The sequence below is a fragment of the Myotis daubentonii genome, chromosome 9, assembly GCF_963259705.1.
Source record: "Myotis daubentonii chromosome 9, mMyoDau2.1, whole genome shotgun sequence".
NCBI lineage: Eukaryota > Metazoa > Chordata > Mammalia > Chiroptera > Vespertilionidae > Myotis > Myotis daubentonii.
Window position 1 is genome coordinate 55,367,185 of NC_081848.1, and position 140,347 is coordinate 55,507,531.

A 140,347-nucleotide genomic window follows, 5' to 3' on the forward strand; every position below is an offset into this window, starting at 1 on the left:
TCTGCCTACAAGGTCAGACAGCTAAGCTCATCTTCCTCATTATTCAATCAGGCTAAAGCAGGCTAGAAAGCAAAGTTATTTTTTTTGAATAAGAGGCCAAGTCTAAAGAATAGCAGAGAATTCCAAACAGTAGTTTTACAAAATAGGGGTTAACCTTCTGGGGGGGGGGGGGGAGGGGATTGCTTGGCTGGGACGGAGCTTCGGAGGCTGAGAACAGAGGCTGCGGGGTCAGTGTCACGCCCAGTCGTCTTAGTGTAAATCGGGCTGAAGAAGGGGCAGAAGGGTTAGAAGGCGCAGAGAGGCCATCTAGTACCAAGCAAGTGACGGCCCCAAGAGGCGGTTTTGCGGACTGCGCTTTCCGACCCAGGACTCCTCTTTCTAGGCGGAAACTCGGCGACGGCTCCAGGCGGACTGGGCGGACGCGCTGGTCCCCCGCAGGCATGGCTGTCCCGGTGTCGGCGGCGGCGGCAGGCTTCCCGCGTGGCTTTCTGTGGCCGCTCCTGGTTCTGTGGTGCTGGGTGTCCACCGCAGGTAAGGTGGGGGGGGGGTGAAGTGGGGTGAGGTGGGGGGGTGGAGGGTGTCGCTAGGCAGACTCCCCATGGCCTTTGGAGGGCCCCGCCCTAGGGCCCTCGGCCACCTGTACCTTAACAGTCCCCAACTCTAAGCTTTCCTTTGTGGAATTGTAGGAATCAATTAAACGGATTTGAAAATTTCTAAGAAATTGCAAGAGACCAGACTAATCAAAACAATATTGAAAAGGAAGAACAAAGTTGGAGGATCTTATGCGATTAAGGAGGGGCCATGAACTAAGGGCCTCTGTACCTGAGATACCTCCGCCCGCTCCGCCCCCCCCCCCCCCCCCCCCCGCCCTCACAAAGGAATTTGTTTTTGTGTTTTGTTTTTTGTAAAGGGTCAGGCAGAGTGCCTGCTACATAGTAAGCTCTTTTTATAAAGATATATTTTTTTAATGATTTCAGACCGGAAGGGAGAGGAAGAGAGAAATATTAATAACGAGAGGATCATTGATTGGCTGCCTGCTGCACGCCCCCTACTGGGGCCGGCTAGGGCAAGGAATTTGTTTTTAATTACATGGTAAAGTGTCTGAGAGTACAAGGCCTAAGTTTTTTTTCAAGGTTCTCCCATAATTGAATTTTCTTCTTTCCACAGATTTGACAGTGGAGATGGAAGGCAAGAATCAGACTGTGTTGCTGCATGACAATGCCACCATCTCCTGCAAGGTCCCTGGTTCCACACCCCTGAACCTCACTATTACGGGTATTACCTGGGATCAGAAGGATCAGGCAGATGAAACAGAGCACAAGGTGTTTGAAATGTATGGAAACTATCAAAAGGCATTCAGACCCGGAGCCAGCGTGTCTCCAGGGGGGCTAGAGAAGGGGGACGCCTCACTCTACCTTACTGGAGTCCAGCTGACAGACGCAGGAGAGTACCGATGTAAGGTGGTGAACACCCCCTATGAGGCCCAGGGAACAGTCGTTCTAGTGGTTTTGGGTGAGTGCCTGAGGCAGTGTCCTGTGGTTCCCATGGTGATGGGGCTTGGGGTAGAGATTTGGCCCTGCCAAGTAGAGAAGTTTGGGAATGGGCCTTGGAGTTGGATAGACACGGGTTTATGTCTGGACAACTTAAAGCAAGTTATTAACCAGGTTGAACCTCAATGTCCTTTTCTCTAAATAGATGCAATAGTACCTCTATAAAGACCCTGTCTCCAGCCCTAGCCGGATAGAGCGTGGGCCTGCGGACAAACGGGTCCTGAGTTTTAAAAAAAACCCTATCTCCAAATACAGTCACAGTCTAAGAGAATGGGCTTAGGGCTTCAACATGAATTTGGGGGTGGGGCCACAATGCAGCCTATAACCGGGGCAATGTCTATGAGCCCTTCAAAATTGTACTTAAGACTTTGAATGTTTTGTACATATTGACGCAGCCGTGGGCAAACTAGGGCCCGCGGGCCGGATCCGGCCCGTTTGAAATAAATAAAACTATTGGAAAAAAAGACCGTACCCTTTTATGTAATGATGTTTACTTTGAATTTATATTAGTTCACACAAACACTCCATCCATACTTTTGTTCCGGCCCTCCGGTCCAGTTTAAGAACCCATTGTGGCCCTCGAGTCAAAAAGTTTGCCCACCCCTGGACTAGGGGGATGGGAAAGTGTATTAGGATTCATTTCCTCTGCAACTGACAGAAAGCCTAAAAATTTTTTTTTAAAAAGTAATAGACTATTTTTTAGAACAGTTTTAAATTTGCAGAAAAAATTGCAAAGATAGTAATTTCTTCATGACTCCTGTCTTTGTACATACTGCTTTCTCTATTATTAACCTCTTGCATTAGTATGGTATATTTATTAAAATTAATGAACCAATATTGATACATTTTTATTAATTAATGTCTATAGTTTATTCAGATAGCCTTAGTTTTGACCTAATATCCCTGGTCTTCCAGCTGTTCTCCAGGAAGGATGAAGGGGAGAGGGAGAGAAGGCTATAGTACTTTTCTTTAAGATACCCTTGTTCCTTAAGGGTACTTCCTTGAGGTTGCTCTCGCTACTTCTGATTCTATCTGAACTAGTGTACCCTGAATTCACCAGCTGAAGTGGAGGTTGGGAGACGTAGCTTTAACTTGGATGTGTCATTGAAGAATGGACAGCAGTTTCTACCACAACAGTGTTCCAAAGCTTTCCTCCGATTCTCAAAGGTGTCGTCTATGACACCAAGTGGCATAAGAAACTCTGCTTTACATAATGGATGTGAGAGTCGGGATCATGGTCTATCAGCGTCACCCTGGCACTGGGATCAGCATCCCCAGATTACTTAGGCTAAGCACAATCTCATTCGCCTCACTCACCCTTCCTGAAGGCTTGCTATGGGTCAGGCTTTGAACTGATAATAAGCTAGTCCCAACCTACCCTCAAATCATGACTTCTCTTCCTTGCCAGCTTCCCCAAAGTGCACCTTGTTTCAAGAACAAGCCACGGCGAAAGATGATGGCAACGAAGATGTTTTGTGTGAGGCAAGTGGGTTCTACCCAAAGGACATTAACATAACCTGGCGTATATATACCCACGAGAATCCCCAGGGCCAGGAGATTTCTGAAGGCATCACCAAAGGTCCAGCCGTCAAGAATGAGGACGGCACATTTAACATCACCAGCCGTTTGAGGCTGAACCACTCTCTGGAGCACAATGTGACCACCTACCAATGTGTGATAAGTCACATATCCTTGCCCACCTCCAGGAGGTCGAACTTCACCCTGTCTGGGACAGGTAAGCATCCTCTAAACGTGTACCTTACTCTTCACCTTGAGGGGGTATAACGTAACACTCAGGTTCCCAGTTAGTCTAGGCCAAGATGGGGGCCAATAGGGGAGGAGAGAAAGCTTGGTTTGGCCTACTTCAGCCCCAGAGTCAGCAGTCCAGGCTAGGTCCCTAAGCCAGGGTGGATCGCCTAATAGCTAGAGAGTGGTGACAAGCGTCCTTAGCGTTGCTGGTAACTTATGGCAGCTTAAGGAGCTGGATGGTCTGTATGACCTGGAATGGGATGCTTGTCAGCTACTAGGAGAAAGGGGATAGGATCCTGTCCATGCCCCCTGAGGATAAGGGTCTATCAGGGGCCAGAGACCCAACCCTACCGGCAACTCTTCTCGCCAGGCTCTAGGGCAGGGGTGGGCAAACTTTTTGACTCGAGGGCCACAATGGGTTCTTAAACTGGACCGGAGGGCCGGAACAAAAGCATGGATGGAGTGTTTGTGTGAACTAATATAAATTCAAAGTAAACATCATTACATAAAAGGGTACGGTCTTTTTTTTTTTTTTTAGTTTTATTCATTTCAAATGGGCCGGATCCGACCCGCGGGCCGTAGTTTGCCCACGGCTGCTCTAGGGCCACTGCAAACTGTTGGCTGGTAGAAGTCGAATCAATAGTTTTGTGCGCAAGCTGGGGAGTCCATTGTAGGGAGTCCTGCACATGCCAAGGCCTTTCCCCAGGCACACTAGATCCTGAGCTTAACATAATACAGCTCACTACAGAACGCCCCCTGCTGGTGGGTTGGGTTAATTGAGCTCATATCTTAGTTTCCATGGTCATGGATCTGGTCCTGGGTGGGGATGATCTTGCAGGTCAAAAGCATAATAAAAGGTTTTAATTTCCCTTCATTTATGTCTTCTCTGATTCTAGTTTCTGACCCATATACTTTTCCTTCTCTCTGACGACTTTATAATATTTTGCAAGGCAGGTCTGTTGGTGACATATTCCCTGGGTTTTGTTTGAGAAAGTATTTATACTTCACTTTTGAATGATAATTTTTCTGAATATAGGATTCCAAGTAAGTGAGTTATTTTCTTTCAGCACTTAAAATATTTCATGTCCCTCTCTTCTCTCTTGCATTTAAGAAGTCCAATGTCATTCTTATTCTTGTTCCTCTATGAGTAAGTTATACACACACATCCTCTATAATAAAAGGCCAGTGACCATAATGATCGGAACGACCGCTCGACCAGTTGCTATGAGGTGCATTGACCACCTCTCATTCCCCCTCCCCCTAACCTGCCCGCAGGCTCTGTTCACAGCATGGTGAACGGGCAACCACGGGGAACGGGGTGGGTGGCAGTGGAGCAGGACTGGGGACTGGCGAGCTGGGCAGAAGATGGCCCTGATCGCAGCCTAGGCCTAGGGACCCTACCTGTGCATGATTTCGTGCGCTGGGCCTCTAGTCATTACATAAAAGGGTACGGTCTTTTTTTTTTTAGTTTTATTCATTTCAAACGGGCCGGATCCGGCCCGCGGGCCGTAGTTTGCCCACAGCTGCTCTAGGGCCACTGCAAACTGTTGGCTGGTTGAAGTCGAATCAATAGTTTTGTGCTCAATCTGGGGAGTCCATTGTAGAGAGTCCTGCACATGCCAAGGCCTTTCCCCAGGCACACTAGATCCTGAGCTTAACATAATACAGCTCACTACAGAACGCCCCCTGCTGGTGGGGTGGGTTAATTGAGCTCATATCTTAGTTTCCATGATCATGGCTCTGGTCCTGGGTGGGGATGATCTTGTAGGTCAAATGCATCTGCCTAGAGCTGAGAGGGGTTAGGGAGGCAGGGGCTGATTGGTTTTGCCAGATGGGGCCTCGAGTGGTCCTGGAGGGAGAGAGGAATTGTTTTTGGGAGCAAGGGCCAGGGATGTGTATGAGTGAGGTGTGTGTAGAATATTTGTGGGACATGGGAAATTTGGAATTGAAATATGCTTTGTATGTATAATATTATAATAGAATAGAATAGAATAGAAAAGAATAGAATAGAATAGAAACATGCAAAGTGACCGTACCTTTGCTACGCTCCACGCCACATCCACCTGCCAGTCAGAGTGACTAAATCCAAATTAACCCAACCAAAATGGCGGCCGGCAGCCACGGAGGCTTGGTTGCCCCTGCAATGGAGAAAGCCGAGCTTCCCGCCTGCCCTGGCCGGCTCTGGCCTCTGCTGAAGCCAACAAAGTTTTAATTATAGAAGATAAATAAACCCCAGATACCTGCTTCCAGTCAGCCTCCACTGGGAGCTTGGGTGGCTGGGGCCTTGGCCAGCATGCAAACAGCCATCAGCCCCTCACCCAAGCTGGCCAGGTACTCCAGGGGGGACCACCACCCTGAAGGAGCTGTGGCCAGCCTGCAAACAGCCATCAGCCCTCAGCCAGATGGCCAGGCATGCCTGCAGGCCCTCCCCCCCCACTGTGAAGGGGCTGTGGCCAGCCTGCAAATAGCCATCAGTCCATCACCCATGCTGGCCAGGCACCCCAGGGGGGGATCCATAACCTGAACGGGCTGTGGCCAGCCTGCAAACAGCCATCATCCTCTCACCCAGGCTAGCTATACCCTCATGGGGTGATGGTCCCCACTGGGGACCTTGGTCAGCCTGCAAACAGTCATCTTACCCTCACCCAGACTGGCCAGGCACCCCGGCTGCGACCCCCACCCTGAAGGGGCTGTGGCCAGCCTGAAAACGGCCCTCAGCCCCTCACCCAAGCTGGCCAGGCACCCCAATAGGACCCCCCACCCTGAAGGGGGTGTGGCCAGTCCGAAAACGGCCCTCAGCCCCTCACCCAGGCTGGCCAGGCACCCCTGTGGGACCCCCACCCTGATCTGCAACACCCTTCAGGGCAAACCACCCTACCCCCACCCATGCACCGGGCCTCTATCCTATATAATAAAAGGGTAATATGCAACAACAGAACGACTGGGAATGACTGGTCACTATGACACACACTGACCACCAGAGGGCAGACGCTCAATGCAGAAGCTGCCCCCTGGTGGTCAGTGCGCTCCCACAAGGGGAGCTCTGCTCAGTTACAAGCCAGGCTGACTGCTGCCAGTACAGCGGTGGTGGTGGGAGCCTCTCCTGCCACCTCAGCAGCGCTAAGGATGTCCGACTGCAGCTTAGGCCTGCTCCCTGCTGGCAGGTGGGCATTCCCTGAGGGCTCCCAGGCTGCCAGAGGGATATCTGACTGCCAGCTTATGCCCAATCCCCAGGGGAGCGGGCCTTAGCCATCAGGTGATTATCCCCCAAGGGGTCCAAGACTGCAAGAGGGCACAGTCTGGGCTGAGGTACCCCCCTCCCCCTGCCCGAGTGCACAAATTTTTGTGCACTGGGCCTCTAGTATAATATAATAAATATAATATAATATAATATAATATAATATAATATAATATAATATAATAATATAATATAATATAATATAATATAATATAATATAATATAATATAATATAATTAATATAATATAATATATTTGTGTTGGTGACCTGTGGCTGCTATAATAAATAAATATAAAAACTGCTGGGTGCGGGCTTTCTTCTGGGTCACAGATTTCTTGTATCCTCACATGGTGGAGGGATAAGGGAATCTCTCTAGGGCCTCTTATCTAAGGGCACTAATTATTCACGACGGCTCCTCCCTCATGTCCTAATGATATCCCAAAAGCCCCACCTCCTAATACCATCATTTTGGGTATTAGGATTTCAACATATGAATTTTGGGGGGACACAGATATTTGTTATATAGTAGTGTATAGTGATGTAAGATGATGTAGTGTAGAAGCTTTGAACATGTGCACGGCATACATATGTGGTAGGTGGTGTTCATATTGCCATGTATTTCTGTCAGTTGCTAAACACACTATTTGATGTGTGGAGGTATATGTGAAAGGAATGACAAGAAGTGTGGCAGAGGATTAGTGGTTATATCTATGACAGGGAAATGACACACGACCACAGATATCTTAGCAGTGGTTGTGTGGTCACTTTGGCCCCTGCAAGTAGGTTTCCTTTTAACGTTTGCCTCCTCTTTCTGCAGGATCTGAGATGGGAAATGCCTGGGGGACTACCGATACTTGTATTGCTGTTGGCTTTATTGGAGCAGGCATTTTAATGGGACTGATTGTATGTTGGATAAGGTAAGGGGGATGCCAAAGCCAAGTTTAGCCCTGTGTTTTGGAATTGACTCTGGGAATTCGGGATCTTTGCCAGTGGATGATATTTGAGAGTTCTCAGGATTGATGCTGGGGGGAATCTGAGTGTGGTGTGTGTGTGGTATATGGCTTTTTCTGATGTTGTGTCAGGGAAGAACTGTCTCTTTAGATCCTTATGCGGTAGCTTGGGACTCTGGGGAGATGCACTGTAAGGCCCCTGTGCCTCTTCCTGACATACAGGTCTCACTGTGAACCAGGCCTTTGAACTGTGTATGGGCTGCATTGTTGTCCTCACACATAGAACCACAGCTCAGAGAGGGGAATTCCTTCCCCGAGGTGCTCACATTTTGTTAACAGCTTAAAGGGATAGCTTTTAACCAGATTTCACCATTAAATCAGGAATCTGTAGCCCTCATTGGTGTTTCCCATCTAAGACAGCTTTCCAAGCATATTTATCACTCACTGTGATCCAAACAGCAGATAAAATAACTCAAGGTAAAGAAGTCTAAGGGACCAGTGTAGATATGTGGCTTACAATGGTTCTAGATATTAAATTGCCCTCATTTTTGGGGGTGGGGGGACTCCAAGGCAGAATCTGTGCAATAGCTAATACATCTCATTAAAAATGTTTTAGGAAGAAACAATTGGTTTCGTTATTCGTTGGGGCGATCCGTGCACTTAGCTCCCGGACTGCGGGTCTCCTTGGGCAGCAGGAGCAGGACGACGGATTAAGAAGCGGCCTAAAACTTCTGCGTGGAGTGAAAGAAAATGGCCCGAACCAAGCAGACTGCTTGCAAAGCATGGTTGGGAAAGCGCATGCAAACAGCTGGCCACTAAAAGCTGCCAGGAAAAGCGCTCCCTCTACCGGTGGGGTGAAGAAGCCCCATCACTACAGGCCCTGTACCATTGCACTTGGAGAAATCCCTCAGATACCAGAAATCTACAGGGCTTCTGATCCGGAAGCTGCCTTTCCAGAGGTTGGTGAGGGGGATGGCCCAGATTTCAAAACTGCCAAGATTTCTTATTTTACATTTACTTCTCTAACTCTCTTTTTTCCTCTATTTTAAATCTGTGTGTATGTGTATCTCTATATAACATATAATTATTTTTGAGAGTAAGTTGCACATGATACTGCTTTAACCTTAATACTCAAATGTGTACTTCTTGCAAAAAAGGATTTATCTTATATAATCAAATAACATTATCAACCTCCCCCCGCCCCAATACTCTAATCCAGGGTGGGGGACGTCTGGCCTGGGGGCTATATACGGCCCAGAGACCGTTTGGTCTGGCCCTGCCAAGGCACTAGTGGTGAGTTAATTAAATGTTTGATAGCAGGCTAGTTTTTTTAAAAAAATCTTTATTGTTCAGATTATTACAGTTCCTCTTTTCCGCCCCCCCCCATGGCTCCCCTCCTTTCCTCCCCCCCCCCGCCCCGCACTGTCCTCATCCATAGGTGTACAATTTTTGTCCAGTCTCTTCCCACACCCCCACACCCCTTTCCCCCTGAGAATTGTCAGTCCACTCCCTTTCTATGCCCCCGATTCTATTATATTCACCAGTTTATTCTGTTCATCAGATTTTTTATTCACTTGATTTTTATTATTTTGTTTTATTTTATTTATTTATTTTTTAAATATATTTTATTGATTTTTTACAGAGAGGAAGGGAGAAGGATGGAGAGTTGGAAACATCGATGAGAGAGAAACATCGATCAACCTTGAATCTCAATGAACTATACTATGAATATTGAAGAGAGTGAAAAGACATACACAGAGTCTGTTGTATTACTAATTAAGATGTAGATGTGGCTTTATTAAAACAGCATTAATTTCCAAAACATTCCTATAAAAGATAAAATAGAGGCTAAGAATTTTGCTTTCAGGACAACCTTTAGAAGCCAGTCAATGCCCAGAGGGACTGTTTCATTCTTTTGTGATGGCTCTGGTGACTTCTGGATAGTTCTATCTGTCCCTCTCTACCCAGTTTCAGGGCCTCAGAATGGAAGCTGAAATACTGGAGGCTGAAATATTGTAGCCAAGGTGGACAAAGGAGCCCCTTTTCCCTGAAGGTGTTTCTTTCTCTGAAGCTGTTAGTCCAGCATCCGTCAGCATACATGAAGGTCATAATAAGGCCTTGTGACTTTCAAAGTATCTGTCTATGTACCAATTAACAGGGACTCTAATTGAAATATCACATATTTTGAATGAACACATGTATGTTTATATATAAGCTTGTGCCTAAAATAGGTGTGGAGGGAAAACCATTATTTATTTCATGTCTTCTGAAAAACATGTCTTCTGGGATTTAGACATGAAAAATACCTTTTTTAAATTATTGGTTTTCCTTTTCATGAAGGAAACCAGTGCTACTTATCTATATTTATCAATATTTATTATGGCTATAAAAACCATTTAGTAATGATGATTTATACATCCTATTTTAAAGTTAGGATTTTATTTGGGGGGCATTTTAAAAAAATTTCTATTTAAATGTTGAATTAAAGATTTAACCTTTTATAAATATGTGGCCCAAAATGTTCTGTTAATTTTAAATTTTGGAAAGAAATTTTATTAGTCTTATGTGTACCTCATTTTTCTTGGCTTATTTAGATAGTTGGACTGTTAAACTATCAACACTAATAAAAGAGAAAAATGGTAATTGGCGTACGACGATACCCTTTTCATTGGCTAATCAGGGCTATATGCAAATTAACTGCCAACTAAGATTGGCAGTTAACTGTCAACAAGATGGCGGTTAATTTGCATATGTAGGCACAATGCAGGGAGGCGAAAGGGAAAGCAGGAAGAAGCCCCCTGCCACTGACAGTGATTGGAAACCCAAGGGGGAGCTAAGAGCTGGGGGGCAGGGCAAAGGCGGCCCTGGGGCCGCCTTTGCCCTGCCCCCCAGCCATGATCAGAGAATCAGGTGCCTTTTCCGCCCTGGCCAGTGATAGCAGGAAGTAGGGGTGGAGCCAGCGATGGGAGCTGGGCACGGTCGAAGCTGGCAGTTCCAGGAGCTAGGGGCCCCTTGCCTGGGCCTAAAGCGAAGCCCACGATCGCGGGGCCGCTGCAGCTCTGGGTCCCCGCTGCCCGGGCCGGACACCTCAGCCAGAGGCATCCTGCAGGGGCAGGGGCGGAGCCCGCGCGATCGCGGCGCCCCCCGCTGCCACTGCAGGTCCCTGCTGCCCGGGCCGGACACCTAGGCCAGAGGCGTCAGGCCTGGGCAAGGGACCGATCCTGCGATTGGAGGGTGATGGGGGTCAACGCCTGAGGGCTCCCAGTATGTGAGAGGGGGCAGGCTGGGCTGAGGGACACTCCCCCCCCCACACACACCCAGTGCACGAATTTCGTGCACCGGGCCCCTAGTAAAGAAATAATTGTATTTTAATTGATAATCAGAAAGACACAGAGACTTTATATAAGTTCATTATTTTTTAATTTGTTTAACAACTATGTGTTGTGAAAATTCTTTCAGTGCAATATTTGTTGAAATATTGTTGCTAAGGTCATTTGTATAGGTGCCTTTTTAATTATATTAAATGTAAAATTGGAACAATATGTAATATTTGTTATAAATTTTGGAGGCAAAAAGACAAATTTGACAATATTGAAAGAATGGATTGTTTACAAAGCAATAACTTTTCAGAGTCATAGTCTCGGGGCCTTTCTTTCTCCTAAACTCTGTGGGTCCCCACAGAGACTTGCAACCAGGGGAGCAGCAGGCAGCAGCAGCTCCTTCCAGGCTGACCCCCTGATCCTGTATCCAAGGCCCCTTTTCTCTGACTCTCCAATGAGCTAAGCAGTCCCAGGTTGGCTCTCTTCTTTCCTATCATCTTTCCAGAGAGTCAAAGCAGAGCATCGCCTAGGCTCTCTCCTGTTGTTTCTACTACCCTGAGTCCTTCCTTTGTTCCAATGTCCCCAACGTTAATAAAAATACTGTCAAAATCACCTGGACTCAAGAAGGCGATGCACAAGCCCGAAGCAGCTTCCAGCTCAGCTCCTATGACTTGTCAAAGGGCCCTGGCAGGCTCGTGCCCCCCTCCCCCCAACCCACTCCCCCCCCTCCCCCCCGCCCGACTTATGCACTACACCAGGTCCAAGACCCTCTGTCTCTACACAACTCACTGTAGGCTGTGACGACATGAGCAACAAAGAAGGATTGGGAGGGTTCAGGAAAAGGAAACATGACAATTTTCCCCACAGCCAGAGGAGCGAAGGGTAGGATGTTAATGCATTGTTACCCGTGTTGGTGGCCTTAAAATCATTTCAGCAGGAACTTGATGTAAGACATGACAACTATGGGAGACTTGTGAAACTTAGAAGGGATGTAACCGTAGAAAGTAAATGATAATTTTTCTGCTCCATAGGATTACAAGTGCTTCTGATATGGAAGAAATATTGACTGAGTCAGAAATTAAATTAGATGGTGTCAGACAAAAGATACTGCAGGTGGCCCAGGAGCTCTCCAGAGAAGAGATGCATTAATTCCATAGAGCCATTACCACAGGACTTACCACAGGACTTCAGGAATATGTGGAGACCGTCTCTTTTCAACACTTTATTAAAACACGATCACTTATCAGTATGGATGAAATTAATAACAACTGGTATTCACAACAGAAGACAATGGGAAAGAAAATAAGACCATGAGGAAACTAAGGTTTAGAGAGATGAAATAACTTGCCCAAGGGCATGCCCCTTATGAGACAAGGTCCTGGAAGAGGTGGGAGGAGAGGTCAAGGTCATTTGGAAGAGTTAATCTCAAAACAAGAGGAGGGACAACTCATCATCTGAGACTGGAGGATAGAAGCCCTCTTCCGATGCTCAGTGCTCATGATAAAGAGTTTGGTACTTGGAGACTGAACACCACCCCTGTTGATTACCTCCTGGGAGTGGCTGATCTAACTGGTGAGTTGATGCCGATGTGTGTGAACAGTGTGGGCAATGGGGACATTGACACCCCCTTTGATGTGAGCCAGTTCTTACGCCAGGTTTATGCTGGGTTTTCATTCATTGGCAATACTGGACCTTACCAGGTTTCTAAGAAGCTGTATACCTTGAGACAGAGCCTGGCCAAAGTGGAGAATGCGTGTTATGCCTTGAAAGTCAGAGGCTCAGAAAGTCCAAGACCAGTTTGTAAGACTATTATTTGATACTAGAGGCCCGGTGCACAAAAATTTGTGCACCCGGGGGGGAGGGGAGTCCCTCAGCCCGGCCTGTGCCCTCTTGAAGTCTGGGACCCCTCGGGAGATAACGACCTGCTGGCTTAGGCCTGCTCCCGAGTGGCAGAGGGCAGGCCCAATCCCTAGGTGCAGCCCCTGGTCAGGCTCAGAGCAGGGCCGATTGGGGAGTTGGGGCGCCTCCCCCTGTCATGCACAGAGCAGGGCAGATTGGGAGGTTGCGAAGCCACCCTCAGTCACGCTCAGGGCAGGGCCGATTGGGGGATCGGGGCACCGCCCCCTGTCACACTCAAGGCAGGGTCGATGGGGAGGTTGCGGCGCCACCCCCTGTCAGGCACAGAGCAGGGCCCATCAGGGGGGTTGGGGCTCTGTACCCTGTAACGCACAGAGCAGGGTCAATCAAGGGGTTGGGGAGCTCCCCCCTGTCATGCACAGAGCAGGGCCGATCAGGGGGTTGAGGAGCTCCACCCTGTCACTCACAGAGTAGGGCCGATAGGGGAGTTGGGGCACCGCCCCCTGTCACACTCAGGGCAGGGCGGATCAGGGGGTTGGGGTGCCGCCCTCTATCACCCACAAAGCAGGGCCAATCAGGGGGTTGGGGCGCCGCCACTATCACACTCAGGGCAGGGCTGATGGGGAGGTTATGGCTCTACCCTGTCACACACAGAGCAGGGCCCGTGGGGGGGGTGGGGGGTTGGGGCTCCGCACCCTGTCACACACAGAGCAGGGCTGATCAGGGGGTTGTGGCGCCGCCCCCTGTCACACACAGAGCCGCAGGGCGATCAGGGGGTTTGGGCGCTGCCCCCTGTTATGCTGATCCCGGTGCCGGGAGGCCTCTCGGCTCCGCTGATCCCGGTGCTGGGAGACATATTACCCTTTTACTATATAGGATAGAGGCCTGGTGCATGGGTGGGGCTGGCTGGTTTGCCCTGAAGGGTGTCCTGGATCAGGGTGGTGGTCCCCACTGGGGTGCCTGGCCAGCCTGGGTGAGGGGATGATGGCTGTTTGCCGCTGGTCACACACCCTTCAGGGTGGGGGTCCCCACTGGGGTGCCTGGCCAGTCTGGGTGAGGGGCTGAGGGCTGTTCTCAGGCCGACTGAAGCTCCCAACGGCTCCTTTTTTTCTTTTTTATTCTGGGCCAGCTTTAGCTATGGCTCCAGCTCTGAGGCTTCTGCTGCTGAAAGAATGTATCTGGTTTGTTTCGGTTCTATAATTGAAACACTGTATAACTCCAGCTCTAAGATCCAGGCCTCACTGAAAGCAGGTTTCTGGGGTTTTGTTTAGCTTCTATATTCGTTACAATCTTTCTTAAACTGCAGGCTCAGAGGCCGGCAAAGCAGGCGGGGAGCGTTGGTTTCCTCCGTCACTGAAGCAAGCAAGCCTCATGTTAGTTTCAAGCTGCCTGGCTGCCAGCTGCCATCTTGGCTGGCAGTTAATTTGCATATCTCGCTGATTAGCCAATGGGAAGGGTAGCGGTCGTACGCCAATTACCCTGTTTCTCTTTTATTAGATAGGATTTTATTTGACTTTATTGAGGCTTTTACATAGGAAATTTTCTTTTTTTTTAAATTAAATCTTTATTTTTCAGATTATTACATTTGTTCCTCTTTTTTTCCCATAACTCCCCTCCTCCCAGTTCCCACCCCACCCTCCACCCTCACTCCCCATCCACTGTCCTCATCCATAGGTGCACGAGTTTTGTCCAGTCTCATCCCGCATTCCCTTTCTATGTCCCTGATTCTATTATAATCACCAGTTCATTCTGTTCATCAGATTATTTATTCACTTGATTCTTAGATTCACTTGTTGATAGATGCATATTTGTTGTTCATAATTTGTAGCTTTACCTTTCTCTTCTTCCTCTTTTTAAAGGATACCTTTCAGCATTTCATATAATACTGGTTTGGTGGTGATGAACTCGTTTAGCTTTTCCTTATCTGTGAAGCTCTTTATCTGACCTTCAGTTCTGAATGATAGCTTTGCTGGATAAAGTAATCTTGGTTGTAGGTTCTTGGTATTCATCACTTTGAATATTTCTTGCCACTCCCTTCTGGCCTGCAAAGTTTCTGTTGAGGAATCAGCTGACAGTCGTATGGGTACTCCCCTGTAGGTAACTGAGTTTCTTTCTCTTGCTGCTTTTAAGATTCTCTCTTTGTCTTTTGCTCTTGGCATTTTAATTATGATGTGTCTTGGTGTGGTCCTCTTTGGATTCCTTTTGTTTGGGGTTCTCTGCGCTTCCTGGACCTGTAAGTCTATTTCTTTCACCAGGTAGGGGAAGTTTTCTGTTATTATTTCTTCAAATAGGTTTTCAATATCTTGCTCTCTCTCATCTTCTGGCACCCCTATAATTCTGATGTTGGTACGCTTGAAGGTGTCCCAGAGGCTCCTTACACTATCTTCGTATTTTTGGATTCTTTTTTCATTTTGGTTTTCCAGTTGGGTGTTTTTTGCTTCTTCGCATTTCAAATCTTTGACTTGATTCTTGCGCTCCTCTGGTCTGCTGTTGGGAGTCTGTATAATATTCTTTATTTCAGTCAGTGTATGCTTAATTTCTAGTTGGTTCTTTATCACAACATCGAGGGTCTCATTAGATTTCTTGAGGATCTCACTACATTTATCGGCAGTTTTTAGAAAATTATTGAAAGACCTTAAAAGTGTGGTTTTGAGCTCTATATCTTCCATTTCTGACCTTTGCTTCCTGTTTACTTGTCTCCGCATTTTTTTATGTTTTCTTGGTGCACCCCCTAGTGGTCTTTGTGTGCAGTCTTGTTGTAGTTAAGCCTTGATTGTTGTAGGTAATACTAGAGGGGATTTGAGCTCCAGGCCAAGTGGTTGTGAGAATCAGTTGTGTCTGCAATGAGAGAACTTCTGTCCTCTGGGGAGGTGCTAATCTAGCCTTTGCCTGAGGCTATCCGGCAAACGGCTCTGTGCAGGGCTTGGGCGGAGCGGGGCAGGTCCCAGGGGATCAACAGGGTGGGCTGAGTGAGCAGTTATGGCTGCTCTCAGTCCCATCCCAGGGGCTCTGCCTCTCAGAGTCCCAGCAACCGCTGCAAACCTCGGAGAGAAAGCTGCCTTCGAGTTCCGACTGTAGCCAGACAGTCCCGCTTCTCCCGTTTGAGTCTGGGTCCCTAGAGACTTGCCCAGATCTGGAGCTCAGCATCTGAGACTCCCTCCCGATTGAAAACGACAACCGCGCCCTCCGCCGCCAGCCACCTCCGCACCTTAGTATTTGACTTCAGCACTGCGCCTCCTCTGAGTCTCAGTATGTTATTCTCTTTCCTCCTAGTTGTAGAACTTGCACTCAGCCAGCCTTCCTGTGGTTCTGGATGATGTCCGTTCCGTCTTTTAGTTGTATTTTTGAAGCCAGGAAATTTTCAGTTTTACTTGTTTTGAATTATATACAAGCTGTACGTAAAAGTATCAAATGAATCATTTTCTGTGTCTTACTCATGAAAGTTTGCATTCAAATGTTTACCTATATGCCTATTTGAATTTTTGCTGGCTAAATTCTATCATTGTCTCTGCAGTGTGAATGTGCCAGCACTTTCTGCTACCCGTTTCACTTTACTTTATGTGAATTTTGAGTGGTAGTAATTAGTAGAAGCCATTTATAATTCAAGTCGATAGTTTTGCAATATATAGAAAAGACTTTTTAGTTATATACCTGGACTTGAGCTTTTTGTTAAATTTATTGGTAATATTGTGCCAAGTCTCCAAAATAGGCTTACTCCATAGAACAGAATTAAAACTACTAAGTTATCAATATACATTAATGTTATGTGGCATTGTGATAAGAATTCACATTATATCTGGCTAATTTAGGCCACTTTGAAATAGCCTTCCAGAAAAATTGACAGATACCCAGATGTAAGTTTCTACATTTAACTTTTGTGCTTTATCACAGGAAGTCTGATAGAGAATTGGAATTAACATTGTAATATTTTTACTGGTGTTTGAGTTGAATTATATACTTGTACATACAACTATAAAGCTTTTAGTAGTGATTAGTTAGGAAATTTTTGTTGTCTATTATATTGACACTAGAGGTCTGGTGCACAAAAATTTGTGCATTCGGGGGGGGGGGCAGTCGCTCAACCTGGCCTTTGCCCTTTCGCAGTCTGGGACCCCTCAGTGGATGTCCACCTGCTGGCTTAGGCCCGATCCCCGGGGGATTGGCCCTAAGCTGGCAGTTAGAAATCCCTCTGGCAGCCTGGGAGCCCTCGGGGGATGTCCACTTGCCAGCGGGGAGCAGGCCTAAGCTGCAGTAGGACATCCTTAGCGCTGCTGAGGAGGCGGGAGAGGCTCCCACCACCACCGCTGTACTGGCAGCTATCAGCCTGGCTTGTGGCTGAGCAGAGCTCCCCCTGTGGGAGCGCAGTGACCCCTAGGGGGCAGCTCCTGCATTGAGTGTCTGCCCCCTGGTGGTCAGTGTGTGTCATCGTGACCAGTCATTCCCAGTCTTTCTGCTGTTCGGGTCAGTTTGCATATTACCCTTTTACTATATAGGATAGAGGCCTGGTGCACAGGTGGGGGCCAGCTGTTTGCCCTGAAGGGTGTCACAGATCAGGGTGGAGGTCCCGCAGGGGTGCCTGGCCAGCCTTGGTGAGGGGCTGATGGCTGTTTGCAGCTGGTCACTTCCCCTTCCAGGTGGGGGTCCCCACTGGGGTGCCTGGCCAGCCTTGATGAGGGGCTGATGGCTGTTTGCAGGCTGGCCACACCCCCTTTAGAGTGGGGGTCCATACTGGGGTGCCTGCTCAGTCTGGGTGAGGGGCTGACGGCCGTTTTCAGGCTGGCCGGTGACTGAAGCTCCCAGCCTCTCCTTTTTTTCTTTTTTTAAATTCTGGGATTTATTTACCTTCTATAATTGAAACTTTATTGCCATCACTGGAGCTGAAAGCCGCTTCTGCTTGCTCTAGCACTGTGGCCACATCTGGCTGAAAGCAGGTATCTGGGGTTTGTTTAGCTTCTATAATTGAAACTTTGTTGCTTTCGGAGTTCAGAGCCAGGCCACGGCAGGCGGGGAACCTTGGCTTCCTCCATCACTGGAGCAAGCAAGCCTCTTGCTCGCTTCAGCTGTGTGGCTGCCAGCTGCCATCTTTGTTGGGTTAATTTGCATATTGTGCTGATTAGCCAATGGGAGGTGTAGTGAAGGTATGGTCAATTACCATGTTTGTCTATTATTAGATAGGATATTAGGTGTACCAGTTAACAATGGCGGATTTTGTAATCAAAGAAAACACGATAATTTCAAGGGAAACATCAAAACTACTTTATTCAAAGTAATGTCCATCACTAGCTACACATTTCTCCCATCTTTCAGATAATTTGTGAATACCGTCCCAATAGAACTTTTCTTGTTTTGAGGCAAACCATTCAGAGACCCAATTTTCCACTTCTTTGTACATTTTGAAGTGCTGCTCAGAAAGTGAGTGTGCCATTGATTGAAACACGTGGTAATCTGAAGGAGCAAGGTCTGGTGAATATGGCGGGTGGGTTAATACTTCCCAGGCAAGATCTCTTAATGTGTCTTTAGCTGGTTTTGAAGTGTGTGATGGTGCGTTATAAGAAGCAAAATTACTTTACCGTGTCTTCTGGCACATTCTGGGCATTTCACGATCAAAGCATGGTTGAAATTGATTATTTCTTATCGGTAGCCATCATTATTAAGGGTTTCACCTGGTTTTAGAAGCTCATAATACACCACACCTTCCTGATCCCACCAAACACAGAGCATTGTCTTCTTCCTAAAGGGATTTGGCCTTGCATTTGATGTTGATGGTTGACCTGGATCAACCCATGATTTTGTACATTTTAGATTCTTAAAACAAATCCACTTTTCATCGCCAGTCATAATTTTATGCAAAAAAGACTTTCTTTCGTGCCTTTGAAGCAACATTTTACTGATGACTTTTCGGTTTTCCATTTGTCTTTTGTTCAGTTGATGTGGCACCCATTTTCCTTCCTTTGAAATCTTCCCCATTGCTTGTAAATGGTCAGAAACTGTTTGCTGAGCAATATTTAATCTTTCTGCAAGTTATTTTTGAGTTTGACACACATCTTCCTCCAGTAATGCTTGTAATTGTTGGTTTTCAAACTTTTTTGGTTGACCTGGACCTTCTTTGTCTTTCACATCGAAATTATCACTTTTAAAACGTTCAAACCAGCATTCAAAAGTATCTTGAGCCGAAACCGGTTTGGCTCAGTGGATAGAGCGTCGGCCTGCGGACTGAAAGGTCCCAGGTTCGATTCCGGTCAAGGGCATGTACCTGGGTTGCGGGCATATCCCCAGTGGGAGATGTGCAGGAGGCAGCTGATCGATGTTTCTCTCTCATCGATGTTTCTAACTCTCTATCTCTCTCCCTTCCTCTCTGTAAAAAATCAATAAAATATATTTAAAACAAAAAAAACAACAAAAAACAAAACAAAAAAAAACACACAAAAGTATCTTGAGATGGAGCATGTTTACCATAAACTTCTGAAATATATGGTGACTTTTTCTTCAAAATAAAGTAATGATTTATAGCTTCCCACAAATGCTCTTTTTTTTTGGAATGAAGTTTGACATTTTTAAGTGTAAAAATATCGATAATATTAACACCTTCAGCAAATTTGACATATGAAGTTTTGAAGCGTGCTGTCAATACAACAAAATAGCATACATATCAAATCACATTTATATCAACATATGTGTAACTCCATGTATTGAAAAAAATCCGCATTATTAACTGGTACACCTAGTATATTTTACATATGTGAGTATTTATTTAGAATAACAGAAATCACAAATTTTATAACTTGACAATTAGCATAAATATTTCAAAATCCAGAAAAACAACATTCTAGTATTATTAACTGCTTGACATATCTCTATATTGCTTTTATTGCATAGTTGGGGGTAGGGGAATGTAAATGTCTTTGTAATGATTTTGTAGTATCTTTTAAAAAAATATATTTTTATGGATTTCAGAGAGGAAGGGAGAGAGAGAGAGAGATAGAAACATCAATGATGAGAATCACTGATCAGCTGCCTCCTGCATGACCCCACTGGGAATTGAGCCTGCAACCCCGGCATGTGCCCTGACCTCCTGGTTCATATGTCGACGCTCAACTACTGAGCCCTGCCAGCCGGGCTGTAGTATCTTTTTTTATATACGTAGAGAACTGAAAGATAATTTAGCTTTTCCTCTTTCACAGTTGATCAAAATTATTTTTAAATGAAAGGATGCCAAATAAACAAATGTGTCCTCAAACACAGGTACTCTAGCTGTAGCACAGCTGTAAATTTGTGTCCTACATAAAGCAGAATTCAGATGAATTCTATTCTGTATAATTCCCATAACCAAACAAGCACGGTGCCTCTTAGACTGTATAGCCCCATTATCAAGTGTGTCAAGTTGTGGACAGAATCTTTATTTTGATAGATATTGATGAAAATGAATCATCTGCTAACAGCTTCACATATCTAATTATTGGACATTTTCCATAAGCTACTCTCTGGCTCCATATTGCAGGAAGACCTCCGGCCCTGTACCTGGTGCCAGGAAAGTGCAAGACCATGTAAGCACAGTGCTAAGGACCCTCGGACCCTTGGGCCCTCGGACCCTTGCTGGTCTTGGCAGGGCCCTGACCATTATGCACTTATGCTTCATCAGCTTCCTGGAAATTCAGCCTCTGCTGATGAGGAAATGGAGAGAAAAAAGTTCGGGAAGGACAGATCAGCCCGGGGGCTCAGGGCTCCTGATCACACACAGCCCCACAGTTTTTTCTACCAGAACATATTGTACAAGTCTCTTTTCAGGGTTTCTTCATTAAAACTCTCTCCTGCTATCAGGTGGCTACTAGGTTTATCGGGGTGATCACTTCATAAGTTAGATAAATGTCAAATCACTATTTTGTCCACCTGAAACTAAAATAATATTGCATGTCAACTATAGTTGAAAAAATTTTAAAAACTACCTCTTGATTGTCTGAAATTGTTTACTATTCAGTAAATTTAACTTTTATCTTGGAAAGCATTATAGTTCTCCAAAGTGAGGTTTCTAAAGTAAGTGGTCCCATTATAAACACCATTCACATGGATAAACGCAGACCTGGAGCTAGGAGAGAAGGGAGAGAAGGGATGCACTGTCCAGACCTCAGTCTGTGCTGTCAGTCTCGCCTCCAGAAAGCATATTCTCTATTTTAATTAGGCTACAAATTAAAAAATAGTTTTGAAATAATTTTAATATGCCTACATTTTATTTTACTCTTCTTAAGAGGTCATGCTCATCCCATAATTATGTATATTACTTTTCCTTGAAAAAATAAACTAAAATACCTTTATTTCTTTAATAAATAAAAAATAAAAGAAAAACCACCGAGTCATCTGCTAGCACATTTCAGAAAGTCATCATTTCAAATATAAGGAAGTAACTTTCTTAATACATAAATACTATGAGCCCATGACAATATTGGGCAGCGGGTGGGGTGGGAGAAGAAATGATGTATAATTATGTTGAACCTCTCTGTAGTCAAAGATAAAGATACTTAATTTAAGTATAATCCTATTATAATTTTGTTTTGAGTTACTATTACTGGGGGGTGGAGAAGGGGACCCTTTAAGGCAGTGGTTCTCAACCTGTGGGTCTCGAACAATGAAAATACATCCTGCATATCAGATATTTACATTACAATTCATAACAGTAGCAAAATTACAGTTATGAAGTAGCAACAAAAATAATTTTATGGTTCTGGGTCACCACAACATGAGGAATTGTATTAAAGGGTTGTGGCATTAGAAAGGTTGGGAACCACTGCAGGAATTGCATTCAGTAACAACACTACAGTATAGCAATATGGATAAAATCTTCAACTCAGTAAAGAATGGTATTTAAGATTATTTTAAGGTATTTTGCCTGAATAACAACATAATACCTCAAATTCCAATTACAAATATAAACCTAGCCCTCTCGTCTCTCACTCACTTCTAACTAGACCTTCTTTTAAAGGCAACTATCGGTTACATGGTTCGATGGGATGTGCATTATCCCATAAACCCAAATGAGCCAAAATCCCAGTGACGTGTAAAACCTAACAGGCAACCTGAAAGGCTGACCTGGGGAACCTTTCTTATTTTTATGAAACAATGTGATCTCCTCTGGAGATGAAAACTTTTGGTTGGAAACGTAGAACCAGGACACCTAGCGGAACAAGAGTAAAAGAACACTACCCCGTGCTCCACAACAAATACTGAAATTCTGAAAACAGATACTACTTGTTGAAAGAAGAGGACATTACCAAAAATAGAAACATAAAACTCAGGAAGAAAGACTAAGAAGCACATGGATAAGTCTTTGCCTTTTTCATGCCATCTGCAAGTCTTCTGCTTTGTGTAGGACTTCGGTATAGGTAGTTTAGATGCAATTATTAGGCATGATATTCACCAGAGCAGACTCAGTCTCTTTCCCTACCAGATATCTGAATACAGGATAAGCATCCTAACATTGCCACAACCGGCTTGAACTTCGGGCTCTCAAGTGTTGGATGCGGACCTTTGCAAATAAAATGTGATTTCCCAACTATTGTGTGGTTACAGAGGACATGAAGTTGTGAAAGACATCCATCCCCCAGCTCTTCCATGTTTCTGTGGTTTCACAGTGCTGGGCTCTGCATCCCCATTTGGCCACCTTAAACCAAAAGGCTGAGTTTTGGAAATCAAGAAGGTTAGCCTGGTTTCAGACCCTGGTATATCATCTCTCTAGGTTACAGAGATTACAATAATCCAAATGGCAATTTTTGATGTTTTGAAGCATGTGGATCTGTTTTACTAATCTTGATCGAGATATTCAAGAGATGACAAAAATAAATCTAAATATTGAAATATGTTTACATTGTATGTAACTGACAAAGTTATATACATACTAGAGCAGTGGTTCTCAACCTTTCTAATGCCGCAACCCTTTAATACAGTTCTTCATGTTGTGGTGACCCCCAATTTCATTGTTACAAATTGAACATAATTAAAGCATAGTGATTAATCACAAAAACAATATCCTATCTAATAAAAGAGAAACATGGTAATTGGCGTACAACTGCTACCCTTCCCATTGGCTAAATAGCGAGATATGCAAATTAACTGCCAGCCAAGATGGCGGCCAGCAGCCAGGCAGCTTGAAACTAACATGAGGCTTGCTTGCTTCAGTGACGGAGGACTCCAACGTTCCCCGCCTGCCTTGCCACCTCTGAGCTTGCAGTTTAAGAAACACTGTAACAAATATAGAAGCTAAACAAAACCCCAGAAACCTGCTTTCAGTGAGCCCGGGATCTCAGAGCTGGAGTTATACATTGTTTCAATTATAGAACCGAAACAAAACAGATACCTTCTTTCAGCAGCAGAGGCCTCAGAGCTGGAGCCAGAGCTAAAGCTGGCCCAGAATAAAAAAAGAAAAGAAAAAAAGGAGCAGTTGGGAGCTTCAGTCGGCCTGAAAACAGCCCTCAGCCCCTCACCCAGACTGGCCAGGCACCCCAGTGGGGACCCCCACCCTGATCCAGGACACCCTTCAGGGCAAACCAGCCAGCCCCACCCATGCGCCAGGCCTTTATCCTATATAGTAAAAGGGTAATATGCCTCCCAGCACTGGGATCAGTGGAGCCGTGAGGCCTCCCGGCACCGGGATCAGCGTGACAGGGGGCAGCGCCCAAACCCCCTGATCGCCCTGCGGCTCTGTGTGTGACAGGGGGCGGGGCCACAACCTCCCTATCCGCCCTGCTCTGTTCGTGACAGGGCAAGGTGCCCCAACCCCCTGATCAGCCCTGCTCTGTGCCTGATAGGGGGGAGCTCCCCAACCCCCTGATCGCCCTGCGGCTCTGTGTGTGACAGGGTGCGGCGCCCCAACCCCCCTTCCCCCCACGGGCCTTGCTCTGTGTGTGACGGGGTAGAGCCATAACCTCCCCATCGGCCCTGCCCTGAGTGTGAGAGTGGTGGCACCCCAACCCCCTGATTGGCCCTGCTCTGTGGGTGATAGAGGGCAGCGCCCCAACCCCCTGATCCGCCCTGCCCTGAGTGTGACAGGGGGCGGTGCCCCAACTCCCCTATCGGCCCTACTCTGTGAGTGACAGGGTGGAGCTCCTCAACCCCCTGATCGGCCCTGCTCTGTGCATGACAGGGGGGAGCTCCCCAACCCCCTGATTGACCCTGCTCTGTGCGTTACAGGGTACAGAGCCCCAACTCCCCAATCAGCCCTGCTCTGAGCCCGACCAGGGGCTGCACCTAGGGATTGGGCCTGCCCTCTGCCACCCGGGAGCAGGCCTAAGCCAGCAGGTCGTTATCTCCCGAGGGGTCCCAGACTGCGAGAGGGCACAGGCCGGGCTGAGGGACCCCCCTCCCCCCCGAGTGCACAAATTTTTGTGCACCGGGCCTCTAGTGTAACTATATATGTGTTTTCTGATGATCTTAGGTGACCCCTGTGAAAGGGTCGTTCAACCCCCAAAGGGGTGTGACCCACAGATTGATAACCGCTGTACTAGAGGCTCAGTGCAAAGCTGGTGGTGGGGGGGGGGCAGGGAAGGGGCTACAGGAGGTTGGCAGGCCAGCCCCACCCACCATAGGCTGATTTGCTGGCTGCAGTGTGTGTCATAGCTACAGGTCATTCCCATCGCTGGCTTTATATTTATCTAGGTAGGTAGGTAGATAGATAGATAGATAGATAGATAGATAGATAGATAGATAGATAGATTTTTTCTTTAACATATTGGACACTGTAACTGCTGTGGTCTTGACAAACCAGTAAAAATGTAAACCCAAACTAAAAGTGTCATAAAATAAACTCCTTAATCAGGAAGTTCATGAGACCTTGGAAAGGTGATATCATGTGGTTGTTTCCTCCTTTTTTCCTTCTCTTTCTTTTTCTTGATGTTTCATCTTGTGTCCTTTCTTTTCTCCCTTTATTCCTTTTCTGTTCTCTCTCTCTCTCTCTCTCTCGCTCTCTCTCTCTCTTTTATTCTACCCCTCCCAACCTCATGGCTGATTTAAAAAAAAAAAAAGTGCCATGTAAGTGGCATCATCTATTACTACTGCTGTTCCTACTAGAGATGGTCTCCATCTCAAGGAACTTAAAATCCAGTTGAAGATCCAAGGACACTACATTAAACACAACAAAAGTCTATTTCTGATTGTCCCCCAAACAAGCCCCACAGACAATAAGTGGTAGAGTGTGCATTCTCCATGGTGAAAATTGGTGCTCTAAGGATGAAAAAAAAAAAATGGTTTGTGATCTTCCAAAAGACATTATAATTTAGGGGGGGCGGGGACAGAGCCGGAGGGGATAGGAAAACCTGTCTACAAAGACAATGAAAACAAAATGTCCCTCTCTTTCTCTTAACTTTTCTGCTGGTAGAATCGTCAGTATTTGAATCTGTTTGGCTTTCAAAAGAAGAGGGAAACACACAGTCATCTGAAGAAAAAGATGTTGATCTATGTTGGATGGATGGGTGGTGTTTCCGGTTTTGCTCTTTTCCCGCATTTGTTTGTGATTGCCTTCATGCTGGTCCTGCATCTTCAGGTCATGTGTGTGGGCACTTCTTTTTTTTTCTTTTAAATACATTTTTATTAATTTCTGAGAGGAAGGCAGAGCTAGAATCATCAATGATGAGAGGGAATAATTGATTGGCTGCCTCCTACACGCCCCCTACTGGGGAGCAATCTTGCAACTCCCTATTGAAAGGGGACCCTTAGTTCAGCAGGCTGACACTCTACACCAGGGGTGGGCAACCTTTTTTGTGAGTGCATGCCAAAACCAGCAAAATCTCTTACTCAAAATTCTTCTGCATGCCAACCCTAATTTTTTGAGAACATGTTACGCCTACTTGATATCTCTTAAGGTGTACGTATGTGAAGAACCTTGAAGAAATAATAAAATTCATTCGAGCGACAAAAACACAGTATATGATGATGAAAAATACATTTATTTTTAATGTATACATGTACACTGATAGTCCGACAGAAAACTGTATGGGTCCGTTTGATATTATCAGTGGGACTTTTGCTGCTGCATCACTGATGACAGAGATTTTACATCAGGTTCATACTTCGTGACCTTCAGCGATATGCACGAGTTACTACTTTCATCCGTCAGGCTACTCCTATTATGAGACTTAACAAAATTCATAACTGAACAAAGATTCACAATTGTAAATGGAAGATTATAAGAGAGGGTTTCACGTGCCAGCAAAAGTTACTGGCGTGCCATGTTTGGCCCGCGTGCCAGGGGTTGCCCACCCCTGCTCTATACACTGAGCTAAACTGGCTAGGGCACTTCTCATGTCTGCAAAACCTGCCTGCCTTGGTGAAAACTGTAGGGGAAATGGCCTTTCTAGGTGGGCTCCAGCCAGCGAAGGTGCTGAGGAACCAGGGCGGGGAGCGCCTGCCACTGCCTCTGTGGAGCCCGGCCGCCGGACCACGGGGAACTCTCGCAATTTGCCTGCAGAACTTAGTTGTAAGTTATCTGCGATGTGAAACCTGACCTCAGACATTTCCTCTGCGTTTTGTATTTTAGACAAAATCTATTTACCGTCCCTAACTTCACGGCAGCCAGGGCTACCCGGTCACAAGTCCCTGCCCATTGGAGAGATTTGCTGGACATCACCCAGATCCTCTTCCGCACCCTCATTCAAATGATTGGAGACGGGAGGGGCGGGGCGGGCAGCGGCAGCGGCTGCCTTAGCGTCAGGCGGCTCGCCCCGCCCTGACGCTCGCTGGGAGCCTCCTGACTGGAAGGAGGCTGCTGCTGCCGCCACGCCCCCCGCCCCCCCCCGCCTCCATCACTCCGTAAAGGTTCTGGAATAGCGGGGCGCGGGGAATTCCAGGCTGACTCCTTGAGGCTGCCGGTGGAGCAGGATCACTCGCCGGGGCGCCTGCGCTTCCGAGGCTGAGACCCCGAGGCTGCAGGTGTGTGTGTGTGTGTGGGATCGCTCCGTGGGGACGCGGGCGCTTCCGGGGCTGAGAACCGAGGCTGCCCGGGGTAGTGGCACATCCAATCGTCTTAGGGTAAATCGGGCTGAAGAAGGGGCAAAAGGGTTAGAGGGCGCAGAGAGGCCATCTAGTACCAAGCAAGTGACGGCCCCAAGAGGCGGTTTTGCGGACTGCGCTTTCCGACCCAGGACTCCTCTTTCTAGCGGAAACTCGGCGACGGCTGCAGGCGGACCCGGCCGGGCGCGCGGGTCCCCCGCAGGCATGGCTGTCGCGGATTCGGCGGCGGCGGCGGGCTTCCCGCGTGATTTCCTGTGGCTGCTCCTGGTTCTTTGGTGCTGGGTGCCCGCCGCAGGTAAGGTGGCGGGGGGTGGGGTGGGGTGGGGGGGTGGGGGGGGTGTCCCTAGGCAGACTCCTCCTGGTCCTTCGGGGGCCCCGCCTGACGTCCTCGGCCACCTGTACCTTAACAGTCCCCAACTCTATGCTTTCCTTTGTGGAATTGTAGGAATCAATTAAACGGATTTGAAAATTTGTAAGAAATTGCAAGACACCAGAATAATCAAAACAATATCGAAAGGAAGAACAAAGTTGGAGGATCTTATGCGGATTAAGGAGGGGCCATGAACTAAGGGCCTCTGTACCTGAGATACCCCCCCGCACCCCCCCCCCCCGCCCTCGCCCCCCCCCAAAAGAATTTGTTTTTGTGTTTTGTTTTTTATAAAGGGTCAGGCAGAGTGCCTGCTACATAGTAAGCTCTTTTAAAAAAGATATATCTTTTTTATTGATTTCCGAGAGGAAGGGAGCCTGAGAGAGAAATATTAATGACGAGAGGCTCATTGATCGGCTGCCTGCTGCACGCCCCCTACTGGGGCCGGCTAGGGCAAGGAATTTGTTTTTAATTACATGGTAAAGTGTCTGAGAGTACAAGGCCTAAGTTTTTTTTCAAGGTTCTCCCATAACTGAATTTTCTTCTTTCCACAGATTTCTTGATAGTGGAGATGGAAGGGAAGAATCAGACTGTGTTTCTGTATGACAATGTCACCATCTCCTGCAAGGTCCCTGGTTCCACACCCCTGAACATCAAGGGTATGGGTGTTATCTGGTATCGGAAGCATCAGGCAGATGAAACAGAGCACAAGGTGTTTGAAATGTATGGAGACCATCAAAAGGCATTCAGACCCGGAGCCAGCGTGTCTCCAGCGGGGCTAGAGAAGGGGGACGCCTCACTGCACCTTCCTGGAGTCCAGCTGAGGGACGCAGGAGAGTACCGATGTGAGGTGGTGGTCACCCCCGAGAAGGCCCAGGGAACAGTCGTTCTAAAGGTTTTGGGTGAGTGTCCTGTGGTTCCCATGGTGTTGGAGCCGGGGGTAGAGATGTGGCCCGGCCAAGTAGAGCAGAAGTTTGGGCATGGGCCTTGGATTTGGATAGACACGGGTTTAAGTTCTGGGCTTCCCTGGACATCTGGACAACTTAGAGTTATTAATCATGCTGAACCTCAGGATCCTTTTCTCTAAATAGATGTAATAGTACCTCTATAAAGGCCCTGTCTCCAGCCCTAGCTGGTTTGGCTCAGTGGATAGAGCTTGGGCCTGTGGACCAAAGCGTCCCCAGTTTAAAAAAAGACCCTATCTCCAAATACAGTCACAGGAGAATGGGGTTAGGGCTTCAACATATGAATTTTGGGGGGAGGCCACAATGCAGCCTATAAGGGGGGGCAGCAATGTCTATGAGCTCTTCAAAATTGTACTTAAGACTTGGAATGTTTTGTACATATTGATTAGGGCAGTGGTCGGCAAACTGTGGCTCGCGAGCCACATGCAGCTCTTTGGCCCCTTCAGTGTGGCTCTTCCACAAAATACCCCATGCAGGCGTGCACGTACAGTATGAAGTTGACTTAAAACTTTAAGTAAAGTTTATTAAGTTAATTTTAGGGAACGTTGTGGAGTGAAAGAAGATGTAGTGTCGAGGATTGAGAAAGGTATGTTGAGATGGTTTGGACATATAGAGAGGATGAACAAAAGGAGATAGACCAAACAAGTATACAAGCCGAGTGTGGATGGGGGAGTTGGAAGGGGTCGACCTCAGCGAAAGTACCTCAATCAGATTGAGGACGTTTTTTAGCAAAGGCCAGCTTAGGAATACCCTAATTAAGTTAATAACAATGTACCTATCTATATAGTTTAAGTTTAAACATTTTGGCTCTCAAAAGAAATTTCAATTGTTGTACTGTTGATATTTGGCTCTGTTGACTAATAAGTTTGCTGACCACTGGGCTAGGGGGATGGGAAAGTGTATTAGCATTCATTTCCTCCACAACTGACAGAAAGCCTAAAAAGATTTTTAAAAAATTAATAGACTTTATTTTTTAGAACAGTTTTACATTACAGAAAAAATTGCAAATATAGTACTTTCTTTATGACTCCTGCCTATGCATATACTGCTTTCTCTATGATTAACCTCTTGCATCAGTATGGTATATTTGTTATAATTAATGAACCAATATTGATACATTTTTATTAATAAATGTCCATAGTTTATTCAGATAGCCTTAGTTTTGACCTAATATCCTTGATAACTTTTCTTTTTTTAAATATATTTTATTAATTGTTTACAGAGGGGAAGAGAGAGGGACAGAGAGTTAGAAACATTGATGAGAGAGAAACATCAATCAGCTGCCTCCTGCACACTCCCCACTGAGGATGTGCCCACAACCAAGGAACATGTCCTTGACTGGAATCGAACCTGGGACCCTTGAGTCTACAGGCCGACGCTCTATCCACTGAGCCAAACCAGTTAGGCCTCCCTGATAACTTTTCTTGTTCTAAAGGCTACTTTGAAATTCATAGAGCTATTCCAGTTTCCTTTAGATTAGCATTAGTATGATATATAAATCCCTTCACTTTTTGTTATTGTTGTTAATCCTCACCTGAGGATATTTTTTCCATAGATTTTTTTGTTTTTTTTAGAAAGTGGAAGGGATGGAGAGGGGAAGGTGTGAGAGAGAGGCAGAGGGAGACACGCATGTGAGGAAGACATTGATTGGTTGCCTCTCCCATGTACTCAGACTGGGGCCAGGGGCTGAACCTATAACCCAGGTACCTGCCATTCATTGGCTGGAAATAGGACCTGTGACCCTTTGGTGCATGGACCAATGCTCTAGCCATTTAGCACACCAGCCCGGCTCAGTTATGCTTCTTTAAAAATTTGTTAGTGATTCCAACGTATTTTTACAACTAATCTAAGTCAGTTTTGAAAGAACACTGTACTGCATCATTGTCATCAGTAGTACAGATATTTTATAACAGAATATTTCCAGTTCTCCCCTCCCATCTCATAACATGCTGTCATTCACATATCAATATGCTATAATCACCCAATGTATTGTTGCTATTATTTTAAACCAACAATTATGTATTAGATCAATTAAGTATAAGACAAGGTTTTAATTTACCTTCATTTATGTCTTCTCTGATTCTAGTTTCTGACCCATATCCTTTTCCTTCTCTCTGAAAACTTTTTAATATTTTGCAAGGCAGGTCTGTTGGTGACATATTCCCTCAGTTTTGTTTGAGAAAGTATTTATACTTCACTTTTGAATGATAATTTTTCTGAATATAGGATCCAAGTAGGTGAGTTATTTTCTTTCGACTCTTAAAATATTGCATGTCCCTCTCTTCTCTCTTGCATTTAAGATGTCCAGTGTCATTCTTATCCTCATTTGCCTATGAGTAAGTTATTTTTTCCTTTCAGGTTTCTTTTCTAGAAGATTTTCTCTTTGTCTTTTGATCATATATATGTATATATAATATATTTATGTATTATATATAAAATATATATATATTTCTGCATTTTCAATATGATATAGTGTTTTCCTACTTGGTGTTCTCTAAGCTTCCTAGGTCTGTGCTTTGATGTCTGTCATTAATTTTGGAAAATTCTCAGCTATTATATTTTAAACAATTTCTTCTGCTTCCTTCTCTTTACTTGTTTTTGTATTCCTATTACATGTATGTTACAACTTTTGCAACTGTCCAGTTTTTGGATATTTCTTTCCCTTCTGGTTCCTTCCCCCCCCCCCCCCGGCCCCCCCCTCCCCTCCACCCCCAAATTCTTTTTGCTCTTTGCATTTTAGTTTGGGAAGTTTATATGGACATATTTAAGCTAGCTGATTCCCTCCTTGGCAGTGTTAAGTCTATTGATGATCCTATCAAACACATTCCTCATTTCTTTTCTTTTTTTCAAAAATTTTAAAATATATATATTTTATTGATTTTTTACAGGGAGGAAGGGAGAGGGATAGAGAGTTAAAAGCATCGATGAGAGAGAAACATCGATCAGCTGCCTCCTGCACACCCCCAACTAGGGATGTGCCCGCAACCAAGGTACATGCCCTTGACAGGAATAGAACCTGGGACCCTTCAGTCCGCAGGCCGATGCTCTGTCCACTGAGCCAAACCGGGTAAGGCATTCCTTATTTCTTTTATAGTGTTTTTGGTTTCTAGCATTCCCTTTTGATTCTTTCTTAGAGAATGTCCATTTCTCTGCTCACATTATCCATCTGTGCTTGCATGTTGTCTGCTTTTTTCATTAGTGTCCTTAACATTTAATCATAGTTATTTTGAATTTTCTATCTGCTCTCTCATGTGGGACCCAGAGTCCTTTTATCTATCCACTTTGGCATCCTGAACATGTAGCTTTCACCTTGTGTTTGGAAATGGCTTCTCCATCTTGAACCATGACATGGTCTTCCAGGTGTTCTCCAGGAAGGATGAAGGGGAGAGGGAGAGAAGGCCATAGTACTTTTCTTTAAGATACCCTTGTTCCTTAAGGGTACTATCTTGAGTTTGCTCTCCCTACCTCTGATTCTATCTGAACTAGTAGACCCTGAGTTCACCAGCTGAAGTGGAGGTTGGGAGACGTAGCTTTAACTTGGATGTGTCATTAAAGAATGGACAGCAGTTTCTACCACAACAGTGTTCCAGAGCTCTCCTCCAATTCTCAAAGAAAGGTGTCTATGACACCAAGTGGCTTAAGAAACTCTGCTTTACACAATGGCTGTGAGAGTCGGGATCATGGTCTATCAGCGTCACCCTGGCACTGGGATCAGCATCCCCAGATTACTTAGGCTAAGCACAATCTCATTCGCCTCACTCACCCTTCCTGAAGGCTTGCTATGGGTCAGGCTTTGAACTGATAATAAGCTAGTCCCAACCTACCCTCAAATCATGACTTCTCTTCCCTGGCAGCTTCCCCAAAGTGCACCTTGTTTCAAGAACAAGCCACGGCGAAAGATGATGGCAACAAATATATTTTGTGTGAGGCAAGTGGGTTCTACCCAAAGGACATTAACATAACCTGGTATATATGGAACCACGAGAATCCCCAGGGCCAGGAGATTTCTGAAGGCATCACCAATGGTCCAGCTATCAAGAATGAGGACGGCACATTTAATAAAACCAGCCATTTGAGGCTGGAACACAATGTGGTCTCCTGCCAATGTGTGATAAGACACATATCCTTGCCCACCTCCTGCAGGTCCAACTTCCCCACGTCTCGGATAGGTAAGCATCCTCTAAAGATTTCCCTTACTCTTCACCTTGAGGGTATATAACGTAACACTCAGGTTCCCAGTTAGTCTAGGCCAGTGATGGCGAACCTATGACATGCGTGTCAGAGTTGACACGCGAACTCATTTTTTTGGTTGATTTTTCTTTGTTAAATGGCATTTAAATATATAAAATAAATATCAAAAATATAAATCTTTGTTTTACTATGGTTGCAAATATCAAAAAATTTCTATATGTGACACAGCACCAGAGTTAAGTGAGGGTTTTTCAAAATGCTGGCACGCCGAGCTCAAAAGGTTCGCCATCACTGGTCTAGGCCAAGGTGGGGGCCAATGGGGAAGGAGAGGAAGCTCAGTTTGTCCTACTTCAGCCCCAGAGTCAGCAGTCCAGGCTAGGTCCGTAAGCCAGGATGGATCGCCTAATAGGTGGAGAGTGGTGACAAGCGTCCTCAGCGTTGCTGGTAACTTATGGCTGCACATTCCAAGGCCTTTCCCCAGGCACACTAGATCCTGAGCTTAAGACAATACAGCTCACTACAGAATCTCCCCCCCCCACCCCTGCTGGTGGGGTAGGGTTAATTGAGCTCATATCTTGGTTTCCATGGTCATGGCTCTGGTCCTGACTGGAGATGACCTTGCAGGTCAAATGCATCTGCCTAGAGATGAGAGGGGTTAGGGAGGCAGTGTTTGACTGGTTTTTGCCAGATGGGGCCTCGGGTGTCCTGGATGGAGAGAGTAATTGTTTTTGGAAGCAAGGGCGAGGGATGTGTATGAGTGTGGTGTGTGTAGAGTATGTGTGGGACATGGGAAATATGGAATTGAAATATGCTTTGTGTGTATAATCTCTCATATAAAAGGCCCATGGCCGTCACACTGTAACCCTTTCACGACCAAATGAGCTGTGGCTCTCTCTCCAAGGTCAGGGGTTTAGGGAGAGGCTGGGGTGAGCGACTAGCGGTGATGAGCGGTACAGACAGCTGAGGCAAGCGGAAGTGAGCTACCTGCACAATTTTGTGCCTGCTGGGCCTCTAGTATAATATAAGGTGTCCCAACATTCATGCAAGATTTGCAGTTGAATTGAATTGCAAATCTTGTATGAACTTTGGGACACCCTATAAAAGAGATTTGTGTTGGTGACTTGTGGCCGTAATAATAAATTGCAACAGAATGGGTGGCTTATACTCAACAGCTTTATTTCTCACAGTTATGGAGGCTGGAAGTCTGAGATCCGTGTGACAGCGTGGATGGGTGAGGGCTTTCTTCTGGGACACAGATTTCTTGTATCCTCACATGGTGGAGGGATAAGGGAATCTCTCTAGGGCCTCTTATCTAAGGGCTCTAATTATTCACGCGGGCTCCTCCCTCATGACCTAATGATATCCCCAAAGCCCCACCTCCTAATACCATCACATTGGGTATTAGGATTTCAACATGTGAATTTTGGAGGGACACAGATATTCGATATATAGCAGTGTATAGTGATGTAAGATGATGTAGTGTGGAAGCTTGAACATGTGTACGGCATACATATGTGGTAGGTGGTGTCCATATTGCCGTGTATTTCTGGCAGGTGCTAAACACACTATTTGATGTATGTGATAGGAATGACAAGAAGTGTGGCAGATGATTGGTGGTTATATCTGTGGTAGGGAAATGACACACGACCATAGATATCTTAGCAGTGGTTGTGTGGTCACTTTGGCCACTGCACATAGGTTTCCTTTTAACGTTTTTCTCCTCTTTCTGCAGGATCTGAGATGGGAAATACCTGGGGGACTACCGATACTTGTATTGCTGTTGGCTTTATTGGAGCAGGCATTTTAATGGGACTAATTTTATGTTGTATAAGGTAAGGGGGATGCCAAAGCCAAGTTTAGCCCTGTGTTTTGGAATTGACTCTGGGAGTTCCGGGATCTTTGCCAGTGGATGATATTTGAGAGTTCTCAGGATCAGTGCTGGGGGGAATCTGAGTGTGGTGTGTGTGTGGTGTATGGCTTTTTCTGATGTTGTGTCAGGGAAGAACTGTCTCTTTAGATCCTTATGCGGTAGCTTGGGACTCTGGGGAGATGCACTGTAAGGCCCCTGTGCCTCTTCCTGACATACAGGTCTCACTGTGAACCAGGCCTTTGAGCTGTGTATGGGCTGCATTGTTGTCCTCACACATAGAACCACAGCTCAGAGAGGGGAATTCCTTCCCCGAGGTGCTCACATTTTGTTAACAGCTTAAAGGGATAGCTTTCAACCAGATTTCACCATTAAATCAGGAATCTGTAGCCCTCATTGGTGTTTCCCATCTAAGACAGCTTTCCAAGCATATTTATCACTCACTGTGATCCAAACAGCAGATAAAATAACTCAAGGTAAAGAAGTCTAAGGGACCAGTGTAGATATGTGGCTTACAATGGTTCTAGATATTAAATTGCCCTCATTTTTGGGGGTGGGGGGACTCCAAGGCAGAATCTGTGCAATAGCTAATACATCTCATTAAAAATGTTTTAGGAAGAAACAATTGGTTTCGTTATTCGTTGGGGCGATCCGTGCACTTAGCTCCTGGACTGCGGGTCTCCTTGGGCAGCAGGAGCAGCGCTATGGACTGAAAAGCGGTATAAAATTTCTGCGTGGAGTGAAAGAAAATGGCCGGAACCTAACAGACAGCTTGCAAATCACGGTTGGGAAAGCACACGCACACAGCTGGCCACTAAGCTGCCAGGAAAAGCGCTCCCTCTACCCATGGGGTGAAGAAGCCCCATCGCTACAAGCTCTGGACCATTGCACTTGGAGAAATCCGTCAGATACCAGAAATCTACAGGGCTTCTGATCCGGAAGCTGCCTTTCCAGAGGTTGGTGAGGGGGATGGCCCAGGATTTCCAAACTGCCAAGATTTCTTATTTTACATTTACTTCTCTAACTCTCTTTTTTCCTCTATTTTAAATCTGTGTGTATGTGTATCTCTATATAACATATAGTTATTTTTGAGAGTAGAGTTGCACATGATATTGCTTTAACCTTAATTCTCAAATGTGTATTTCTTGCAAAATAGGATTTATCTTAAATAATCAAATAACATTATCAATTTTCCCCCTCCACTCCACAGTACTCTAATCCAGGGGTGGGGAACGTCTGGCCTGTGGGCTATATATGGCCCAGAGACCATTTGGTCTGGCCCTGCCAAGGCACTAATGATGAGTTAATTACATGTTTGATAAAGGCAAATTTTTTTAAAAATATATATATTTTATTGATTTTTTACAGAGAGGAGGGGAGAGGGATAGAGAGTTAGAATCATTGATCAGCTGCCTCCTGCACACCCCCCACTGGGGATGTGCCCGCAACCAAGGTTCATGCCCTTGACCAGAATCAAATCTGGGACCCTTCAGTCCACAGGCTGAAGCTCTATCCACTGAGCCAAACCAGTCAGGGCAGCAGGCAAATTTTTAAGTTGATAATTTGTATGGCCTGAGAATCTAATCTAATAAAAGAGAAACTTGCAAATTGACTGCACCTCTGCCACACCCCAAGTCACGGCCACCAGCCAATCAGAGTGACTATATGCAAATTAACCCAACCAAGATGGCGGCCGGCAGCCACGGAGCTGGAGCAGCAGGAGGCTTGGTTTCCCCAGTGATGGAGGAAGCCAAGCTTCCTGCCTGTGCTGGCCGGCTGTGGCCTCGGCTCAAGGCAACAAAGTTTCAATTATAGAAGATAAATAAATCCCAGATACCTGCTTCCAGCAAGCCTCCACTGGGAGCTTGGGTGGTTGGGGGCTGTAGCCAGCCTGCAAACAGCCATCAGCCCCTCACCCAGGATGGCCACAGGCTCATGGGGTGAGGGTCCCCACTGGGGGGCTTGGCCAGCCTGCAAACAGCCATCAGCTCCTCACCCAGGATGGCTAGGCACCCCAGCAGGACCCACCACCCTGAAGGGGGTGTGGCCAGCCTAAAAATGGCCCTCAGCCCCTCACCCAGGCTGGCCAGGCACACCAGTGGGGACTCCCACAGTGAAGGGCTGTGGCCAGCCTGCAAACAGCCATCAACCCCTCACCCAGGCTGGCCAGGCACCCCAGGGGACCCCTACCCTGAAGGAGCTTTGGCCAACCTGCAAACAGCCATCAGCCCCTCACCCAGGCTGGCCAAGCACCCCAGCGGGACTCCCACCCTGATCCGGGACACCCTTCAGGGCAAACTAGCCGGCCCCCACCCATGCACCAGGCCTCTATCCTATATAATAAAAGGGTAATATGAAAATTGACCCTAACAGCAGAATGACTGGAAATGACTGGTCACTATGACACACACTGACCACCAGGAGGCAGACGCTCAATGCAGGAGCTACCCCTGGTGGTCAGAACACTCCCACAGGGGGAGCTCTGCTCAGCCACAAGCCAGGCTTCTGGCTGTCAGTACAGTGGTGGAAGCCTCTCCTGCCTCCTCAACAGTGCTAAGGATGTCTGACTGCAGCTTAGGCCTGCTCCCCGCTGGCAAGTGGACATCCCCTAAGAGCTCCCGTGCTGCCAGAGGGATGTCTGACTGCCAGTTTAGGCCCAATCCCCTGGGGAGCGGGCCTAAGCCAGCATGTGGTCATCCCCTGAGGGGTCCCAGACTTCGAGAGGGCACAGGCCGGGCTGAGGGACTCCCCGAGTGCATGTGCACCAGGCCTCTAGTGATGTTATAAATATCCAAATGGCTCTTGGCAGCAAAAAGGTTCCCTACCCCTTTAATCAGGTAGACTTGATTGAGATTTTTGTCAATTTTCCCAATATTGTCTTTTATAGCAAAAGAAAACCCAAGAAAATGCAGTGAATGTAGTTGTAATGTCTTTCTAGTCTCTGTTAATCTGAAATAGTTTGTGAGTCATTGTGTCTCATGGCATTGATATTTCAAAAGAGTATAGACCAGCTATTTTGTAGACCATCCATCAGTTTGAGGGTCTGTTTCCTTATGATTCCTACTTTTGATAGGAATATAGCTGAAGTGATACTAACTAAGGACATTTTATCAGGAGGCATATGGTCCTCATTATTCCCTTAACTGGCAATATTAACTTAGATTATTTGGTGAAGGTGAAGTCTACCAGGTGTTTTAACTATAAAGTTACAACTTTACCTTTTAATTTATAATTTAAAAAATATCTTGTAAAACCCATGATATTGCCAGAATCTTAAGTCAGCTTTAAAAAAACACATCATTCTACATCATAAGTCTTTCCAAATACAATTTGTAAGCATTAATTTCATATCTATGGGTGCTTAATTATTTTCTCAGGATTAGACATTCAGGTTATCTTCAGTCTTTTATTGTTATTTTATTTTATTTTTAAAAAAATATATTTTATTGATTTTTTACAGAGAGGAAGGGAGAGAGATAGTTAGAAACATCGATGAGAGAGAAACATCAATCAGCCGCCTCCTGCACACCCCCCACTGGGGATGTGCCTGCAACCAAGGCACATGCCCTTGACCAGAATTGAACCTGGGACCTTTCAGTCCACAGGCCAACGCTCTATCCACTGAGCCAAACTGGTTTCGGCTTTTATTGTTATTTTAAAAAGTGCTGCTTTCAACACATTTTCATATACAGCTTTTAATGTGTTTAGGGCTATTTTATAAAGTAGATTGTCAGTGTAGCATTATCAGGGTCAAGAGAATATTTTTAAAACTACTGATATACTTTGTAAAGAATATTGAAAGAATTACACTAATTTACATTTCCACTAATAAAAAATGAGTGATCTGTTTTTTGTTTTTAAAAATGTATTTTTAAGGATATACTTTGAGACTTATCTACAAGTTCTATCCTCTGATGATTCTGGTCAGCATCAGTTGTTACTTGACTGTTGACAAATGGTGATTTTCTAATCATCATTCCTTCTACATTTATTTTTTGCTTCGTATTGTAAGGAAAAGCTACCCTTTTCCTCTTCTCTACCTGTTCACTGTAGACTCATGGATTCCTGTTTTATTCAGTAAGCCTGCACCCTTCCTATGATAGTAGGTCCTCAGGTTACATCTGAGATCCATCCTTATGGCGTGATGTAATGTGACTTTCACCATAAGTCAGAACCCACCTACATAAGCACCTACGTCACTACATGGAGCACATACACAGCAGTAATGAAGTGAAACAGTAAAAAAAAATAATTAAAAGAAAGATAACAATTCCTGACCTTTACTTGTGGTAAATAAATAATAAAAAACATAAAGCACATATGTACATACGTCGAAATGACAGAACTTTTTTTTTCTTTATAAATGAGTGGGAGATGGTGACATAACCATGAAATGACGTATGTTGAGTCCGACGTAACCCGAGAACTGCCTGTATTTATTTCCATTCTTGGCTAGTGGGAGTTTCCTCAAACAGGTTTTTGTGGCCTTCTGGTATGTTCCCATCATTCTTTGAGGACTTTCTTATTTTTTAGCAGAAGATGTTCAAGGTTTATCTTGTTCCTTCTCTGTCCCACCTCTTTAATCAGCCATTTTTTCTGAGGAGTACTGTTGTTTGTTAGTTTTTCAGTGGAGATTGATAGTATAGACCAGGAGCTGGACACTAAATTGACTACTTGCTATGGAATTGTCCTTGCTGTAAAGCAAGTCCTAGTCGGATTAATAGAACTGGGAATTTTTAAAAAATTTTAAATACATTTTTATTTATTTATATTATGAATATATACATACTAGGGGCCCGGTGCACGAAATTCGTGCACTGGGTGTGTGTGGGGGGGAGTGTCCCTCAGCCCAGCCTGCCCCCTCTCACTTACTGGGAGCCCTCAGGCGTTGACCCCCATCACCCTCCAATCCCAGGATTGGCCCCTTGCCCAGGCCTGACGCCTCTGACAGAGGTGTCAGGCCTGGGCAGGGGACCCTCATTTCCCCCCATCAGTGGTTCTGCCCCCAGCCCAGGCCTGATCCCTCTGGCCCAGGCATCAGGCCTGGGCAGGGGACCCCCAGACCCCTCTGATTGCTGGCTCTGCCCCTTGCCCAGGCCTGACGCCTCCGCCAGAGGTGTCAGGCTTGGACAGGGGACCCCCATCTCCCCCCGATCACTGGCTCTGGCCCCCGCCCAGGCCTGAGGCCTCTGGCCCAGGAATCATGCCTGGGCAGGGGGCCCCCATCTCCCTCTGATTGCTTGCTCCACCCACCTCTGACCCAGGCTTCAGGCCTGGGCAAGGGGACCATCATATACCCCCAATCCCCGGCTCTGCCCCCCCACCCAGGCCTGATGCCTCTGCCAGAGGAGTTGACCCTCATCACCCTCCGATCACCAATCACCGGATCGGCCCCTTGACCAGGCCTGAGGCCTCCGGCAGAGGTGTCAGGCCTGGGCAGGGGACCCCCAGCTCCCCGCGGTTTCAGGCTCCGCCCATGCCCAGGCCTAACGCCTCTGGCCTAGGTGTCCGGCCCGGGCAGCGGGGACCTGCAGCTGCAGCGGCCCCGCGATCGTGGGCTCCGCTTTAGGCCCAGGCAAGGGACCCCTAGCTCCTGGGACTGCCAGCTTCGACCGTGCCCAGCTCCCATCGCTGGCTCCACCTCTACTTCCTGCTATCACTGGCCAGGGGGGAAAAGGCATCTGATTCTCCAATCATGGCTGGGGGGCAGGGCAAAGGCGGCCCCAGGGCCACCTTTGCCCTGCCCCCCAGCTCTTAGCTCCCCCCTGGGTTTCTGATCACTGTCAGTGGCAGGGGGCTTCTTCCTGCTTTCCCTTTCGCCTCCCTGCATTGTGCCTACATATGCAAATTAACCGCCATCTTCTTGGCAGTTAACTGCCAATCTTAGTTGGCAGTTAATTTGCATATAGCCATGATTAGCCAATGAAAAGGGTAGCGTCGTACGCCAATTACCATTTTTCTCTTTTATTAGTGTAGATATACACACATACTTGCACACACACATATAGACACACTATACACATTTATATTCATTTTGTATATTTCACTGTCAATCTATATTACAACTCATGAGTTCACACTATCCTCTTAAATTTTAATACAACACCTTCAATTCCAATACATTTTAAGTTTTTATTTTTCTGTATTTCATACAAAACCTGGCTCCCATTTTCCACAAGTTTCTGCAGGAGACTGCCCGTTATCTTCACTAACAGAGAAGTGCAAACAACGATCTCAGAATGCTGGTGACCCTTGAACCCATGGCAAGGGCCTGAGTTATGCACTGATTGTCTAGTCCTGATAATGGGGGCTTAAGCTATTTCTTGATCAAATAGTCTCAGAGTAAATCCTCCTAATATTTACTGACCTTTTAAGATAGTCTGTTATTGCAATTTCCTGCCTGACTAAGGGTTTTATGCTTAACCAAAGTGAATAAAAGGCTGGCGAGGCCTGGGCACTGGTGGAAGTCCTTCCCCTTGAGTTGGAATTGCCTGCCTGGCCCCCCAGTATTTCCAAATTATCTCTTGTCTCTTCTCTTTCATTTGTGTGTGGCTCCTCTTCCAGATCCTGAACCCTGAACCACGCGGGACGTGGTGGGGAACAAACATACACAAGTTTCCACTTATTTGCTCAGTCCTAGCATATTGAAAGCATTTTAGAATTGCCAGTCCATGCCTCTGCAAAACAAGACTAAGACTTGTTTAGATTTGGGGGTTGTTTTTAATTTGAGTGCATGTAGTTCAGAGACTGTGTTAAGAAGTTTCTTGGGTTAGTTCTTTTTTTCCCTTCTCCCTTCTGTCAGTTATTTTATTCAGTTAAAATAAAAGTATTCTTTATTTGTTTCTGTTTCTATTCAATTTGGGGGGATTTTTTCTGTCCTTGTGGATTTTAGTTATTTGTGGTGTTTTTTTGAGTGTGTAACACATTGAATGTTTCAGAAAAGCAATTCTGTACAAAATGTGTCTTCAGAGGAGTATGATTTCCTTGCCTTCATTCCCTTTGTCCTTTCCACTCCGTTTCTCCCTCGTTCTGTAGGTAAACAATCTCATTAGTCTTTAGGTGTTCCTTTTATTCAGAGTACATAAATATATTTTTTCTTAATTCCTTTTCTTTTTTTACCCCAAAGGTATAATACTATATTCTATTGTACTTTGCTAATCATACACTTTGACAGCTGAATCAGACCTTATGGTTGCATTTCTAAGATTATTCTTTCTTCGTTTTCTTTAGACATTAGATCAGCAACAGTTTTTCACAGAGGAAGAACTGAAAGAATATGAAAATCTTATCTCCTTACAAGAAAATGAACTTAAGAAAAAGCAGGTGAACTTCAGAAACAAAAAGAAGAACTACAACCCTGACCGGTTTGGCTCAGTGGATAGAGCATTGGCCCTCGGACTCAGGGGTCCCAGGTTCGACTCCGGTCAAGGGCATGTACCTTGGTTGCAGGCACATCACCAGTGGGGGGTGTGCAGGAAGCAGCTAATCAATATTTCTCTCTCATCAGTGTTTCTAACTCTATCCCTCTCTCTTCCTCCCTGTAAAAAATCAATAAAAAATATATATTTTAAAAAGATGTCCTGATTTATTATTTTTTTGCTTTGATCCGTTTTATTTATTTATTTATTTATTTATTTATTTATTTATTTATTTTTTTTTTAAATATATTTTATTGATTTTTTACAGAGAGGAAGGGAGAGAGATAGAGAGTTAGAAACATCGATGAGAGAGGAACATCGATCAGCTGCCTCCTGCACATCTCCCACTGGGGATGTGCCCGCAACCCAGGTACATGCCCTTGACCGGAATCAAACCTGGGACCCTTCAGTCCGCAGGCCGACGCTCTATCCACTGAGCCAAACCGGTTTTGGCGTATTTATTTATTTTTTAAATTAAACCTTTATTGTTCAGATTATTACAGTTGTTCCTCTTTTTTTCCCCCCATAACTCCCCTCTACCCTGTTCCCACCCCACCCTCTGTCCTTACCCCGCCCAATGTCCTCGTCCATAGGTGTATGATTTTTGTCCAGTCTCTTCCTGCACCCCCACACCCCTTTCCCCCCAAGAATAGTCAGTCCACTCCCTTTCTATGCCCCGATTCTATTATATTCACCAGTTTATTCTGTTCATCAGATTATTTATGCACTTGATTTTTAGATTCATTTGTTGATAGGTATATATTTGTTGTTCATAATTTGTATCTTTACCTTTTTCTTCTTCTTCCTTTTCTTAAAGGATACCTTTCAGCATTTCATATAATACTGGTTTGGTGGTGATGAACTCCTTTAGCTTTTTCTTATCTGTGAAGCTTTTTATCTGATGTTCAATTCTGAATGATAGCTTTGCTAGGTAAAGTAATCTTGGTTGTAGGTTCTTGCTATTCATCACTTTGAATATTTCTTGCCACTCCCTTCTGGCCTGCATAGTTTCTGTTGAGAAATCAGCTGACAGTCGTATGGGTACTCCCTTGTAGGTAACTGACTTTTTTTCTCTTGCTGCTTTTAAGATTTTCTCTTTGTCTTTTGCTCTTGGCATTTTAATTATGATGTGTCTTGGTGTGGTCTTCTTTGGATTCCTTTTGTTTGAGGTTCTCTGCGCTTCCTGGACTTGTAAGTCTATTTCTTTCACCAGGTAGGGGAAGTTTTCTATCATAATTTCTTTAAATAGGTTTTCAATATCTTGCTCTCTCTCTTTTTCTGGCACCCCCATAATTCGGATGTTGGTATGCTTGAAGTTGTCCCAGAGGCTCCTTACACTATCGTCATATTTTTGGATTCTTTTCTCTTTTCATTTTTCCCATTGGGTGTTTTTTGCTTTCTCATATTTCAAATCTTTGACTTGATTCTTGCGATCCTCTAGTTTGCTGTTGGAACTCTATATACTATTCTTTATTTCAGTCAGTGTATGCTTAATTTCTAGTTGGTCCTTTTTCAGATCCTCGAGGGTCTCACTAGACTTATTGAGGGTCTTACTAAATTTATCGGTGGTGTCTATAAAATTCTTGAAAAACCTTATAAGCGTGTTTTGAACTCTATATCCAATAGTTATCCATTTCTGTCATTTGTGTCCTGTTTCTTTGTCTCCACATTTTTTATGCTTCCCTGTGTTGATAGAGTGGCTTTCTGTGCTAGGTGTCCTATAGGGCCCAGTGTCTCAGCCTCCCCAATTACCTGAGGTGGACACTCTTGGTGCACCCCTTTGTGGGCTTTGTGCACAGTCTTGTAGTTAAGCCTTGATTGTTGTAGGTATCACTGGGAGGAATTGACCTCCAGGCCAATTGACTGTGAGAATCAGTGGGAGAACTTTTGTGCTGGAGACGCCTCCTGAGTGTGTCCCTTATGGATCTGAGGAGTTGTAATCTGGATGGTCCCACTCTGACCACTGGGTACACTGGCTCTTGGATCTCTAAGAAGATGCTAATTTAGTGTCTGCCTGAAGCTACCCAGCAGGAGCTATGGAGAGATCTGCAGATTCCTCTTCTTTGTTTGGGGTTTGGAGGTGCCCAGATGAGGCCCAGCTGTGAAGCAATGCAAGCTGCTGTGGGGCCTTGGGCCTTCTTTTGGAAGTTCTGGGTCTCTCTGACGCAGCTGAAGTTTGTTAGGTAATTTTCAGATTGCAAAGGGCTAGGCCTTTCATACGCAAAAGCCTCTGTGCACAGCTTGGGTGGGGCGGGGTCTCAGGGAATCAACAGGGCTGAGCAAACAGCTATGGCTGATCCTCAGTCCTACCCTAAGAGGCCCAGCATCTCAGTGTCCTGGTAATTGCCCCAAGCACCTCTGAGAGAAAGCTGCCCTGGAGTTCCGACTGTTGCCAGACAGTCCAATTTCTCCCCATTTGAGTCTGGGTCCCCAGAGACTTGCCTGGAACTGGAGTTCAGAGCAGCTGGGAGCTTGAGACTCCCTCCTGATTGAAAAAAGACAACTGTGTCCTCAGTTACCAGCCCTTTCCATGCATTGGAGCCTCTGTACCTCTGGAGTTAACTTCCTCACCTCCTCTGAGTCTCAGTGTGCTTTTCTCTTTCCTTCTAGTTGTAGAATTTCCACTTAGCCAGCCTTCCTGTGGTGCTGGATGATGTCCGTTTTGGCTTTTAGTTGTATTTTTGAAGTAGTGGTGGGAGGCAGCAATTTCTGGTTTTTACCTATGCTGCCATCTTGGTTTCTCCCTGATTTATTATTTAAAAAAAAAGGAGCCCAAATCCGGTTTGGCTCAGTGGATAGAGCATCGGCCCTCGGACTCAGGGGTCCCAGGTTCGATTCTGGTCAAGGGCATGTACCTTAGTTGCGGGCACATACCCAGTGGGGAGTGTGCAGGAGGCGGCTGATCGATGTTTCTCTCTCATCGATGTTTCTAACTCTCTATCCCTCTCCCTTCCTCTCTGTAAAGAATCAATAAAATATATTTTTAAAAAAAGAAAAGAAGAAAGCATACAGCGTCAGCATGGCCAACTTGAGGCTCAGAAGCTGGAATATCATCAGGTTTTATTTTGTGAAAGGATTGTGGCATTAAAAAGATTTTAGGAGCTTTGCTAAAAGCCTGTGTTGTAGTAATATTTCAGTCACTATTAGCTATAGTATTTTAAATGTTGGTGTTTTAAAAACTGCTTTGCTGAATATTAATCTAAATTTTAGGATTTGACTATTTCATTTTGGAAAATAATTTTCAGTTAGTTGTGATTTGTTAAAGGTCACACATATCAGAGAAAATCAAGTACTACTTCCTTTTAAAACATTATTTTTCATTCCCCAGGTCATACAGCAGATGGAACAAAAAAATTACAACAAGAAATTTCTCCATCAGTGCCTGGTGGAGAATCGAAGTTCAAGCCATGTATGTAATTTCGTTTGCTTATTTGTTTGCTTAAGGAAATAAATTGAAATCCACATTTATTGCAAGTATGATTTCAAATTATTAATATCTTTGCTATTTTTTATACATTTGTGGAACTACAGCACCTTACATTTCAGAAGGCCTATAAAGTTTTTATGTGTCTGTATATTTCAAAAGCTATATAATTTGATAGGCATATTTATGGTGAAGTGATTTATTTGAACATTATTTATCTTTTTTTCTAATCATTTATTGATATTATCAGAGAACATGTTTTTAATTTTAATTTTTTTCTTAACTGTAGCCTCCATTCTGACAGTTTTGGTTTTACAACATTTGGTAGGGTAAGCATTGCCCAGACAGTGTATCCATGCCCATAAGACATTCAGGTAAAGGAGACACAAGTTATTTGCATAAGCCTGTCTAAACATTCCTAGGCTCATTATCCCATCTATCCTTCCCTTGGGAGAACAACCTTCATGTTCTCTCAATCTAATTGTTGTTTACACCAGCGCTTTGTCAGTGGATTTTGGTACCACAGTTTGTGGACCTCCCAGGTCAATGAGTCCAGAAATTTCTCTTCTCTACCTCCTGACCGTTTTACCCACTCTGGTGTAAAGACTTTGAATCCCCAATGAGTGGTTGAGTCAAGGGACCCTGGTCCTTTTGTCAGCTTTCATCTTTTTTAAAAAATATTTTTATTATTGATAATATTACAGATATCTCCCATTTCCCGCCTTCCCCTCTTCCTCCCAGCCCCTGCCCACCCCTTGAGGTCGTCACTACCCTATTGCTGTGTTCATGGGCTATGTCAGCCTTCATCTTGATTATTCTCCTTAACCATTGCTCAAAGCAATTGTAAGTCAGATTTCTCATTATAATCTTTGAATCTTGGCTTTCAAAATGTTCCAAACCAGGGCAAATAAAGCAGACTTGTTTGGGGCCCTTTAATCCTGGGGAGTCAATAGGGGGTTCTTTTGGCATGCACCACCTTGGGTAGCACTATTAAAACCTTTGTTCAATCCCCATCATTGTCATTTTATTTACATCTAACCATCGGGAGTGTGGGCGTTCATATACTGGGCACTGATGACTGTCCTTGACTCAGGAGACTAAGAGGATCGACCTTTCAGGCAATGATAAAAGGTAGAGGGATTTCTTCTTATAGAAAAAGATAAAAAACTGGTCTGTTTAAACCAATGGTTCTCAACCTTCTTAATGCCGCGACCCTTTAATACAGTTCCTCATGTTGTGGTGACCCCCAACCATAAAATTATTTTCGTTGCTGCTTCATAACTGTAATTTTGCTATTGTTATGAATCATAATGTAAATATCTGATATGCAGGATGTATTTAGGCGACCCCTGTGAAAGGGTCGTTCTACCCCAAAAGGGGTCGCGATCCACAGGTTGAGAACCGCTGGTTTAAACATTTAAGAGCATGATGTCAGCAAGATTGTGGACTAGGAGGTCCCAGCTCTTGTACCACTGCCAGAGAAACACAGGCACCAGCCCCTCCAGAGTGCTCGATACCAGAAGTCTTAGGTGGTTCCTGGTCGCAGGCATTCACAATGCTGGTACTCATGGTGTTTGTGAACTAATGGGTAAGGGAGTTTCTGCCTCCTTCACTGAAATTATTTGGTTCTGTACTTGGCAGACTTGGCAAGTTTGTAGCTACTGCTTCTTCCTTTTTGCTCTGCTGTTTTGTTTTGTTTTCAAATATATTTCATTGATTTCAGAGAGGAAGGGAGCGGGAGAGATAGAAACATCAATGATGGGAGAAAATCATTGATAGGCTGCCGCCGGCTCTCCCTGCACTGGAGATGAGCACGCAATCTGGGCATGTGCCCTTGACCAGAGTCGAACCTGGGACCCTTCAGTCCGAAGTCCAATGCTCTATCCGCTGAGCCAAACCAGCCAGGGCTACTGTGTTGGCTCTTGAGCCAAGTCTTTATTACTGATCCAACAAGTAGAATAGCTGAAGAAAGTTCTGCTATGGTAACCCCATGTGAGTACGTGGTCTTTTGAAATGTATCTTTCAGTTTTCTAAGCTGTGCTGAACTAAAGGTTGTGCAGTATTGATGCCCATACTTTGGCTTGTCTGATCCATCTTAGATGGAAGATTTATGTAGCAGGCCCTTATTCTTTATACAAACACACCCCCCAAAAAGCCAGCATGCTGCCTCATTGCCCAAAATGTGAAGACAAGAGGTCAAACACCCAGATTTCACTTAGGTTTTCAGCATCTGCCATAGTATCTTTTTGAAGTATAATAAATGATTCACTGTGTGTGTTTCTGAGATCCTGAATTTCATCTGTGTCAAACATATGCTTTTAATTGTAATCTATGATTATATAAGTGTATTTAAAAAATAAATATTACATATAAAAGGAGATTCCTTTAAAATGAGAGTATATATTTTTTCTTTAAACAGTCATTTGAAGTCTGAAATCCACCAGAACTTGGAAGAAAACTGTAAAATCAATATCTGTGTCATTTTTTTACTTCCCTTCCTTTTTCTCTACTCAAATATTTTAAGACATAAATGGAGCCGAAACCGGTTTGGCTCGGCGGATGGAGCGTTGGCCTGCGGACTGAAGGGTCCCGGGTTCGATTCCGGTCGAGGGCATGTGCCTGGGTTGCGGGCACATCCCCAGCGGGAGATGTGCAGGAGGCAGCTGATCGATGTTTCTCTCTCATCGATGTTTCTGACTCTCTATCTCTCTCCCTTCCTCTCTGTAAAAAATCAATAAAATATATTAAAAAAAAAGACATAAATGGAATAAAGGAAGATACTTATTAAATAAGAACACTTTTTTTTTGACACCGATATTTAAAGATGGAAGTCCACCAGAACTAGGAATAAAACCTCAATATCTGCTCTCACTTTCATACCTCCCCTCTTTTTACTTTGGTCTTCTTTAGTGATTTAATCAAATAGCCTTAGGCCAGTGGTTCTCAACCTTCTGGCCCTTAAAATACAGTTTCTCATGTTGTGACCCAACCAGAAAATTATTTTCGTTGCTACTTCATAACTGTAATGTTGCTACTGTTATGTATTATAATGTAAATATCTGATATGCAGGATGGTCTTAAGCGACCCCTGTGAAAGGGTGGTTCGTTCGCCAAAGGGATTGCGACCCACAGGTTGAGGACCGCTGCCTTATGCCATAATTTAATGAAACTCTCAGGAACCACATAAGTGAGAAAGCTCTGTTTGTTACTTTATAAATAAATTGCTCTCACTTACTCATGAAGATAGATATTCTTTTTTTAAAAATATATTTTATTGATTTTTTACAGAGAGGAAAGGAGAGAGATAGGGAGTTAGAAACATCGATGAGAGAGAAACATCGATCAGCTGCCTCCTGCACACCTCCCACCAGGAATGTGCCCGCAAACCAGGTACATGCCCCTGACCGGAATCGAACCTGGGACCCCTCAGTCCTCAGGCCAATGCTCTATCCACTGAGCCAAACCGGTTTCGGCTTATGGGTGCTTATCATCCCCTCTCTCAATAAAAGTCTCTTTGATACTCACAGTTCTTTTGAGAAGACCATGTATTTCCTGTTTCTTGGTAACTTCTTCCTACTTTCAGAACCCTTAACTGCTAGAAATTCTTCTGCTAAATAGTTTTTGCTACTACTTGAGGTCGTTTTTCATTCATACTTTTGCTTTATACTCTATCTATTTCAGATCAGATTTGCTATATATAACCAAAACCCAAAGATAACAGTGATTTAAACTAAACAGGAGTTTTTCCTTTTCATATAAATCTGTAGGCAGGTGGTGTCCAGGTTCCTATCTTTCTGCTCTCCTATCCTCAGTACATTGCTTTTATCCTCAAGCTGCTTCATCCTTACTTTCCAAGATTGCTTCTGGAGGCAGGTGGGAAGGGAAAGAAAAGATCTTTTGCCACTTGAGGAACTTTCTCAGCTTCCTTGAAGCAGTTTTCCTGGAGAACCACACAACATTTCAACTTATATCTCATTGGCCAAAACTGAGTTACCTGGCCATATAGATGCTAGGGAAACTGAGACATCTTTGTGGCAATGTGACCAGCTAAATGTTAGGATACTTGTCCTAGCTGGTTTGGCTCAGTGGATAGAGTGTCAGCCTGTACACCAAAGGGTCCCGGGTTCAATTCTAGTCAAGGGCACGTACCTTGGTTGCAGGCTCCTACAAGAGGCAACCAATTGATGTGTTTCTCTCACATTGATGTTTCCATTTGTCTTTCCCTCTCTCCCTAAAATCAATGGAAAACTATCCTTGGGTGATGATTAACCAAAACAAACAAACAAATAAATATTAGGACACTTTAATTAAGGAGGTGGGAAGAGGTAATGTTTGTTAGGCAACTTTTTAAAAATATATATATTTTTATTGATTTCAGAGAAGAAGGGAGAGGTAGAGAGCTAGAAACATCAATGATGAAAGAGAATCATTGATTGCCTCCTGCACGTCCCCCACTGGGGATTGAGCCCGCAACCCGGGCATGTGCCCAACACGGAATCAAAAATTGACCTCCTGGTTCATAGGTCGATGTTCAACTACTGGGCCACGCTGGCCGGGCTGGTAAGCAAGTTTTAATTTTATTCCAGACAGCCTTGTTGGCTACCTAAATATCTATGTACACTCTTCTAAACATAGAAAACACCCACCTCAAAAGAAAACCATCAAAATCTCACCTATTATTGCATATTGCTCAAAGACTATGATATCTTTGGCCACCCAGAAACTAAAAGTCAAGGTGTCTGCCCCATGGGTACCATATGCATAAAGGTGGGATAGGTACAGGATAACTGCATAAAATCAATCTTTTTGAAACAGGGTAAATGGGAAACTAGCAGTTGCTGATCCATAGCAAGGTCTCTCTGCTCTGTCCATAAATATATTCCTTGGTTTTCCCATCAGGCAACTACTGATTCACCTTCCTGGGAGTAACTCCCTTGTCTAATGTCCCCAGGGGCTCTTGGTGTTGCCCTCTGGGAGGTCTTTATTGTCCCTTACTCTTTAGGTACACATCAGGAAGGATACCCTTCTTGGAGGCTGGATAGTCTTAGCACTTCGTTTCCTATTATTTTGGGTTTAGGGGCTCAGGGATTGTTTAGATAGTTACAGGCTATTGAAGGCCAGGTTTAGGGTTTTTATTTATTTAGGATTTGTTTGTTTGTTTGTTTGACAAAACAATTCCCTAAAAACTTAAGTAATTTTCTACAATAATTATCATGAGTAACAAGAAAGATCTTGTCAAGGCATAGTTTTTGTCAGAGAACCCATCTTCACTTGCTGGTTTCTGTGTTCTTTCTTTCCCTTGGGGTCTTAAATGAATGGCTTGGATGGGTTCACAATGGTATTTATCTGACCTTTTTCCTCAGGATGGCTCCCATTACTTGGCAGAAAATTCTTAAGGGAAGATTCTTGAAAAAGCGTAAGGACGTTTCAACAGCTTTCTCAGAACCTTTACTTATGGAGTGTGGTAGTAGTTGACCTTTTTGATTCTTTAAGGCTCCAGATTTGGGACTTTTGTCAATTTATTTATTTATTTATTTTTTTAGACAGAACAATTCCCTAAGCAAAGCTATATATACCTTTCCATCTCTGTAGACTTGTAAACCTTAGCCCGAGTGGTATTTGTCTTATAGGATTTTGCTGAAAGAGGCAGAGGCAGCCCCACATGCTAGCACTCTGAAGTTCTACCACACTTTCTTTGATACCCTTACTTCAGTTGGCATGAGGGCTCATGGCCTAAAGCCCTACCTCCTCAACTCAGCCCACTTCATATTTAAGATCCTCTTACTTGCTGCACCTTACTTCTAGCTATCAGATTCTGTATAGGTCAAGATTCATGGCTATAGGTCATAGAATCTTCTTTAGCTATTAAACCGAATGGGATTGATTATGGGAAATAGATAGCTCACAGAATTTTTGAGAGGGCTGAAGAAACAGAACCCAGGCTGAGCTTCTAGGAACTACATCACAAGAGAGGGCTGCCAAAGAAGCTGCTGCTTTTGGAATAATCAAGAAGCTGCCTGCCACTTTGGGAAGCTGCCTGCTGGATTAGAAAGACATGAACAGCTGCCAGCTCCAGAATCACACCACTGCTGCCACGCTTTGTGTTGGCCAACTCGGCTCCAAGTGAGTGCATCTGATTGCTGGACCAATCATACCTGGAATCCTAGCTGCAAGGGAGGCTGGGAAATAATAGTGTTTAACTTTCCTATCTCTGTATACAGGAATGCATGTTTAAACTTTTCAAGTGAACTAATCAACTGTAACACCTCATAATTTTACATTGTTTCTCTTAATATTAATACCTTTTAAACTCTTTGTTTTCATTTTACAAGGTTTCAACTAATTATTGGATATTCCTCCAAATATACTTCAGATTATTTTTTTAAACCATGGATCCCCAAATTAAGTATAGCAATCTAGAAATGTTCTGCTTATATTCAGCTTTAAAACACCCACAAAAATCACTCAACAGACTAATGCTATGGTTTGTCAGGGATGGAGAAGAATTCCTATCTTTATGGTTAAAATTGTAGGAAACATTTAAAAAAGGTCTGGAATATCTTTTTATTTATTACTGTATCTATGCCCAGAAATTGTGATAAGACAGGTTTTCCCAGGATAATCTCTTTTAGATGGTGGACTGTGGTTCAATCAAAAGGTAATTGGAGGAGAACTTAAAGAAATTTCTTAAAATGCTTTTATGTGCATGAATAAATAATGGATGGATATTAATGTAGACATACCTCTTAGTTTCCAGCAAATTATCTATATTAATAAAAGGGTAATATGCTAATTAGACTGGACATCTTCCGGACATCCTTCCGGAGAAAGCCATGATGGCGGGGCCAAGGTAGAGGCAGTTAGGGGCAATCAGGCTGGCAAGGGAGGGCAGTTAATTTTAAATTTTGGAAAGAAATTTTATTAGTCTTATGTGTACCTAATTTTTCTTGGCTTATTTAGATAGGTGGACTGTTTTTTAAACTATAAAGTAATAATTGGATTTTAATTGATAATCAGAAAGACACAGAGACTTTATATAAGTTCATTATATTTTAATTTGTTTATTGACTACGTGTTGTGGAAATTCTTTCAGTGCAATATTTGTTGAAATATTGTTACTAAGGTCATTTGTATAGGTTCCTTTTTAATTATATTAAATGTAAAATCAGAACAATATGTAATATCTGTCATAAATTTTGGGGGCAAAAATATAAATTTGACAATATTGAAAGAATGGATTGTTTACAAAGCAATAACTTTTCAGAGTCATAGTCTCGGGGCCTTTCTTTCTCCTAAACTCTGTGGGTCCCCACAGAGACTTGCAACCAGGGGAGCAGCAGGCAGCAGCAGCTCCTTCCAGGCTGACCCCCAGAACCTGTGTCCAATGTCCCTTTTCTCTGACTCTCCAGTGAGCTAAGCAGTCCCATGTTGGCTCACTTCTTTCCTATAATCTTTCCAGAGAGTCAAAGCAGAGCATTGCCTAGGCCAGCTGTGGGCAAACTACGGCCCGCGGGCCGGATTCGGCCCGTTTGAAATGAATAAAACTATTGAAAAAAAAATCCATACCCTTTTATGTAATGATGTTTACTTTGACTTTATATTAGTTCACACAAACACTCCATCCATGCTTTTGTTCCGGCCCTCCGGTCCAGTTTAAGAACCCATTGTGGCCCTCGAGTCAAAAAGTTTGTCCACCCCTGGCCTAGGCTCTCTCCTGTTGCTTCTACTACCCTGACTCCTTCCTTTGTTCCACTGCCCCAGCGTTAATAAAAATACTCTCAAAATCACCTGGACTCAAGAAGGCGATGCACAAGCTGGGAGCAGCTTCCAGCTCCGCTCCTGGGACTTGTCAAAGGGCCCTGGCAGGCTTGTCCCCCTCCAACCTCCCCCCGCACCCCCGCCGCCTAATGCACTCCACCAGGTCCAAGACCTCTGTCTCTACACAACTCACTGTAGGCTGTGATGACATGAGCAACAAAGAAGGATTGGGAGGGTTCTGGAAATGGAAGCATGACAATTTTCCCCACAACCAGAGGAGAGAAGGGTAGGATGTTAATGCATTGTTACCCGTGTTGGTGGCCTTAAAATCATTTCAGCAGGAACTTGATGTAAGACATGACAAATATGAGAGACTTGTGAAACTTAGTCAGGATGTAACTGTAGAAAGTAAAGGATAATTTTTCTGCTCCATAGGATTACAAGTGCTTCTGATATGGAGGAAATATTGACTGAGTCAGAAATTAAATTAGATGGTGTCAGACAAAAGATACTGCAGGTGGCCCAGGAGCTCTCCGGAGAAGAGATGCATTAATTCCATAGAGCCATTACCACAGGACTTACCACAGGACTTCGGGAATATGTGGAGACCATCTCTTTTCAACACTTTATTAAAACACGATCACTTATCAGTATGGATGAAATTAATAACAACTGGTATTCACAACAGAAGACAATGGGAAAGAAAATAAGACCATGAGGAAACTAAGGTTTAGAGAGATGAAATAACTTGCCCAAGGGCATGCCCCTTATGAGACAAGGTCCTGGAAGAGGTGGGAGGAGAGGTCAAGGTCATTTGGAAGAGTTAATCTCAAAACAAGAGGAGGGACAACTCATCTGAGACTGGAGGATAGAAGCCCTCTTCCGATGCTCAATGCTCATGATAAAGAGTTTGGTACTTGGAGACTGAACACCACCCCTGTTGATTACCTCCTGGGAGTGGCTGATCTAAATGGTGAGTTGATGCCGATGTGTGTGAACAGTGTGGGCAATGGGGACATTGACACCCCCTTTGATGTGAGCCAGTTCTTACGCCAGGTTTATGCTGGGTTTTCATTCATCGGCATTACTCGACCTTACCAGGTTCCTAAGAAGCTGTATACCTTGAGACAGCCTGGCCGAAGTGGAGAATGCGTGTTATGCCTTGAAAGTCAGAGGCTCAGAAATTCCCAGACCAGTTTGTAAGACTAGTATTTGATATTTTATTTGACTTTATTGTGGCTTTTACATAGGAAATTTTCAGTTTTACTTGTTTTGAATTATATACAAGCCGTACGTAAAAGTATCAAATGAATCATTTTCTGTGTCTTACTCACGAAAGTTTGCATTCGAATGTTTACCTATATGCCTATTTGAATTTTTGCTGGCTAAATTCTATCATTGTCTCTGCAGAGTGAATGTGCCAGCACTTTCTGCTACCCGTTTCACTTTACTTTGTGTGAATTTTGAGTGGTCGTAATTAGTAGAAGCCGTTTATATTAAAGTTGATGGTTTTGTAATATATAGAAAAGACTTTTTAGTTATATACCTGGACTTGAGCTTTTTGTTAAATATATTGGTAATATTGTGCCAAGTCTCCAAAATAGGCTTATTCCATAGAACAGAATTAAAACTACTAAGTTATCAATATATTTTAAGGTTATGTGGCATTGTGATAAGAATTCACATTATATTCTGGCTAATTTAGGCCACTTTGAAATAGCCTTCCAGAAAAATTGACAGATACCCAGATGTTAGTTTCTACATTTAACTTTTGTGCTTTATCACAGGAAGTCTGATAGAGAATTGGAATTAATATTGTAATGTTTTTACTGGTGTTTGAGTTGAATTGTATACTTGTACATACAACTGTAAAGCTTTTAGTAGTGATAAGTTAGCAATTTTTTTGTTGTCTATTATATTGACATTAGGTATGTTTGGAGACTTTCCTATTTTAGCATCTATAAGAAATTATATTTAAATCATTATAATGAAGTTTTGAAATTTTTTAAATACTGAGTTAACCCAAACCTTTTTTATAGTTGTCTAAATGTCCATTTGTGTTAAATGGTAGTATAAAAAGTTGCCAAAGAAAATTTATCCTGTACAATTCAGCAATAAGATAATTGTCAACACAGTTAAGAACAACAATGGTAGTTTCTAGTTATATATTTATCTTAGATGTACCAGTTAACAATGGGGGATTTTGTAATCAAAGAAAACCTGATAGTTTCAAGAGAAACATCAAAACTGCTTCATTCAAAGTAATGTCCATTGCTAGCTACACATTTCTCCCATCTTTCAGGTAATTTGTGGGTTCCGTCCCAATAGAACTTTTCTTGTTTTGTGGCAAACCATTCAGAGACCCAAATTTTCACTTCTTCGTACATTTTGAAGTGCTGCTCAGAAAGTGCATGTGCCATCGATCCAAACAAGTGGTAATCTGAAGGAGCAAGGTCTGGTGAATATGGTGGGTGGGTTAATACTTCCGAGGCAAGATCTCTTAACGTGTCTTTAACTGGTTTTGAAGTGTGTGATGGTGCATTATCATGAAGCAAAATTACTTATCTGTGTCTTCTGGTGCATTCTGGTCATTTCACTATTAAAGCATGGTTTAAATTGATTATTTGTTGTCAGTAGCGATCAGTAATGGTTTCATGTGGTTTTAGAAGCTCATAATACACCACACCTTCCTGATCCCACCAAACGCAGAGCATTGTCTTCTTTCTGATGGGATTTGGCCTTGCAGTCGATGTTGATGGTTGACCTGGATCAACCCATGATTTTGTGCATTTTGGATTCTTAAAACAAATCCACTTTTTATCGCCAGTCATAATTTGATGCAAAAAAGACTTTTTTTCATGCCGTTGAAGCAACATTTTACTGATGATTTTTCAGTTTTCCATTTGTCTTTTGTTCAGTTGATGTGGCACCCATTTTCCTTCCTTTAAAATCTTTTCCATTGCTTGTAAATGATCAGAAATTGTTTTCTGAGCAGCGTTTAGTCTTTCTGCAAGTTGTTTTTGAGTTTGACACACATCTTCACCCAATAATGCTTGTTATTGTTGGTCTTCAAACTTTTTTGGTTGACCTGGACGTTCTTTGTCTTTCACATTGAAATTATCACTTTTAAAGCGTTTAAACCAGCGTTCACAAGTATCTTGAGATGGAGCATGTTCGCCATAAGCTTCCTGATATATACAGTAACTTTTTTTTCAAAATAAAGTAATGAATTAAAACTTCCCGCAAATGCTCTTTTTTTTTTTTTTTGGCACGGAATTCAACAATTTTAAGTGTAAAAATATCTATGATGTTAACACCTTCAGCAAATTTGACATACGAAGTTTTGAAGCTTGCTGTCAATACCACAAAATAGCATACATTTCAAATCGCATTTATATCAACATATGTGTAACTCCATCTATTGAAAAAAATCCGCATTATTAACTGGTACACCTAGTATAATTTACATATGTGAATATTTATTTAGAATAACAAATCACAAATTACAAATTTTATAACTTGACAATTAGCACAGATATTTCAAAGTCCAGAAAAACAACATTCTGGTTTTATTAACTGCTTGACATATCTCTATATTGCCTTTTTTACATATTTGGGGTGAGGGGAGTGTAAATGTCTTTGTAATGATTTTGTAGTCTTTTTAAAAAACACTTGTATTGATTTCGGAGAGGAAGGGAGGCGCAGAAACATCAATGAGGAGAGAGAATCATTGATCAGCTACCTCCTGCACACCCCCTACTGGGAATCAAGCCCACAACCCAGCAGGTGCCCTTGACAGGAATCAAACCCTGAACCCTTAGGTCCGCAGCCTGCACTCTGTACACTGAGCTAAACTGGCTAGGGCACTTCTCATGTCTACAAAACCTGCCTGCCTTGGTGAAAACTGTAGGGGAAACGGCCTTTCTGGATGGGCTCCAGCCGGCGAGGGTGCTGAGGAACCAGGGCAGGGATCGCCGGCCACAGCCGGACCATGGGGTACTCTCTAGTATCAGTGATGGCGAACCTATGACACGCGTTTCAGAGAACTCATTTTTTTGATTGATTTTTCTTTGTTAAATGGCATTTAAATATATAAAATAAATATCAAAAATATAAATCTTTGTTTTACTATGGTTGCAAATATCAAAAAATTTCTGTATGTGATATGGCACCAGAGTTAAGTGAGGGTTTTTCAAAATGCTGGCACGCCGAGCTCAAAAGGTTCGTCATCACTGGGAGTCTAGTTACATTGCAATTTTCCTGCAGAACTTAGTTGTCTAAGTTATGTGCGATGTGAAACTTGACCTCAGACATTTCCTTTGCGGTTTGTATTTTAGACAAAATCTATTTACCGTCCCTAACTTCACGGCAGGCAGGGCTACCCGGTCACAAGTCCCTGCCCATTGGAGAGGTTTGCTAGGCATCACCCAGATCCTTTCCTGCACCCTCACGCGAGTGCTGGGGGCGGAAGGGGGCGGGGCCGGGGCTTCAGGGTGGAGGCGACTCCCGGGTTCCCTCCCTGAAGTTCGCGAGGAGTCCTGACTGGGAGTCGGCGCTGCCCTGCCACTGCCACCCCTTCTGCCTCCATCACTCCGTGAAGGTTGTGGAATAGCGGGGCGCGGGGAATTGGAGGCTGACTCCTTGAGGCTGCTGGTGGAGCAGGATCACTCGCAGGGACCCGCAAGGTTCCGGGGCTGAGAACCGAGGCTGCCCGGGGCAGTGTCACGCCCAGTCGTCTTAGGGTAAATCGGGCTGAAGAAGGGGCAGAAGGGTTAGAGGGCGCAGAGAGGCCATCTAGTACCAAGCAAGTGACGGCCCCAAGAGGCGGTTTTGCGGACTGCGCTTTCCGACCCAGGACTCCTCTTTCTAGGCGGAAACTCGGCGACGGCTCCAGGCGGACCGGGCCGGGCGCGCTGGTCCGCCGCAGGCATGGCTGTCGCGGAGTCGTCGTCGGCGGCGGGCTTCCCGCGTGATTTCCTGTGGCTGCTCCTGGTTCTGTGGTGCTGGGTGCCCACCGCAGGTAAGGTGGCGGGGGGACGGGGTGAGGTGGGGTGAGGTGGGGTGAGGTGACGTGGGGTGGTGGGGTGGCGCTAGGCAGGCACCCCCTGGCCTTCCGGGGGGGGGGGGGCGGGGGGGAGGCGGGGCCCGCCCTAGGTCTTCGGCCACCTGTACCTTAACAGTCCCCAACTCTAAGCTTTCCTTTGTGGAATTGTAGGAATCAATTAAACGGATTTGAAAATTTCTAAGAAATTGCAAGACACCAGAATAATCAAAACAATATTGAAAAGGAAGAACAAAGTTGGAGGATCTTATGCGGATTAAGGAGGGGCCATGAACTAAGGGCCTCTGTACCTGAGATACCTCCCCCCCCACCCTCCCCAAAGGAATTTGTTTTTGTGTTTTGTTTTTTATAAAGGGTCAGGCAGAGTGCCTGCTACATAGTAAGCTCTTTTTAAAAAGATATTTTTTTTTAATGATTTCAGACAGGAAGGGAGAGGGAGAGAGAAATATTAATGACGAGAGGCTCATTGATCGGCTGCCTGCTGCACCCCCCCTACTGGGGCCAGCTAGGGCAAGGAATTTGTTTTTAATTACATGGTAAAGTGTCTGAGAGTACAAGGCCTAAGTTTTTTTTCAAGGTTCTCCCATAACTGAATTTTCTTCTTTCCACAGATTTCTTGATAGTGGAGATGGAAGGGAAGAATCAGACTGTGTTTCTGTATGACAATGTCACCATCTCCTGCAAGGTCCCTGGTTCCACACCCCTGAACATCATGATTATGGGTGTTACCTGGTATCGGAAGCATCAGGCGTATGAGCAAAAGGTGTTTGAAATGTATGGAGACCCTAATCCTAAAGAGGTATCCAGACCCGGAGCCAGCGTGTCCCTAGAGGCGCTAGAGAAGGGGGACGCCTCACTGCACCTTCCTGGAGTCCAGCTGAGAGACGCAGGAGAGTACCGATGTAAGGTGGTGATCACCCCCTATGAGGCCCAGGCAACAGTCTTTCTAAAGGTTTTGGGTGAGTGCCTGAGGCAGTGTCCTGTGGTTCCCATGGTGATGGGGCTGGGGGTAGAGATGTGGCCCTGCCAAGTAGAGAAGTTTGGGCATGGGCCTTGGAGTTGGATAGACACGGGTTTACGTCTGGACAACTTAAAGCAAGTTATTAACCAGGCTGAACCTCAGAGTACCTCTATAAGGACCCTGTCTCCAGCCCTAGCCGGTTTTTTCAGTGGATAGAGCTTGGGCCTGCGGACCAACGGGTCCCGAGTTTTTAAAAAAACCCCTATCTCCAAATAAAGTCACAGTCTAAGGAGAATGGGCTTAGCGATTCAACATGAATTTGGGGGTGGGGCCACAATGCAGCCTATAACCGGGACAATGTCTATGAGCCCTTCAAAACTGTACTTAAGACTTTGAATGTTTTGTACATATTAATTAGGGGGATGGGAAAGCGTATTAGGATTCATTTCCTCCGCAACTGAGAAAGCCTAAAAAATTTTTTAAAAAAGTAATAGAGTTTATTTTTTAGAACAGTTTTAGATTTACAGCAAAAATTGCAAAGATAGTAGTTTCTTTATGACTCCTGCTTGTGCACATACCACTTTCTCTATTATTAACCTCTTGCATTAGTATGGTATATTGTTTAAAATTAATAGACCAATATTGATACATTTTTATTAATTAATGTCCATAGTTTATTCAGATAGCCTTAGTTTTGACCTAATATCCCTTATAATTTTTCTTGTTCTAAAGGCTACTTTGAAATTCATAAAGCTATTCCAGTTTTCTTTAGATTAGCGTTAGTATGGTATATAAATCCCTTTACTTTTTGTTATTGTTGTTATTAATCCTCACCTGAGGATATTTTTTTCCATTGATTTTTTTGTTTTGTTTTGTTTTTTGAGAGAGTGGAAGGGATGGAGAGGGGAATGTGGGAGAGAGAGGCAGAGAGAGAATCTATGTGAGGAAGACATTGATTGGTTGCCTCTCCCATGCACCCAGACTGGGGCCAGTGGCTAAACCTGTAAGCAAGGTACCTGCCATTCATTGGCTGGAAATAGGACCTGTGACCCTTTGGTGCATGGACCAATGCTCTAGTCTTTTAGCACACCAGCCCGGCTCATTTATACTTCTTTAAAAATTTTTTAGTGATTGCAATGTACTTTTACAACTAATCTATGTTGAAAGAACACTGTACTGCATCATTGTTATCAGTGGTACAGATATTTTATTTCCAGTTCTCCCTTCCCATCTCTTATAACATTCTGTCATTCACTTATCCATATGCTATAATCACCAATGCATTGTTGCTATTATTTTAAATCAACAATTATGTATTAGATCAATTAAGCATAAGAAAAGGTTTTAATTTACCTTCATTTATGTCTTCTCTGATTCTAGTTTCTGACCCATATCCTTTTCCTTCTCTCTGACAACTTTCTAATATTTTGCAAGGCAGGTCTGTTGGTGACATATTCCCTCAGTTTTGTTTGAGAAAGTATTTATACTTCACTTTGTTGTTGTTGTTGTTTCTTTTATTATTTTTTTAAAATTAAATCTTTATTGTTCAGATTATTACAGTTGTTCCTCTTTTTCCCCCCATAGCTCCCCTCCACCTGGTTCCCCTCCCACCCTCCGCCCTCACCCCCCACCACTGTCCTCATTCATAGGTGCATGATTTTTGTCCAGTCTCTTCCCGCATCCGTCACACCCCTTTCCCCACCAAGAATAGTCAGTCAACTCCCTTTCTATGCCTTTGATTCTATTATAATCACCAGTTTATTCTGTTCATCAGATTATTTATTCACTTGATTTTTTGATTCACTTGTTGATGGATGTGTATTTGTTGTTCATAATTTGTATCTTTACCTTTTTCTTCTTCTTCCTCTTCTTAAAAGATACCCTTCAGCATTTCATATAACGCTGGTTTAGTGGTGATGAACCCCTTTAGCTTTTCCTTATCTGTGAAGCTCTTTATCTGACGTTCAATTCTGAATGATAGCTTTGCTGGATAAAGTAATCTTGGTTGTAGGTTCTTGGTATTCATCACTTTGAATATTTCTTGCCACTCCCTTCTGGCCTGCAAAGTTTCTGTTGAGAAATCAGCTGACAGTTGTATGAGTATTCCCTTGTAGGTAATTGACTGGCTTTCTCTTGCTGCTTTTAGGATTCTCTCTTTGTCTTTTGCTCTTGGCATTTTAATTATGATGTGTCTTGGTGTGGTCCTCTTTGGATTCCTTTTGTTTGGGGTTCTCTGCGCTTCCTAGACTTGTAAGTCTATTTCTTTCACCAGGTAGGGGAAGTTTTCTGTCATTATTTTTTCAAATAGGTTTTCAATATCTTGCTCTCTCCCTTCTTCTGGCACCCCTATAATTCAGATGTTAGTATGCTTGAAGCTGTCCCAGAGGCTCCTTACACTATCTTCGTATTTTTGGATTCTTTTTTCATTTTGCTTTTCCGGTTGGGTGTTTTTTGCTTCTTCGTATTTCAAATCGTTGACTTGATTCTTGTGATCCTCTGGTCTGCTGTTGGGAGTCTGTATAATATTCTTTATTTCAGTCAGTGTATGCTTAATTTCTAGTTGGTCCTTTATCATAACATCGAGGGTCTCACTAGATTTCTTGAGGGTCTCATTAAGTTTATCGGCGGTTTCTAGAAAATTTTTGAAAAACCTTAAAAGTGTGGTTTTGAACTCTATATCCAGTAGTTTGCTTTCCTTCATTTCTGTCATTTGTGTCCTGTTTCTTTGTCTCTGCATTTTTTTATGCTTCGCTGTGTCGATAGAGTGGCTTTCTGTGCTAAGTGTCCTTTAGGACCCAGTGGCTCAGCCTCCCCAATTACCTGAGGTGGACACTCTTGGTGCACCCCCGTGTGGGCTTTGAGCACTGTCTTGTTGTAGTTAAGCCTTGATTGTGGTAGGTAACACTGGGAGGAATTGACCTCCAGGCCAATTGGCTGTGAGAATCAGCTGTATCCATGGTGGGAGAACTTCTGTTCTGAAGACACCCTTCTGGGGCAAGACTTGCTTCAGTGGGGCTTTGGTGCTCACTGAGTCTGCCCCCTGAGTGTGTCCCTTATGGATCTGAGTTGTAATTGGATGGTCTCACTCTGACCACTGGGTACACTGGCTCTTGGATCTAAGGAGGTGCTAATCTAGCCTCTGCCTGAGGCTACGCAGCAGAAGCCAGCTGTAAAGCAATGCAAGTTGCCCTGGGGCCTTGGGGCAGCTGCAGTTTCTTAAGTAATTTTCAGATTACAAAGGGCTGGGACTTTCATATGCAATAGCCTCCCTGCACAGCTTGGGCGGGGCAGGGTCCCAGGGGATCAACAGGGCAGGCAGAGTGAGCGGTATGGCTGCTCTCAGTCCTGCCCTCAGAGGCCCTGGCAATCGCTGCAAGCACCTCCCAGAGAAAGCTGCCCTCGAGTTCCAACTGATGCCAGACAGTCCAGTTTCTCCCCGTATGAGTCTGGGTCCCCAGAGACTCGCCCGGATCTGGAGCTCAAAGCTTGAGACTCCCTCCCGATTGAAAAAGACAATTGTGTCCTCAGCCACCAGCCCTCTCCGCATGCACCTCCGCACCTTTGTATTTTATTTCTGCACCACACCTCCTCTGAGTCTCGGTATGCTTTTCTCTTTCCTTCTAGTTGTAGAATTTCCACTCAGCCAGCCTTCCTGTGGTTCTGGATGATGTCTGTTCTGTCTTTTAGTTGTATTTTTGAAGTGGTTGTGCAAGGCAGCAATCTCCGGTGTTTACCTATGCCGCCATCTTGGTTTCTCTCTATATTTCACTTTTGAATGATAATTTTTCTGAATATAGGATTCCAAGTAAGTGGGTTATTTTCTTGCAACACTCAAAATATTTCATGTCCCTCTCTTCTCTCTTGCATTTAAGAAGTCCAATGTTATTCTTATCCTTGTTACTCTACGAGTAAGTTATACACACATATATAATATATATTTATGTATTATATATACATATATATGTGTGTGTGTATATATATATATATATATATATATATATTTCTGCATTTTCAATATGATAAGGTGTTTTACTACTTGGTGTTCTCTAAGCTTCCTATGTCTATGCTTTGGTGTCTGTCATTAATTTTGGAAAATTCTCAGCTATTATATTTTAAACGATTTCTTCTGCTTCCTTCTCTTTACTTCTTTTTTGTATTCCTATTACATGTACGTTACAACTTTTGCAATTGTCCAGTTTTTGGATATTTCTTTCCCTTCTGGTTCCTTCCTCCCCCTCCCCCCCCCCCCAAATTCTTTTTGCTCTTTGCATTTTAGTTTGGGAAGTTTATATGGACATATTTAAGCTAGCTGATTCTCTCTTTGGCGGTGTTAAGTCTATTGATGATCCTGTCAAAGACATTCCTCATTTCTTTTATAGTGTTTTTTGGTTTCTAGCATTTACTTTTTTTAAAAAAATATGTTTTTATTGATTTTTTACAGAGAGGAAGGGAGAGAGACAGAGAACCAGAAATATCGATGAGAGAGAAACATCGACCAGCTGCCCCCTGCACACCTCCCACCAGGGATCTGCTCCCAACCAAGGTACATGCCCTTGACCGGAATTGAACCCAGGACCCCCCAGTCCGCAGGCCAATGCTCTATCCACTGAGCCAAACCGGTTTGGCTAGCATTTACTTTTGAGTATTTCTTAGAGAATGTCCATCTCTCTGCTCACATTATCCATCTGTGCTTGCATGTTGTCTGCTTTTTTCATTAGTGCTCTTAACATTTTAATCATAGTTATTTTGCATTTTCTACCTGATTATTCCAAAATCTGTGTCATACCTGAGTCTGGTTCTGATTCTTTTGTCTGGTATCAGAAAATAGGAACTGACGTAAACAGGCTTCTAGGGTGGGAGTTTATGTTAATATGGCTAGTAATTGGGCAGTGTTTAATGTTCATACCATGCTGTAGGTGTCAGAGATTTCAGTTTTCCTCTAGCATCTTGTTTCCTCCTCCCCTGTTTTCTTTCAGTTCCCCTATGAACTCCTCATGTAGATTTTGTGTCTTGCAGCTCTCTCAGTTGTAATCTACTATCATTATACGGAGCCCCATTGATGTGGTGGTAAAATGGTGTGGAGGGGAAGCAGTCTAGCATGTGATATTAAATCTCCTTCTCTGAGTGGCCTGAGCCCCTAGGCTATGACCTTGAGAAGTGTTCCTGGGTGAGAAAGGAAGGTTATAGAGGGCTGAAGAGGTAATCACCATTCTCCCAGGTCAGCAGGGCTCTGGCAAAGTCTTCTCTTTTGAGAGCATTCTTTGTTATGGAGAATGCATTGGGCATATTTTTAAATGGTTACTTTTCCTCTCCCTTCTCCCCTAAACAGGAGGGAATTTTTCTTGCAATTGCAGGAACCTGAGGGGGCAGGGGGGAGAGGGTTAATGGAGGTAAAACCCAGAAAAACCTCCTAAGACTGGCCTCTAGCTAATCCACCTTCATCCTTTAGCCATTTGACATTGTAACTCCAGCACCTTCTGCTTATGGTAATATGATTTTGGCTGTGGTTCTCTCAATCTGCCTGTCTGTCTAGCTTTCAGGGTTGTGGCTTGCCCTGTCACCTCAGTTCTCTGATGGATCTAAGAGAAGTTGTTGATTTGCAGTTTGTTCAGTTCAGGATAGGAGTGATGACTTCTAGTTCTTTACATGCCAAAGAGGAAACCAGAAGTCAGCAAGGGCTTTTATTATTTTTAATTAAATTAATTAATTTAAAAATATGTTTTTCTTAATGTTAGAGACAGAGGAAGGGAGATGGAGAGGGAGAGAAACATTGATGTTTGAGAAACATTGACTGGCTGCCTCCTGCACACTCCCTACTAGAGATGGAGCCTGCAACCAGGGCATGTGTCCTGACTGAGAATCAATTCGGCCTCCTCTTGGTCATGGGATGACACTCACCCAACTGAGCCACACTGGCCAGAGCAACAGGGGCTCTTAAAAAGGTAGTTTATTTTTCTGTCCCAAAAATGGAGCCAACCCTGGGCAGGTAGGGCTGTTTTTGATCATCTGGGACCCAGAGTCCTTTTATCTTGCCACTTTGGCATCCTCAACATATGGCTTTCACCTTGTGTTTGGAAATGGCCTCTCCATCTTGAACCATGACATGGTCTTCCAGGTGTTCTCCAGGAAGGATGAAGGGGAGAGGGAGAGAAGGCTATAGTACTTTTCTTTAAGATACCCTTGTTCCCTAAGGGTAGTTTCTTGAGGTTGCTCTAGCTACTTCTGATTCTATCCGAACTAGTAGACCCTGAGTTCACATGGCTACCCCAGCTGAAGTGGAGGTTGGGAGATGTGGCTTTAACTTGGATGTGTCATTGAAGGATGGACAGCAGTTTCTACCACAACAGTGTTCCGAAGTTTTCCTCCGATTCTCAAAGGTGTCTATGACACCAAGTGGCATAAGAAACTCTGCTTTACACATGGCTGTGAGAGTTGGGGTTATGGCAGCCGTGGGCAAACTACGGCCCGCGGGCCGGATCCGGCCCGTTTGAAATGAATAAAACTAAAAAAAAAAAAAAAGACCGTACCCTTTTATGTAATTATGTTTGCTTTGAATTTATATTATTCACACAAACACTCCATCCATGCTTTTGTTCTGGCCCTCCAGTCCAGTTTAAGAACCCATTGTGGCCCTGAGTCAAAAAGTTTGCCCACCCCTGGGTTATGGTCTATCAGCGTCACCCTGGCACTGGGATCAGCATACCCAGGTTACTTAGGCTAAGCAGAATCACACTCGCCTCACTCACCCTTCCTGAAGGCTTGCTATGGGTCAGGCTTTGAACTGATAATAAGCTAGTCCCAACCTACCCTCAAATCATGACTTCTCTTCCTTGGCAGCTTTCCCAAAGTGCACCTTGTTTCGAGAACAAGCCACAGCGAAAGATGATGGCAACAAATATATTTTGTGTGAGGCAAGTGGGTTCTACCCAAAGGACATTAACATAACCTGGTATATATGGAACCACGAGAATCCCCAGGGCCAGGAGATTTCTGAAGGCATCACCAATGGTCCAGCTATCAAGAATGAGGACGGCACATTTAACATCACCAGCCGTTTGAGGCTGAACCACTCTCTGGAGCACAATGTGACCACCTACCAATGTGTGATAAGTCACATATCCCTGCCCACCTCCAGGAGGTCGAACTTCACCCTGTCTGGGAGAGGTAAGCATCCTCTAAACATGTACCTTACTCTTCACCTTGAGGGGGTATAACGTAACACTCAGGTTCCCAGTTAGTCTAGGCCAAGATGGGGGCCAATGGGGAAGGAGAGAAAGCTCGGTTTGTCCTACTTCAGCCTCAGAGTCAGCAGTCCAGGCTAGGTCCCTAAGCCAGGGTGGATCGCCTAATAGCTAGAGAGTGGTGACAAGCGTCCTTAGCGTTGCTGGTAACTTATGGCAGCTTAAGGAGCTGGATGGTCTGTATGACCTGGAATGGGAAGCTTGTCAGCTACTAGGAGAACGGGGATAGGATCCTGTCCATGCCCCCTGAGGATAAGGGTCTATCAGGGGCCAGAGACCCAACCCTACCGGCAACTCTTCTCGCCAGGCTCTAGGGCCACTGCAAACCGTTGGGTAGTAGAAGTCAAATCAATAGTTCTGTGCTCAAGCTGGGGAGTCCATTTTAGGGAGTCCTGTGAATGCCAAGGCCTTTCCCCAGGCACATTAGATTTTGAGCTTAACATAATACAGCTCACTACAGAACGCCCCCTGCTGGTGGGGTGGGTTAATTGAGCTCATATCTTAGTTTCCATGGTCTTGGCTCTGGTCCTGGGTGGGGATGATCTTGCAGGTCAAATGCATCTGCCTAGAGCTGAGAGGGGTTAGGGAGGCAGGGGCTGATTGATTTTGCCAGATGGGGCTTCAAGTGGTCCTGGAGGGAGAGAGGAATTGTTTTTGGAAGCAAGGGCGAGGGATGTGTATGAGTGTGGTGTGTGTAGAATATGTGTGGGACATGGGAAATTTGGAATTGAAATATGCTTTGTGTGTATAATATAATATAATATAATATAATATAATATAATAGAAGCATGCAAATGGACTGTACCTTCACTACACCACAAGCCACGCCCACCAGCCAATCAGAGTGACTATATGCAAATTAACCCAACCAAGATGGCGTCTGGCAGCCACAGAGGCTTGGTTGTCCCGGTGATGGAGGAAGTCAAGCTTCCCTCTGCCCTGGCCGGCTCTGGCCTCCGCTGAAAGCAACAAAGTTTCAATTAAAAAAGATAAATAAACCCCAGATACCTGCTTCCAGCCTGCCTCCACTGGGAGCTTGGGTGGCTGGGGGCCGTGGCAAGCCTGCAAACAGCCATCAGCCCCTCACCCAGACTGGCCAGGCACCCCAGCAGGACCCCCACCCTGAAGCGGCTGTGGCCAGCCTGGAAACGGCCCTCAGCCCCTCACCCAGGCTGGCCAGGCACCCCAGCAGGACCCCCACCCTGATCCGGGACACCTTCAGGGCAAACCAGCCGGCCCCCACACATGCACCAGGCCTCTATCCTATCTAATAATAGACAAATATGGTAATTAACCATACCTCCGCTATGCTTCCCATTGGCTAATCAGGGTGATTTGCAAATTAACTGCCAACCAAGATGGCGGCCGGCAGCCAGGCAGTTGATGCGAACATGAGGCTTGCTTGCTCCAGTGATGGAGGAAGCCAAGGTTCCCCGCCTGCCACGCTGGGCTCTGAGCTGCACTCTAAGTAACAATGTTACAATTATAGAAGCTAAACAATTCCCAGATACCTGCTTTCAGCCAGCTGGCCTTGGAGCTGGATCCACAACAAAGTTGCAATTACAGAAGGTAAATAAATCCCAGAATAAAAAAAAAAAAAGAAAAAAAGGAGAGACTGGGAGCTTCAGTTGTAGGCTTGGCCCGCCTGAAAACGGCCCTCAGCCCCTCATCCAGACTGGCGAGGCAACCCAGTGGGGACCCCACCCTAAAGGGGGTGCAGGCAGCCTGAAAACAGCCATCAGCCCCTCATCCAGGTTGGCCAGGCACCCCAGTGGGGACCCCCACCCTGAAGGGGGTGTGGGCAGCCTGAAAACAGCCATCAGCCCCTCACCTGGCTGGCCAGGCACCCAAGCAGGACCCCCACCCTGATCCGGGACACCCTTCAGGGAAAACCAGCCGGCCCCCACCCGTGCACCAGGCCTCTATCCTATATAGTAAAAGGATAATATGCAAACTGACCCTAACAGCAGAAAGACTGGGAATGACTGGTCACTATGACACACACTGACCATGAGGGGGCTCTCGGGCTACCAGAGGGATGTTGGACTGCCAGTTTAGGCCCAATCCCCCCAGGGAGCAGGCCTAAGCCAGCAGGTGGACATCCCCCAGGGGTCCCAGACTGCAAGAGGTCACAGGTCGGGCTGAGGGACACCCCCGCCCAGTGCACAAATTTTTGTGCACTAGGCCTCTAGTATAATATAATATAATATAATTAATATAATATAATATAATATAATATAATATAATATAATAGATTTGTGTTGGTGACTTGTGGCCGCTATAATAACTAAATATAAATAAATATAATAAAAACCAGCTGGGTGAGGGCTTTCTTCTGGGTCACAACTTTCTTGTAGCCTCACATGGTGGTAGGGATAAGGGAATCTCTCTAGGGCCTCTTATCTAAGGGCTCTAATTATTCACGAGGGCTCCTCCCTCATGACCTAATGATATCCCCAAAGCCCCACCTCCTAATACCATCACATTGGGTATTAGGATTTCAACATATGAATTTTGGGGGGACACAGATATTCGATATATAGCAGTGTATAGTGATGTAAGATGATGTAGTGTGGAAGCTTGAACATGTGCACGGCATACATATGTGGTATGTGGTGTTCATATTGCCGTGTATTTCTGGCAGGTGCTAAACACACTATTTGATGTGTGGAGGTGTATGTGATAGGAATGACAAGAAGTGTGGCAGAGGATTGGTGGTTATATCTATGACAGGGAAATGACACATGATCACAGATATCTTAGCAGTGGTTGTGTGGTCACTTTGGCCCCTGCACGTAGGTTTCCTTTTAACGTTTGCCTCCTCTTTCTGCAGGATCTGAGATGGGAATTGCCTGGGGGACTATTGCTCCTTTGATTATTCTTGGCGTTATTGTACTAGTAGCAGTCACTGGACTGATTGTATGTATAAGGTAAGGGGGATGCCAAAGCCAAGTTTAGCCCTGTGTTTTGGAATTGACTCTGGGAGTTCTGGGATCTTTGCCAGTGGGTGATATTTGAGAGTTCTCAGGATTGATGCTGGGGGGAATCTGAGTGTGGTGTGTGTGTGTGGTGTGTGGCTTTTTCTCATGTTGTGCCAGGGAAGAACTGTCTTATTAGATCCCTATGTGGTAGCTTGGGACTCTGGGGAGATGCACTGTAAGGCCCCTGTGCCTCTTCCTGACATACAGGTCTCACTGTGAACCAGGCCTTTGAACTGTGTATGGGCTGCATTGTTGTCCTCACACATAGAACCACAGCTCAGAGAGGGGAATTCCTTCCCCAAGGTGCTCACATTTTGTTAACAGCTTAAAGGGATAGCTTTCAACCTGATTTCTCCATTAAATCGGAATCTCTAGCCCTTATTGGTGCTTCCAAACTAAGACAGGTTTCCAAACATATTTATCCCTAACACCTGGTCCAAACTGCAAATAAAACAGCACAAGGTAAAGAAGTTTAAGAGACCAGTGTAGATATGTGGCTTAAAATGGTTCTAGATATTAAATTGCCCTCATTTTTGGGGGGGTGGGGGGTCCTCCAAGGCAGAATCTGTACAATAGCTAATACATCTGTTTAGAGATGCTGGTATATGGTCCTGGGGTAATCATTTTATAGAGCTGGTCTTACAAGTGGTTTTTAAAATTTATCCTTCCCTTGAAGTTTTTAGGTAAATTATGTATGTTGACTAAATTTACAAATAAATTTGTTTATTTAACTAAAAAAAAAAAAAGAAACGCTTTAGGAAAATTACAATAATCAATTAAGAAAAAGGCCGTTTATCTAAAGTTGGCCAACTGATTCATGGGACATTTTCTTCTTCTTTTTAAAAAAGTATTTTTATTGATTTCAGAGAGGAAGGGAGAGAGAGAAACATCAATGATGAGAGAGCAACATTGATTGGCTGCCTCCCGCACGCTCTCCATTCGGAATCGAGTCCACAACCCAGGCATGTGCCCTTGACTGGAATTGAACCCGGGTTCCTTCAGTCCTCAGGCCAGTGCTCTATGCACTGAGCCAAACCAGCTAGGATGGGACATTTTCTTCTGATTGGACTAGGCCAATGCGAAAACTGGATATAATGTGGTTTTCAAATGATTCCTGTGATATTTGTGAATGTTCTCATATTTCTTGCCTTCTTCTGGCTTCTGATATCCAGAACTGTCACTGTTAGCAGACATTTCACATTGAAAAAAGAGACTACTAAAGCCTTCATGATCATTCTGGATTCTGTCGTGGTTTGCAATGAAGGCTCCAGGCCTCCAGCCTTCCCTAATCTTTGTCCTTTGCCATGTAACTTTTCAGTGCCCTCCAATCATGGGCTGCCCTTTAACACTGGGGTCAACCTTGTGACTTGCATTGGCCAATAGAATGAGACAGAAGTGAAAGAGGCCTTGTGTATTTCCATTTGCTTTCTTTTGTGCTTCAGACATTAGTGAGAGGAGGACACTTCCAGGCTAGCCTGCGGGAAGATGAGAGGCACTGAAGCCAGCGCTAGTTGCTCTAGAGGAGGCCAGTCTATAGTAAGACCTCACCTAACGTCATCCCTAGGTTCTGCAACTTTAAACAAAACGACGTATCATGAAGCTAATTTTACTATAGGTTAAGTGATATAAACAAGAGTTAAGTTCCTATGGCATCTCATCAACATAATGGGAGGACATTGACCAAAACCATGTGTTTTTGAGAACCAGCTATAGATTAGATGACAGCCAGCCAGTTCCTAGACATGTGAACAAATCTAGCTGAGATCATCACATCAACAGGGTCAACTCTCAAATGTGTGAGAAATAAATATTTATTTTTTAAAAGCCGCTGTTTCAGACTGGCTTGTTATACAGCAAAAGCTAACTGATACAGCTCCTCAGGAAGCTGAGTTTTGACCAAAAAAGTGTGGTTGCTCTGGAGCTGTGCTGCGGAGAGTCTGCTATGAAGCGTGCACCCAGGTAACATGTTCTACCTGTGCCAGCTCAGGAATCTGCTGCTATCCTCACCCCAAGGAGGCCCAGTCAGTGTCTGAACAAAGCAGGAGTCTTTGGAGCTCTCTGTTGGAGTGGTTGAGACTTTCTCAGAGTTGCACTATAGTTTGAAACTCTTGCTTCCCAATCCTTTCTCCTTCCTCCCTTCACAGATACCAGATCTACATCATGATCTAAAGACTTTCCTCACCTACTTCTGTGCCCTCTTTCATAGGCACTACTCCCAATAACGCTCTCCTATTTCTAACACATCTAGAAAGCTGCTTCTCAGAAGATTCAAACCACTACCACAAGAAGAGACTGAAGAATTGTAAGTCAGTGCTTTCACTAAGGTGCATTCATGATGTATTCAGATGGAGGAGCACTGGAAAACTGGCAGTTCTTACACAGTGACAGATAGCAGAAACCACAAGCTTTCTCAGAGAATGTGTAAGTAACTGACATTACCTTTCCTGATGACTGCCGCAGCTTGCTCAAGAGCAGACTGTTCAAGCTGCCCTCCTGGATAGCCTCCAGCCAATCATCTCTTTTCAAGAAAAGGAAAAAGCAACACTTCCCAAAGAAGATAGACAATTGGCCGGCAGGGATATAAAAAGGTGCTCAACATCATTAATCATCAGGGAGATGCAAATCAAAACAATGAGACATCACCTCACGCCTCTTGGAATGCCTACTATCAAAAAGACAAGAAATAAAACGTAGTGGCAAGGATGTGGTGAAAAGGGAAGACTTGGGTACTGTTGGTGGGAATATAAATGGGTGCAGCCATTATAGAAAACAGTATGGAAGTTCCAAAAAAATTAAAAATGGAACTACCATATGCAGCAATTTTACTTCTGGGTATTTATCTGGAGGAAAGGAATATTCGAACTTGAAAAGTTATCTGTACCTCCATCTTCATTGCACCATTACTTGCAATAGCAAAGACATGGAATCAACTTAAGTGTCATCGATGGATGAGTGGATAAAGAAAATGTGCTACACTCATACACACACAGTCATGCGCCACTTAACAAAGGGGATACATTCTGAGAAATACATTGTTAGCCAATTTCGTTGTTGTGTTAGCATCATTGATTATACTTACACAAACCTAGATGGTATACTAGTAGCCTATTGCTCCTGTACAGTCAGGCTACACTAAAATCATAAAACAATATGAGACCAAATCAAGCAGAAGAGAAAATGATATCAAGAGATACAGTCAACAGACTAGGCTGCTGCTAGTGTAACTCCACATACTGTTTTTCAGCAAACTTATTTTTTTAACAAATATATTTCTTTATTGATTTCAGAGAGGAAAGGAAGAGAGAGAGATAGAAACATCAATGATGAGAGAGAATCACTGATCGGCTGCCTCCTGCACACCCCCCACTGGGGATCGAGCCCGCAACCCAGGCATGTGCCCTTGGCCAGAATCGAACCCGGGACCCTTCAGTCCACAGGCCGATGCTCTATCCATTGAGCCAAGCCGGCTAGGGCAGCAAACTTATTTTTATACATAGAAAGAGTGTTGGCCCATACACCAAAAGGGTTGTGGGTTCAATTTCTGGTCAGGGCACATACATAGGTTGCAGGTTTGATCCTTGGTTGGGACAGGTACAGGAGGCAACTCATCAATATTTCTCTCCCACATCCATGTTTCTCTCTAAAATCAATGAAAACATATTCTCAGGTGAGGATTACAAAATAGCAATAAAAGTATAGCATAATAAATACATGAGCCAGTAACAATTATTTATTATCATTATCAAGTATTTTGTACTGTGCATAATTATATACACTTTTATATGACAGTAGTTTGTTTACACCAGCATTACCACATACCTGTGGATGATGCATTGTGCTACAATGTTAGGATGGATGACTCCCCAGATGATAGGAACTTTTTTAGCTCCACTGTGAGCTTATGGGTCCACTGTTGTATATGTGATCAATCCATTGTTCCTTGAAACATCATAATGAGGCATATTACTGTGCACACAATGGAATATTATTTAGGCATAAAAAAAGAAGGAAATCTTGCAATTCATGACAACATGATGGGCCTTAAGAGCAGTATTTTAAGTTAAATAAGAGAAAGATAGGTGTGATCTCACTTATATGTGAATCTAAAAAAGTACCCCCCCAAATGAGCTCATAGATACAGAGAACAGATTGGTGGTTGCTTGAGGTTGGGGACAAGAAGGGGGAGAAATGGGTGAAGGGATCAAAAGGTACAGACTTTGAGTTTTAAAATAAATAAGTCATGGGGATGTGATAGCACAGTGACTCAAGTTAATAATGCTGTATTGCGTATTTGAAAGTTGCTAAAAGTAAATCTTAAAAGATGATCATAAAAATATTTGTAACTGTATGGTGATGAATTTAAATTAGACTTATTGTGGTGATTATTTTGCAATACATACAAATATCAAATTTTATCCTGTACACTTGAAACTCATATAATGTTATATGTCAATTATACCTCAATTAAAAAAAGGGAGGGGGGAGAGAAAGCAATACTGTCTGCAGACTGTGACCAGTTTCCATTTCATATTCTATTTATGTTCAGTGAGTTCAATCTGTACATGCCAGTATATGAATAAAAGTATTCCCCTTTATTTATGGCTGAGTTATTCTTTGCTAGAAAATAAGTGACTTATCCTCTATCTCATGATTAGTAAAGAGTGGAGCTTGGATTTTTAATCAATATACCATACTAGAAGCCCGGTGCACAGAATTCGTGCACTGTTGGGGGGTGTGGCCTGCGGGGATAGGCCCGCTGTGGGAGTGCCTCTCATCCCCTGGCTGTGGACCCGCACTCTGAGCAGCTGCTCCCTGGTCCAGCATCTTCCATGGAGCCAGAGCACTTGCCCCTCCAGGGGACCAGGTCGGGCCGGGCCCAGGGACAATAGCACCGAGAGGCAGCGGAGTAGGCCTCAGTCCTGCAGCAGCCACGAACCCGCCTCCAGGGTCAACTCTGTGAGCCTGGCAGTGGCTCTGTGTGGCCTGTGGGTGTTTGGAGGAGGTGGCAGGGAGCAAGGAGGAGGAGCCTGGAGTGAGGAGGCAGTCACAGCCTGGGTTCCTGCCTGTTGGCCCCGGGTTCGCAGCTGGAGCAGACGCTCATCCCAGTCAACCCACCAGCAGACGCTCATCCCAGTCAACCCACCGGCGCTCCCACTGTGGTAGCACACTGACTACCAGGGGGCAGCTCCTGTGTTGAGTGTCTGCCCCCTGGTGGTCACTGCGTGTCATAGCGACTAATCGACCAGTCGTTCTGGTCATTCCGCCGATTGGTCACTGGGCTTTTATTACATAGGATTGATTATCAAGGAAGAGGCAGGGTGTGAGGTTGGGCTGTGAATCATGAGCTTGATCATTAATTAGATCTAGAGGAGAGGCTTCCTCTGTACAGTTCCAGTCTGTTCTTAGAGGAGGACCTGATAGTTGGTGTGTTCGGCCCTTGCTTTATTTTCTGTGACTGGACCAAGGTGGCTGATGCTATTCCTAATTGGATAGAAGCATGGGCGCCTCAGCCAGGACAGGCTGACAGGGCTGTGGAGGGTCTCATGTCAGGTGTTGGTCATGGGTTACATACAGTGTGGTTCTGAATGCAGTTATCAGGGATGTGCAGCTGTATTTCAGGACCTTTGTGGGGCAGAGAAGCCCTGTTCCCATCTCTACTGGATGGAGTAGTGACTCAGAAACAATTCTTAGATCACTCAGCACTGGTGCAATTAGCACGCAGGCATAACGTAACTTGCGATTCTCTTGGCTTAGAGCAGTCATTTTCAATCTGTGTGCCACAAGAGTTTTTAAAACATGCAATTCCTAACTATTTAGTCAGGGGCACGAATCTTTTCCCTTAGATTGTCAAATGACAACAGCCAACATAACAATAGCTGTCTGGTGTGAATGAATCAAAATTATACCTATTTTTTTGTGTCAAATAGACAATATAATATATTTTTTGGTGTGTTGCAGAATTTAGTTTATGTGTGCCATGAGATGAAAAAGGTTGAAAATCCCTGGTTTAGAGGGATGGATAGAACAGACTCTCCATAGCTGAACTCCCACTTGAGGGTGAGTTAGAGTGGCCTTTAGTGGTGGCCTGTGGGGATCACAGCATCAATGTGGTTGGTGCCTGATCTGAGAATATATATAATTAGAGCAACCAATACATTTCAAAGTGGAAGGAGGCACATGGCACAGTGGTAAGTAGTCCAAACGTGTTTCTAGTGATTGAAAGAGAGTGGTTGAAAGAGAATGACACCCTTTGGAAAAAGTAGTAAAGCAGAGGAAACTTTATAAATTTAGTAAAAGAAATTATAATTTTGTAGAGATTGTGATAAAATAATGCAAGGGGGAAAGAAATAAAATATAATTAGATGGGGGGAAAATCACAAATGGGGTCTTTTTACAGGGAAGATGAAAATATTAGCTATAAAACATGGGGAATAGTAATTAGACATTATTGATTGAAGAGAATCTATGATGTAGGAAAAAAAGGCAGCACAGAGTTACTAAACTCAGATATAAGTATGCTGGTCAGACCCTGAGATACCTGAAGAGAGGCACAAAAGAGGCAGAATTATGGGATGATTTTCATTCTTCTACTTCCAAGATGGATGGGAAACCAAGGACACAGTAGGATGTTAACAAGGATCTCAGTCAGGACTGTACTGCGTTTACTTCTCTCTGGGTTACCCTGAAGTGACTTCCCTTCCCCAGTAATAGTGGCCTTGTGAGGAAAACTGGAATGGATCAAATAAAGAGAACATAGAGGCAGAGTTTCTCAAAGTCTGGTTCTCTTCACTTTGGGTGCTGATGGTCTGTGGAGGTGGAGTTTGGGACACATTTGTGCTGCAAGGAATGATGCCCCTTCATGAAGAGGAGGTGTGTGGCTGAAGACCACTTCTGGGTACCCCTCACCTGGCCTGTACTCCTGTACACCCTTGCTCCTCCCAGGGAAGGAAATACATTTGTGTGATTGCATTTGCACTTTGCATTACTTCCCCACTCCGTGGTGTCAGTGCCTGAGGTCAGGGGAAAGGCCTGTACCCAAGTTGGCCAGCGTAAGTGACCTGCCTTTCCTGTCACTTCAGAGTTGAGCCTGTCCAGAGTGGAAATAGAGTAGGGGGTGTAGGTAGCACCTGCTTCCCTTTCCACAAAGACATACAATGCCCCAGGCAGGTGGACCTGGCAGAGAGGATGCCGATCATTTAGAATGTAGTGCAATAAACTCACTCTCTGGAACACAGTCTGACTTGAATCCCACTGCTCTCTCTTTGCCCAGCTTCTTTCAAGCTGAACCACATCTGTTGTCCTTCACACCTGTCCTAGTCTGGGGTCAACAAGACTTTGGCATGCAAAATTCGTATCTTCTTCCCCAAAGTCTTCTGCATGTCTTGGTACTACATACGGCGTCTGATACCTGGACCTGGGGAAAGGTCAGAGGTGAGCCCGGAGACATGTAGGGAGCCACCTTGGTAGAAAGCTCCTTGGGGAAGTTCTCCTTAAGGAAAGCTGCTGGGTAGGAGCTCACCTGCAGGATGGAGTTGGGAGGATGCCACCTGTGGATAGTGGGTCCTGAAGCAGCTGGGCGAGTCCTCTCCAGCAGAAGGGCCACGTGACTGGCTGGAGATGCCAAATCCATAGTCATTACCACAGCTTAGCCCGCCATCAGTCTCAAATCTGGGACTCAGGGAGGCCCAGGGGCTTCCTGAGTTACAGTCTCCCTCTTACTCTTGGTCTAGAGACGGCTGTCTTTCTGTGGTGGATTTGACACTTAGGAAAGGTGGTGCCCCTGGTGAAAGGTGGAGCTCGGGTCACTGGGACTGTGCAGCAGCCTCGGACAGACTCAGGCTCGAGTCTTGGGCCTGTCCTTTACTAGCTGTGAGATTTTAGCAAGTGAATGTCACTCCTGACCCTGTTTCCTCATCTGCAAACTTGGAGAACAGTTCCTCCATCAGCACTGGACCGTGGTGACACGAGGTGCTTCCCTCCCGTGTCCACGGGGACTCGGGGAGAGCCAGTTATGCACGCAGGGTGTGGACTAGCATGGACTGATGTCTGCTCGTATGTGATGTCCAGTGCTGTCCTGGAGGCAGCATATCAGAAATGAAGTTCTAGCAGGAGCTCCTGCTGGGCTGAGTGGAGCTCTTCTTTGGCCAGGTTAGTCCAGTGCTTAAAAGCAGGGATGCCCGCAAATGGAAGGGGCACTACCGGTGGGCAAGAACATTCACAAGGGTAAAGAAAGGCTTGATACTTCCCCTCCGTGGCTGAAACTTTCCAGCTTCTCCCTGAGCTAAGCCTTAAGGCTGGGGGTGTCTCTCTTCCAGTGACCAGTGGCCTTGATTTTCTGGTATCAAGTAGGTCTTCTCTGTGACCAGCAGGTGGCGCTGAGCCCTCAGTTCTACTGTCACCAGCGGCTTAAGGTCTGAGGGCGGGAGGAAGGTTACTCTGGATGGAGTCGTAAGGATGGTGCTGCTAAGGTATTTCACAGTGGGTCTGGCCCCTCCTCTGGCCTTAAGAACAGCTAATGTAAGTCCCAAGAGCCAGGCACTGCCCCCAGAAATTCTGGGCTGACTCTGAGTAGCTTCTCATCTCTTTTTTCTTTAAACCAGAAATGGGTCAGCTCAGCAACGCTAGGGGACTGTATGGTGCAGGGAGGAGGCAGCTTAGAGCTTGGAACTGCAGCAGCAGCTTCCTGGTTCTCAGCCTTGCCTCTCAAGTAGCCTGGGACAAACTCTCACTGATCCAACAAAAGCCCTCAGCAGGCCTCAAACTGCAGCAATAACCCTGGCTTGTCATGTACACCATCCATCCATCCATCCATCCATCCATCATTCATTCATTCATCCAGCACTTACTCAGTGACAGGCACAGGGCTAAATCAGACATAGTCCCTGATCTCAAGGAGCTGTGGACTTGGGGGAGGGGAGACAGACCTAAAAATTCAAGCAAAGGTAGAATGCCCACAGACACAGATGAAGGGGGAAGGACCATGACTTTCCAGAGGAATCAGGGAAGGCTTCAAGGAGGCATCATTTGGCCTGAACTTTTATGGATTTCAATAGGCAGACATGAAGCCTGGGCAGTCCGGGCAAAGGGAGTAACATTGGCAAAGGCTCAGAGGTAGGAAGGTCAATGTTATATGCAAAAAGGGGATAGTAAGGCAGCCAGGGGAGTGGGAGGGTGCACAGGGTCCTGGCCACTGTGAACTGCAAAGCTGGAAAGAAGGTAAAGCTGAAATGGCTGGCTATGGGTCTAGCCTTGACCTAGAAGGCGATAGGAGCAACTGCAGGTAGTTGACATAGGAGGGTATGATCACAAACCTTTTTAATAAGACCACCGGTGGCTGCATCAAAGATGGACTGAGGGGGTGAGATGGAGTTAAGAAGACCAGATAATATGTGCAGCCACAGCCCCTGAGATTAGTTCAAGGGGCAACTGTGAAGAAAATAAGATCAGGCAGAGAGACGCTCATCACCGAGGGGAAATGTAATAGCACCCTCTCTCTTAACATCTGCTTGGTCAGCTGTCTCATCATGTGGCTGATGCAATAGCAATCACAATAGCTAACACTTATTATGGACCAGACACAAAAGCATATTACATATGTATATTTTTCACTTCCTCCCACAACAATTCTATGAGGTAGGTACTATTAGTATCCCTACTTTAGAGATGAGGCAACTGAGGCACAGAAAGGTTAAGATACTTGACCAAAATCTTAGAGCTAGAGCCAGGATTTGAACGCAGGCAGCTGGCATAAAGGCTTATGCTCCAATCACTACACTAATGCACAGGACGTCCCCACCTCTCTCCCTGAGCACCCCAGCTTTGCTACAAGTTCCTGAGAGCGGAGGCAGCGCGATAAGCCTGGTGAGTGCCCAAAGGTTGAAATGGCCAGACAGGTTGGCAGGGCTGGGCTGCCTGAGGCAAAAGGGGAAGTGTCTCCTTGAACTGGGGAAGAGGGCCAGTCTCAGGTCTCTTTCCAGGGCTCCTGGACTATACTCCATGGCACCTCTGGAATGTGGGCTGGCAGCCCCAGCCCTCCCCTCCCTGTCCACCAGCATGCCTCCTGCTTCCCCAGCAAGAACAGCCCAGAGTTAGAGTCATGAAGGCAGAAGGCTTTATTGACAAGGAGAAGGCAGAATTATGGGTAAGTACACACAACACTGCTCCAAGAGTCCAGGCCTGGGGCCAAGCCCATCAGGGCCAAGGGCCCCTTCACCTCAGGGACCTTGCTCACCCCCACCATCCTGAGCTTTCCAGCATCTCCTTTTCTAGCAACCCCTGGACCCTCCATGGTCACTCTCTGGACAAAGTCAGTGGCAGCCCCTGGTGGGGAGCCAGGACCAGAGTTTGGTCTGAGGCTGAGGGAGTGTGGTGGGTTCAAGACCCCCTTCTCCTCAGCCTCTTTCTGCGTGGCATGCCAGTGTCTGCCCCACCCCACCCCAGTGTCTGAGGGTGGGGGACAGGATGGGAACAGGCAGCCCCAGCCCATGGAGCCCTCACCATAGAAGCCTTGGTGGTGGGGCAAAGGGTAGGGGGGCAGTGCCCATCCCCCCTCCCTGTGCCTGAGAGGTCTCAGTGCAGCTGAGCCTTCTCAGCCATTTCCTCCCTGCAGGAGCCTGCCCCTGGAGGGGAGTCCTGTGAGCCTCAGCCTGCCCCAGTCTGTGCAGGCCCCACACCTCCAATCTTCCAGCAGGAATGACCTCCCTCACTGCCTGCCCTCCCCAGCTGGCCCACTCTTTAGCTCATCACGTTTTCAGGGAGCAAGGGTGGCTGGGGCCTGACCACAGGCACCTCTTGGGGCCCAGAAACACAGCAGCAGGCCCCCAACCTGGGAACCGTTCTTCCCCAGCCATCTGCCCAGCTGAGGCTGGTTGATCATGGGGCTCCAGGAGTAGCTGGAGATCTGGCGTTAGGGCCTGACACTTCCCGCAGTTTCCCCAGCCCTGAGTCCGGGGAGGGGCACCAACCAGTCCTGAGTTGGGGCTGGGAGGAGCAGGGACAAAAATAACCCAGTACAAGCTCCTACTGAGACCAGAAATAGGTAGTGACAATGCCTTGTAACACCCTGGGCGAGCGCAGCAGGGGGGAGGCTGAGCTGGGGAGGGCCCGGCCTCACACCAGATCCTGACCTGGCCAACAGGCCCACACCATGTCCACTCTACATATCGTATCACACTGCCCATGTGCACACACATGTGGGGCGAGAGCCCAAGGGACCACGGCTCAGGACAGGGAATCCGGCGAGATGCTAAACCTGGGCTTGGCCTTGGCAATGGCCACGCTGCGCTTCCGCAGTGGCCCACGGGCCGTAGCGAGGGTCAAAGCGTCCAGTAGGCTGCGGTCCTCATCGAGCTGGCGGGCCGTGCAGAGTGGCGTGGGCACTTTGATGGTGTTGCCAAACTTGGAGTAGTCCACGGCGTAGCGGCCATCCTCCTCAGACACAATGGGCACGAAACGCTGGCCCCACAGGATCTCATCGGCCAGGTAGGAGGTGCGGGCTTGGGTGGTGATGCCCGTGGTTTCCACCACACCTTCCAGGATGACAATGATCTCGAGGTCCTGATGGTGGTGCAGGTCGCTGGGCGCCAGGTCGTAGAGTGGGCTGTTGGCGTCAATGATGTGGTAGATGATGAGGGGAGCCACCAGGAAGATGCTGTTGCCGCCCACTCCATTCTCCATGGGGATGTCCACCTGGTGGAGGGGCACCACCTCGCCCTCAGGGCTGGTGGTCTTGCGCACCACCTGCATGTGGATGGTGGCGCTGATGATCATGCTCTTGCGGAGGTCGCCCACGCGCAGCATGAAGCAGAGGCGGCCTTGGCGCAGGGCGATGACCGCGTGCTTGCTGAAGATGAGGGTCTCGGCTCGCCGGTGGGCCTGGGCCGTCTTCATGAAGATGCAGCCCAGCATGATGGCGTTGATCATGAGCCCCACGATGTTCTGCACAATGAGGATCAGGATGGCCAGTGGGCACTCCTCCGTCACCATGCGCCCGCCGAAACCAATGGTCACCTGGACCTCAATGGAGAAAAGGAAGGCGGAGGAAAAAGAGTGGATGCTGGTGACGCAGGGCACCATGGCGCCCTCTCCAGGGGCCAGGTCAACAGGAGCCAGGTCCCCGTGGGCGAAGGCGATGAGCCACCAGACCATGGCGAAGAGCAGCCAGCTGCACAGGAAGGACATGGTGAAGATGAGCAGCGTGTGTGGCCACTTGAGGTCCACGAGGGTGGTGAACACGTCCTGCAGGAAGCGGCCCTGCTCCCGGATGTTCTTGTGCGCCACGTTGCAGTTGCCCTTCTTGGACACGAAGCGGGCCCTCCGCTCTCGGGCCCGGTACCGGGGCTCGGCAGGGTCCTCTGCCAGCCGGGTCAGCACGTACTCCTCAGGGATGATGCCCTTGCGGGACAGCATGGCTCCGGCGGCCACCAGGGAGAGGCGTCCCTCATGGGGGTGCCCCCTGACCAGCCTCCAGCCTCACTGTAGAGTCCCTTCCCTGGGTTCCCTTCCACTCTGGGACCACCCTCAGCCTGTCTGGCCTCACTCCTGAGACACCTCCCCAACCAGACTCATCCTCGCCTCCATCTGGCCCCTGCTTCACTTTTTACACCCGTCTCACACCTCAGCCCATCTGCCCATCGCCTAGTGAGCCCCCCACCCTATCGGTTCCCCACCTGGATCACAGCTCAACAATCCCCCACCTACTGGCCACCCCGGGGTGGGGGGTGGGGACCCCGGTCTAAGACCCCGTCTCCCCACCCAGCCTTCCTTCTCACCCACCTCTTCCACTGTGGCACTTAACACCTCTGGTTATTATCAACTGACCAGACCTCACCCATTTCTGTCCCGGGTCCCCTCCAGGCTAGTTTCATACCCTGCCCACGCCCCAGGCTCACCTGCAGGTATGGCCCCTCTCTCCCACCCCACCCCCTGCAGCGGTCTGGCCGCTCCCCGCTCTCCGATCCCCCTCCAGCTCTCGTCCTCTCTGTCTCCTTGGGATCCTGCGCCCTCCGGAGCCACCACCCCGCCCGGCACCGCTCCGATCCCCTCACCCCCGGCACGACCTGACCCGCTCACTCCGGAGTCGGGGCCTCCCGGCCCCCAGCGGGCCGCACGCACGCCGGCGCCGCGCCCCCGCCCCGCGCTCGCTCCCGGCCCCGCCCGCGTGTCGCCGCGGCACCTGCTCCTGCTCCTCAAGCCGCGGCCATCGCCTCCCCGCCCCCTTCTGCCTTGGGGCTCGCAGCGGCCCGTCCTCCGCCCGTCCGTCCGTCAGTCCGCGGAGACGACCCGTGCAAGGTCGGGGTAGAAGATCGAGGGCGAGGGGCGCCGGAAGAGTGGAGTGGGGGACGGGGCCCAGGGCCGCCAGGGGGAGCCCGACCTGTTCTTGAACCGGAGCGGGGCGGGCACAGAGTCAAGCCCCGCCCCTCGCCGGTCACCTCCCTTTGCCTGCTTTCTCCAGACTCACCGGCTGGCCTTGGGGGTTTGTCCCATCGGATGGGCAAAAAGAAGTCCCTCTGGCCAGCAGTCTCTGACGTTAGGGTGGGATGTGGGGGGAAGGAAGTCGTGGCTTGCCCTCCCACTCGGGATGGCAGCTCCTGTCGCCCTGGCTTCCATCCCCCAATTTCCCCATCCTCTGTTGGGTCAATGTCCGCCTCTGAGTGCAGCACTGGCTTTGCGGTTCCCAGAGGAAGGAGGCACCGAGGGGCTGCATAACCGGCCCGGTGACTGGGGGAGGCCCTGATGACTTCTCAGCTATCTGCCTCTTCTCTTTGGGGGATGTTCTTAACCCCTTCTGAGTCAGGGATCCTTTGAGAATCTGATGAAATCCTCGGTGCCCCTCCCTGGGGGTGGGGGTGGGGGTGGGGGAGGTACCTGAGAAGGTGTAGGAACACAATTTAACAGCCACTACAGGGGATGCTGGATACAGGAGCCTGGGTGGTTGCATCTTTTCAATCATGACTGCCCCACCCCAGCCCTGCATTTCAAGAGGGGTTGAGTTACTGGCACTTGCTTCACACCTCCTCACACCCAAAGCCTGATTTCTTCTACCTTAGTTAATGGGAGGCACTCGGGTCTGTGGGGCTGTATTAGGGACGTGGGCACTGAGGACTCAAGCTCTTGGCCTGGACATGAGTGGTTTCTGCTGCAGGTGTTAGCCTAGGGTTGCCCTGTGGCTTGGGCCCCAGATGGGAGCCCCCCAGTTCTTGGCTGAAAGGGAAAGGCTGCTTGGTCTCTATTGTGGCAGTACTAGCCCCACTCCCTTTCTGGGGCTCAGAACCTTATGGAGGAACCCTTGACCCATGTGTGTTCATTGGTTGGAGTGGGGGCTTGAGGCAGAGGCTGGGAAGTTAAGGACAGTGGGTTTGTGGGCCTCAGTAGGGCCAGGTGTGGCTTTCATATTGAGTTTTTCTCTTTCTCTCCTATACCCATCAGCAGACAGAACACTATACTTAGAATAAGCATGATCTGAGGTACAGTGTCTATGGCGGGGAGGGGAAAACAGGATGAGCAGAGTGGGAAGCTCAAGGAGACAGGATTACACAGGAAACCTCTGGAGCAACCAGAGCTGTTCAGTCATCAGAAAAGGTGACTTGAAAATCACTGCCCTCCCTCGAGAGTTTGGGCACGACTGCAGAAAACCTTGAGGTCCAAGAAGGATGGACTAGTAGTGTTGTGTGGCCCCAAGTGTAGACCCAGTATAGACACTGAGTGGAACAGAGGCAGTCTTCGATTTCATGCAGGAAGAGTCAGTGCTAATAGCCAGAGATGACCCACGTCTGTAGGGTATCCAAGTCAAGGTTGGCAGGTCATTAAGGATGCTATAGAGGGGTTTGGGCCAGGATTGCCTTGGGCATCCCTGCAAGACTTCAGTGTGGACCTTGCCCCTGCTACTTCAATTCCTTGGGGGTAGAGTGGGCAGAGGAGGATGGAGATCTTCTCCTCCTAGGCTCTGCTCCTGGGAGGTCCTGTAGTGGAGTGAGCTCCTGGGGCCCTAGAGGCATCTCAGAGCTGGAAAGGCTAGGCCCTACCTCACAGTGTGGCCCTGAGGCCTCAGCTATTTCCTGCTCTACCCTTTCCAGAAGGATAAGCCCACTATCCAAAGAGCTCAGCCTCCTGCCCTGCTTCATCCTGTACCTCCTCATACTCATCTCCCTCAAGTCTCTTTCTTACTTAAAAAACTTCTCCATTTCCCTTTTGGTCATAGGCTTATCCCAGACTTCTTGTCCTGGCATTTAAGGCTGTCTGAATTTATGTCACCCATCCACCACTAAATGGGCCATTTTTATCCAACTCTGCCTATATAACTCCTACCCCTCCCATGCCCAACTCAAATCCTGCCTCTTCCGGGCAGCCTTAAAGGACTCCCACTCTCTGAGCTCCCGTGGCTCCTAGAACATCCAGAAGGGTTTGTGTTTGTCCCCTCTCCAGTGACTGGTGGGTTTGACTTACGTTGTATGGCTCTGACCCCTTGCAAACAAGATGAATGCAGGCCCAAGGCTCCTGGGTCTGCACCCCCAGGGCCTGGTACAGCCAGTACTGAAGGCAACATGTAAATGATAATAAAATGATATGCAAAAGAGCACCTGCCATTTCTTGGCTGAGTTTCATACCCTGCTCTCCTGTTTCAAGATGCAGATGGAGTCTGAGGACAGTTGTTTTGGCCTTCCCCGTGGGCCCCAGCATCTCCCAGCCATTACCTGGCTGACTTGTGGCATGCACTGTGCTCTCCCTCTGGAGGGCCAGCATCTCCTACTTCTGAATGCCCCTGCATGGAGGATGGAGGTGGGGACATGTGGTCCAGACCTAGCCAGTTTGTTCCAATCCTCTGACCACCTGACTAGGGGCAGGGATGTGACCCAAGTTGGCCAATTGAGATTTGCTCTCAAGATTTTTGTTGGAACTATTAGGAGAAAGCATCTCTTTTTCAGAGGGGTAGGGTAAGCTGGACCTGCTAGTGACCATCTGTCACTGGGGAGGGAGAGGAAGATGGAACCAGAAATAGAGACACATCCTGAGGTCAAACACCTGGATCCAGCGTGCTTGAAGTAGCATACCTCCTGCCCTTCTCAGTCACATATGATAATAACTCTAGTTTTTGTTTAAGCCACATGGGGTTCCTGTCATTTGCAGGGGAAATAGTGCAAATCCAAGGTACTTGGGGTCCCACAATTTCAGTCCAGGAATTAAAGTGAGAAGGAAGGGGACCAAGCTATAAGGAGATCTGCTACCTTACCTGATGAGATAATCACAAAATGCTATAACTCTTATGTGTTGCCCCAAAAAACATATGTTGAAGCCCCCCCCCCCCCCGCCAATGTGACTGTATTTGGAGATAGGTCCTATGAAGAGGTAATTAGGTTAAATGAAGTCATAGGAGCAGGGCCCTAATCCAAGATGACTGGCATCCTAACAAGAAAAGAGAGAGACACCACAGATGTGCATACAGAGGAATGGCCATGTGAGGACATTAGCTGGACAGTGGCTGTCTGCAACCAAGGAGGCCTCAGGAGAAGTCAAATCTGCGATATCTTGACCTTGGACTTCCAGCCTCCTGAGCTGTCAGAAATAAATTTCTGTCGTTTAAGCCATACAGTCTTTGCTATTTTGTGATGGCAGCCCTAGGACGCTAATACAACCCTCACTTTGCAGACAAGGAAAGCCGCTTTGCCCGAGCTCACACAGCTTCTTCAGGTCTGCTTGATGCCAAAATCATGCTGGCTCCACTGGACCCACAGTCCACCCAGCCCCTGCCCACCAGATCCAAGGCCTCTGGTAGGAAATAATCAATCTCTTTATTTACAAGTGATTTACAGTTAGAAAACCCAGGTGGGAGGCAGGGCCAGGATGGGGCATGGGATGGCACTTGGGCTCTGGGAGGTCACTTGTCTGCACGGACGAAGGAGGCGAAGACGCTGTCCTTCCGGCTGAGCAGCTTCTCTGGCGTGTCGAACTCGAGGATGGCGCCACGCTTCAGGACGATCACCAGGTCTGCACTCAGGATGGTGTGCACACGGTGCTGAATGGAGCAGGAGGGGGCTGGTCAGGGTGGTGGGGGAAGGCCGGGGCAGCCGAGGGCATCCTTCCTGCAGCTTGGAGGAGGAGGAGGCATGTGGCCAGAATGTCCTGGCTCGGCCGTGACTGCCCTTTCCTGAGGTGGCTGTGATTCCAAGCCTCCCATTCACTGATGACGCCCTCTCCCTTCACCAGGTCTCAGCTCTGCCCCAGACTTCAGGCTTCAAGTCTCAGAGACCCCCACCCCCCATTTCCTATGGAGATGTAACCCTAGCCTAGCTCACTGGGCCTTGGGAAAGGGTGAAGAGGGGGGCTTGGAACTTGAAGAAAGAGAGGGAGGTCTGAGGACAGCAGGTACAAATCCTCCCCACTCTAAATCCTGCAATCCAGGGTCCCTGCCAGCCTTCTGGACTCCTTACCCTGGCCTGCCCTGCCCCGGGCTCCCCTCTTGATTACCAGGTCCCAGTGAGCCCAAGGGCTGCTCTTTCACTGGGTGTCCACCCTGCACCCCCTCAACGGGCCCCTTACCGCAATGGTGACCACGGTACGGTCGGCGAAGGCCGTCATCACCACCTTCTGGAGGATGTTTTCCTGCCAGGTTGGAGCAGCAGCTGTTGGCTCACCTGCCCAGTGGTTGTGGTCTGGCCTAGCTTTGGGGATGTGGGGCCCAGGGTTGTGGCCCAGCTCCCACCTGACCCCAATCCTAGCCCCACCCTCTCCCTCTGCCGGGTTCCTAGCATTCAAGGAGCTCAGCTCTGTGCTTGTGTGTGTGCGCTGTGAGCTCATGTGGGGTGTGCTGTGGTGGGGGACAGGTGTGAAGTTGCCGTGGATCTGCGTGCAGCTTGTGTGTATGTGGATTATGGACATGCCCGAGGACTAGCTGGAGTCAGGGTCCCCAGCCCTTTGCCTTGTCTGCCACAAATGGCCTTGATGTTCAAGGCAACATCTTGGAACTCAGGGCTACTTTATGCAAATTTCCCCCTAAGCCACCCACCCTCTCCAAGCCCCCAACCCCGTGGATGTGCCCAGGACCAACCGTGGCCATGTCAATGGAAGCCGTGGCCTCGTCCATGATGAAGATGCTGGTCTTCCTCACAAAGGCCCGTGCCAGGCAGAACAGCTGCCTCTGGCCCTGGCTGAAATTCTCCCCGCCTTCTGTGATGATGGCATCTGAAATCAGCCCAGGAGAGGAGCAGGGCTGAGTGAATCTTGGGTTGTGAGTAGAGTAGATAGTGTGGCTTGGGGGGCGGGGGCTCAGAAATGTCTGTACAGGAGCAAATATGTGAGTGTGTGTGGTGAGTACAGGTGTGTAGGGTTGCCGTGCCTTACACAACAACACGGATGCCACCTGCATGGGTTACAACGAGAAGAGCACCCTCTGGAGTGTGTGCTGCTGGGCCCTGGGCAGTTCTGGGAGGGCTGTGTGCACTGAGCGTGTGCTCCACGTGCGGGGGCCTTGGTGGCGTGATTCTCTGAAGCCAAGGCGTGGCCGGCCTCTGCTGCCAAAGGGGCCGCAGCAAATGCAGCGACCCGGGTGGGGCAGTCTCCCAGGAGCCTGCAGGAGCGCCCTGCGCTTGCGATTCCCCAGATGGTTCTCTTTCCCTCTTTCCGCAAAGACTGGGCAGGCAGGTGGACAGGGAAGGGCGGGACTGAGTGTATGGCCATGGGATTGGGGAGCTGGAAGCTCTGTCTCACAGGGACCCCCACTGTCCTCTCGGTGCCAGACCCTGAACTGACCATTGTGTGACCCGGGGCAAGTCACTTGACCTCTGAGCTCCTGAATGGGGAGAGCGAGGACTAGATGGTCTCTGGGGTCCTGCCAGACCTCAGACTCCAAACTCTGGACAAACCCGAGGCATGAGTTTTCCCTCCTCAGTCCTTTTGGACATCCAGGCGTCCGTTAGTGCCCCACCAGCCGCTCAGCCCGCAGTAGTTACCCAGGCCTCCTGGCAGCGCCTTCACCACCAGCTTCAGCTGCGCTATCTCCAGGGCCTCCCACAGAGTGCTGTCGGAGCACTTCCGCTCTGGGTCCAGGTTAAATCTGGGGGTGACACGGAAAGCCCCGTAGGGAGGGGAGCAGGGTCCTGGCTCCATCCCCACGGGCCTTGCAGAGCGTGAGGCTGCTGAAGGGAGCAGTGAGTGAGAACTGATTGACCTGAGGGGAGGGGTACCCGTAGGGACCAGGACCTGCCCAGGCCTAAGGAGAAAGAGAAGGGCACGAGGGTAAAACTCCTCTGAAGAACCAGCTCCAGCCCCTCGTGCTCCTGGCCTTGTTCACCCCTCCAGTTTGTGCTCCAGATTCGATGGATGGAGCTGGGCCAGGCCTGGGCGGGGCCCCGGGGCTCACCGGATGGTGCCGCTGAAGAGGACGGGGTCCTGCAGGATGATGGAGAGGCGCGAGCGCAGGGTGTGCAGCGGCAGTTTGGCGATGTCGATGCCGTCAATGATGATGCGCCCTGCGTGGAGACCATGCTACAGGGGGGGCACCATGGTGCTGGGGCTGGGGTCCCCATGAGATGCCGGGGAAGACACTGATTGCCGGGGCTCCTGTGCATCTGACCATACACCAGGCCCGAGGCTTCATCTGGGGGCTGTGGGTGCCTGTGGGGTGCCGGCCATGCCACTCACCTTCGAACATGTCCACCATGCGGAAGAAGGCGAGAGAGAAGGAGGACTTCCCACTGCCGGTGCGACCGCAGATCCCAATCTGGAAAGAGAGGAGCAGGTAAGCTGGGAGGGTGCTGGGAGCCTGGGGGCGCCGGGAGCCTCTGGTGCTAGCTATGGGGGTGCGCGGGGCTGGGGGGGTCACAGCGCATCCTCTTGTCCTGGCTTTCTCAGCAGCTTCTGCTTGGCCAGGGCTGGGCCCGGGTTTGGACTTGTTTCCTGCAGTGGGTCCCGAGGGGGCTCCCATGGGGACCCGCCAGCCAGTGCAGGTTGTAGATGCCCATTTGCCTGGGCCTGGGTGTGGGCCTGGCTTGGCTGCAAGAGAGCTGGGGGCACTAGTGTGTCTCTCTGTGCACGGGTGTGGCAGGAGGCCTGGGTGGCTGAGTGTGGTGTGCAGGCTGTGTCTGTGCGTCCCACCTTAAACTGGAGCCATCTCTGTCCGCATCGCTTCCTGGCCCTTGGGTACCAACAGAAACGACAATAAAGAACGAATACAGAGACAGAGATAGTGACAAAAAGATGGAAGGAGAGGGGCAGTGGCAGAGAGAGCAGAGTGGGGGTGAGGAAGAGGGAATCAGTCAGAGAGGCAGGGCAGAGGACCAGATGGGGGTTCCCTCCCTGGGACAAGGGTGGTCTCACACTCTGCCCGTAAGCCCCTGTTCTGAAACTCAGGGGGCAGTGCCCTGGGACAGTCTGACCATTTGCAGTGGGCTTGGGGGTGCTGACAAAGCCGCTTTAACCAGGGGAGTCTGAGGTGTCCTCCTGGGTGAGAGAGTGAGGGCAGCAGGAGAAGGGGAGAGGGAGGGATGGGAGAGGTGGGCTGAGCCATGTCAGGTGAGGGCCCTGGGGCTCTGAATGGGTGTGAGAACTGAAGGACCCTGGAGGGCCCCGAGGTGACTCTGTGGGGTGGCCCGCCCTGTGCCCCCGCCCTGACCTTCTGTCCTGGGGAGATGAGGGCGTTGACGTGCTTCAGCACGGGCTTCAGGGAGCTGTCGTAGCGCACACTCAGGTTCTGGATCTGGATCTTCCCTTGGTCCGGCCAGTTCTTGGGGATCAGCGAGGGTGCTGGGGGCCGGGCTGGGGGTCAGCCACCAGGCAAGGGCCACAGCTGGTATCCAGGAGTACCCTACCCCCAGGCTCCCTCCTGGTCCCCTCCTCCTGGCCCTCTCCCCAGAAGCCCTCCTGCACCCCTCACCCAGCAGCCCCTCGTAGCTCTCTGCCTCCGTTTTCAGGAGCCCGTGGATGCGTTTCACGGCCCCCAGCTGGATCTCCATGTCCGCCAGGTTCCTCACCATCCAGTTGAGGTAGTTGGAGACCTGTGGGGAGCGAGCCAGGCACATCAGTGACCACGTGGTCTATCCCTGGCCACCAGGATGCTCTTCTTATGGCTGAGGAGGGGCTGTCCCTCCCCCCCCCATATCTTTTGCTGCCCACTGGCTGGCTGTTCAGGTGGCCCTTCCAGAGGCACAGGGAGACATGAGTTCCTCACCCACCATCCGTCTGGGGCCTGGGCTCTCCTGCCTGCATGGTCCCTCTGGCATCAGACTCCGAGCAGCTTGGGGCAAGGCCCGGGGGTGTCTCATTTGGGAGAGGTGCCCCGGGATTCCCTGAGTGTGGTTTCTGATCCCTCCCCTGACCTGGCCGCTGCCACTCACCATTAGGGCGTAGGTGAGGCCCAGGCCCACCAGGCCGGCAGAGAGCCCCCTGTGCAGGGAGTTGGAGATGGAGGTCACGGCCGCGATGAGGACCACACATGCACCAATGTACTCCTGTGGAGGGATGGAGCTGGTTTGGGCCCTCGGGGGCTGAAGCCACAGTGACCTCCCCCCTCCCCTTCAGAGCAGAGAGAAGCTCAGCTGAGACTCAACCCCAACCCCAAACTCAGGTAAATGTCAGCACACACAGGAGGCCTGTGAAGGCCGGAACCACAGGAGACAAAGAGCCCCAGGACACAGCTATGCTCCCCCTGCTCCCCAGTCACCTGCACACGTGTCTCACCAGCTGGCCCACACATGTACACAACATGTGTCATATGACCCACTTCAGACACACACACTCATCAGAGTTAAACACACACCTATTCTCACTATTCGCACCTCAGATTCGCAGTCCCCAGGCAATAACATGGAGAAGAGGGGGCTCCGGTCAGACACTGGGAGGCCCACCAGGGCTGGGAGAGGCAGGAGGCCTCGGTGCCCACCCTGTGTGTGCACACGAGCTGGTGGTATTCCACACTCTTCCCACCCGCGGTCCATGTTTGGCCCTTGCTCTGCAGAGCTCCACACCCCTATCAGAAGCCCCTGTTCTGGGGCCCGGGATGGGGGTGGGTGGCACTTGCCATGCGGACTTCTAGCCATCTGTTGGCAGCCGTGAGGAAGAGGGAGGCGATGTTGTTAGAGTCTGTGTATTCGAGGAGCTTCTGCTGGAACCGGGCCTCGTACCTGGAGGGAGGATGATGGTCTGAGAGAATAATTTGGTCCATGTAGCCTGTGGGAACCTGCCCTGACGCTCTAGGGTAGGTGAGACCTGTCTGTACAAGGAACTCTGGAGGCTTCTTTCCTGCCCTCGTGCCCTCATCACTTCTCTCCTGGGGTTACTGCACATGGGTCTGCCTCCTCTTTCTGACCAGCCTGGGCTCCTGGCACCACTCTCCTTGGCCACCCCTCAGACCTGGCTGGCTTGGGCACTTGTTTGATGATGAATAATGGAATGAATGAAAGTGGCTTCAGCACTGCTCCCGGGGACGCAGTGAGGGACTCAGATGGACTCCAGACAAGCCTTGGTGGGCATTGGCTTTTCACTCCTGGAAGGTGTTTGTTCTGCTTTGGTTATTTCTGGGTGGAGGGCCTGTGATGAACTCTGTGTGTGAGGAGAGTAAAGTGAATCTCTGAGGTGAGCAGCGGGCATTTGCACAGCACACGTGGATGTGTGTGGGGTAATGTGGCTGAGGCGGGTGTGAAACCCTATGCCTGCAGGGCTTGATCAAGTGTGTGTGTGAGATGTGCATGTGAGAGTGCAGGTGTGTGCGATGGGAGAGTCCGAGGGGTATGTGACCATCTGTGGGGTGAGGATGTGTGAGCTTCTGGGGCAGGTGTGTGATGGTGGAAAGAGCCCCAGCTTTGGGGCCATGTGGACCCAGGTTGGAGTCCAGCCCACTCCTTACTGGCTGTGTGTGTGGACTGAGACTCAGTTTCCTCATCAGATGGTAATAGTTCCTACAGGGACTGCCACAACCTCTGAGCCCAGTGCTCAGTACATCTAAAAGGTTTTTTGGAAAAAAGCAGGGCCTCCTAGAAAAACCAGGTCAGACAGGCCTGGGCTCCAAGTCTAGCTAGCGCTAGCACTCACTGACTATGTAGCCTCAAATTGGTTCCTCAGCCTGTCTGAGCCTCTCTCTTCATCTCAGTAGGGGGCTGCAGTAACTGTGGTGCAGAGTTACTGCAATAGCACAGGTATAACGCTTAATGCAGGCCTGACACTTGGCTAGTGTGCAATCAGTAAATGCTACTCAGCTCTCAACAGGGTGGGCTGCTGGGCAAAAGCCAATGAATTAAACACATCCAAGGGATGATTATAAAGTTCTTCATTCATTTATTTAAAAACCATCCACTGTGTGAGTGCAATGCGGGGGAGGCCTTGCTGGGCAGCAGTTCCCCTGGGTTTACCCGGATCCTACTGAGAGGGTCTGCCTGCCCTAGGCCCAGCCTGAAGCCTCCAGGACACCAGCTATAAGACAGACATCACCAATATCTAGAGTAGAGGTTAGGCCCGGGGGGTGTCGACGGGTCTGGAAGTTGAAGGAACTGGGGAAGTTCAGGCTTGATAAGGGGGTAGGGAGGAGACCCTAGAGCAGCAGTTCTCAACCTGTGGGTCGCGACCCCTTTGGTGGTTGAATGAGCCTTTCACAGGGGTTGCCTAAGACCATCCTGCATATCAGATATTTACATTACGATTCATAACAGTAGCAACATTACAGTTATGAAGTAGCAACGAAAATAATTTTATGGTTGGGTCACAACATGAGGAACTGTATTTAAAGGGCCAGAAGGTTGAGAACCACGGCCCTAGAGTCATATGTCAGGCTCCAAGGAGTCTCTGGATGGGAGACAGCACAGGCTTGCAGGGGGCAGGGGATGACCAGGGAGCAGAGCCAAGACCGGAGTGGCGCTCTGTTTTACTCAGACAAGACCCCTAAGAGGCTCTCCCACTGGCCCCAGATGTCCCAAGGTGTGAACTCCAGGGACCCGGGCATCTCTCCCAGGGCTGCAGCTGGACTTTGGGGGCTAGGGGAGAAGATGTCAACCTCCTTGGACCCTCCCAGCTGGTCCTTGGGCCCTAGGGTTACTCTTAGACACAGGGCTTGGTGTCGCAGGGCTCCCGTCACACCCTGCACAGCTATGCCATCCTAAAAATAACCTGGATTCATTCTCTGGTTGAGGCTTAAATGCCAGAGCCCAACTATCTGGGTCAGGGGTGTCTGACCTGTCTGGCTGGAAGAAAGATGCACTAATGTATCAGTCAGAGATGAATATAACAGTCTCCCCCCCCCCCCCCCCCCCCGGCAGCCTCAATGTTCCCGCCCAGCCCAACATCACAACTCAGGATGGCAAGACGATGGCAGGGGCACTGACGTTTTCAGGGCATTCCTCCAGCCTGGTGAATTCTGTCCACCCTTTGAGTCCTAGCTCCATTGCTACCTCCTCTGTGAAGCCCTCCATGACTGCCCTCCCTTTGTGTGCTCCCACAGCTTGTGTCCAGCCAGGCACTTTCAGAGTACCTGTCACATGGGTTTTTCCTGGCCTGCTCAAAGTCTGGACTATAAGCGCCTCCAGGTCAAGGGCTCATCTGACTCATCTCTGTTTTAGTGCCTGGCATGGGGCTTAGCACACGGTGCATGCTCAGTAAAGGTTGTTGAACGAATGAGCAGATTCAAGCCTGGGTGCTGAGGGGCCTTACACAGAACAGTAATATAAGCTCTCTGAGTCTCAGTTTCCTTGTCTGAGAAATGGGAATAATCACTGTCACTACCTCGGATTGCAGGGCAGAATGAATGAGATGGGCACGGAAAGAACTCAGCAGTGTTTGGCTTACAGGAGGTACATGCCATTGACTGTGAATCCAACCCATGATCCTTTGGTGTGCAGGCTGATGCGCTATCCATTGAACACACCGGCCAGAGCTAGGAGATTCTCAAAGATGGCCTCATACTTGCCCATATGACGTAAGGTCCTTTCTACATTGATATGTGAGTACTTGTCCCAGCCTCGTTTGTTCTGAAATTCTGCCTTAGGTCACAGGGGGCCCAGGCTTGGCTGTGGGGCTGAGTTTTCCTCTCTGGATCATACAGTGGAGCCCACCTGCCCTGACAGTCTGGGGGACGTGATCTGGGCCTTGGGGTTTGAGGAGGGGTTTGGAGATGTATGCCCTGGGCCTTCCTAAGTGGAGCTCTGAGAACTGAATCTCATGACCTGTGACCCGGGCCTCCCCCCACCCACACCCCGCAGCCACCCCGCTACCCGCCCTGGGGTGAATCTGGTACCTGAAGGCCCGGATGGTAATGAGGCCTTCCACAGTTTCAGCAAAGTGCGAGAGCAGTGGGAGCTGGGTGGTGTCATCCAGCTGCTGCAGGTCCCTGTGCCGGGGAACAGAGCGGAATGGTTAGGAGGGCAGGCTCCGGGCTCAGCTTGGGTCTGCATCCGAGCTCCACCCCTTTAACCATGTGGGCAAATGGCTTTGCCTCTCTAGATCTCAGTCGCTCAGTCAATGGTACCACCCCATCAAGCAGTTGCGAGGACTGGACAGCTCGTGTAAGTAAAGTGCTTAACCCGCATGCTGGCACAGTCACTGCTATCCTGGGCATCACCGACCCTCCTCTACACCTCTGCCCCTGTGCTTCTGCTGCATAGCCTCTCTCTGCAGGGAGGCTGGGCAGGCACGGTTAGTTCCCTTGCACAGGTGAACAACCTGAGCCTGAGACAGCTGGCCGAAGGAACAGAAAGGCAACCCCAAAGCTTCCAGTCCCTCCCCAATAACCACAATAGATTTCAGCACATCACAGGTCAGGTCAGACTCTAAAGAACTCCTAGAGGGGACAAGGCCAGCAGTTGCCATGGAAACAGCATTGCTCCTGCTCTCCACAGCTGCACCTCGACAGGCTGGGATGCAGAAAGCAGCTTTTCTGGACAAACCGTCCCCAGGACCACAGTGGGTGCTAGGGGAACAGGGCCGTTACCCGGGCAGAGGAAATGCACTTTGTAAAACAGCTTGTAGTGTTTAAACAGCCACCATGTTTTGTGAATGTCAGTGCACTATGGATACATTGTGGGTACCAGGGGATTCTGGACCAAATAGGCAAAACGCAATTTATACAAGACTTGATCCTTTGGTCAAGGTGATTGAGGCCAAAATGTACCTAAATTTAATTATTATTATTGCTAATCAGCATTTTGACTCCAGTTTTTAATCAACTTTTGCACTTGGGAAAGGTACTTAATCTTTCTCACCATAACTCATAGTAAGAAATACATTTTATATCATAACACACCCCTATGCTACCAAACAAAGCTTCCATGAAGGAAAGCTTACTGTTACTATGTGAATATGGTCTGATATTTTCCGTTTTATTTCTTTTCTTTTTAACTGCTGCTTATAAGCTATGATACTGATTTCATGACCCATGGCTAGGTTGTAATTGGCATCTTGAGAAACGCTGGCCTAGAGGTTCTTTAAAATTGTCCCTGAGATCCTTTGACTCTAGGAGTTAAATGGAATTGTTCCCAGAAAAAATTCCTAGGGAATGTTCTGAGAAAATTTTGAGGAGAAAAGAGGCGTGCGTGGCTCCAAGGCCCTGAGGGCAAATGTGATCATGAGGCTGGTGGTGAGCGACTCCCTGGTGAGGAGGCTCCTGACCCACGCAGCTGGGATGTGTGGTTGCCATAACACCCCTCACATCAGGTGCCCTCTGACTTCACGCATCGGCAATCTGCCTGGTCACGGGACTCCTACAACCCTCCTGAGACGCATTCTGGCAAAATGAATGAAGGGCATAAGCACGCACATACCCCCGGACCTAGCAGTTCCATTCCTGACCATAGCTCCCAAGGAAACAGTCCAGGTATTAGCTGCAGCCCGTGTGCTGACACAGGCTTACATTAGGAGAGTGGAATATGAATACTTCATTTCCTTCATGTCTGTTTTCCTTTGCATGGGGAACAAGACCCTACTACTTCTATGGTAAAGACTAACCAGAGTACCAAACTGCCATTGCAAAGCACCTCCCCGCCCCCCTCCCCCCCAACCTCGGAGGCTGACAAATGATGCCACCACCTGGACGCCACCCGGAAGTACTTCTGGATGAAGTAGCACACGATGGCCAGGGGCAGGAGGGCCACGAGGAACACGGGTGTGACGTAGGAGATGACGGCCAGGGCCGAGACACAGAGCAGGGTGGAGCGGCTCAGGCACTCCAGCGTGGATGGGATGTGCTGAGGGAGGGAGAGAGAGAGGAGGGGAGTTTCCATATTTGATGACGTTCAGTGTGTTACTTGCTGCCAGGTTTTGCTCTCTCACACTATTATAGGCACCCGTCTTATCTCTCCAGCTTCACTGTGAGCTCCCTGAGGGCAGGAGGCAGGACTTTGCCTTCTCACTATCTAGTACGATGGTAAATAAAGAACACAGGCTGAATCAAAATAAATATTCTCTACAAAGTCACCTTGGCCCAGCCAGTGTGGCTCAGTGGTTGAGCATTGACCTATGAACCAGGAGGTCATGGTTAGATTCCTGGTCAGGGCATATGCCCAGATTTCGGGCTCGTTCTACAGTGTGGGGTGTGCAGGAGGCAGCCAATCAATGATTCTATCTCACCATTGATGTTTCTATTTCTCTCTCCCTCTCCCTTCCTCTCTAAATCAATAAAAAGATATATTTTTTAAAAATCAGTCACCTTGGTTTGGAATATGTTGGAACCTTCCTAGAGTGAGCCAGGGGGCTCTTGGATGGAAGCCAACCGGATGTGGTTTCCCTCAGCCCTATTATGAAGGCCTCACAGGGGGGCATGGGCAGCATTATAATCAGATTGGGGCCCACTGGGTTCCTCCCCCAGGGCCCAGGTCACCGGATCTGGGGAAGCCAGCAACAGACAGGGGCCTGGCCTCTCTCCAAACTGGAGGACTGGGTCACAGTCCTGTGTACCTGGTCGATGGTATTGCAATCAGATGAAAATCTGTTCAGGATGCTTCCGAGGGGCGTGGTCTCAAAAAACCTAAGAGGCAACCAGAAGAAGTCACTCATTTGTTTACTGATTTCTTTTCTGTTTATTGAATGAGGGTAGTTATTTCTTTCATTTTGGTGTCTCTGGAGTCATCCCTGGGTCTAACCTTTGCAGGTCTATAGCCATCTGGCCTGAGTCCCTGAGAATTCCCGCAGCAGCCCAAAGGGGTGCTGGCCCCTTCCTGGCCTCTCTTACTATCAAGCCCATGTGTGACCACTGCCACCTTCCTCAGCTGCTCCCCAGGCCTGACTCACTCAGCAGCTGTCCTCCCCGGGACATAGAGTCCTCTCCAAGAGACAACCAGTCAGGGGAACAGGGCCCTGGGGACACCCTGTCACCTGGCTGACCCTGCAAGGCCACTCTGTCTGTCATCACTCAAGCTGTGACACAGAGCCGGCCTAACCCCAACTAGAGCATTTCAGACCCCCAGATATGGGACAAATAGAGGGTAAATAAACTTTGAGGCCATCTCTCTGGGCCACAGAGAGGCTGAAAAGTAAATAATGGAGTCAGGTGGTGAGGTCTGGCATTGACAAGGGTGGGGCCAGATAACCTGTTGGCCTGTGGATTCTTAAGCCGAATTGGCTTGCCAGCTGGGCAGTGACTTCTTTTATACCAAGTGGTCTTTAGGGTTTTTATCCATGTCATTACAGAAGATTAGAGCAGCTACACCATGTGCCCAGTGTCAGAACCTGCAGTCTGGCAGAGGGAGGACAGAGAGGAGGAGAGCTGAACTTGTGGTTGGAGACAGGCAGATGGTACCTGCCTAGGGAAGGGAAACTAACATTTATGCAGAGCCTGCAGAACCTCTCTTTGGAAGACTGTTATGATAACTAGATGAGTCAACCATATAAAATGCCTAGCACTGTGTCTGGCTGAATAAATGCCCATTTCCTTCTGTTTTCTGCATTGAGGAGGGCACTTTTACAAACACTTGAGGCTCCTTGAGTCATGCCCAACAGCTTGTGACAGAGATTGTATATCCCCATTTTAAAGATGGGATGACTGAGGCCTACATAATAGTGACTTGCCCACAGCCCCAGCGTGGTGGGGGAGAGGGGTACCTCATGGGAGCCAGGATGATCTGGTTCAGCAGGCTGCGGTGCAACTTCTTGGCCACCTTCAGCCCCGTCCACTCTACTGTGACAGATGTGACGAGGCAGAGCATGATGCCGAGGCTGCAGAGCACCGTGAACACCAAGGCGTAGACGGTCTGGTCAAGGGAGCATTCCTGGGCCAGGCAGAAAATGAGGCAGAGTCCCGGGGGTGTCTATGGCTCACCCCCACCCCCCCAGGCCCTTGCCCTGGGGCTGCTGGCCCCACCTGGCTGAGGGAGCAGTTCCTGGCCATGGGGCTCAGAGTCAGGGCGCTGTCCGTCCACTTGGCCAGCCAGTAGTCAATGGCCACCAAGACCATGTGCTTGAGCAGCTGGGAGAAGACGAGCAGCGACAAGAGCAGGATGCCGGCAGACGACAAATACTTGGCGCAGGCTCTCCATGGGATCTTGGCGCGCTGGTGCAGCACCGACGACAGGTTGTCCTCCTCCTCACTCTCGGCTGCCTCCTCTGCAGGCCACAAGAACCCACCCTGTGGCTTCACATTTCACAGTCCTCTGAGGGTGGAGCAGGGGGCATGTTCTCCCCACTTACAGATGGGCAGACTCAGGCACACAGAGGGGAAAGGGTAAAATCAAAGGCATACTATCTTACCACCCTCCGGACTCAAACCTTAGCCTCCCAGGGAATGGCTAGGCCTCAGGCCATGATTGCGCTCCCCGTCCCACTGTCTGTACCTTCCTCCTCTTCCTCATCCTGCAGGAGGCCATCTCTCGAGGACATGGCCCGGGGCAGGCCCTGGGGTGGCTCCGGGACTTTTCTCTCCACGATGGTCTCCTGAAAGACAAATGGGGCCTGGCTAATGTCCCCAGGTGTGCAGAGGGAAAAGAGAGGATGGGGGCAACCACCCCTGGTAATGAACAGGGTGAATTTCCAGGTTGCCCCTGCCTCTAGAAGGGTCCAGATGGACACATGTTTGTACTGCCTTCTCTTTCTCTGTCTTTTAAAAAAATTATTCTTTATTGTTGAAAGTATTACATACATCCCTTTTTATCCCCCATTGATCACCTACAGCCCCCCACCCCCACCCCCCGTACTGCCTCCTCCATCAGCTAACAACTCCCCAAAGTCCCTGGGGAGATACTTCTCCCCTATTCTTAGTCTGTGATATGGGAGGGCAGGCAATTCTCCCTGGCTCCAGGGGTGGGCATATGACACAGCACTGGCCAATCCTCACATTCCACATCCTTGGCCACAATGATTTGTTCAGAGGTGGGCACCTGACCAAATTGGACCAATGAGGGTCAGCCCTGGGACTTTTGCTAAACAATCCTGGAAGAGGCACTCTCTTTCTGACAGTTGTTGATCTGTGAGAATGTAAACCTGAAACTGCCAATGGCCCTCACAGCTACCATGGGAATGAAGCCAATTTGAGGGGAGCAGAGCTAAGGGATGCGGAGAAACAGATCCCTGGTGACATTGTTTAGCTGCCTGGATCCAGCTCTATCTGAGGTTAGGATACCCTGGACTTTCTGGTTTCATGACAATAATCCTTAATCTCCCCCCCCCTTTTTTTTCTTTGCTTAGCCAGTTTGAATTGATTTTCTGAAACTGTAAAGTAAACGGTATCTGACTATCTCAGGATAAGGGGAGGGCATCCTCCTGATTCTGCCTTGGGTAGTGGGCACAGATACTGTTCAAACTCTGATAGGAGCAAGTTTATACTCCGCTCTCGCATCTGTCCTTTGGGGGGTTTCCTGGGACGAGCAAGGGCAGGAAGGCGTTTATAAGGTTAGGTCTAGCAGAACCTTCTTCTCAGGCGGTGGCTGCTTGGTCCAAGGATATACCCACCTTCTCCAGCTCTTGGTCCTGCCGGTTCATGAGGGTCTTCCAGTGCTCAAAGAGCTGGCACTCAGACCTCTGGAAGTCCTTGAGCGTGCCCTCCCTCTGGATGGTGCCATCCTTCATGGCGATGATCTGGGAAGGCAGTAACAAACCCTGCTGAGGGCTGGCTGGGGATATGGAGTGGAGGTCACACCCCACCTGACTGAGGAGTCAGAGGTGGACATATACATCCTTTTCCCACCACAAATGGCCTCTGGTATGCCCACTGCAGCAAGCTAGTAGTGATAACCTACCCTCACCAACATACTCCCAGGATTTAGGGTTTGGTACATCTGGGGGGTATTTCTCAATGGTTGCCCATGGTTGATAGGAGGTTTGCAGAGCAACTTTGTGCATCCTGGTCAAGCTGCCTGGTTATCTGCAAGGCAGCTGTGGCAGGTGTTTTTGTACACTTAATGGGCTCATTGCACTCTATCCTTAGCTCCTTCTGAAGGCAGGTCTGAGAGGTTCCGCCAGCTTTGGCAAAGCACCTGTTGGCTTAAATGTGTGGCCACGCCTCTTTGAAATCAATAAAACTTATTTTATTTGTGACACTCAGTGTTTCACACTCATGTGGACTTGTGATTAGTTTAGATACCTACCCCTGCTCCTCTCACCCACAAACACCCCCTGGGGGTTTAGGGAGGGGTAACAGGAGTCCTATCCACTGATACTCCAAGAAACCAGGCACCTCGATGCTTCCCTTCTTTGGATTAAGGATTGTCATGCAATCTCGTTAAGGTCACCATGGAAACTCAGACATGAACCTGCACCTGTTTTAATAGCTTTTTTGTGTGTGTGTGATTTGGACTTTTCCCCCTTTTTCATAGTGAAGGGAGGGTCTCGCTACATGTAGAAGGGAGACTTATTTGGGGAGGATTAGAAGGGCCAATTGGCACAGGCAGACCTGAAGCTTAGGGAGGACCTCAATTTTCAGGGGCAACTCTGAATAGGGTTTAGGCAAGGCCCAGATGTCAAAAGCCAAGTGATTTCCATCTTAAAAACGAAGTGTTTTCCAATGAATTAAAAAGTAACTGTGTGTAGATGTTGAGGGGTATGTGGATTTAGTTAAATGTGGGGTTCACAAAATTGCATTCCACCGATAATATGGAAGTTCCTGTTACTACTGCTATCGTTTGTTTCCAGATGGGAAAACGAAGGCACACAGAGGGGAGAGTAAAATCAACTTGAATCTGACCCACCGGATGGCAGGAAGCTGGTTTTCCCATCCAGTGGGCATCCCAAAGGCCAGGGGGATGAGATATGTAACTGAGCAGGATGCAGAAGGTAGGAACTGAATGTCTACTTCTTCCTGAGATTTCTCAGAGCCAGCCCTTGTGGTACCCAGGCCAGGATGGGAATGCCTGCAGCTCTAGGTGATAGCAAACCCTTGGGCTGTGCAGGTCTCCCTGATCTGCCCAGTCTGCACGAAGCCATCCAGTGCTGATCTCTTCCGCTCAGACACTGCTATGAGACATCTCATTAACTTCTTAGAAGATGCCAGACTGCCTCTCCCACCTCAGCCCCCCACAGCTTGATGTCCCTGTGGCCCCTCACCCAGTCTGCGTGCGGCAGGTATTGTAGTTTGTGGGTCACTAGGACCACCGTCCTCTTATCGTCTCTGAGGAGCTCGAGGATCCCGGCCTGCATCAGGTGGTCACTCAGGTGGACATCCAGAGCTGAGAAGGGATCATCCTGGACAGAGAGGAGAAGGTAGGGGCAAGTGCAAAGGGAGGGGGTGACAGTGAGTGCAAAAACCAGCAGAGTTATATCAGCTCTGGTCTAGGGACTAATTAGCTGTGTGGCCTTGGACAATGTACCTCAGCTCTCTGGGCCTCAGTTGCCTCATCTTAAAACGGGGCTGTTATCAGCTATCATTCTCACACAGTGGTTCCCCATAGTCTATGAAGCCTGAATTCCTTATCATGGGAATCCAGGCCCTTTACAACCTGCTCAGTCTTCCTTTCAATCTCACTGCTCATCTATCTCGCCCAAGTTCCCTACACTTCAGGTTTCCAGGAAACTTGCGATTCCAGGCCTTTGTCTAGACTATTCCCTCTGCCTGGAGTCTGATGTACCTTTTGTCTGCCTGGCGAACTCCTACTCATCCTTCAGTGTTCCACCCAAGCACTGGCTCTTCCTGTGTCCTTTCCTGACCCCCACACCTAGCCTTCCCTCCTCTCTGTTCCACCGATACTCTGCCCAAAGCCAGATCTGATATTTATGTACATGAGGCCCCTAAGAACTGAGGCTCCCCTTTTCCCCCCAAAAGAAAACTGAGACCTTCTTGTGCCTGGTACAGAGTAGTACCTTAATAAAGTTTGCTGAAATCAACTAAAATATCCACTTTACTTCTTTCTAACAAGGTTGTTTAAAGTTCACATGGGATCCTGAATGAGCCAGGACTTTGTGAAGTGCTGTACATGAGTCAGTCACAGACTGTGAACCTGACATAATGACATGTGTTTAGTAGGGAGTGTTTATGTGTGTTGTGGAGAAGAGAGAATAAAGCTGGGATCAGAGACCTGAGGTTCCTCTTCCAATTCTCTCTCTAAATGGCCCCCTCTTTCCTCTTGTTTAAGCGATCCACACTTCAAGGCCCTCCTCCAGGAAGCCTTCCCTGAGTACCCTAGTCCTCACAGTTGTCTTCCTGGACAAGGCTCCTTGTAGTTGGTGCCACACACTTTGACTCTCAGCTGGGCTGTGGCTCTTGAGTAGAGTTAAGTTCTTCCTCCCTATCTGCACCTTTGAGGCCAGTGGTTTTCCAGTATCAACCAAGGCACCTAACAAAGAACTTGGCATGAAGTAGGACACGGATAGCTAATAAGTTTGCTCTCATGTCTGATGGCTAGTGGTTACCCGGAGTACTATGTTGAGAAGGATTCCGAGGACAAGTTAAGTTTCTGTGGGAAAAATTCTGTGATCAACTAGCAATGTCTGCTGTGGGCACAAGATGGGAAGTGGCAGCACACACTCAATGTACTAGTCATTCTCACAGTCAGGCTAAGTAAGTACTGATAGGTTGGGCTCTCCTACAGAGAAGTGGCCTGTCACTACTACTTGTCTTCCCTCATGGCTACTGTGGAGCTCAGTGTGAAGTCCACAGTGGGCCATTTGCACTATCCTTGTCTCAGTTTCCCCATTAATCAGATGAATAAGTAATATCTCTGGCAGGAGAAGTTTGTTCCTGAAGAGGGAGGTAGTTGGTGATGGTGTGTGTGTGTGTGTGTGTGTGTGTGTGTGTGTGTGTAGGCAATGAACCAGGGAGGCAAGCCAGACACGAGGGCCCCTAGGGAGGTGCTGGCTGGTGCACTCACCAGGAAGACGACGTTGGTATGCTGGTAGAGGGCTCGGGCCACGCTGATTCGCTGGCGCTGACCACCAGACAGGTTGATGCCCTGTCACCAAAGGGGAGGAAAGGTCACGCCCTCATAGCCCTCAGGAGAGACTGTCCTGGCACCTACTCGACTGTGAGCTCTCTGGGATGGAGGCCTGGCTCTGTCCATCTCTTTGTTCCCCCCTCACTTTGCAGAGAGAAGGCACTTAAATGTTCCCTGAATTCAGTGGGAAGTGGGGCATATAATCTCCAAGTCCTTGATGAGTCATCATATAAGTGCTAGGGACCATATGATGACTCATCAAAAACCAAGACAGAGGATGTAGGGGTTTCATTATACGCAAGGAGGACGGCCACTGGAGAATCCTACGGTCTAAGCTGTGGAGGAGGGGCCCCGTCTGGGGAGTGAACAGAGCATAACCCCAAGCCTAGCACAATGCTGTGGGAGCTCCCAGTATATCCCCGGGGCCTGAACGAAGGAGATGTCAGTCATCTCCAGCCTGGGAAGGTGGTAAGCTTTCTGCACCAAGGAGGGCTGGAAACTTGCCATGGACAGCCCCCAGCCTGGGTTCAAGGAGATGATTTTGACCCCATTGCAGGAAGCTCTGCACCCTCTGCTTCATCCTCTCTCATTTCCCAAGTACCTGCTCTCCATGACAAGTGTCTGGGCCTGGTGGTGGTGATGGGTGGGGAGCAGGGGAGGTTGAGGTCCCCAGTTTTGAGACAACCCCTTGGAGGGTCTACTAACCCGTTCCCCAATCTGGGTCTGGTCTCCATGGGGCAGGATGTCGATGTCCGGCTGCAGGGAGCAGGCTTCGATGACCATCTTGTACCTGGAGTGGGGTGGGGCGGGGACACAGCTGCTCAGCCTGACCAGAGCGGGGCCTGAGCACTGGCAGGGGGTCATTAGCCTCCAGGCAGCTGTGCCAGGGTGAGCAATGGCTTTAATGGGTCTCCTGCTTGGGTGCAAGCAAACACCATGTGAGCTTAAAAACAGCTGAGGGCAGCATGCTCCATGGGCTTGGAGCAAGTTAAATATTTGAAGGATGGAATTAGATGGCAGCAAATATACCACACAAGTGACAAGAGAGGGCCCAGGGCCCCTGTGCAGTGGGAAGAGTGACAGTCAGAGCCCACGCTTGGGACGCTGCCAGGGAAAATTACTGCTGGTTGGTTTAAGCAGTAGTGATAATGGCTGGTCAAATATTTGCCCAGCCTGCTCCTCTCGTACTTCTCGGGCCAGCTCTTCACCTGGCAGGTGCCAGCCAGGGTGCACAGAGGAGGCATCAGAGTGTCTGGGTGACATGCACTTGGGTATCAGGCAGCCTTGGATTTGAGACCCATTTCTTCACTTAGTGGCTGCGTGGCCTTGGGCAAGTTACCTAGGCTTTCTGAGCCTTGGTTTCCTCACCTGCAAAACGAGAATGCGAATAGTACCTGCCCTCTGGAATTGCTGTGAGCATTAGAGGAAGTCACGTGTACAAAGAGCGTGGCACTGGGTCTGGTAAGAGCTCAGCCAGTGTCAGTGGTTATTGTTCACTGGAGGGGAAAGAGTGCACAGGCCGAGGAGCGGGGGGTGGGGGGAGGGTAGGAAATCATGAGCACAGAGACTCGTGGGGAGCTGGGTCGGCCTTCCCGCCAGCCACAGGAGAGGGCAGCAGGGCTGCCGCACCTCCCTGCCTCCCGCCCTCTCACACGGCAGTAGGGCTGCCTGATGCCCGGGCTCATCTGAATTGTTTCCGGATGGACCATATGGACCAGGCTGGAGTCAGCTAAGCCGGCTGGAGCGTGGACGGCTGGGTGTGGGGCATGGATGGAGGGGCAGGGCAGAGGGCTGGGGCTTGGGGGCTGGTGCAGGTAGCTAATGCTGCCCACGGTCAATTTCTCCCTCCCCAGCCCACCTCCCTGTCAGAGGCTTTTACCGTTGTTTGTTGAAGGGACTCTCAAAGGTGATGTTCTCCTCCACGGTGGCGTTTAGCAGCCACGGTTTCTGAGAAGCATAGGCCACGGGGCCTCTCTTCCTGGGAAAAGCAGGGTGGGAGTAGGGAGGCATTTTCAGGGCGCATTCTCAGAGGCACTTGTCCAGGTGATGGCTTAGGCCTGAGCAGGTGGGTGGGGCGGCACTAAGGTGGGAGGTGCAGTTGGCGGAAATCTGCTGTGTGGCCCCTGGTGACGGCTCCTTCCCCAGGGCCTGAGGCAGGCTTGGGTGTTGGGTGTTGGGTATTAGCTGACTGGGGGGACCTTGGCCCTTCCCTGCCCTACACCCCACATGCCCCACCCCTGCAGACTGTACCCCTTCCTGAGTCCTACCCAGAGCCAGGAGGGAACCAAGCAAACACTGGACCTCTGGTTTCCCCTTCACTGAATCGCTCTCAAACCATTCAACTTTGAAATGAGCAGGTAACTCTCCAAGTGGAACTTTTAAAGAAAGTGGAGCCAAGGAAACCTCACTTAGTATGATGCAATTTTTGAAGGCTACCCCCCACCCCTCAAATTAAAAAAGAAAAGGAAAAGATGAGCAACAGATAAAAATGACCTGGTGGGGCCCGACTGGTGTGGCTCAGTGGTTGAGCATCCACCTATGAACCGGAGTTCATGTGCCGGGGGTTGCAGGCTCGATCCCCAGTGTGGGGTGTGTGGGAGGCAGCCGATCAATGATTCTCTCTCACCATTGGTGTTTCTATCTCTCTCCCTCTCCCTCTTCTCTCCGAAATCATTTAAAAATATTTTTTAAAAAATGACCTGGTGGGAAGGAGCAGCTTGATGCGCCGTGGCTTCCAAACCACCCCTCGGAGCACAGAGCCCTGTATGGCTCCTTCCTGGGGCCTGCCCTCCACAGTTCTCCTTGGCCTGAGACCCCCCTGAGGAAGCCGGGCCTGGAGGGCAGTGCTCCCGGGGCACAGTACCTGAGGTCCGCCTCGGCTGCCGGCTCCCGCTCTGGGCTGCAGCAGGGAAGAAAGATGCATTTTCAGGGTTCACGTGAGTGGACTGAGCTCTCTGCAGACATTTCGAGCTCCCTCAAACCCAGCACAAGAGTCTTTATCATCCCTGTGACCACGTCTGCAGCCACAAAGCTGCATGGAGGGGTGTGAGAGTGGGGCGTGGCCATCCAGGGGGAGCCTCCACTGCCAGAACCCCAGAAGTGTCCAGAATCCATGTGGGGTAGGTAAGGAGGGTTCCCCGGGAAGGGTAAAGGGGAGAATGGGGGAAAGCCACCATTGGTGTAGGCTCATGGGGGAAGGGGACTTCTTGCATCGGAAGAGTAAGAGGACCAACATGTGGCTCCTCCAGACCCAGCCTCTGCATCAGGGCTCAAGTGCACCGGCCGAGGTCTCAGGCTGACACGGCTGCATCAACAGCTGGGACAGGGAGTGCTGTCTGGCTGGAGCCAGGCCTGGCTGGGCAGGCGACATTGTTGCCTGCAGTTTGGGGGTGGGAACCCATGGCTGATGAAACTCAGGTGGCACCTAGAGAACTGAGAAGGGGTGATTTTCAGCCCCACATGGTCCTCTCAGAAGACAACAGAGGAATCTGGGATCTGCCCCGAGAGACCCGGTCAGCTGCGGTGCCCACGTGCCCTGGGCTGACCTGACCTGCTCCAGGACCAACTATTCTGTCCTGTTATTCTCATCCACACAAGCCTACTTATCACACACCACGAGGCCCGATTTTTGGCTCAAGAACTATGGTCACTATGGCTAGAGAGGCTGGGCCTGTCATCACACCCTGGCACTTGGGGACAAGGTGGGAGAAAGGGCAGAGAAAGACAGGGACATGGAACTCTAGTGTCAGAGAGCGAAGGCCAGACCTTAAACCTACATAGTTGAGTCACTCTTTCCAGTCCTGACCTCCACCACCTCAGTGTGTTTGAATGTTCTTGGGAGAGGTGAGCTTAGGGAGAGTTTTGAGAGTCTCAGAGCCCCACTAATCGATTTCACTTTGATTTTTAAGACAAGAACATAAAGCAGCAAGACCAAATGTTTTGTCTGGTCTGGGGGATACCCACCTCCTCTCTTTACAGCCATGTTTCTCAACTTTTTTTCTCATGATCACCCCCTAGGGCCATTTTTGACAAATGTTTTCTAAGTGTCCTTTCTTGAACATATTTCTTATCCAATTCAGTGTTTTGTTTTGTTTTTTTAAATTCACAAAGTTGTACAACCATCACCCCGATCTAATTCCAGAACATTCTTATCACCCTTAAATAAACCCTGCACCCATTAGTAGTCCCTCCCTTCCTGCCTCCTCCCCAACTCAGTGGCAACCACAAACCTACTTTCTGACTCTATCCGCCAGGAGATTTTAATGCCACACCCCTGAATCCATAATCAGTATCCCCACCACCATAAGCACCCCCCACCCCCGCTGTGCCCCACACCCAACCCTTCCTTTATCCAGACCAACCAGCTTCCAACTCAGTTCCGAGGTTGTACCTGGGGTCCTCTCCCGTCTCGCTGTCAGGAAGGCTGCTGGGGCACAAATGGGAGGGAAAGAGCACCTGTTACTTCTCTCTCCATTGACTTTCTCTCCATCACCCTGGGTCTTTGGGGAGAAGCAATCCCCACTGTCCCCACTCCCCGCCCATTCCCAGTGTCCCAAGTGGCTTCCGTGGGGCACACACTGCTGTTCTCAATCTCCGCTCTCTGGAAGCTGGGTGGGCACCCTCCCAGCTAGCAAGGGCTTCACCAGTGCTCCTGGCACGGTCAGAGCAGCAGTGAGGCTGGCTGGCTGGCACCAACATCAGCTTATAGTTGGGAAAACTAAAGTTCAGTGAGGGAAAGGGACTTTTCCAGGGTCATAATCATTTCCCACAGTGTTTCCAAACCATGGAATGAGATCCAATAAGTGCATCTGAAATAAGTGAATTGCAACTGCACTGAAAAAAACACCACCACCAAATCGGGGTGGTCAAGGTATGTAATTTTTTGTGTGCAATTGTTTCTCTTGTTTATCAAGGAATAAATGAATGTAGTGGACTGTGATGTAAAATGCATTGCTTACTGTGGATCCTAGTAAACGTGTTTTTTGTTTCATGGGTCGATGCTCAACCACTGAGCCACAGAGGCCGGACATAAACGTGTTTTTTAAAACGCTGAGTGAGGTGACCTGAATTTTGGTACCAATGCTCTTTCTTCTGCCGCAGGCCATCTCTCAGCCTTTCAGAAGCAGCCTCCTGCCAACGAGATGTGTACTTTGACAGGCGCATTTGGGGAAAAGGAATCTGCTTTCAAGTAGATCTTACGTAACAATGCTGAAACCAGCTAACACTTACTGAGCTGTTATAAGCACTGTGATGAGCACTGGGACAGCACTATCTATTTTAAAGCTCAAAAGAACCACAAGAAGGAGGTGTGTTTTGACTGTCCCCACTTTACGAAGACAGTGAGGTGCAGAGAGGCGAAGTAACTTGCCCAAAGTCACAGAGCCGGCAAGCAGCAGAGAAAATAGATTTGTCCGACTCCAAGGCTCCATATTCTTAATGACCATGCCACATAACTTCACTGCGATTGCCGTGCCATAGCTCTGATAAATGCCTTCTTGTCAGAATGGACAGAAAACGGGCAGAAAGCGGCCTGAGGAAATGAGGAAGTTCTTTTCTGTCTCCAGCTGAGGGGCAGGGCTGACTGGAGACCCTGATGGATATGTCATCACTTGCCTCCAATCTCTGTGGTCTCACTCCATTCTCTCAACCCAACCCAACGTTGGGTCCCTAAACCATCAGATAGCTGTAATTTATGGACAAGCTGGTAACGTGAGCAGGATAAAAAAATCCAAGCTTACAAATTCCCATTGTGCGGCCACAGCCCAGATAAGCTTATCTGTGGAGCCTCCTGCCTTGATTGCTTCCAGAGTTGCAAAGGCCGTCATTTATCTGGAGGAAAGCGCATCTGCGGGCTCCCCGAGGACAAGGCCCACAGTGAGTTCTCTCTGCCCTAATTCAGTTTGCACCATTGTCTGGGCTGCTCAATTAGCCCTTATAATGGACTCGCTCTCTCTCTAATCAGCTCCTGTGCAAGTCTTTTCTCCCAGTGGGATTTTAAGGCAGGAAGAGCATCTTTCAACCCCCACAGTGCAGAGCACACGACAGATCTGTAATAAACGGAGGTTGTTAACTGACATGTTAATCCTTTGGGAAGAAGGGCGGGGACTAGCATGCAATGTAGGTGTCCTCATGCCAGGCACGGAGTGAAGTTGCTTATATTCACCACTTCATCCTCACAGCAACCCTAGAAACAGGTGTCAGTATCCCCATTTTACAGATGGGGAAACTGAGGGTTAAAGTTTGCATAATGTGCCCAATGGTACAGAGCTGGGAGGAGGGGGAAGCTGGAGTGAATCCAGGTTCTTCCTCTCCTCTGTCTAGTATAGTCCCAGCTTCCCTAGAATGAGCCTTTCAAGATGTATATGTCTGTGTTTTAACCTGAAAAGTAAAGAATGGTATATGTGGCACACACTTTCTCTCACTGATTACTGGGCTCTTCAGTGAGTGTTGGGGACATTCTCCCATGCTTGCGCTTTGGGGAACAAGCACTGAGCTGAACAGACAATTTCTCCAGTTTTCCAAGCCCAATATCCTTCCCTCTAGCCAGCCATGAGCTGGGCACGTGAGTGCATCAACCTGAATGAAGGCACAGAACCTGCCCTGCAGGGGCTCACAGGCTGGTAGAGTGAATCGGACAAGTACAGAACGTTGTAAGGGCCAGAAGAAACGCAGAGCAAGAAAGTATTACAGAAGCATTGAGGGGAAGGTGCGCACAAACACGTATGCCAGGGCATAGAGAAAAGAATGGAAAGCTTGGGGCGATGGGATGTTAGGCGGCTTTCATCTTCCTTATACTTGTGTATCTTTTCTAAATTAATGCACATCCTTTAAACTCAGAGAAAAATGTAATTTTAAAATGCAGTTTGGAGGAGGAAGCAATCTGAGGAAGCAAGGAAGGGCTGGTAGGAATTACAGCAGAGCTGAGCCGTGCAGGGGGAAGCACTGAGACAGTGGCGATGGAGGGAGGGGCGCTGGGACAGGGGAGGTAGAGGGAGGGGCGCTGGGACAGGGGAGATGGAGGGAGGGGCTCTGGGACAGGCGAGGTGGAGGGAGGGGCGCTGGGACAGAGGAGGAGGCAGGAGAAGTGGAAAGAATAAGGGCTCTGACATTTGTATCTGAGAGGCTACTCTACTCACTGGTTGCACAATCTTAGGCAAGCCCCTTTACTTAGGGGAACCTCTGTTTTCTCATCTGTAAAATGGGGGTAATGGCACAAACCTCACAGGGACACTGGAGAATAAATTATAATATAGCTCACAGCTGGTTGGAGGGAAAGACCTGAGGCTGGAGAACTGGGGTGGGGGCGTCATCATCTTTTCAGCTCGGGGCTTGGTCCCAAAGGTGCAGGAAGAGCAGGAACTGAATGGCCCCAGCACTCATTAAGACCCCAGCAATAAGTAAAAAAGGAAGAGGTGGACATTGGCGTTGGAAGAAGTTAAGACTCATAGGTCTCTACGTTCTGTTCATCTTGCCACAGGCAGGCTTGTTGTTGCCCTGAAATGTTACCTTTTCTACCCACAGTTCCTTTTCCAAATGATGTCATTGGGTCCTCATGCCCAATCTCTGAGAGAGGAAAGGGTTTTCTCACTGTCCAGCTGAGGAAACTAAGTTCCAGAGAGGTGAAGTAACTTGCCCAAGGTCACACAGCTGGAGAGGCAGAGCCAGGCCTACAACCAGCGACCATCTGATTCCCAAGCTTGGCTTCACAGTGTCCCTTCTGTCTGCCCACCATCCCCCCACAGGAAACCTGGGGTGCACCTGAACCGTGGGCCCAACGCCCCAAAGGCTCCAGGAACTATATGAGCAAATGGGACTCAGTCCTGAGAGGAGCTTATTTCTCATCCCTGAGGAATCAGGGGTCTCGGGAGGCAGCCTTCGCACCAACCACTGCAATACAACAACGTTCGGAGGCAGGCCCAGGGCAAGCAGGGCCTAATGCAGGGTTGCCATGTGGAAGCCTCGGCAGGGGTGGGGGCGGGACAGCTGGGAGCCCTAGGGAGGCTGATTTCACAGGGAGGTGGGACCTTTTCCCCACCTGATGCTTTCCCTCGGGGCGGCTTCCTGGCTTCCTGCTGGCTCCCTGGGGACGCTTAAAATCATTCTACTGCAGACACTAATGGCCCTATTCTTTATTTTCAGGGAAAAGATTTCATTTAAGTACATCTGCTAATATTGCCTTTTTATAACAATGCTTTCCTCTTAAAGATTAAGGAGAGAGTTTGCAAATTCCCAGGTTGATAGTGCATTGAGCAGAGAGCCAGGCAGGGACCAGTATGAAAGGGAATGCTTGGGAGTCACATGATCCCCCCCCCCTCCCCCTCCAGGAGAGCTGGACCCAGGAGGCTGACCTGCCAGATCTGCTCAGGGCTGCCGCAGTAACTCTCCAACCAAGAATGCCAGACCTCACCCAGTGGACCCTTGGGGCCTGCCCGGGGGTCTGTCTGAACGCCTCTGTCTACCCAAGACTGGTGACTGGTAAGCTCTCTGAGTCAGGGGCCAGGTTTTCTCCTTAGCAGTCTGGACAGAGGGGTTCACAAAATCCACATCTTACGTGGGGCACCTGGGGTCCAACATGGAATAATCCTCCAGCCCTGTCCTCAAGGAGCTCAGGGTCAGGGGGAGACAGCGCAGATGATCACAGTGCAGTGGGAGATGCGCACTAACAGGGCTCACTCAATCCCAATGTTGGTGGAGAAGTTGGGTGTTGAAATTCTGGGTTAGGGGAACAGCTTGGGCAAAGGGATGCAGGAAGGAGAGACACATAACAACACATTTACACTGGCAGTCTCTTGAAGGTCATACATCGTTTCTGGTTCACTCATTTAGCATATAAATTCATTTAGCTGAGCCACTGGGGATGCAGAGACAAATAAGAGATGGTCTCTGTCCCCAGAGAGCACACCACAGTCTCCCAGGAGACAGGCTGGAGTACAGTTAAAGAGCAATTTGTTCCTGGCATAGACATACATTATCAAAGAATAATATTTATAATAATATTTATAGGGCGCTCATCACATGCGAGATCAAGCCTCACGTCCACCCCGTGGGTAACAAGGGAAACCTGGTGCAGAAAGGTCACAGAATTTCCCGAAGCACAGAGCCCCAGTTTGAACCCAGGCAGCCTGGCCCCAGAGCTGGCTCAGCCACACTGCTCATTTGTTCATTGAAGGAGTAAATGCACAGTACAAACAAACCGATCTCCCAGAGCATTCTCCGTTCCGCACCTCCTACTCCCCCATCTCCCAGCCTCGTGCCTCCTGGAACTCTTTCTTCCAGGCACTAAAAACCTCCATCCGGTCCCTCTTTCCCTCGGCTACTGGGAAGCTCCAAGCCAGGTTGTGTAGTAAATGCAGTAGCCGACTTCTGCCCAGGTTTCTGAACACCTTTTTCCGATCTCTTCATTTCTTGGCTCCTTTTTTCTTTTGAAAAAGCTTCTATTTTATATGTATCTTTTATCAACTAGTCTCAAGTGCTTTCTGGGAATAGGTGGGTATAAATAATAGATTTGTCCTGAGCTCAGCATGGGATTCTGGCTCTTTACTTAAGATAGCGATCTTTCCCCACATGTTTGTCTGGGTTAATTTTGGCTCCTCCAAACATTGACTGAATGGTCTGCTCCAGCTTTGCTGAGGATCAAGCTGGAAACCAATGTGTGCACCCCACCCCCACCGCCGCTGAGTGAGCATCAGCTTCGGAATCAAATGGAACTGAGTTTGAATTCCATTTATCGGGGGATGAATTAGGGCAACTAGTTTAACCGTCATCTATGAAATGAGAACTGTCAGCAGTACTCACCTTGCCATGAAGAGTAAATGGAATAATGCATGTAGAGGACTTGGCAAGGTACCTGGCACATAGTGAGGGTAATGGGTTCTCATGATGATGATGGGAATAACCAGTCACAGCATTTACTGAGTAACCACTGAACACACAGTAGGTGCTCAACAAATGCACAATGAAGGCATCCTTAACGGAGCAGGATGGTTGGAAGGAGGGCTGCCCACCCGCCCACTGTGAGTGACTCTCCCCACTACCTGAGCCCTGAGGATGTGTGTGTTACCTGTTCCAGAAGACGGCCCCTGAGATCTTCTGCATCTCCCCCAGGGTGGCGAGAAGGAGTGAGGACTTGCCGCAGCCCACCTGCCCCACGATCATGGTCAGCTGGCCTGTAGGGAGGGAGGCCAGCAGATGGGGCTAGGGCCAGGAGGGAGTCTGAACCATCACCACCCAGAAAGACAGACAGATACGCCCAACCCTGGGGCCCCGTTTGCTTTCCTCCGACCTAGAATCCTCAAGGAGCCCTTTCCCTTTTGAACCTTTCCTTCTGGAAATCAACCCCCTCCTTTTCCTTCCTCACCGATGATTTCCCCCATCTCTCCCTTCTTCTCTCTTCCACGGTTCCCCAGTGTGAGCCCAGCTCCTTATGGTCCCACTAACACCACCCTGAGTCTCACCTCCATCCCACTTTCATGCTTTGCTCAAGCTGCTGCCCCTGCCAGGATGGCCACCCTGCCTCCTGGCCCGAGGGACCCCGCTTATGCTGAGAAACCCCACCTCTTCCATAAGGCCTTCCCTGGCTACTCGGGTCTGATCTTTTTGCGAAGTGCCCATACTGTCTTCCACTGATGGTTTGACATCAAGGCCCCCATCTTGCCCTGTCCTTGCTGCTGCACACGGACCCCTCAAGGAAGAAGCCCTCCCCCCCCCCCCCCGCTAGCACCCACCATGAGTGCGCACAGAGCAGACACTCAATAATCTCTCCATTCGGTGGAGGCATGGGGAGGGGCACTTCAGACATGACTCTAAGGGGGAGCCCCCGACCATGATGGAGGGGTGAGTGGGACCTGACCTCGGGGGATGTGGATGGTGATGTTGGACAGTGTGGGAATTCCGTCGGGGGTCCATGTGAAGAAGCCTCCAATGATCTTCATTGGCAACACCCACCGCCCGCAAGAGAATAGAAAGACAGCTGGATTTTCAGTGTTAAAGTCTCTTGCCTCCCCTCCTCCCTGAAAGCCAAAAAAAACACTGATTCCAGTCCCTGGGTCACTTCCAGGACAGGGAAGTAGAGAAATGGTCTTCTCATGCTCACCCTGCCCGAGGCACCCTCCCTGAGAGGGCAACCATGGCCCCCCCCCCCCCACACACACACACACACTTGGTCGAGATAGAAGATTTGTCCCTATGAACCCTACAGGCAGGTATGGTGACCTTGTGGCAGAGGACTCAGCACATAGGTCTCTGGCCCTTCAGATGCTGAGCTCCTTCTTGGTGATGGTGCTGGGGGACCAGGCATGGGGTGCAAGGTCTCAGACTCACCTGGACACAGCAATTGTCAGCATTCCCGTCTGCACTGGGGGCCAGCCTCTGCAGTGGGCCTGTGAGGCCCCGACCGTCCTCCCGGGCAGGACGCTTTCGGTTCACGACCTTGAGGGGCTGGGGATGGTGAGGAAGAGGTGAAGGCCCCGGGGGCTGGGAGCTGTGCAGGGGAGCTGCCTTCCTGTGAGGAAAGGCTGAGGCAGGATGCAGGCAGGGCTGAGTGGCAAGGGGAGGCCAGGCACTCACCACGGCTTGGTACTTGCTGGCCTGGCCCTGGGGCGCAGGCTCCCGGGGAGCACACTGCTCCTCTCGGATCTCTGCACTGGACAGGAACTCACTCAGCTTTTGCACGCTACAGAGGAAGCACAGAGACACCCCTCACCCCTGCCAGGGGCAGAGGGAAGGGGAGAAGGGAGAGGGTGCGGCTTGAGAGAGCAGCTCTGAGAAAATTCTGGATCCCGAGGTGCAGCCCCTACAAAGCTCCCACTAGAGGGGGGTAACGTAGAGGCATCCGTGGTGGGAGCAATAGGCGTTACCAGAATTTGTTAGGGTTGAACAGTCCTCTGGAGTAGGCTAGGGCCTGGATTAGGGCAGATTTGGTTAGTTTTAGGAATAATTCCATGTTAAGGTTGGTTAGACTAAAAGATGGTTGGTGTTAGACTATACGAGTTACTGTTAGAATTAAGGTTGGTCAGTGTTAAGGTTAATTAGGATTAGAATTGGTTATTAATAGTAGCTAATATTTATTGAGTACATACTACATGCCAGACACTATATGTCTTATAAGCATACAGTCTAATACTGCCAGGGGAGGTGTATGATTCTCAACTCATAAATGAGAAGCCTTCCCCCGACCCCCAGGATTTTCCTGTGGACCCAGAGGAGGCTGCAAAAGTTTTGGTTCGTTTTCTCTCATCCCTGGGGGTGTGGAACCTGCCTTGGGCAGCTTGAGAATCGTCTGTATACCTCTTTCCTCCCATTTGCTAAGTGCCCCATAGGCCCAGGGCCAGACAAGCCCTCCGACTCTCAAGGCCAGAATAGTCTGAGGCTCTAAATGCATGGTGGCCCCTGCTTTCTGCTCTGGGCACGAACCGCCTACCCTGACCAGGAGTAGACTGGCAGCCCCTGCCTGCCTCCTCCCCTCCCTCCGTGTCTCCTGGATCCAGCGCTCTCTCAACAAACAGTGAGTGTCTGCATATGGAAATGCTCCTGAGAATCCGCACAAGGATTTCCAACAGGTGCAGCGTTCTGAACCTGTGGTTTGTACACAGAATCACAGGGCTGGGGTGGTCCTGGGAGGGGGTGGTCATTCGAAGTCACAATGCATGGCCAATAGAACTGAGTCCGCACAGCCAGCCCTGGAAATGAGAGCTGATCTTTTCCGGCCTTTAGTCCCTGGTTAGATATTCCTCGGACCACAATTCTTCTGAGTTATATATAACCCTTTCATCCTAGAACGCCTGCCAGAGCTTCCTCCTATAAGTTGCTCCATAAGCTACTTCAACCCCATAGCTACTCCTTCCTGCTAGCTGCCTCGGACCTGCCAGGGTCCCATGAGACAAGGATGTCATTTTCTTCAAGGCTATCGGGTATGGAAGATATTTGTCACTGTCTGGTCCCATTGATGATGAGGAAGGACATAGCCAGCTTTCCCCAGAGACATGACAGGCCACTGTTTTCAAGGAGCTATTTCAGAGGCCCAAGGAGATCCTCACAGTCAAAGCCTCAGCCCTCTACCTCCGGGCTTTCATTCCCAAGAGGGCGATGCCTCTGGGAGAGTGGCAGCCACCACTGGGCTCAAAAGCCTGGAAGTGGGGCCTCCCAGAGCGCAGGCCAGTCGGGGACAGGACCTGCAGGCAGTGTGGGAAGTTGCTTCACTGACCAGGGCTGTGAAGGCTCTGGGACCCGTGGGAAGGACGGGATGCTCAGCCTGAGGAAAACAAAGATTCCGTGGATGCCTTCTGAAACCCGGGGGCTGTCCTGTGGGGAAGGGATGGTCCTCATTCTGGGTGGCTCTGGAGGGTGGAACTAGGCCCAATGGGTAGTATTTATGAAGATGTACCAATTGGGGCTCAATGTTGAATTATTTTTTACAGAGTTATCTTGGAGTTGACCTTGACATTGGAGCTCTGCAAGCAAGTTGAGGAAAGAGGTATACATCCATAGTCCTTTCTCAGGGATGGTTTGGAGGGGAGCCACATGGGGCCTCCACCCCTCTGCCCACCACAACCGGCTCACAGAGGCCCACATCAGTGGGGAGGCATGTCCTGGGACCAAATAGCTTTGTCTGTAACTGTCAGTCACTGGAGCCAGTGCTGGGGCTGCCACATGAGCTGCCTGTCCAGTGCCCTTGCTGGACCCTCCTCTCACCTGACTAGAGCTTTGACTGTAGACCGGACCACACTGGACAGCAGGAACAGCGGCGTGACCAGGATGTGGAAGAGGGAGAGGGAGGCGAAGGCCACCGAGGGCGAGAAGTCGGCCTCTTTGAAGAAGCTGGCGTGGCCCACGAAGGTCTGTGGACAGAGGCAGAGTGTGGGCCCCTCCCACACAGAAGGAAACAAGAGGCCTGGAACAGGGGACTCAAGGGGACCTCCCAGGTAGGGACACCTCCACATCCTCACAGCCATCTCCTGGCAACGTCCCCAGCAAACTCGGGACTCCAAGCTGGAGGGCTGGGATGCCCCTCCCTATCCTGCCCCCTCCTTGCCAGGGGTGGCCAGGGGGGAGCCCTCAGGTTGGGTCAGCTCTGCCCCCTCTCAGACAACAGTCCTCAGTCAGAACTAGAACCACCCAGTCACAGTGCTTGCCCCCTGGCTACCTGGCTGGCTCACTGTTACCCAGAATTCCCTGAAGAGCCAGGCCTGAACCAACCCAATAAATCATGTCGAAAGAGAATTCCCAAGCATGCCTGATGGGCTGTGACCACGTCACAGCTCAGGGACACTGGCCCCGGGGGAAATAAATGCATCTTTTAAAAGAACTGTAGCTATCACAGAAGCCAGGGATGGGAGTCCTGGGTGAAGGGACTGCGGGATCATGGGGCCCAGGCCTTTCGGGGGGGGGGGGGGCGGGGGGGGGTGCATGGGCACGATGCCGCCCCCACTGCTGAGCTCATACACGGCTTTGGTCAAAATCGCTTTAGAAAAACCTCCACTATAATGTCTAATGATGTGCAGGATTGTTCATGCCGTGTCCTTACAGTTCAAAGGGCACGTTACAAAACTGTATGTGCGGCCCAGTCCTATTTTCATAAAAAGGTCATATTACGTGCCTTCAAAAAGGCCCGGAAAGAAACACATTAAAGATGCTGCCAGTGGGATTATGGGTGATTTAAATTCTCTCTGCCCTTTCCGTTCTGGATTTCCCAACATTTCTACCATAAACATGCTTGGTAGCTATTTTTAAAAGAAGTTTAATTTCTTGAAGACTAAGCCTCAGGTTCTTCCGGGCCGGAAGCCCGAGGCCCTTGCCTTCCTGGAGTGGGGGAGGCGCCCCCTCCACATAGAGACGTGCAGACCACCGCCCTGTTGGCAGCCCCCCTGCTGAGTCACCTTCCGAAGTCCCGAAGGGACATCCTGCCCCCACAGCCCACCCGGAGGCGGAGGAAGCAGCCACTTACGATGAGGACAGCTGCGATGGGGATGGCTGTGTTCATGAAAACTGTGGAGGAAGCACAAGTTCAGTGGGAGGGATGAGACAGCTGAAATGAAGGCCCCCTCCCGGGGGGTGGAGGCAGTGCAGCCCGGGGGTCCTTTCCCCAGCCAAGGGGTGAGCTGGGGCAGGGTAGCGGCAGAAGTCTAGCCCTGTGGCACCTCCAGCTCCTTACCTGTTTCCCTCAGGAGGACTCTTGTCCCATGTTTCTGAGATGTAAGCCTTTACATAGAGGCTTCCATGCTCCTATTCTGCTCCACAGTGTGAAGAAAGCCCCGTGAAAAAGTGGGATTGGAGAGGCGGTGGCCTGTGGTCAACTGGGAGGCCAGCAGCATGGGCTTCTGGAGCCAGCAAGTTGCTTCTCCTTCCTTTGCCTTTGGTCCCTGGATCCCCCAAACGGGGTTCCCTCGGAGGCTTAGAGGCTTCCTAACCTCCCATGGCTCTTGGGAAAGATTTCAAACTCATGCACACTGAGGTATCAGCAAAGAAGGACAGCTTAACACGGGGTCTCCCTTAGCTCTAGGACTGAGAGTCCATGCCAGGTGGGGCAGTTGGTTTGTTTAAAGTGTGGCCCTCGGATCCTCCATAGGGACCCCAGAGAGCAACGGGAGCCGGACATAAAGTCAGAGAAGGGAGGAGTCCCTGCTACGTATGAGCTAGGTGACCTTGGGCAGGTCATTTCCCTACTCCGTGCCTTTGTTTCTTCACATGATCTTCATGAACTTGTGCTTACTTGTGCACATGTTCTGGCTTTCCCCCAGGGTGAGAGGGGATAATGTGGGGAACAGGCTCTGTGAGCCCCAGGTGCTGACTATCACACCTCGCCTGCTGCCAGCTCAGCCCTGCTTCCCAGGTCCCTGCTCCTCTGGCCCAACGTGGAAGATGCCCGAGGTCTGGGCATGGGGTCCTGAACTTGCAGAGAGAGCGACCCTCCTACTACCACCTTCTTATCTCATCTTTCATTTTCCCCGTAGCCTCTTCCCGGCCAACCCAGAAAGGAATCTGGTCTGTAATTAGCCAAATGAAAGCAAAGGAGCCAGGAGCCAGGAGCCAGGAGCCAGGAGCCAAAGACCACGGGCTCAGCCTGTGCATGTGGCCCTGTCTAATGAACAGTGAAGTCTCTGACACGCTGAAGAAATCCAGATGGTTAACACCAATCCGAGAAGCTGAGTGTCTACTTACTCTAAGAATCCTGCATCCGCCAGTACATACACAGTGTATAGCAGCGGTTCTCAACCTGTGGGTCGCGACCCCTTTGGAGGTCGAACGACCCTTTCACAGGGGTCGCCTAAGACCATCTTGCCTATCAGATATTTACATTATGATTCATGACAGTAGCAAAATTACAGTTATGAAGTAGCAACGAAAATAATTTTAGGGTTGGGTCACAACATGAGGAACTGTATTTAAAGGGCCAGAAGGTTGAGAACCACTGGTGTATAGGGAGGTCTGGACCCGAGTGGGAGGAAAACATAGCCCTGCCTTCAGGGGGCTCCTAGTTTGATTAAGGAGACAAAACTATGCCCATAGGAAGGCCCTGATATGCTGGGGAGAAAGGAAACATGGCCCTAGGGAGTTCCCAAGCAGATAGGGAAGACATTGTGCCCACCTGGGGGGTGGGGGGTGGGGGGCTTCTAATCTGATGAGGGAGACACAGCCCCTGCAGAGCTCCCAGTCTCATGGAGGACGTATGGCTGGGGCTCCTGGGGCTCTGCCAATCGGTCTGACCACAGGCTTTTCATCAACACCAGTGTCACACATGACCCTGCTTTAACTGCCCTTCCTGAAGAGGGCTCCACGCCGCCAGGTGCCCACAGCAGTGCCACAGCCCTCCCTCAGAGTCTCAGGCAGGGGCAGTATAAGCATTATTGGTTTTCCTACGGTAGAAGGGACCCAGGTCTGGGGCTAGGACATAGCACAGCCATCACTGGCTGGGGAGAGGGAGGAGGAGAAGGACTCCCATGAGGCCTGGGCCCTTGACCATCACCAACTGTATAGCTCTAAACACAAGGTAGCCTTGTTCCTCCCCTCCAGGGCCAGTTACTCCAGGAAGCTCTCTCAGGACAGGGGCCTCCTTCTGTTCCTCTCCTGCCTATCCCAGCAACTACCAAAGAGGGGGGTTCAAGCTACAAGGCACCTGTGCACCACCCCTTGGCCCTTGCCTCAGGCTGAGACCCCTCCCAGCTAAAGAACAGGTTCAGAGTTAGATTGTAATTCGGTGCAACTCTGCTTGGAAAGCAATCTGGTGCTTTGTAGTGAGAGCCACAGAGTTTAGACCTTCTGATCCTATAATCCCCCTCCTGGGAATTTATCTTGAATACGTAATCATTTGAGAGAAGCAAAAAGCCCTCAGCAAGCTGGTGCTAGCTATAGCACTGTAACAGGCAAACGAAACCACAGCCACAGCCACAGCCACAGCAAACAAACCACCGGAAATGAGATCAACTGGCAACATCCAACACCAGGGGCTGTTTTAGTAAATGTGGTTCATCAACGCTCAGGGTGATGCTGCAATCACAGAACATGTCATAATTAACACTTTGTTCTGTAGCATGTTCTTCCTGGTTGTGATTTTCCTTCATTTATATTTTTTCTATTTTGTTGTCTTTATTTTTCTTGTAGCTGCTTGAGCTCCTCTGAGGAATGAGACATGCTATAAATAAATTTAAAAGTGAGTATTCCAAAGCTGATTCTCTCAAAAGAGAATCCATCTATAATAATAAAAGTGTAATATGCTAATTAGACCAGATGACCTTCCGGATGAAGCCGGGGCTGCGAGGGAAGCCTGGGTCCTGGGTGCCAGAGGGAAGCCGGTGTCGGCAGCTGGGGGAAGGAAGGCCTACTCTTGCACGAATTTCATGCATCGGGCCTCTAGTATGGTATAATTAATGTTCTACCCCATTCTGGCTGTTGTATGGAGACACTAAAGAATGAAAATATAATTTTTCATTTTCCTCACCCTCTTTTGCAAGGATGGCCTTTGTGCAGGAACTCTGGGTCCCCTTTGGAGCCGGGATTGGGGGATGGAATTACTCGCTGCTTGTATTTTAAAGGCCTCTCTGAAGAGCACCCCACTGGGTCCTGAAAAGGACAAGGCTGGAACTAGGGATGTCAGTCAGGCCTGGGAGGCTCTGTGGAGGGTGGGGAGGACGGGGAGCTGGCATCCCAGCTGTCGTGGGTTGAACACTGTGGCCTTGCCTCTTTACGGGGATGGTGACGGAGAGGTAAAAAAAATATGACCAATAGATTTCTCTCCAACTTTGGCATGGGGTAAGAAAGAAAAAGGAAAACAAGATACTGCTTAGATCTTGCATAATAGAGAGAAAGGGATCCTGTTGAATAACACGAAGTGAGAGCAGAAGATTACAAAATGCTGTGCAAGTGCGAAGCTGCGGTGGACAGGTTTAGCCGCACGTAGGCAGGCTTCAAAGGCCTCCTTCGAAAGCGAAAGCCTCGCTGTTGTGGTGTAGAGACGTGGGTAGGTGTTGTAGTCATCTTCCCCCAAAATATCCTCCAAGAAGAACTTATTAAAAAATTCTTTTTTGAGGGTCTTCTCTGTTCCAGGCAGGATGCTGGCTTTTCCTACCCTTCCCAAATGAAATCAACCCACAAATCAACCGAAACCAAAGCGGGGCGCAGGTCGCCCCTGGCTTTGCCTAAGGAATGCGGCCTGGCTCTGTGGGTGCCAGGGGCACCACAAAACCAGCGGCTTTTCATTTCCAAAGATAAATATTTCAGAAGCCACGTGGCAGGGAGCCGCAGCCAGCCACTTGTGCCTCTGGTTAACTGCAGCTTTGTCCCGGGGCTGGGGGTGAGGAGTGGCCAGTGGGAGCAGCAGGCTCACAGCCTGGCCTAACTGCAGGCGGCACCTGCAGGAGGGGGCAGTGTAGGTGGACGTGCACAGGGCTGTTTTACGTTCTGTCTCACAGTCACTCAACGTCAGCGGAGGAGGAGGAACGCAGGTCACCGGGGAAGCACAGCAGGAGGCCCCACACTTCACACTGATTTCTGCCTCCTTCACTGATGAGCCTCCCAGCTCCCCCGCAGCCACCCCCAGGCCCAAGAAGGTCAGGATATGCATCGGCAACCCACACCCACCGTGGCTGCACCAGCTGGTGGCAGGAAGAGCAGATATTGAAGAAGAATTTCAGAGAAGCTGGAGAAGGAAGAGGGACCAGGTCAGGAGGCCCTGGCTGGTCTGAGTCAGGGCCTTCCACCGAGGAGGACAGAGGAGCTCAAGTCTTGGGCTATGGACCGGGGGCAGGTGCTGGGTGCCCTGCGAATGGGCTTCACCAGCATCCTCCTGCCCGTCCCACCCCCATGCAGGGCATGGTTGGGTTTGGGGTGTTTTTTTTTTTTTTTGCTTTTCAGGATATGGTATGAGGCCTGGCACATTCATCCAAGGAGGGCCCACCTGACTGTGGTTCAGACCAGACTGGAAGGACAGAAGGTCGTGATCCCAGAGCACTAGGAGAGATGGCAAACCCAGCGTTCCTGCAGTTAAACTCCTTCCATGGCGCCCCTGCCTCAGGAGAAGACCCAGAGGCCTGCACACAGGGCACAAGGTCCTGTATGATCTGGACTTGTTCCCCTCTGCTCACCGGATTATGTTTGAGTCTTGGACACACTGTCCTTCTCACCTGTAGCCCTTTGTACCTGGAACATTCTTCCCCTTACCTGGTTAATTCCTAGGAGTTCTTCTTTGAGAGTCGGCAATGAACTTCCCTCTATGACTAGGTCAGGTACAATTCTCACTGCTCCTATAGAAAATCCCTTTCTACTCATCACTCACCACACAGTCCCATGACCAGCTGCCCTACTAGACTGTGAGCAACCTGCAGGCGGGGACCGATATTTCTTCTCAACCCCGCATCCCCCATGCTTAGCACAGGGCCTGGCACACAGCAGGTGCCCAGTGAAGATTTGTTAAATAAGTGAATAAAAGCAACAAAAGAGGCCAGGGCCAGGTGAGTACCACCACAGAGAAAGTGGAGCACTTAGAACTGACCCCTGGCTCTGACCACAGGCATGGCATGATCACCCACAAAACTGTGAGGGTGGGGACCATGCCTTTTACCCCCTTAACCTCCAAGGTCTCAGTAGAGTTTGGCACAGAGAGAAGGCTCTGGAATGGGTGCTGCATAAAGGACAGACTGAACTGGCAGCGTGCTGCTTGGTTGACTGGTAGGGCCTAGGATCCCGCTGTCACTCTTGCAAAGCTTGTCCTCAAATACATGGCGGGGCTGGATACCTAGAGTTATGCTGCTGCTGCAAGGGAATAAGTATTGAACTGACTTCTAAGGGGAGTGGCCACAGCACTTGCCTCCAGCTTTTCCCCACTTTATGTTCTACGCATTGAAATCCTGCCCATCTCGCAAGGTGCCACCGCGCCTCATCATGGGCTCCCTTCTTCTCTGTCATTGGCTGGCTGAGGACCTCAGTGAGTCATTTAGCTTCCCTGAGCCTCAGTCTTCTCTGCTGTAAAACGGGACAATGGAGCTACACACTCACAATGTTGGTGTGAGGATTAAGTGCAGTCAGGCTTGCTAGGCAGGCAGCACGGAGCAGGTCCGCACAGTGCACAGCTCCCTGCCCCACTGTTAGCTCTGACATCTCAGCAGACTACACGCTCTTTGAGAATGGGGAGCACATCTTACTGACTCTTGCATTCCTCCCGGTACTTAGCACAGGGCCGAGCACACAGGGCTGGGCTCACTCAACACCCACTGAGTAACTGACGCCTGTTTTTCTTTGATTCTGAATCTTGATGGTGGGGAAACTACACCCATTTCCTTTTCACCAACTCCGGGGTGGCCCTGCCCTGCCCTGCACCAGGGCTCCACACACAGCTCTCAGTGAAGCTGAAGGTGAGACCATCAGATAGAGAGTCAGGGGTAACCTGTCTGCCCCACAGCCTGACTGACTGGTGTAGGATGACAGACTGAAAGCCCAGCAGGCAGCTGCCAGATGGGCCCCATCAGGAAATGTGACTCCAGGGCTTCGCGGTGGCACCAGGACCCATGGCTGGCGCCGGGGGCGAGAGTTAAAGATGCCCCATTACCTCAAGCCTAATGACCTGTGTCCTGATCCCTGGGGACACAGAGCAGAAGACAGGAAGTCTGGGAGGAGATCAATGGAAACACACTCAAAGCATATACCTGCAGCCAGGAGGTGCCTCACCTACCATCCATCTCTCCCCCTCCCTCTGACCAACACAAAGAAGCCCTTCCCAGGAAGGGCGAGCCCTGAGCAAACAGCCCTGGGCTTTCAGAGCTTCCCGTGGGCTCTTTCCTCCCCCCGCCCCCCCCCCCCCGCCCCCAGCGCCTCTTCCAGGGATCCGCCTGGGCTGCTCTGCTGATCCTTCTGAGTCCCCCTCTTGGCTCCAGAGCCCCTTGCTCCTTCCAGAGTCATCTCAGCTCTTGACAACATACAGTCTCCTTTCCCTGGGTCCTCCCGGCTTCAGGCCATTCACAAAGCCCGGGCTTGTCTTCTCAGGACCCCAGGGGCCAAGAGCACCTACTAGATAGGCGGCTTCCGTGGGCCAGCCTGGGGACCCGCTGTTGTCTACATAGGATGGAATGCGGGTGAGCATACACCTCCTAGGAGCAAAGTAGCTGCCACCTGCCCCATCACCAGGACGGAGGCTGCCCCCTGCTTTCCGGCCAGTGCCTCAGTGTCCTTGCCGCTTCTCTCCCATTGCAGCGACCACGAGCCTGCCCCACCCCACCCTGCGGTGTTGTTGCTGGGAGAGAAAGTCACCTGGCAGGTGGAGGAAGCCATTTCCTCCCTCCCTAGCGGTTCCCCCTGTTCTCAGGTGTCAGTATCTCACGGGGCTGTATACAAGGTGGGGTTTCTGTTAATACAACCAGACCCAGGGGCAGGCAGAGCTGGCAGAGAGAAGGAATTTTACCAGTTTGGGTCTTTTTCCTTTCTCTATTTCTGGGCTTGGAGTTCCCAAACCAGTTGGTTAACGTAAATTCAGTCAGTGCGGCTACACCTGGAGGACCGCACACTCGAGCTCCTGTTGTTTAAAGAGCACACTTCTCCCCCTCGGGGACCCAGAGAAATGGGAGTTTCCTGCTGCTTTGCCCAGGCAGCGGCAGCTCAGGCCGACTTACTGAGAAGGAGCCTCACACTTAGGAGAATTCAAAGTGTTCTCTATTCCTTCACTGCTGCCTCGCAGGAACGTATCATCTCAGGAGCGTATCTCTCTTTCTCATCCTGCATCTTGAGCACAGTGTCCCCGGCACAGCAGGCTCTCAATGCGTTTTCTGAGTAAATGACGGAGAACACTGTAATTTCTGGGAGCTCTGCTGCCTGAGGCAGTGTGAGGCTCAGCTGGATTGGATGACCCCAAAGCCTCCCGCTCTGCCACCACCCCCGCCCCCAAGCCCTGGGACCCGACCCCAGCAGCACGCAGGGCTGGCTGGTCGGGTGGACTCACTGGAGATGGAGGTATAGACGGCGAAGGCCCTGAGACTGGTCATCTCCTTCCGGCGGGTCCTCTCCACCCGCGTGCGGAAGATGTTCTCCCAGGCGTACAGCTTGAGCAGCTTGATGCCACGGAGCATCTCGTTGGTCTGCTTCAGCCTCTCGTTAGAATACTCCTGCCAGGGGCACCGAGTCAGACACGGGCTTCGTCCGCCCCGGCCCACACAAGAGGAAGGGGCTGAGCCCAGGTCCTCACCATGTCACAGACAATGCCCAGCGCCTGCCTTCTTCACTAATCCCATCCCACAGACCAAGACATGGGTGAAGCCCACGGGTGAAGTGACCTGCTGGAGGTCAATGATAGTGTGCATGTGCGAGTGCATGTGTATGTGTGCACGTGTGTGTGTGCGCGCATGTGCGTGTGTGTGTGTGCGTGTGCGTGTGTGTGTGGTGGAGGGACGTATTTGGTGGCATCTGGGGGAAGAGTGAGGAGACCCGCTGATGAGAGGGGAGAGGGAGCAGGCAGACACATGGCGGAAGGATGGACACTCACCAGGGTGCTCCGCTGGGCCTGGGAAAGCTTGGTGGCCACGAAGTACTGGACGGGGGCCAGCAGAATGATGACAGCTGCCCCAATTAAGGCACTGACTCCGAGGATGTAGTAAAGGAGAATCACGCCCACGATGATCTGAGGGAGGATCATGGGAATGAATTCCCTTTAACCTGGTGACTGCCCTGCCAGGGGGTGTTGGCAAAATCCCCTCCTCTCCAGTCCCCTAAAGTGGTACAGCCTTGGTGCCCGGGTTTCCAAATTGTCTTGGGGGTCAGGGCAGAGGAAAAGGGGTGACAGAGCAGTATCAGAAGGAGGAGTTAATGACGGACGCACACAGCAGAGAGTTTCTGGGCTGGGAACTAACTGCATTTATCTGCAAGGCTGGCTGAAGCATTATCTGTCCCCACGTCTGTTTCCCAGACGGAGGTCTCAGAGCGGAGGCTGCACAACGGGGGTGATAGCACCCTTCGTTTTGCGCTGGTTATCGAGGCTGGAAAGAGTGGTATATGAGCAAAGGGGCACCGTTGCCACCTCCATGCCAGACAAAACCAGCCCAGGATCCGAGAGTTTACTTTTCATTCTTATGCTCCTGAAATCTTTAATTTTTTAGTGGATCTCAAAGATATTCTCTAAAAAGAAAATTCATTCTGTTTCTAGCTTTATGTAAATGACTGCCTGCTCCTGAATATTTATGAGAAGCATAAATTCCTCTTGCCAGTCCCCAAAGCATCAGGATGACAGTTTCTCAGGTTGCCTTCAAAAGCAGGCACCTCTGAATTCAGGGCTTATTCTAGAGGAACAGATGCTGCCTTCCTTAATTGAAAATAAAAAAGTCTGCTGGGCTGGCCCTGCACTTCCCGAGCCCTACGCCAAATTGGTGCTACGCTCCTTGCACCACCTCAAGGACAGAGGAGTGGGCGGGTGGCTCTGTGATTTCCATTAGTCACAGAATGCTTCCTGCATTAGCAGGTGTTTAGAGCTGGTAAGCGACCCTCTGCCACCTGCCCCCCAGTGTTTAGCTGATGTTAAATTAATGCTGGCACGGATGGGCAGAGGAGCTCATCAGGAGATGAAGAACCTCCTGCTCCTGCTGGGCCCCACTGCCATCACCTTCCGGGAAAATTATCCCTGGCATCCAGTCCTTCCACGAACTGTCCGCATATCAGAGCGTCGTTCAGCAGCTTGGGTAGGGCCAGACCCCAAGGAAGTTCCCATAGTCACCATCAGTGCACCATCTGGGGGTCAGTGCCTGCAACCCCACCACCTCCAGGTGCTGGCAGCTGCTGGGGCAGGAGCTGGGGAGGCAATATCTGCAAGGCTCCCCCTCACACTCCACCTGCCTTTCCTCGTGCTCCTCAGACTCCTCTGTCCACGCCTCTCTTCTGCAGGGGTCTGAATGAACCCCAGGGGGAAGATACCAGGAAGCAGGGATTCTGAGTTTGCAAAGCAAGTGTGGGGGGAAGGGGCTATTCTAGCTCTTATTCACAAGTTAGAAAAACAATCTAGGGTAGTAGTGGGGAGATCTCAGCACTTGCTGGCTGTGCAATCTTGGGCAAGTTACTGAACCTCTCTGTGTCTCAGCTTCCTCATTTTTCTAATGGTGATTTTAATGTCCACTTAGCAGGACTGTTGTGAAGATTAAATGAACACATGTGATAAGCACCTAGTAGAATAGTGCCTGGCACATAGTTGTAGATCAATACAAGGTGGCTGATGCCCCCTCTTAAAAACGAACAAATAAACAAATGGGCCCTATGGGAACCCTGTCACTAGGGGACCCCAGAAAGGAGATGCTTGGCTGTGGTGCTGCTACCAGCTCACTGGGTGGCCCAGGGTAAGCCCCTGGGCTCTGGGCCTCTGATGCCCAGAGACGGGATGGGGAAACACAGAGGTTCCTCACTATGGCCGAGCTCATTACCAAGGTGTCCGTAAGCTTCAGGGGGACCATAGAACCCCTGAAATTGTAGGCAAAATGTGTGAACACCCATTTGTTTTTCTGAAAGAAGGTTTCATTAGATTTTCAAAAGTATATGTAGACTGATGGTTGCCTAGGGCTGGGGTGGGTAGGAGGCATGACTGTCAGTGGGTATGGGTTTCTTTATGGCGTGATGAAATTGTTGTAAAATTGTGACATGATTGTGCAACCCTGTGACCATGCTAAAATCCATCACATTGTACACATTAAATGGGTGAATTATATCTCAATAAAGCTGTGATTTAAAAAGTATACGTGACCGAAAAATGACCACAAAGCCGGGAGAGCTCTTGGGGATAAAAAAATGGGGTTCCCGAGGCCTAGAGAGGTTATTTGAATCAGCCTGTCTCTTCCAAGTCCAGACACTTTCCTCTACACCAGGCAGCCCCCAGGAGCTAGTAGGCCCTCTGGGAATGGGTCTGCGATTTCTGCTTCTGGCCTGAGCACCCGAGTGGAGATCCATTCCCAGCTACAGGAGAGGATCAGAGACTCCCTGGTGGAAAGTGGGAGTCAAGTAAACCACATCCAATTCTTCCCATATAGTCAGGAGAGAGTGCACCTCCTTCACAGCCAGCCTCTAAGGTTGTTTGGTTTTAAAAACAAACATGGTTTTGATGGTCAAAAATAATACATGCTTATTGGAGAATTTAGAAATGCATGAGAAAATAAAAACCACTTGCACTCTCACCATGTGACCTTCCAGTTCTTTCTTTCTGTGTGAATCTGTGCAAATGTATACATACAGGTATTCCAATTTAGTAGGGAGTGTATTGCATATACTATTTTGTAATTTACTTGTTTTGCTTAAAATATTTCAGAACACTTTTCAGTGTACTTAAGCCCTTTGCTACAACATAACTTTTAAAGTCTGCAAGTGTTCCACATATGATTATTCTATAGTTTAAATAAAAAGATTTTAAGGTTTAAACTGCATTTAAAAAGTTTTAATGGTACTACCTTCTCTGATCATTCAGAGAGATGGCTAGATGCTTGCAGAGGGTGAGACAGTATAGAGACCAAGGGATGCACCCCATGGAGACCGTAGCAGGGTGGAAGGTACAGGCAAACATGGAAAAGAAGATGATTCCTAGTCACTGAGCACACAGCAGCAGATTCTGGTTGTGTGCCCCCTTTCCTACTCCCCACCAAAGCACACATCACTTACCTGTACTGGCATAGCCCAGAGGTTTGGGCACAAGAAGAAAAACCACATGAGCTGGTTGGTGTCGATGGCAACCAGGTTACAGATCTGCCCGGCAGTCATTTCCCCCATGGACAGGTTGGAGGTGGACAGGTGCATGATTTTATTATAAATCTTGGTCTAGAAATGAGAGCAGCATGGTTCACATTTGTCATCATCATTCTAATCACCACCCCAGATGCCACACATCTATAATGTGCCAGACATTCGCCCTACGGAGCACAGAGCAGCTCTGTAAGGGGGCCCTGCATTACTGTCCCACCTTTACCAGTGAGGTACCGAAGGCACAGAGAGGTAGAGGGCTTTGGTGACCAATCACACAAGCCCGAGAGGCAGCGTGCAAACGGGGAACCCATGCCAGGGCAGGCTACTTTCCCAGCAAGCAAAACCTCTCCCTTGGGGACAGGACTTAATGAGCTCTTAAATCTTAAAAGCAGATTTTCCTGTCCAGTTGAATTCTTGATTTACCAGAGGCCAGTAGAGAGCATACTTCAGAGCCATAAACATGACAAAGTGGGGCAGCCATCTGTTTTAATGGGCCACCTCCAGCCGGGGATGGGGTGTGCTCCAGGGCCAAGTCCTGTCTTCATTGAGCCTTGACACAAGATAAGTGCTCAGCCTGGAATGGGCTTATGTGAGACACAATGTATGGGTGTCCATGAGCCCCAGCCCCGTCCTGGAGGCCAGCCACCCTGGGGACCTTGCTCTGCCCCCTCCAGGCAGATGGGAACAGCCATGGCAATGGCTCCTGTGAGCTGTGACCCTAAAAGCCATATGGGCAGAGTGACTGTGCCTCCCAGAAGGATGGCAATTTCCGGGCCACGTGCTCTTGAAAAAGGAAAAATGCATTTCTGTCTTAAATATCCTAGGGATGCCTGCTCACAATGAAATTCTATTGTGCGTTCTGTTATAAGGTGCGTCCCCGGGCCTTAATTCATAATTTGTGCAAACCCAGGCTTTTCTGTGGGTCGGGCATACTTAAAGCATAAACCTATTCTATGTCTTTTTTGTGAGTTTGTTTGCACCACGGGTAAGGTTTAAAATGAGGGCAATGGCATTTTTGGACAACCCTATGCACATCCTAGGTTATATGAAATCTTTAAAGAATAATGATAAACCTAGTTTCAGTGAAGTAGAAACATAGACTAATCTATTGAAGAAAGCATTATTAAGTAAAGACCAAGATACATAGAAACACACAACCGACTGATAGCTAGTAAGCCAAAAAATTATATGTAACTCAGGAATTTTGCTTAATAACTTTTCATGCAAGAAATGGGATTACTCTCAAATTCACGAAGACATGGATTCTTGTCTATAATTTTCTGTAAATTTCTGAAAGAACTAAGTTTTTTTTTAATCTCATTTGTTTCCATAATTAATGCTAGCTATTTTCTTTTTGAATCAATCTCTCTTATTAATGCAAAAGATTCAGGTAGTTTGACAAAAACAATTATATGCTAATACATTAAAAAACCATTTTGCCTCTTTTAGTGTAATTGGAAAATTCTTGTCAGAGTGTGAATTATGACATACAAATGGAAAGCTGATTTAATTACAAAACTGTTTGACTACAAAACTGGCTGCTGTTTGTGGGGGTGCAGGTCTGCCGGTCACTGGACGTATGTGAGCAGAGGCTGGGATTTTCAGAATGGTTTTCTGAACTGAGCTGGTTCCTGCCAGTTCTGAGCCCCTGTGAGTCTTAGAGGGTCTTGGATTTTCCTGGGATCTTTCTATCATTCTCCTATGATGACATTCCTGGAAATGGCTCTGCTTCCTCAGTGTAAAACCACTGGGGATGGGCAGCGACGTCATGGCAGCCGCTCAGGTTGTGCACTACACAATTCCAGGGGGCACCATACACATGGACTACACCTACATAACCAGAGTTTGGCCCCTGACCCAGGCTATCCCTTTTCCCTTCCAGTCCCTTTTCTACACAGCCTCTGGTCCCGGCTCCCAGAGGACCAGTCAATGTTAATGATTCTGAGGCTCATTTCTGAAGAACGATGTGGCTTTGGGGTTTAATCACAACTTCCTAGTGTTGTACTGACTTCATGGGAATGGCCGGGTATGGCAGAATCTGTAGTTGTCCCCCCATATCCATTCTTTTCTTTTCACCAGAAGAATTTCTAGAAGAATTATGGCAAGAAGAAAGACCCTACTTTTAAGCCTCTGGGGTGGCCATTGGGGCAATTTCTCAGGAAAGGGATGGGAGAGAATATGTGCAACTTCCGCACTGTGATTTTAAAAGGGGAAGCATTCCCTCCTATTGCTCCATCTTTCTTCTGCTGAGTTAAATGTAGACATGTGGCAATTTCAAAAGTCCTTTAAAACCACAAGATGGAAGTAATTGTGAGAAGCCTGGCAGAGCAACATTACAGAAAGAAATAAGGTCTCTGATATTGCGTAGCTATTTCACAGCCCTGACTGTGAAAAACAAGCTTCCATCCTATGTAAACCACTATTGTACTGGGTCTCTTCATTCCAACCGCTGAACCAAAATTCTAATAAAAACACTGGGGCTTAGGCGACTCTCATCACCGGCTTGCCTAAAGGGGCCCTGCATGCTCTCAGACTTTGATCATCCTTCCAATGACTCGGAGAAGAAATCCACAGAAGGCAGCAGCGAGAAGCTAGGCCCAAGGGACCTATCAGACCAGCCAAGTCTCTCTTATGACCCAAAATCTAAGCTCTCCCATAGATCTTAGAGGCTCTCTAATCCTGGCGTGTCAAACACGTTTTCTGTTTTTCACCCAAAGAAGACTATCTGGTAGAACTCTGGAATGGTATCTAGAGAAGGATTCTGAGGCTGCATTTGCAGTCCGAGGGAAAGAGTGCTGTGATGGATTAGGGATGTCAGTCCCATTCAAGGCTGAAAAACATGGAGGCCCAAAGGCTGAGCAATTGACATTACGGGTCAAATCCAAGGCAGAACTACAACAGTTCCTAAGTCCAGCCCAAGCATTTTCCATTATCCCACACTGCATTGTCAATGGTATTTCAAAACACAGTTAAAAGAGCCACACACACACACCCACACACACACACACAAATCCCAGCAGAAATAATCCTTGAGGGCCCATGGGGACAAATCATGTGGTTCTCACTATGAACTGAAAAAATAATCATCCAAGTACCTGTATTGCTCCTCGCAAGTTAATTCCAGTTTCGATGGCGACATAGTAGGATGCTTGTAGAAATGTCCTTTGTAGCAGGAGGGCGAGGAACAGAAGCACGGCCAAGACGTAGGCATTTGCAAGAAACTCTTGGGATGAGACAAAGTAAACCCCGAGAAATTGTGTCTGTTGGGAAGACAAGTGCAGAGGTGGCTGTCATTGCCAGCAAAAAGACCACCTTCAGTACCTGTTACTGGGCCATAATGGCTGTCATTATAGGGCCCCCGCGCTTGCAAACCCGTGTGCAATTGTTTATGCGTGAAAATCAGACTGATGAATCCCACTAAGCATTCTTCTAACTACAGGGAGGGCTGCCTATACCCTCTTCAACATCTTGCTTAGGGGAACAGAATGTGGCCCAGTTCTAACCTTACGCCCAAAAATACGACTTGCAGTGTTGCGGCCACCAGGCCCAGGGGAGCTCGCTCTGAATGGAGCAAGAATAAATAGAGCGACTCACAGAGCAGCCAAAACCAGAACGGCTAGAACAAATCCCACAATGTGTGTTCTTTGCTACAAAAATGGAATTAGGGAGGCCTTGTCCCACACTCCCCAACAGCCTGTTCTGTAGTAATTTCTGGGAGAAAAGACCAGCGAAAAAGATGGCATGGCAGTGCTCCCAGGCGAGAGATGGGAACGCATCGCCTATAATAGACTGAAAAGATTTCAGGCCCAAGCCCCCCAGCCTCTTGAGCTCCCAGGGCCTCCTTTTAGATTTGGGTTCTCTTGCTGCACTCTCCAGCAAGAACTCAGACGGTAAGCAGTGAAAAAACCCCCAAACATTTTGACTTTGTTGCTAAAGATACCAGGGAACAGCAATGTGTCTGTTTCCAAATTCAGCACCAACAGCTCCCAGGAAAGCTTTGATCTTGGCTAAGTTCATTGCTCCCCAGCAGAACCACATCAATATTTCCATGAAGACAGAGGCTCTTCCCTGAACTCTGCAAACTATGGGGAAGGGTGTGGGAGCTGCTGCGGGGGAAAGAGTGCTGGGAACAAAGGGATGAGAAGGGGCCGAGGCATGTCCCTGACTGTGGTCAGGCTGAAAGGGGCAGGCCTCTGAGGGGAGTCCTTTCCCTAGAGTCAGAAGGGCTTCCTGATGGCCAGAAAGATGCTGCCATTTGGCTCAACAGGGCTCTCTAAAGGAGCCCTCACTGCTTACAACTGTTTCTCCCTTGCTCTGTGGGACAGGGGGGCTCTACCTTTGGGGACAGCAGGAAGCAGACACAGGGAGATCATTGAGGGATTCACATAGGACTCTTAGAGGAAAGCCGACTGAAACCTGAAGCCCTGGACACTCTCATTTGTCAAAATACCAGAGGGAGAAGGGAGAAAGCAATGGGTGGGGGTGGGCAGGAAGTAGCAAATGGACCTTAAAAGTAGGCTGCAGGGTGGGGTGGGGGTAACCTGACCTTACAGGGAAGCAAGGGGCAGGACACACTGTTTATCAGGTGCAGAACTCCATCCTCATAAAACCCTAATGAGAAGGGTAGCATTCTTAGTCCAATTTTATACATGAGGAAACAGCACTTCAGCAGGGGTAAGGGGCTGGCCCCAGGTCACGTGCTGTAAAGGAGAATATGTGAACATGAACCTGTATGATCCCAAAAACACCACCCCAGACCTGATGCTTAGGCCATCTAGCCGGTGACCTTTAGTCTTTTATCGTCATCATCAAGCTGTGACCTGCGGCAGGAGAGAAACATGCCCATTTGGCTGGTTCTGAGTGAAAAATGAAGGCATGCAGGGAATTCTTCCGTACTGCTATTCTCTGCAGAGACCCGGCTCTGGAGAATGGAGTCCATTATTTTAAAACAAGAAAGCACATCATGGGAAGTCAATCCAAAGGAAGTAATTTAACGTAAGGAAATGGCTGTAGGTGCAAAAATGTCTATCCCTAGATTAGATCAGGGGGACAGTGCAAAAATCCCTTAAATTTCTAACCACAGGGAACTGTCAGGCATGTTATGATGCTCATGGGAATGCTATGCACCCAAGAACACGGATCATCATGAAAGCTCTTGAGCAGCCCGGAATGCCACACATGTGCTGTGCCACAATGACCAGAAAACACACAGGGTGGAGAATGAGGGCTGGGAAAATAAATGGATCATAAATGTTGGTTAAGCTCTGGGTAGTGTTTGTTAAATGCACTCATTTCATATTTGTATATTTTTTACAAGGTAACAAATTCTCTTTTTGCAGTTGTAAAAGCAAAGCCTTTACCCCTTACCCTGCCACATACCCATTCTAGGGTCAGAAACTGTATTTCTTTGGATCAAGAATTTTGTGACCTGTTAAAATAAAAACCTCCCTTCAGGCATAAGTCATGAAGTCATTCTTTCATCTCCCTTCAAAGAGACAGTTTAAAAAGGATGAAGTCTAGAAAAGCAAAGTTTTTGACTAAGAAGTGGGTACTAGGTTAGCCAAAGAGGCCTGGGGTATTGTCTAAAGAAGGCAGGCCCTGAGGAAGTCTAGTGACCAGAGGGTCCTGGGAGGCCATGCATGGGTGTGAAGGCATGGCCATTGTCCAGAGCTCTGAAAGCATCATGGCAGGACAGAAAAGGCTAAGGACCTACAACGTAGCATGTGGTGGAAGATAAATGCTTTGTAAGATCAGATGCCCTCATCTCACATTTTCACAAACCCTCAGAGAAGAAATTATGTTTGTTTCCAGGGATTTCCCCAATAGTGCTCAGTAAATATTTAAAAATTAATCAATGCCTATGATCTTCATCCCCCATCTAATTTCTATAGAAGTGATTGCACTTTTCCCCATTTTGCAGTTGAGCCAATGAGGGCTGTAGAACGTGAATGATGAAGAGCATAAGGAGAGTTCGTAGCACAGGTAGGACTAGAGCCCAGGACTCATGACTCTACAGTGAGGACCCCAGGGCCCTGCCTGGCCAGAGGTTTGGCTGGAAAGTCTTCCTTCCCTTGTTCTCTGGAGCTCGAAGGGAGGGGCCACTTGACCTCTTGCTTCTGATTTTGGCAGGACCCAAAAGGTGAACTGCCCATAGGCCCCAGCCCTGGGAGGCTATGGGTAAAAGCAATGAGAACTGTCTTTGACTACTCACACACCAACATAGCCACCCTTCTGCCCACACCACTTGCCCACACCACTGGTTTAGAGCCTGGACTTTGAGGCAGACATATCTGAGTTCGAGTTCTGGCTCATTACATACTAGCCATGTGTCCCTAAGTAAGTTCCTCAACTTCTCTGAGCCTCAATTTCCTCACCTGTAAATGAGGCCATGAAAGGTTTCTACTTTAGAACATTGTTGGGAGGATTCAACGTAGCCATGAAGGTTAAAAAAATTTAGTAAGTGCAAGTGCTCAATCAATATACAATAACTGCTGCATTATTTGTTGAAGATCATTTCTTCTGTGCCTTCTGGGTGTCAGGCCTGGAGCTGGGAGCTGAACACACTGAGACCAGACAATGTAATTCCTGTCTTAAGGGACTCGGGGTCAAGTTGAGGAAGGAGAGAAGGGGTGCTTTGATGGTGCAAGCACAGTATTTATAGGACCACAGAGGAGGGCCATCTAATTCAGCCAGAGGGAGGCTTCCTGGAGGAGGTGACATCTGAGCTGGGTGTTGGCAGCGGAGAAGGGGTTAGTGAGGTGAAGGACGGAAGGAAAGGCACCTCAGGCCAGAGCAGAGGCATGGGAGCTGCCACACACTAACTTCACACAGTCACGGGAAAGCATACACGTTCACAAAGTCACCCATAGTGATAGCCACAAATACGGGCATTCAAATGGGGACACAGACTCACAGAGAAAAAGACATACCCACAGACACAGGGACAACACAAAGGACTCACAGATAGAAACACAAGCAGTTCCAGGAGAACTCATTCAGAAACAAGCACACACAGAGTCACAAACGTACACGTTTTTTCTCTGAGATTTAGAGGCCATTCAAAGCTCAGCCCTGAGACCATACCCAGACCGTTTCTCTGTTCAGCTGACAGCCGAGACCAGTGCTGGCAGGTTTCAGATGCCAGCAGTTCTTTTGAATCCAATTTCCTCATCCTCTAGCCAGATCAGTGGCATCCATGGCAGGTGACAGATTGTGGGTGGGGGTTGGGCAGGAGAGGGCACTGGAAAAAGATATATCATGGGCTGTGCCCAGCCTGGGTCCTAGCTTTTCCTGGCGAGTGGCAGGGGGGACAGAGGCATCAAAGATTTGTCAGGCCCTGGGACACGTCCAGTCATTAAAGAAGAAAGAAGAAATGTTTGTCCTTGCAGATGCCAAGGGCGGTGACTCTGGCTCACTGTGAGTGTCCTGGACAGGGAAGAGGGGGCAGGGCAGCCACTGATAGTGAAGTAGACACGGGTGCCCGGCTGTGCAGGCTTCAGCAGGTGGATACGGCCAAGCGGAAAGAAGGGCTTTCTCACCGAGAGGTTTAAACATTGCAATGTGTAGCTAGAGAGCGTCCCTCTCTGCAGGTACATAAACACCAGAACAGCATCTGTCTCTCTGGGTGAGAGCTGCTGGGAGGCAGGGGGATGAACCAAATGACCTCAATACATGACCCCTTCCCCCCATTTTCTGGGCCCAGAAGCCCAAATGAGAAGTAAGCCATATCCCAGTCAACCACACGATTGAGGATTCTTCGTTGCTGACAGTAGAGACTACATTTACTTTCAACTCTCATCTCTATGTGTGTCATTTGCTGATCTCATTCGGGCCTCAGAGAACATATGTTAAATGTGTAAGGCCTGCTGCTGCAGAGGCAGGGCCACCGGTCTCAGGGACTTAGGTGCTGGTGAGTAACTGGGACCAGTGCATGCCAATGAGAGGGCAGCGAAGCCCAGGTTTGTGTTTAAATAAAGAGAAAAGAGAAGGCAAAACTAGTGTCAGATGAACTGACAGCTAAGTGCTATTCTCACCATCTCTTCGGCACATCCTGCCTCAGAGCTCTCTCCTCAGAAGAATTCCACAAGATTTTGGGGAAACACAGGAAGAAGAAGACGATGTGGACAAGCAGACAAGGGCTCTGGCCTGAGCCACTTCCTTCTGATATTAGAAACTGGCTCCATGTTGCTGCAGGATTACCAGTGTCGAGTATTCTGGGGTCACTTCTGACTAGAATTAAGCTAAAAGATGGCAGTCCTGTGGACAAGAGAAGCAGTCTCTTCCCCTCTCTTTTGGGGCCAATAAAGTTCAGATGCTCAAAAGCCAGAGTAAGCCTCAGAAGCCATTGAAGTCTCAATAAGCAAAAGGTGTCCTCACATTCTTGATTAAACAAGAAATCCGCCCACCTTTGCCTGACCAACTCCTATTCATCTGTCAAGGCCCCATTCAAATACCCCTTTCTCTATAAGCTGTCAAGACCACTGGCTGAGTTAGTCATCCATCTTCTCATAATTCCCTGTATATGCCCCCGAAGAGTAGTATTTAACACACAGTATAAAAATATTTGATTTAGATTTCTCAGAGTCAGAGGTGATGGCCTCATAATTGTAAGTGCCCAGACTATGGAGGGAAAGAGACTTTGGTGCAAATCCTGACTCTGTCACGCACTAGTTGAGGGCCCCAGGGAAAGTTACTTAACCTCTCTGAGCTTTAAGTTACTCATCTGTAAAATGGGGATAAAAATACCTACATCATAAGTTTTATGGTATGTGAATTACATCTCAATAAAGCTGTTATAAAAAATACCCTAAACAGTTGTTTTGGGGATTAAATGGGATAATACATGGATCACTCCTGCACACAGCCAGGCATAGAGTAAGCAGTCAATAAGCTGTGTTATTATTGTTAACTAGAGGCCTGGTGCACGAAATTCGTGCACTGGAGTGGGGGTCCCTCAGCTCAGCCTGTGCCCTCTCGCTGTCCCTTGGGGGATGTCCGGCACCCCTTGCTCTTTACTGTCTGCCTGCTCACTGCTCCTTACTGCTTGGCTTGCTGCTCCTTAGCACTGCCGTGGAGGAGGGAGAGGCTCCTGCCACCACCACTGCACTCACCAGCCATGAGCCTGGCTTCTGGCTGAGTGGTGTTCCCCCTGTGGGAGCACACTGACCACCAGGGGGCAGCTCTTGCATTGAGCATCTGCCCCCTGGTGGTCAGTGTGCATCATAGCAACCGGTCGTTCTGGTCATTCTGCCATAATGGTTGCTTAGGCTTTTTTATATAGACTAGAGGCCTGGTGCACAAAATTTGTGCATGGGTAGGGTCCCTAGGCCTGGCCGGCAATCAGGGCCAATCGGGGCCTTCCAGCTGCTGGCCGAGGCCTTCCTTCCGGATGCTGGCTGGGGCCTCCCTTCCCTGGCTGCCAGCTGCCAGATGGGGCCTTCCTTCGTTCCACGCTGCCCCCTAGTGGTCAGCAAATGTCATAGAGAGTGATAGAACTGGCCTCCCAGTCAAACTCCCACGGGGACACTTTGCATATTAGCCTTTTATATATATAGATAGTCCTCATTATAACCATTGTCTGTATTTTCACAGCCTAACCCAGGTCTGACACATAGCAGAGTTCAGTAAATATTTGCTGAATAAATCAGACAAACAGGCTTAGAGTGTCTCATATCCCTGACCCAAAGTGCTCGGCTGATTAATTATAGCGCAAGAAAAAATTAATATAAACCTCCAGAGAATTAACTGCTATCTGCAATTTTAGAGTCCTCGAGATGAATAACATTGCACAAGGGAGTGTCATAAATTACTAAGATCTCTAGCTAGTCATTCTCTACATCATTTTTGAACTGTTTGTGGTTAAAAGGTTATAATAATGTTCTTTCTGGGAAAATAAAACACTGAATCTTATTAAAGGTGAAAAGTTTTCCATCTTGTGACCATCTAAACCTAAGTGGCAGCAAAGAAACAGGTGAAAGAATTAAGTATCCCACCCCCCACCCACGGTGACTGCTATTGCACTAAGCAGGGAAAATAAATATCCAGAAAGACGTTTTGTCTCTTTTGTCCAACAAATTTCAGTTTGTAGCATCTTTAGAGCTGGAAAGGCCAGTGGATATCATCTAGTCCAATGGGTTTCAATTATTTTCAAGACATGAAACTCTTTAAAAAATAAATTCAGGAAAAAAAAAATAAAAAAAAAAATAAAAAATAAATTCAGTCTTAGCCAGTTTGGCTCAGTGGATAGAGCATCGGCCTGCGGATTGAAGTGTTGCAAGCTTGATCCAAGAGTGCGGGATGCAACCAATCGAAGTGTCTCTCTCACATCGATGTTTCTCTCTCTGTGTCTCTGTCCCTCCCTCCACTCTCTCTAAAAATCAATGGGAAAATGTCCTTGGGTGAGGATTAACAAAACAAAACAAAACAAAACAAAACAAATAAACAAAACAAAAAAGAAAAGAAAAAGAAAAAAGAATTCAATGGGAAAGTCTAACATATTAATAAAACTGGGGAAGCTCTGAATGAACTTTGGATCAGGGGAGAAAAAGCCCTAGGCATGGGGATTTTCCATGTTCCTTCCCCCCCCCCCCCAACAGCAGCCCCCCAGGTCCCCTGCAGAACCTTGGGTGCTATGGATATGCAGAATTGGGGAAGACAGATCCCTGAACAGGTACCGAGAGTCTATTAAGGTGACATGAACTAAAAGCCAACAAGTCATAAAAGCTCTTGACCCTGAGTACACAAATGCACTTCCTGCAACTTTCTCAGCGACTGAGTAACCGGGAGAGCTATTCTGGTGGTAAAGGCATGAGGAGCAGAGCAGGGCGCCAGAAATCCTCTCGGGGCACAAGCTCGCCTCCGGGCATTTCTGTGGACCGATGCGGAGCATCTTCTGGATGGGCATATTGCCAAGTGAGGAGCAGTATTGTGCATGTGCCAGGAGTTACCCTACGGCAGCCACAGCTCACACACATGGGCCTCTGGCACGCTCTCACCCACCAGGGAAAATTTTCCAA

The 140,347-nt window shown here is 48.2% G+C and overlaps 5 protein-coding genes and 1 pseudogene across 17 annotated transcripts in view; 4 read left to right on the plus strand and 2 right to left on the minus strand.

Moving 5' to 3' along the window:
* Positions 1-235: 235 nt before the first annotated feature.
* On the plus strand, positions 236-41,460 carry LOC132241017 (natural cytotoxicity triggering receptor 3 ligand 1-like). Of its 4 annotated transcripts, XR_009454446.1 has the most exons (7): positions 236-531; positions 1,168-1,512; positions 2,959-3,285; positions 7,356-7,455; positions 8,105-8,447; positions 11,840-12,380; positions 26,185-26,270. XR_009454446.1 is itself a non-coding variant. In XM_059709033.1 (6 exons), the coding sequence occupies exons 1-6, from the start codon at positions 441-443 to the stop codon at positions 41,325-41,327; spliced, it is 1,260 nt and encodes a 419-aa protein (XP_059565016.1). In that variant the 5' UTR covers positions 236-440; the 3' UTR covers positions 41,328-41,460. The 4 variants fall into 4 exon arrangements, 3 of the variants coding, with proteins under 3 accessions (XP_059565016.1, XP_059565017.1, XP_059565014.1); XM_059709033.1 differs by lacking the exons at positions 11,840-12,380; positions 26,185-26,270 and adding an exon at positions 41,278-41,460 and having other exon boundaries at positions 8,105-8,451; XM_059709034.1 differs by lacking the exon at positions 26,185-26,270 and having other exon boundaries at positions 11,840-12,596.
* Positions 26,620-47,424, plus strand: LOC132241020 (natural cytotoxicity triggering receptor 3 ligand 1-like). The gene is made up of 7 exons (XM_059709042.1): positions 26,620-26,952; positions 27,579-27,926; positions 31,844-32,158; positions 33,913-34,012; positions 34,663-35,003; positions 44,794-44,874; positions 47,309-47,424. The coding sequence occupies exons 1-5, from the start codon at positions 26,862-26,864 to the stop codon at positions 34,979-34,981; spliced, it is 1,173 nt and encodes a 390-aa protein (XP_059565025.1). The 5' UTR covers positions 26,620-26,861; the 3' UTR covers positions 34,982-35,003; positions 44,794-44,874; positions 47,309-47,424.
* Positions 47,425-52,841: 5,417 nt separating this feature from the next.
* On the plus strand, positions 52,842-55,307 carry LOC132241016 (translin-associated protein X-like; annotated as a pseudogene).
* A 1,830-nt stretch (positions 55,308-57,137) lies between these two features.
* LOC132241021 (natural cytotoxicity triggering receptor 3 ligand 1-like) lies at positions 57,138-73,507 on the plus strand. Its single transcript, XM_059709043.1, has 5 exons — positions 57,138-57,667; positions 58,321-58,668; positions 65,508-65,834; positions 68,745-68,841; positions 71,141-73,507. The coding sequence occupies exons 1-5, from the start codon at positions 57,577-57,579 to the stop codon at positions 71,196-71,198; spliced, it is 921 nt and encodes a 306-aa protein (XP_059565026.1). The 5' UTR covers positions 57,138-57,576; the 3' UTR covers positions 71,199-73,507.
* Positions 73,508-78,980: 5,473 nt separating this feature from the next.
* Positions 78,981-82,060, minus strand: KCNJ11 (potassium inwardly rectifying channel subfamily J member 11). The gene has a single exon (XM_059709044.1). The coding sequence runs from the start codon at positions 81,298-81,300 to the stop codon at positions 80,113-80,115; it is 1,188 nt and encodes a 395-aa protein (XP_059565027.1). The 5' UTR covers positions 81,301-82,060; the 3' UTR covers positions 78,981-80,112.
* A 3,600-nt stretch (positions 82,061-85,660) lies between these two features.
* Positions 85,661-140,347, minus strand: part of ABCC8 (ATP binding cassette subfamily C member 8) — a 68,936-nt gene continuing 14,249 nt past the window's right edge. For 2 of the 10 annotated variants that reach the window (XM_059709052.1, XM_059709049.1), the window contains exons 7-39: positions 132,428-132,592; positions 129,252-129,407; positions 126,112-126,246; positions 125,572-125,734; positions 118,096-118,136; positions 116,844-116,989; positions 114,720-114,825; positions 114,474-114,590; positions 114,004-114,079; positions 113,215-113,320; positions 107,545-107,577; positions 106,018-106,053; positions 105,034-105,132; positions 103,860-103,944; positions 103,092-103,172; positions 101,332-101,469; positions 99,742-99,867; positions 98,628-98,727; positions 98,159-98,400; positions 97,900-98,066; positions 96,757-96,826; positions 95,890-96,047; positions 94,103-94,195; positions 90,902-91,004; positions 90,219-90,332; positions 89,759-89,879; positions 89,498-89,628; positions 88,528-88,606; positions 88,247-88,355; positions 87,837-87,940; positions 86,936-87,069; positions 86,428-86,490; positions 85,661-85,903 (exon numbers count right to left, since the gene is read on the minus strand). In XM_059709052.1, the coding sequence (XP_059565035.1) occupies positions 85,766-85,903; positions 86,428-86,490; positions 86,936-87,069; positions 87,837-87,940; positions 88,247-88,355; positions 88,528-88,606; positions 89,498-89,628; positions 89,759-89,879; positions 90,219-90,332; positions 90,902-91,004; positions 94,103-94,195; positions 95,890-96,047; positions 96,757-96,826; positions 97,900-98,066; positions 98,159-98,400; positions 98,628-98,727; positions 99,742-99,867; positions 101,332-101,469; positions 103,092-103,172; positions 103,860-103,944; positions 105,034-105,132; positions 106,018-106,053; positions 107,545-107,577; positions 113,215-113,320; positions 114,004-114,079; positions 114,474-114,590; positions 114,720-114,825; positions 116,844-116,989; positions 118,096-118,136; positions 125,572-125,734; positions 126,112-126,246; positions 129,252-129,407; positions 132,428-132,592 (3,735 nt within the window). In that variant the 3' untranslated portion in view covers positions 85,661-85,765. Of the gene's footprint in view, positions 85,977-86,427; positions 86,491-86,935; positions 87,070-87,836; positions 87,941-88,246; positions 88,356-88,526; positions 88,607-88,830; positions 89,021-89,497; positions 89,629-89,758; positions 89,880-90,218; positions 90,333-90,901; positions 91,005-94,102; positions 94,196-95,889; positions 96,048-96,756; positions 96,827-97,899; positions 98,067-98,158; positions 98,401-98,627; positions 98,728-99,741; positions 99,868-101,331; positions 101,470-103,091; positions 103,173-103,859; positions 103,945-105,033; positions 105,133-106,017; positions 106,054-107,544; positions 107,581-113,214; positions 113,321-114,003; positions 114,080-114,473; positions 114,591-114,719; positions 114,826-116,843; positions 116,990-118,095; positions 118,137-125,571; positions 125,735-126,111; positions 126,247-129,251; positions 129,408-132,427; positions 132,593-140,347 lie in introns of those variants that run through there. The other 8 variants (XM_059709051.1, XM_059709048.1, XM_059709046.1 and 5 more) reach the window with 6 other exon arrangements.

Coding starts and splice junctions, on each gene's coding strand:
- KCNJ11 (XM_059709044.1), bottom strand. CDS start 81,300: ATGCTGTCCCGCAAGGGCATCATCCCTGAGGAGTACGTGCTGACCCGG.
- LOC132241021 (XM_059709043.1), top strand. CDS start 57,577: ATGGCTGTCGCGGAGTCGTCGTCGGCGGCGGGCTTCCCGCGTGATTTC. Junction 57,668..58,320: donor GTGCTGGGTGCCCACCGCAG/GTAAGGTGGCGG, acceptor TTCTTTCCACAG/ATTTCTTGATAGTGGAGATG. Junction 65,835..68,744: donor CTTCACCCTGTCTGGGAGAG/GTAAGCATCCTC, acceptor CTCTTTCTGCAG/GATCTGAGATGGGAATTGCC.
- LOC132241020 (XM_059709042.1), top strand. CDS start 26,862: ATGGCTGTCGCGGATTCGGCGGCGGCGGCGGGCTTCCCGCGTGATTTC. Junction 27,927..31,843: donor AGTCGTTCTAAAGGTTTTGG/GTGAGTGTCCTG, acceptor CTTCCCTGGCAG/CTTCCCCAAAGTGCACCTTG. Junction 32,159..33,912: donor CTTCCCCACGTCTCGGATAG/GTAAGCATCCTC, acceptor CTCTTTCTGCAG/GATCTGAGATGGGAAATACC.
- LOC132241017 (XM_059709031.1), top strand. CDS start 441: ATGGCTGTCCCGGTGTCGGCGGCGGCGGCAGGCTTCCCGCGTGGCTTT. Junction 532..1,167: donor GTGCTGGGTGTCCACCGCAG/GTAAGGTGGGGG, acceptor TTCTTTCCACAG/ATTTGACAGTGGAGATGGAA. Junction 3,286..7,355: donor CTTCACCCTGTCTGGGACAG/GTAAGCATCCTC, acceptor CTCTTTCTGCAG/GATCTGAGATGGGAAATGCC.